The sequence below is a fragment of the Triplophysa dalaica genome, chromosome 4, assembly GCF_015846415.1.
Source record: "Triplophysa dalaica isolate WHDGS20190420 chromosome 4, ASM1584641v1, whole genome shotgun sequence".
Taxonomy (NCBI): Eukaryota; Metazoa; Chordata; class Actinopteri; order Cypriniformes; family Nemacheilidae; genus Triplophysa; species Triplophysa dalaica.
Genome location: NC_079545.1, coordinates 19342959 through 19463891, shown reverse-complemented (window position 1 = coordinate 19463891; position 120933 = coordinate 19342959). Strand labels below are relative to the sequence as shown.

At 38.2% G+C, this 120933-nt stretch overlaps 6 protein-coding genes across 19 annotated transcripts; 4 read left to right on the top strand and 2 right to left on the bottom strand.

Annotated features, from left to right (window-relative positions):
* The first annotated feature begins 2563 nt into the window (after positions 1 to 2563).
* Positions 2564 to 42945, top strand: phldb1a (pleckstrin homology-like domain, family B, member 1a). 12 transcript variants are annotated; one of them, XM_056745623.1, is made up of 25 exons: positions 2564 to 2802; positions 10814 to 10915; positions 13342 to 13465; positions 14639 to 14809; positions 18495 to 18620; positions 20674 to 21851; positions 26855 to 27073; positions 28300 to 28437; positions 28741 to 28878; positions 29776 to 29904; positions 31724 to 31879; positions 31960 to 32070; positions 32177 to 32266; positions 32724 to 32846; positions 34397 to 34522; positions 34797 to 34955; positions 35275 to 35418; positions 35662 to 35757; positions 36178 to 36247; positions 36390 to 36651; positions 37257 to 37347; positions 37715 to 37861; positions 39703 to 39937; positions 41139 to 41224; positions 41569 to 42945. In XM_056745623.1, the coding sequence occupies exons 2-25, from the start codon at positions 10850 to 10852 to the stop codon at positions 41707 to 41709; spliced, it is 4326 nt and encodes a 1441-aa protein (XP_056601601.1). In that variant the 5' UTR covers positions 2564 to 2802; positions 10814 to 10849; the 3' UTR covers positions 41710 to 42945. The 12 variants fall into 12 exon arrangements, with proteins under 12 accessions (XP_056601601.1, XP_056601600.1, XP_056601607.1 ...); XM_056745622.1 differs by lacking the exon at positions 2564 to 2802 and adding an exon at positions 7273 to 7410; XM_056745620.1 differs by lacking the exon at positions 2564 to 2802 and adding an exon at positions 9541 to 9756.
* Positions 42946 to 47195: 4250 nt separating this feature from the next.
* atf5a (activating transcription factor 5a) lies at positions 47196 to 51861 on the top strand. The gene is given in 5 exon segments (XM_056744957.1): positions 47196 to 47718; positions 49219 to 49464; positions 49766 to 50886; positions 50888 to 50967; positions 51167 to 51861. Coding segments are annotated over 4 exon segments (1530 nt in total). The 5' UTR covers positions 47196 to 47718; positions 49219 to 49322; the 3' UTR covers positions 51354 to 51861.
* Positions 51862 to 54506: 2645 nt separating this feature from the next.
* Positions 54507 to 64470, bottom strand: stk36 (serine/threonine kinase 36 (fused homolog, Drosophila)). The gene is given in 22 exon segments (XM_056745917.1): positions 54507 to 54918; positions 55264 to 56034; positions 56037 to 56672; positions 56776 to 56950; positions 57042 to 57168; positions 57272 to 57389; positions 57466 to 57540; positions 57667 to 57777; positions 57897 to 57960; positions 58753 to 58844; positions 59112 to 59183; positions 59185 to 59289; positions 59374 to 59493; positions 59709 to 59850; positions 60178 to 60344; positions 60646 to 60812; positions 61742 to 61835; positions 61963 to 62212; positions 62516 to 62646; positions 63040 to 63117; positions 63436 to 63576; positions 63685 to 64470. Coding segments are annotated over 22 exon segments (3840 nt in total). The 5' UTR covers positions 63769 to 64470; the 3' UTR covers positions 54507 to 54798.
* Positions 64471 to 64632: 162 nt separating this feature from the next.
* On the bottom strand, positions 64633 to 102102 carry pou2af2 (POU class 2 homeobox associating factor 2). Of its 2 annotated transcripts, none has more exons than XM_056745920.1 (5): positions 101916 to 102102; positions 67235 to 67335; positions 66087 to 66129; positions 65651 to 65955; positions 64633 to 65538 (listed from the first exon to the last, which is right to left on the bottom strand). In XM_056745920.1, the coding sequence occupies exons 3-5, from the start codon at positions 66091 to 66093 to the stop codon at positions 65122 to 65124; spliced, it is 729 nt and encodes a 242-aa protein (XP_056601898.1). In that variant the 5' UTR covers positions 66094 to 66129; positions 67235 to 67335; positions 101916 to 102102; the 3' UTR covers positions 64633 to 65121. The 2 variants fall into 2 exon arrangements, with proteins under 2 accessions (XP_056601898.1, XP_056601897.1); XM_056745919.1 differs by lacking the exon at positions 101916 to 102102 and adding an exon at positions 69158 to 69345.
* Positions 69727 to 70858, top strand: gig2o (grass carp reovirus (GCRV)-induced gene 2o). 2 transcript variants are annotated; one of them, XM_056745922.1, is made up of 2 exons: positions 69727 to 69957; positions 70052 to 70858. In XM_056745922.1, exon 2 carries the CDS (start codon positions 70054 to 70056, stop codon positions 70684 to 70686), a length of 633 nt encoding a protein of 210 aa, XP_056601900.1. In that variant the 5' UTR covers positions 69727 to 69957; positions 70052 to 70053; the 3' UTR covers positions 70687 to 70858. The 2 variants fall into 2 exon arrangements, with proteins under 2 accessions (XP_056601900.1, XP_056601899.1); XM_056745921.1 differs by having other exon boundaries at positions 69728 to 69953.
* snx19a (sorting nexin 19a) lies at positions 72081 to 96455 on the top strand. The gene is made up of 11 exons (XM_056745918.1): positions 72081 to 73622; positions 74488 to 74626; positions 74859 to 74959; positions 75068 to 75184; positions 75311 to 75399; positions 75490 to 75583; positions 75743 to 75878; positions 76177 to 76300; positions 94757 to 94941; positions 95649 to 95736; positions 95876 to 96455. The coding sequence occupies exons 1-11, from the start codon at positions 72081 to 72083 to the stop codon at positions 96003 to 96005; spliced, it is 2745 nt and encodes a 914-aa protein (XP_056601896.1). The 3' UTR covers positions 96006 to 96455.
* Positions 102103 to 120933: the final 18831 nt, after the last annotated feature.

Below are 120933 nucleotides of genomic sequence, written 5' to 3'. Positions count from 1 at the left end.
TTCTATCATAGTTGTAGAACTTTTTTCTAATACAATTATATCCAAAGTCTATTTTCATTAATATTTTTATGTTCATTCTGTCTGCTCTACCAGTCAAACGGTTATATATTTCCCCCACATTTTATAATAACAATAAACACACCAAAATTATGAAATAAAACAAAGGGGAATTATGTTTTAACTAAAAAAACATGTTATATTTTATCATCTTCAGTGTAGTAACATTTTGACTAGAATTTGCAGAATATTCATTTTATCAAGCATCTTCTTGAGGTCTCAACCTGAGATGCTCTTTAAAGTTCTCATCTATTCTGTGCTCTTATTGGCTTTTCTTTCTTCATTTTTCAGTCAAAGTCATTCGTTTCAAGATCATTTTTATTAATATTTTTGTCTACTAATCTAATTTAAAACAAATAAGCATACACCTTCAGATCAAAGGAACGTTTCAGTGTGTCCCAAAACTTTTGACTGGTAGTGTAGAATGACGTGCTGTTATTTTAACGGAAGTACTCATCCACAACCACCAGATGTCACAATTTCTTTAATCGGTTCTAAGTATTTTCAATGTAAGGATGTCTTCTTTAAGGAAACATCAAAATGTAAGGATTTTACACGAAGGTGCTGCTCCTCTCCTTTTTGCTGTAGTGTAGTTATGTAAATTTTACTTAGCAACATCCATGCTGTTGCTACAAACCTGTGCTATATGACTGGCTTTGTGGTTCAGGATCACATTTCTTGCACACGTTCCTTAAATCTCATTTTGTAGACATTTAATTATAAGGAAATTGTGTGACTAATACTTTAAATGCATTGATTTTGTTATTTTTGGTCATTATTATTGGTGGAATATCTCATGGTTTTTGGGGCGAGGGAGTCTATGGAAGCAAATAAGAGACATAATGTTTTGAAATTTCACAGTCTATGAATACTTGATTTTGAATTATTTTACTTTGGAGACCATGTATCTGAATTTATTTGTTTCGAATTTACCTCTACGAAATTTAAATATGAAAATTCTTGATTTCCAATTTAAAAACCTGAATTTAATGCTCACAAATTCAGATACAAAAAAAAAAAAACTTACAGGATTTCAGATAAAATACATTCAGATTGATCAAATTTGATTGCTCTTATTCAGATCTCAAATTTCAAGTTAATACTTTTCAAAGAAAACATATGTCTAATTCGACTGCTCAAATTCAGATCGAAAAATTCAAGTTAAATATTCACATGGTAACATCCGGGCTACCCAGGATAGGAAAAACAGTTGAGCCCAGAGCCTGTCTGCAATTGAACCGAACCATTGAACCGAACCATTGAACCGAACCATTGAACCGAACCGACGTCGGAAAATAATAATAATAATAGTTCCAAAAAATAATTAGCAACAACATATTTTTGTTCTGTAGAGTCTGATTGTACATAAACAGCAAACTTACCGGAGCGCCTTCGTTTTCCCTAGAAGTCATCTTCTTAACAGGTTTAATATCCGTGCCTTGGCCTCTTCTTGGATCATGACAGACAGTCAGGTTGTCGTGCTCTGATAGGCCGCCCGACGTCGGTTCATTGGTTCGGTTCAATGGTTCGGTTCAGTGGTTCGGTTCAATTGCAGACAGGCTCTGGGCTCAACTGTTTTTCCTATCCTGGGTCGCCCGGATGTTACCATGTGAATATTTAACTTGAATTTTTCGATCTGAATTTGAGCAGTCGAATTAGACATATGTTTTCTTTCTTGTATCTGAATTTGTGAGCATTAAATTCAGGTTTTTAAATTGGAAATCAAGAATTTTCATATTTAAATTTCATAGAGGTAAATTCGAAACAAATAAATTCAGATACATGGTTTCCAAAGTAAAATAATTCAAAATCAAGTATTCATAGGCTGTTAAATTTCAAAACATTATGTCTCTTATTTGCTTCCATAGGAGTCACCATTGTGTGTAAGATTTGGACCCAACAGAAGACTAAAATAAGACATGATACAGTCAGTGTGTTACTACTGCCATGCAGGCTGTGTTGTGTCCTTCAAAAGAGTCTGTCAGACTGCAAGACCTGTCTACTGTTCCAACTTTTAATCTGTTTTTATCCAAGGCCAAAATCAAACTCTCATTTTCTATATGCACTTTTCATTGCTCTAACCCATTTATAGTTCAGTTTTATTGCTGTCCTGACTTAATGGAATTGAATTTCACATTTTGCTTATCTTGCTTGGCTCAGGATCAAACATGCCATAGGAATTAGATTTCTTTATAGCCTACAGAGACAATATTCTCACACAGAAGAGTTAGAGGCACCATCTCTGTTCAATATTTGCTGCCATTTACCAATATGAAATAATATCACATATAATTTTATCAGACATTGTTTCTCAAATCTTGAAATCAAGATCTTAAGATAAGTGTCCCCTATTGCACTCACTGTGGCTCTGTTCTGACTGAATGCTTCCCACCTCTGCTGATCTGGTCTCATTCCAGAGCCTGAACAAGTGAGGAACTCTTCAGATGTGAGAATGAAAGCCTGTTCTGTGGCAGCAGAATGATAAAGATTGAGGGTGAGAGCGTGTGAGAGACTATGAGGGCTCGAGAAAGGGAAGGAGCAGCAAATGGGTGGAGAAAAGAGAAGCATAGCTGGGGGAAGAGTAAACGACAGAAGATATTTCTTTCTCATCGCGTTCTGAATGATCTGTCTATCCGCTCTGGTCTACTACACAACTTTAGGCATGAGTTAGAATGACACCTTTTCCAGACCTCTGGATTACACATGGATAACAGTTAGGAGCTGTACATCTATCTGAATTCATAGGTAAGTCTTTGATTGATAGCGGGATTTGTGTGATTTATATACTATAGTTTTAAGATTCATTCACGGCAATCATAAACAAAGGAAAAGATCTGGAGGTGGGTTTCAGAACAATTTCACTTATATTTCTGGATTATATCGCCCGCCAGCCCCTTTAAAATTTTGAAAAGTGAAAGTCCTTTAAAGAGGAGCTGAATGGAAGTGAAAGATGTTTTCTGAGGAATTATTTGTCATGTTTATTTATAATAAGATGGAATTTGGTGTTAATCATGTCATTATTGTAGTAACAGTGACTGTGAGTAACGGACAACTCTATTCTTACTACATTTGTGAGTGAGGAGAAAGTAGGCCACCTGGGCCAGCCTGGAAATAGTGGCCTGCCCTCGAGCATGCACAATGATACTATTGTCCCAATGGAGACAGCACTGGGCACACCGGTGTATGTGTGTATCTGTTGGTCTACTGACACAGTTTGCACCAGCAGAGCTGTTCAAAACTTTCACTGAAGAGTCTGACTAACCCATGATTTAATAGAAAAATTCCTCCCCTTTCAGTCAACTTCACCTGTCTAATCTCGAGGAGAGCTGTGGAGGCACATTCAATACCTCATTGTCAAACCAGAGTTTAGTAAGAACGCAGGTGGACGACAGTGAGTGTTTTGTTTTATGGTCATATGATCATTTATCTATGTCGTTTGATGGTTTTTAGTTGCTTTACCAGCCTGGTCTGATGGTTTTGGAAAAGTGACCAGTGTTACTTACTGTTATATATAAATTGACTATCTCAGCCATTTTACACCCCAATCTAGTTCTTGGCCTAAAGACTAAAGGAGTCTTTGTGTGTGTTTGTAGGGAGATTAGAATCCAAGCATAGCAGAGCCGTCTGAATAGATGCTTTCATGTGAGAGTGAGAGATTTGGCCGTATAAACACTGAACAAATATGGAGCAGCATTGCTGTTGTTTAACCAATTGTTTTGATGACAGAAAGACAATAATAGAGTACATTAGACAAAAGATCAAATGAGTAAATAAAAAAGATTTTGCAAACTTGATATGAGCATGTTTTTTAAAATTGCAGACTGTGTGCACCTGTACTGCATTAATGCAGAGCAAACAATCAGCATTCTTGCATTTGAACAGGATACGGAGTGGAACAGAAAAAGAATAAAAGGGGGAACAAAAAGGAGAAATGAAACACCAGCGTAAAGTTAGTAAAAAATACTGGATTCAGTGACCATAGCATATTTGCAGAGCTTTGCTTCTAGTTCTCAAACCTTCGTTCAGTCGTTGCTTCAGTCAACTCACCCACAGGCCATAGACGGTTGTGGAACATTGTCCCGGGACAAATATGGGTGGTTAAGGAAGGGTCTCCATACCACTCCAGTAGTATAACCTACTGACCAACTGAAAAAGTAGCTATAGGACTCAAATAGGAGTATAACCTCACTTTGACACATTTTTTGGGAATAAAAAAAAGAAAACAACCATATAGTAGGAAAATGTAGATTATATATATTTACATTTACGCATTTGGCAGAGGCTTTTATCCATAGCAATTTACATTTCATTATCCTATACATTTCTACGTAAGTATGTGCAATCCCCAGGGATCAAACCCACAACATTTCTTTGTTAACGCAATGCACTTACCACTGAGCTACAGGAAAGCTTATTTGTTATTCTTTTAAACACAAAAGAAGATATTTTGAAGAATGTAGGAAAGCATGCAGCTCTGGTTCACTTTTGACTACTATTGCAATTGTTTTCTACTATGGTAGTCGATGGGGCCTAAGTACTGTTTGGTTACATCCAATCATCCAATATCTTTCTATGTGTTCATCAGAACAAAGACAATTATACAGATTTGTGACAACAAGAGAGTAAGTAATTCATGACAGAATTTTCATTTTTGTCTGAACTATCGCTTTAGTCTTAAATCCCTGTAAAGTTCCCACACATTACTGGTGTGTCTGCAGGTGTTTAGAATAGAATGGACTCCTGACATATTGCTTATTTTCAACATATTGTTATGGTCCTTCCAAAACCTTGTATGTCCAAATTCCCAGTTTTTCTGGAAATGGAAAAACACTGTACTGTTTGAATGATTGAATATGTTGGCAATGTTAAAAGCACTTTTATTGCCTAGATATTTACAAACATTATTTTCTGACAAACACATTATATTGTTAAACATAAGAGGTAAGTAACAAACAAAAAATCTCAAAATATGGAGATACAAGGTTTCAGAGGTACAGCAACAATATTATGGTGTGAGTGTGAAAGAGAATGTGCAAATGATCTGTCAGAAATTTTGTGTGATGTAAATATCTTTATTCCTATAGTTGTGTATAATAAAGAAAAATACACATAGTGTATAGTGTAGGAACATTGTATTCCAGTTAGTTCGGACTGTTCTCGTGAACATGAGGACAGTATTTCATACCACTTTGCCAAAGAGACAATCCCAGCCTTTCTTCTCTCACATGCTAATATAAACAGTGTGCTGGTCTCAGGCATTTCTGCCACGCAAGCAGTGACTGTTCTCTATGGAGAGATCTGGTCATTTTTTCTGACGCCTCTATTTTGATACTATAATTGTGAGACCAGACTGTTACGAAATGATGAGGGAGATTATTGCCTTATGTTCCTGCTGTCAAGGAATTTATAAGACCAAAATGCTGGGCTTTGATATCAAACTTGTTTTTCCAAGATAGCGCACAGGCATGGAATTGTGAAAGGTTATCCAGCTATCATTCCAGTTTGCTTGCCATCTGCTTAATATACCAATCTTTTATTTAAAGCCACAGAACATTTTTCCAGATAATTAACTTTTTCCTCAAACAAAAGTTTGAAAGCAATGATTGGGATACATTTCCATGTATTCAATTGACTTATGCTTCTTATGAGTTATGTAGCTCAAATGATATAATTTGTGGCTTTAGACTGAGGATATATAACTGCTTCAAATAAAAATGATCATTCGTTCTCCTTTTTGGGTGAGAAGGGTTCAGCTGGAGAATGTTTATTTCCAGAGTCACTGGATCTATGGGTCATCTGAAACTCTGACCGGAAGAGTCCTCTCCTCCTCCATCTGTAGTTGCTTAGCTGCTCAGATGTGTTTGTGTACATGTTTTATGTGTTTGGGCTCTCTGTGTTCCAGTCACTGGCAGTGGTCATGAAAGAAAAGAACAAAAATACATCTCACTTTCATCATTCTTTTTTCACCAGACAAACCTTTTCCCCTCGCTATCCCGCTGAGTTTCATGGCTTTCCCATGTTTTCCGAGACCTGGTGTGTTATGGATCTCTCCATTCTGTGTTGTCTGAGAGACCAACTATAAATGTTTACTCGGTTCTCTGATGACTTTGTTGACAATGAGGAAGTTTTCTTTTCAACATTTCAACTTGTTTCCTTAAATAAAACTATGTAACGAATGATCTTGAAGTGACTCACTTGTGTTACAACATCAGCAGTTTGTGCAGCTGTTACACATCAGGTGGAAAACACAGTTTTGTTTTGCCTCTGTGGAGGAGGAAAGAGCAGGAAGTGAGTAGGGGGATTCCACCTGGAATTATCAAGGTCTGTTCCGTCCCCCACCTACACAATGTGACCTGATCTGTCTAAAATGAGTTTGTCTCCCATACTGGTGGTCAAACATTACAGGGCAATTCCAACATTATGATGTGACATTATTAGTCAAAACTTGAAATATAAATTCTCAGAGAATGTATTTTGCCAGTATATTGAATCATCTGTTTATATTTAACCAAACCCCTGATAATAGAGTCCAGACATCAGTCTGTGCATAATTTAAAAGAGAGAGAAAATGTGTTATGTATGTGACAAAAAAGGATGCACGTTTTTGAGAGACAACATACTTAGAATTTCTGTGAATTAAAATATACAAAACAGAAGCAAAAATAACAAATTGAGAATGGATGGCTCTTCATAGACCAAAAATAGTTATTTCAATTTTCATGTTGCCATTTATGAGGAATATGGATCTGACAGTTCTTTTACGGATGTGACAATTTACTCAATTGACTATGGAAAACTATTCTTGAAAAACATAAAACCACAAAATGTATTAAAATTCAGTATTGATTCCATTTTCACATGGCGAACTGTAAAGTGAAATGATTGCAATATAGTAAACGTAGCAATTGTTGTAAGGTGATGCAAACAGGTCAAGTTCACATCTGACCCTCCACATCCTTCATGATTTAGCTTTCTTAAAATTGTAAGGAACATTTAAAAATCCGACAATAAATGCACACCTTAATTCTGACAGAATCCTCTTCTACCGTCCCATTGTTGCTTTTTCTGCTAGCATCATTCTGACTGTCTCTCTGTCTCTCTGTCTCTCTGTCTCTCTGTCTCTCTCTCTCTCTCTCTCTGGCTGTGGTTATAGTATGTAATTCTGTCCTGTTGTACTTCAGTACATTCAGTAATAGACATGAGCGAGGAGCAGACACAAACAAACAGCAAGAGCTGGACTGTAGTCGGTCAGCTGAAGGCTCAAATGTGTAAACACAGGACATAGCAGAGAGAAAGAGACAGTAAACAAGGCCATGGAGCAACAGAGCAGCACTTTTTGGGATTAATATCATGGTGAGTGGGTTTGCTTGACCATTGCTTCTCAGAGCGTGAGGGGGTTTGTGTTTAAGTTCTGTTTCATTTTCAAAATGTGGTTTTATGTAATAGGTGGTTTGTTTGGTATGTTTTAATACTGATTTGACTTTGGCAACTGTATTGTCCACTGAATCAAATGTACAGTAAATATTTATAAAGCATATTTTTATAAAGCATTTTACAATTTATAGTGGGGTGTGTAAATGTTCTATCCTAGAATATTAACGTATAGGGATAGAGAATTTTTTGAACCCCAAATCAATATGCATCTATTATATGTAAGATATATATATTTAGTCCATATAGAATGGAATATCTATGTAAAGAAAATCCTTGCATCATACATTTATTTTATTTAGTGTGTTTTATTGTGCAGATTTGTGCTGCTGCCTTAATTGGTTGGTTATTAGAAAATATATGTTAAATCTCACTAACCTAGTTAAATAAAGAAATAAATGAGACTTTTTGTTGATTTTCTCACCCTTTGGTTATTGTTTTCTTAGAATAATATACTCAGGTTCTTTACTCTACATTTAGCTATGCTGTTATTTTCCATGTCCCTGCTGCCGTTTCGCCTCTTCTTCCTGTAACTCTAACAAACTTCCATGTGTCTATATATGTGTTTTCCTGTTTGTGCATTTGCGTGTTTGTGTGTGTAGCCTGTATGATTATAGCCCTGTAAGAGGAGCTTTGTGGTTTGTGCTATGTACTTGAATCTATTTTCTGCTGCAGAGGGCAGGACACAGTCTTAATGACATGTTTTAGATGCAAGTCCCACCAACTACCAGAATAAAACTCCTGCCCATTGAAGTGCCATTAACTGTATGTTTTTGTGTCTGAGCTGTGTGTGAATGTATGTTTGAATCAGAGAAATGCTGCCTAATGTAAGTGTGTATAGAGGCGCCTATGGTCAGTTTAGATGTGTGTGTAAATTGTATACATATTAGGTAAACATGTGTGTGTACAGTATACAGCAGTGGCATATTTGTACAATATTTACTTTTAATGCCCTCTCAGATTAGATTAAACTACTATAAATTGATGTGTATGTTACAAATGCTACAATTTTAAAGTATTTAATGGTGAGAATTGGGCAAAAATCCAAACCACATTGGGTTTTATTCTAATACACAAAAAAAATTCATAGAAAAACTTAAATCTCACTTTAAATATTTATTTTAATATAATCTTTTCTATAGAAAGATTTTGTAGTCATTTTCCTGGGCTGTTTCTTTATATTCTTAAGCCAAACCTCCTTAAATTCCCAGAGCTGAGTTTCAGTTTATACTCCAAGTGTACCAATGCAACTTGAATAAAAAATGTTACTGTAATGGTTCTTTACTAAAACATTAAAATAAAAAGCAAATATGCCAATTGTCCAAAGTTGGACATCACATTTGGCCACTACTGCATGTATACAAGTTGTGTGTTGCCTATAATTACAAGAGCCAACATTCCTAAATATGTCTTCACACATATGTTAAAGGGATAGGTCAACTAAAAATTCTTTCATCATGGACTGCAAACAGTTCTGTGCCATTATGGACTATTTTGAAATGTATACTATGGTAGTCAATGGGTTCCAAGAACTGCTTGGTTACAAGCAATCGTCCAAATATCTTTATGTGTGTTCAACCCAAACAAAGCAATGTACACAGGTTTGGAACAACTAGAGAGGGAGACATTTTTGGGTGAACTATCCCTTTATTACATCTCAAAACAGACTTCTGATAACATTTAAGTAGGCCAAAATGTAAATGTTTACCTAAATTCAGCACTTTTAGAACTAGGGACAAAAAATATCTTGACCTAGTATTAAAAGAATGGAGGTCCTGAGATGTCCCCAATATGGTGAAACAAACCTGTCTGTGTGTGACCAATGTGACCATAGTGACAGTGTAGTGACAGAGGCTTTCTGTTCTCTCTTGTCTCTGGGTCAGACACTGGACCCGATTGTGAGACAGCCAGCTGCACTTCCAAACAACATGACATCAGGAATTAAAGGAGGAGTGAGGTTAGAGAACCAGGAAAAGAGGAAGTTTGGTTATGCGTCAGCTGAGTGAAATCTATACATTACTAGAGCTTCAGCTATAAATTTCCATCATCTCAGCCTTGTCAATATGCATAGCCAGCTTGTCTTTGCTTGTTTGAAGAAGCACAGCTAGCGTCTCATTCCTATAGTTTCTCTGATTGGACATGCAGTGGAAAGAGTTTATTTTGCATTAGCTTCACACAGCTTTGCCTGTACAATTTAGGATATTTAGGATATTCTGACAAACTCACCTCATGGAAACCGCTGAATTGTTAGACAACTGGAAGAACAAGGTAATCTATACTGATTGACTTTTTTTGTACGTTGGGGTAAAGAAGTAAATGTATATTACCTGTATACAATCAAATATTGAGTAAATTCATAATGTTTAGGTGTATGAGACATCAAAATGTTAATTTCCTGATATGTATACTGTCAAAAATATTTTTTTAAAACTTACACTAAAAATGGTTACATGTTAACATCTTAAGATAAGACAACTTAACATAAATATTTGATACTCAAATAATTTCTCGTTGAGTTGACTTATATTTTTAAGTTTAACTAAAATGTTAAGGCAACCATGTAACTTTTTTCAAGTTGAACCAATAATTACAGACCCTGATGCTTGGTTTATCTTGCAACTTTGTTTTGCTGTGATTTTGAGTATGTTTTGTCTAAGAGTTTGGTATGAGACTCTGGATTGAGAGATAGAGGGGTGAGTAAAGGGGATTTCAGGTTAGTGAGATGATCTGTAAAAATGATAGATCTGTTGGGATGTGTGCATTGACCTAAGGTCCGCTAGTTTCTTCACGCCAATATGCGTGTGTCTGTACCGTTGATAATCCGCTGCATCTGCTCCTTGTAAATTTGCCGTGTATGTACGTGTGTGTGTGTGAGAGAGAGAGAGAGAGAGAGAGATGAGTCACACTGACTCATGCTGTGTATTTCAACTATAATGCAGACACCAGTCTGTTTGCGACAGTTGGTTAATCACCATATGAATGCATTACATCACTGCATCGCTGCATTTTGTCTGTAATGGTAAGGCACCTGTGTGTGTTTGGTAGTCCACTATTAGGATGATCAAAGGCAGAGGCTTAAAGGAGTAGTTCAACTTCAAAATTAAAATTCTCTCATCATTTACTCACCCTCTTGTCATTTCAAACCTGTATAACTTTCTTTCTTCTGCAGAACACAAAAGAAGATATTTTGAAAAATATTGGTAATACAACAGCACAACCCCCTTTCACTTCTATTGTAACCAATTGAAGTGAATGGGGGGCTGGTAACTACATTCTGCAAAATGTTGTCAAAGAAGTGTTGAAACCATTCATCATTGCTTTCTAGGATCCTAACACGTGTCATGAAGTGATAAATAACTCCATGGACATGGACAGGGTGAATCAAAATGTTCCAGAACACGGCCGCCAGACTCATCAGGTCCTACAGGTGAGTGTGTGAGCAAAAAACATATCCAGATGACAAGTAAAATTATATTTTATTTTAAGGTCTTGAATGGATAATTCACCCAAAACTAAAAATTCTGTAAAAATGTACTCAAACGAACAAAGATATTTTAAATGATGTTGTTAACCGGTTTAACTATGGTTAAACCATGCATAATAGACACCCTTAAAAGCTTAATTTAGTTAATTCAAGTTTAACTAATTTCTAGTTCATATGGTTAAACAACAAGATCTATGTAGGTAATACATAAATCCAACTGCAATTTACACAAAAAATCCTTGTGACTACTAAACAGATTAATGTTCATGTAGAGGAAAAACTATGGAAAAATGTCAAAGGACAATGGAAACTGTAGCTCTAACATTAGGAGATGACAGGATTAGATATGAAAGCTAAAACAAACTGCTTTGACATTTAATCACTTAAAAAACATACATGCATTGTTAGTGGAAGCCTGCCTCAGGTCATTTTTTGCTGTTCATTTTTAAAGGTTAGTTCTGTGGGTATTCGTACCACAGTACATCAGTAAAAAAAAGGTAACATTCAAAGACGCTCCTTAACCGAGTCAAGTGTAGTGACTATTGAGTGCTTATTTGTTCTCAAAGGCTACAATTATCAATCAGTGGAAACAAAAAGAACCTCTGTACCATGGATGAACAGAGACTTAAAAAAACTGCCTAGGGCTGTTGACGGCCCATCACAACTCACACAGCAGATAATGCACCACTATGTTTGGCTTCTAGCAGGTGAGGAGACTCATGTGCAGACAGATAGCTGTAGAAGTAGCATAAGGTGGCCGGCACCATGGAAGGGCTATAACTTTGGGAACTGCTTGTAAAAAGAACACATAAGTAATAAATCTTCTGGGGTGGACACAGTACTGTAAAACTACAGTAAATACAATGAAGAAAACAATCTGCCGCAGTTTAAATATACCTTTCTGATGATTTGTATTTTCCATCTTTATATTTGTAAATGTGACCCTGGACAACAAAACCAGTCTTAAGTAGCACGGAAATATTTTTGGTATTCGCCCAAAATACAGCGTAGGGGTAAAAATTTCAGATTTTTCTTTTATGCCGAAAATCATTAGGATATTAAGTAAAACTACTGTTCCATGAAAACATTTTATAAATTTCCAACCGTAAAATTATAAAAACTTTATTTTTGTGAGTGGATGGCCTGCAACAGTGCCTAAGATAAACAACTTCACAGGCGATTTTCTCAATATTTAGCTTTTTTTGCACCCTCCGATTCCAGCTTTGTAAACAGTAGTTGTTCCGTCTGATATTGTCCTATCCTAATAAACCATATATCAATAGAAACCTTATTTCTTCAGCTTTCAGGTGATTTAAAAATCTAAATTTCTAAAAATTGACCCTTAAGACTGATTTTGTCGTCCAGGGTCGCATATTTGTTTGTATTAAATTTGGTGCATAAGGTGATTCGTGGTTTGAGTGGTTCCCGTTGGAAGTTAATCCATGTTTCACACAGAGTTTACATCCTATGGGGAAGCAGAATTTTAGCCTGATTGTGTAAAGTGTGTCGGAGCTATTTAAAGAAATAAAAAGTAAATATGTTATTTTCCTATTAAGCATTAGACATTTTTTGGTTTCCACAAAGCTAGTATACCTTCCCGTTCGTGAAACATCAAAGCGTGATTTGCCAAAAGAATTATCCCCATGTCGCACTTGAGAACCTCAAGCTGTGACATGCTGAGATGGAATATGTTGCTCTATTGGTGATTTATTAGGCCGGTCTTTTGTCTTTCATCTAATAGCTAAATCCTGTTAGACTCTTAGCCTACATGGTGGTACCTGATGGAGTTTAACCCATTTAACCTACTTAGCCTTATAGCCTGTCTCAATACTCACTGGCCCTAACTGAATTAGACTAATCCTGTTTTAGGGACCCTGCGCAATCATCCAAAAGAGTCACTTAAATGGTGTTCAAAAGGCTGTTGTTGTTAGAACAGATCCATTATTGAAACTGTGGTAAGTAAAGTAAACATTTCACACAAGGGATAGTTCACCCCCCAATTTTTTTTTCAATCCAAACCTCAAAAACTACATTGCTTCTTCTGCAGAACACAAAAGAGAATTTGAAAGATGTTGACTTCAATTGTATGGATACAAAACCACTCAGACATTTCTCAAAATATCTTCTTTTTGGTTCTGCATAATTCGTAAAGGTTTGGATTAACATGAGAGTGACAATTTTGAATTTTTGGGTGAACTATGCCTTTTAAGCTTGAATGCCTAGTACTAATAATCCGATAAGTTTGTGTTTCGATGGTTGGGCTGTTGTGTTAACTAGAGCAGTAAGACCCCAGAGAACAACTTTCTTCAACTCTTTAGATCCCGCATGAAGTAAAACGTAAGTTTATCATTTTTTTTATATTTTCACAGAGTACAGCACTGGACCTGATTGAAACAGGCAAGACCCTCAAAGTCCAAGCAGAACGCCCCCATCTTGTCAGCCTGGGAAGTGGCCGTCTGAGTACAGCAATAACTCTCCTGCCTTTGCTAGAGGGTGATTTCTATCTTTCACTATTACTGTATTTAAATAAAATGCATGCCCTCAAAAACTATGCCCTACAAATTCCGGTTGCTCTTTCCTAATGTCTAATTCAGACACAGTCATTTGACAAAGGACGTGGTTTGGTGCATAAATTGTGTTAGTGGCAATGCTTTTTCCCTAATTATATGGAGGTGATGGAAACCCAAATTATGATTGCCATTTCTCTGTTTTCCTTTGTGTGTTTGTTTCCCATGCGGTGATGGGAAAGAAGGTCATGAGAGAGGACAAACTTCACAGTACTGCCCCCATAGCTTAACTATGCTTCATCGTGTAAAGAATGACAAATAGAGGACTTCTCCTCCCCTGACATTGAAGAAAATGAGAGCAAGCATGCAAGTATTAACCCCAGAGGATGTAGATGTAGCGCACTATTCATTAGAGAATCATTTATATGCTGGGGGTTAAATACATTATCGAAAGATGTTCTATGACCATTTTTGTTAAATATATAATAGATACAATATAATGATCTATCCTAAATATCCCAAATAAAGAATTCTATATAAAAAAATTAAACAAAGATCCAATGCAGGTTATGTCGTTCCCTAACAGAAGGTGTCAACTATTTATTGTAAAATCCATTCACAATGGCATTGGCTTCAGAAGAGAAGGCAGAATTATGGGGTGATGACCTGACTTTGACATAACCCCCTGTTGCTTCACACTGTGTTGACTGAACATGTTTGAGTGAGAGCATCCACATTTGTCTAGGGGGGATGTATGACTGACTGAGAACAAGGTTGTTTAAACAGAGTGAATTGTGTACATCTTGAATCTGAAGTGCCGCTCACACCCACCCCGTTGCTTCTTTCCTCTGTCTAAATCACGTCTGCACTCACAATAGCTTTGGGTGAAGGCTCTTTAGCTCACATCTGTTTCACAGAAACTTTGAATGAAATAACTCAGGCAGGGCAGTGCACTGGAGGAGGGGAACGTCTTTAAAATGAGCTTTGTTGAAGAAAAGGACATAAACTTAGTGTATTGCCACCAGTATTATTTACATTTTTCGTTAGAAACATTATCTTGGTAAAATGTCATTTGTGATCGGTTATGTATTGACATTTTAAGTACACACATTTGTTTCAACAGTCATGTCAATTCACAATGTACATCATTACATTGCAGGGAAGACTACGCTTGGTCATGGGAAAACAGACATTAATATTCAGGGTCCATGTGTTGCTGCACAGCACTGCTACATTGAAAATGTGGGCGGAATCATCACCCTGTACCCCTGTGGAAATCAGTGCTCAATCGATGGCCTGCCTGTTAACAAACCTGTTAGACTCACACAAGGTAAGCATCCGATTGTTTTGAAATTGGTCTAGTTTTGGTAGATTGCTGTAGAATCTGTTAAACCGGTAACCGCCTTTTAAACAGAACTGCATATGACCAACAATACAAAACACATTTTATGCAACAAAGGCACATTAATAAGGTTCATGAACTTTCATTTAATTTGACTTTAATAAAAACTGGTTCTGTTTATCTCTGGTGCTATGAAATCAATTCTTCCCATTATGGGTCTTTGTCACGAGGAGAAATATATCTCTAAATGTTTCTGTAAAAATAAGTTTGAATTAGTCATACCTTAGAAAAAGAAGACACAAGGTAAATTGATAGATACAAGTTATTGCACTGATAAGATGCTTCTTTTATCTATTTAAAAAGTAAATAGGTGTGTACACTTGTTGTAGATAATGATAAGGGCTTGTTTGAACTCTGTATAAAAAACTTGACCTGACGCTATTCGTTTGAACTATTTCAGACTGTCCAATCTGTCAGTATTTGTGCTAGGTCCAGGAAATTGTGCCATGATAATGTTGGGGCTTTGTTTGAACTTCCCTTTGAAGAACCTGACCTTGCTCTGTTGAAAAGCCCTTATGGTCTATTTCAAGCTGTCTAGTTTCGACATTGCCGCATTTGTTTTATATTCTTAACCAGGGATAGATAGATTATAATGATAGATAATATACTGGATAATTTGGTTCAAATAGGATTATGTTACAGTATTTAAACATTATCCAACAAATATTCCTTAAACTAGCTGGTGGGCTCCCATGTCAGTGCATTTACATTTAGCCATTTCCCCTGGAGCAATGTGTCTTGCTCAAGGACACACTGGTGGTGGATGATGGGATCGAACCAGCAACCTTTGATTTACCAGTTCAGTGGTTTAACCTACTTGACCACCATCTCACACAGTGGAGTGAACAATTACGCATTCAGCCTTATTTCTGAGTTTAGCTAAAAGTCATTTATTTAATACCAGCTGGAGTAATAAGCACTTGTGATAATGTTGGCCCAGATGAGCTGATTTGCAGGCCATCCCCTGCTTGCAATCTGTGCGTGACAATAACATAAAACAGCCGGCGTGAGGACAGCTGTCCAACGTACCACCCGTGCGACTTCCAGAGCATTACTGTTGATGAAGCTTCTACAGCATTGCTCTTTAAGTATGTAGTATTTTAAAAACAAATTAAATGGATTCTGCGCACATTGTTTGTTTTATAAAGAAAGAAACTTTTATTTTGAAGACATCTGAAGTCGAGCTGAATTCACTGGTTGTAAGACAGTTTGGCTTCTATATGTCTAGTATCTCTTCTGTGGGATGGTCAAGTAGTGGGGCAGGTGACAGCTGCGCTGTTTTGTGTCAATGAAGGGACGCGCTGTCGTGGCGCTTGTCATTTACATCACAAAAGCTGCGGACAGCGACACGCGCGGTGCTCCTTCTCTCCACGCGACACTTCTGTGGGAATACTGAGAGCTCTACACTGTTGTCGACGGTTTAGATCAGTTGGATACTAATATGAGGTTTATTTTCTAAATCTGGTAGGTCAAACCGATTTATCTAACATTTATTCGCGATTGAATATATACGTTGGCCAGTTACGCAGTAAAGAGAAACAGCTTGATTTTATGTAAAGTTTATTCACGTAAATGCGATTCTCTTACACTTAGTTAGTCTTGTAATTAAAAATCATACATTTGTTGTCAAACATATTTTATTTATGAACTTATTTAAACTGGCACAACATGGTATAATTGGTTACTAATATTTTCTTTAAAGCTACTTTGTAACAATATGAAAAGATTTGTATTAAATGTACGTTTTATGCATCTGACAGACGTTTTTATCCCAAAGAGACAGTGCTTTTGGGGTTTATAAGATTGAATTTAACCCTTGAGCCATATATTCAGAAATACTTTTAAATATAAATAAATATTATATAAATATAAAGCCTAAAACTATTGTTTTGTTAAACAAAAGAGCCAAAAATGGGCCTCTTAGTATTAGCAAATTCTATATTGTAGCGTTTTGTTCAAAAATAATTCTGTCGTAAGCAACGTGTTGATTTGAATGTTAGTCCAGAAATTGTGTACAGTAGCCTAACATAGACATTTATAATACAGATAACTAAACAAGTTGATCTCGTTTTTATAAAAACGTCACTTAAACACATAAAATAACTAGTGTTTCTTTAATGGCTGGAAGACACTACAAGACTTTTCAAATCTGAACAGATTTAATTAAAACCAGACATCATACATTTAGGGACACTTACTGATCCAATGAAACACACTTACTGATCCAATCTGCAGACTGGCACAGGCTATCTGAAACAAGACTAAACTGAAAATCTGGGCAAAATCTGAGCAAAAGTGTTGAAGTCTATTTTAGCCTGAAGGTAACTTTAATGTAAACCCAACAATAATATTGTGAAAGAAGAGGTGATGGTAAGTGATTGTAATTCAGGAATTATATAAATTCACACTTATTATGTTGCGGGTGAATTCACACACATACAGTAAATAGGATGTGCAACCTATTATATATGTGAAATGTTTGAAAAAAAAGGAAGCAACTTTTTTTAAATCCTGATATTATTTTCAGAAATAATCTTAGTAACATACAAAGATGAGCAAGAATTATATTTTCTCTTTTGGACAATTGATTAATAGTATGATGTCAAATTGAGCTGTAGGTTTAGCTGTCCTGCCTTCCATTTCAGTGAATTATTAGTCACCAATGACTCATGTTGCCCTTATATTCGCAATGTTCATTATGAAATTGTGGTAGTTGTCATAATTCATTGGCATTTTGACTGACTCTACATCAATCCCTCTGTCCTGTTTATCACTGCACTTTCATAAGAGCAGAGGACAAAGTGTGTGTATGTGTGTTATTTTGTGTGTTTGTCATCCAAAAGACTATGTCAGTTAAATTTTTTTTGTTTGAACTGTGTTACGGTAAGATAAGCCGTGATATCAGGTGTAATAAAACGTACTCTAAACAGCCCTAAACAGTGTATGTGTAACCTTTACTTTTCGCTTATTGTTTGTTTTAGATGCTATTGGTATATTCGATAATATTAGATTCATTGATCTCTCTTTGTTAAATAAGGAAGACACCTATATGTAATTTTTGTTGGTCCCAAGTTTAGAAATCCTGTCCTAGTTTATCATTAAAGAATAAAATGAAATATCTATGAAGTAATTGTCCCTTTGTTAAGCAGTTAGAAGCATCAGATAACTTCCCTTGAAGGAAAAAGCCTAGAACCTGTTGCTCCACTCAGGGCGGCTGGGTATGGGACAACTCCACCCTTAGATTGATGCAAAAAGGTCAGAAAATGTCAGTTATGTATTCATAACCGAATGTTAGTGCAATTCATTAAGAATGAATAGTGCCCACTGATAGCCCTGTTTTCTTAGGACCGGCCTACGAGATGGGGATTTGTGCCATTCAGACATTGTTTTAATGCTCGGTCACCTATGTATAAATATAACTCATTTTATTTGACATAAATCACTGTGTGATGCAAATTACATTAGTACTAATAAAAAGCAAATGAATAGATTCAGTCATAATACATATTTTTAAATGAAACATTTTAAGGTTATATGCTTGAGCCTTGATATTTATCAGGTTTCCATCTTTACTTTTTTATATTTTGCTTACACATGCCTGTTTTTTTTTCAGGGTGTATGCTGTGTTTTGGTCAGTCATCCTTTTTCCGCTTTAACCACCCAGAGGAGGCCCTCAGGATGAAGAGTTTGATGCCAGGTGGAAGCCATAGGCTTACCAGTGCATACAGGAACCACTCGGGTATGTGCGCAAAACCTAAATCATACAGTATGGGGTATGTGAGCTTCTAAAAGCACAGATTTTTCAAAGATTTGTGAAAAATGGCATGTTCTGTCAATTCAATTACTTAATGTTACAGAAACAGGAGTACAGAGAGGAATTGTACCCTAGATAATTATAAAAAGTTTCAGACACACCACAGGCGACACAATCTGCTAAAAATAACTCTAGCCTCTTTAATCTATGTTACTTGTGTAAACTCCCCCTGTATTTTTTGTCCATTTTAAACACTGAATTTACTGATTCAAGTTTGTTTTTATATTAAATGATACAAGGAAGTGAGATCCTAGGAGAATAAAGACATTTTATGGATGTCCACAAAAATACTGTAAGCTGCCGGAAAGTTCCTGTTGGGTGACCTTTGCATTTTTAACATCTTATTGAGTGTTTAAAAGTGCTTGACACCATGACTATGTAGGATATCAAATTGTTGTGTGGGCACTGTGGATGTAAACTTCCAGTTGTGTTATATTTTGCCGTATGGTGGTCAATATCATCAGTAAAAATAACAAAAAGCATCACTATTTTGTCTAAACGCGAGAATTTTGATCCAAATGTTAAGCTTAAAAGTTAATGTCGGAAAATGACCAGTACAACCAAAACAACTATTTAGGGCATTATGTCAATATTGCCTAAATTATGTTTTTTTCCAGTTTCATATCAACCTATAATTTAAAGTTGGACCTTAATTTCAAAAGCTGCAAAAGTAGGAATATATAAAGGGGATGGATAAGGACAGACTAAAGGCCGTTTCATCGGACATACGCGCCAGCTCAAACTTAACTTCCCATGTTGTGTTTGGTTATCGCTCTGGCTAGTGGGTAGTAATATAACAATTTGTTTGATATTTAATTCATATTCATTTATATAAATATTTTATTGTAAATTAATTAGGGTTTCAAACAATTAATCCTCATTAATAAAGTCCAGAATAAAATGTTGTGTATACATAATATATGTCTGTGTAGTCTGTATATGTTTGTGTTTGTATATGAATTCTATATGTTTTGAAACATACACAAAAATATTTAAGAAAACTATCAAAAATAATTATATATAATTTAAATGATTGTTAATAAATAAATACATGTAAATATTTCCTCAATATGTGAACATGTATGTGTTTGTGTTAAGACATAAAAAATTAATAGGCACAGTACACAGACATATTATATAAACACAGACTTTTATTCTGGATGCGATTAATTGCAATTTATCGTTTGACAGCCCTCATATTAATTGTATCAAATTCAATTAAAACTATTCAACAGTTATTCATTCTTTACGGATGTCTATACACAAGTTATGTTTGGACAAAATACCTTTTGATGTTTATGTAGTTGCCTTTGAAACCGTCTATATACTCACACCTTATGCATCCTGTGATCTAAATACTGTATGCCACAGCTAAAATTATTGGCAGATTAAGTTAGACCCTTTAATTAACAAATAATTAATCTTTAAAAATTCATACTTTAATTGATTGCAAGGACATGAAGGGAAGTTATGCGTTGTATGACACAGGCCGGATTCAAAACTGTATCCCTATGAGCTATACACATGCACATCTTTTTGCCAGAAAGACTTGAACTATACACTGACTGCAATAACATGTAAATGTGTGGTTAGTGCACTGGTGGCCCTGACTACAGAGACTGCACGGTGCATTCAGCTGCTCTAGAGTGTGCAGAATGAGTCATGCCGTAATTCAGGCTCTTTTCTCTGCCCGCTCTGACCTTTGAGCCGAGGGTGGGAGTCATGCCATCAACAGTCTGCGGGCTGAGCACCACACCCAGTCCCAGTTTAAGTGTGTGTATGAAAAGGAGAAAGAGGGGGAGGTGTTTTTGTATGTATTGTGCCTGACCATGCATTGGTGTAGAGAATGTGTGGTATAGAATGTCCAGTTTTAAATAAAGGACTATTTGTATTGAAACAACAACAGAACAATAGTCATAATAAGATTTTTTGTGCATCTGAAAGTGTTATTAAAACTGATGCTCTGTATTTTTCACAGAAACTCATGGGAAGCTCAATGGAAACCCCCTACCAGTGCACGAGAAAACTCGTGCTGGACACGGCACTCTCGTTCACTCGATCGAAAAAGACTTTCAGAATATCATGAGCTCTCTGTCTATGGATGAAACTCAAACTTCTTCCTACGAGCACCGTAAACACACTCACCACCCCATTCCGCAATCTGCCATGCTCAACGGGGGTGGCCACACTCTTGTCTCCTCTCCAACCAGTCCTAGTGCTATGTCCGTGAACTCCTGCTTTGAAAATACCAGTCTTCCTTTCTCTCCCGTTTCCACCACGTCTGTGGTTAGCAGTCCAGGGACTTGTTTGGACTTAACTTACACTCGTTCCACCCACACTACTCAGGCCCCGGTGCCTCAGCCACGCACTTTTGGATCCAAGACCAGCAGCTCCAACGGTGGACTGAAGGATCAGGGAAAAACTTTGACTGAAACCTCATCGAGCCCAACGACCACTCGTAAATGCCTGAATCAGGACGCTGGAGATTTAAACAGACAGTTGATCGCTAGAGTTACCCCGAAATCTGGTACGACTTCTTCCTCACCTGCGTCTTCCAGCCCTAGATCTAGTGTCGGCTCTTCTATCCAAGAAATGACTTCCAGTCTTCAGTCCAACTCACGTGCACTCCATCCTTCAGAAAGCCCCCAGTCTGCTCGCCGTGGAGCAGAATCATCCAGCATGCGTGATCTTCCTCCTCTCAGCCCCTCCTCTTCACGCAGAGGTGTTCTCGGAGTGCCTGTTCTACCTGGAGCTCTTCTTGGTATTTCTCTGACCTCCCGTAGCCAATCGGGTCGAAGCGTAGAGGAGAGTCCCCGACTACAACGGCGAATAACAACGGAGGATGAGGTAGGAAATACCAAACTGCGAGCCAGAAGCCCATCTCCTGTATCAGCTCTTTTGAAGGACCAGTCAGGTGGACCTGAAGGCAGGCAAAGGGGGCATCTCACACCTGCTTTGAGCTCCCAGACCGGGGTGTCACCTCTCACCAGTCCCCGAAACCAGAGGAAGAACCCCGGGGAGCAACGGCAGGCCCAGCCACGCACACGAGAACGCAAGAATAGCATTTCAGAGGTCAGCGACAAAGAGGAAGACTTGTTGGAGTACCATCGCTGGCAAAGGGAGGAGCGGATGCGTGAGCAGGAGATGGAAAGGCTGGTATGTCTACATATGTATGTATGTATGTATATACACCGAAAAAGTCAAACGTTTAGGACACATAGTGAGAAAGAAATGCTAATAAATCAAGATTTCTGTTAAAAATCATATCAAAAGCTAGCTTACATTTAGTTTCTTCAAAATAGCTACCTCTTACCATGACAACAGGTTTGGATACTTGTTGGCTTACTCTATGAAAACTTAGAGATTTACTCTCTTAAATGTTACAATCAAAAAAATGTAATATTTTATTTAGAGTATTTTTAACAAAGCCTATATGCAAATGAATTAATGTGTGTAAACGTTTTAGCTGTTCTGTATGTGGGTAGTTGACAAAGAAACCATACAATACAGTGTCCTATGGTGTGACATAAGCAAAAATTTAAAAAACTTTCAATGAAGATAAATCTTGCTATTTTATATTATAAATATGAATATGAATAATATTAAGTAATATATTTTTAACCATTTGTTTTCTCGATTTTTGCTGTCACACCATAGGACATATGTACTGTTTACTTGTTACTACCCATGTACAGAATGTTTAAACACACAACCATTGAGGGGTTTACATTAAGTAAAATTTTGTATGATTGATTTCTTTTGTGGTATAGACCATTCCTGTTTGAATACTTGGAACGTGACACTTTTTGTTTGACTTTGGTAAATAGAAAATAATAGAGAAGTCAGTGCTTTGTTTGTGTGTGTTAGTGCCATCACAATATCAGATTTTCATTGAACATAAGGACCAAAATATTTCATGGTTTATAATATTATGGTTATTGACAAAACTGGTATATTGTGACAACCCTAGTGTGGGTTGAGCTTCGATGTTTAAAGTGGACTTGAAGCAGTTGGCGTTTATATGGAGGAGAGTTAACTGGTAGACACACATTATTCAGAAATAACACACGGATGTACATTCCTGAGGTCTTTTTAAAAGGCCATGTGCAGAACGTGTGGCTGCCCGAATACAATCTCAGTGCTTTGACTTTGCATTCTCCTCAAAAACACGTCTACATACACACACACACCTTCTTTTTGCAGTCTAAACAGTCTCCACAATAACCCCAAAATTTACCACGCACACACACAATCTCTCTTTTTCTAAAACCAATTACACACCCCAGTCACTCCTTCAGCACATCTCAAATTCCCACATGGAATCGTCATTCATCACCTGCGTTATTCACCGATTTATTTACCTCTAAAATTATATCCATCTCCTGTCCCTTAAACCGACTGATTAATGATATTTGCATGATAAAGTACTGTACCCTTCACTTAGAAACACAACGCACACAAAAACCCAATTAAGCAGTGGAGCAGCTGTCACAGAAGACACACATTCCTGTTTTCCCCCGAGAAAAACTATTTTAGGACACGAGTGTGAGGGAGAAATTAAAATTAATACAGGACAGGAAGTCATTTTCCCTAATAACTCAGCTCAGCTTTTTCCAGACCATAGCGAGGGCATTAAAGTGTATTATGTACGTTTTTTCACTCTGTTTGGGTTAAACTTTGTCCTGTGGTCTCTGGTCTGTCTGGCACTGTTGTCATGGTTACAGCACAGCTCTGTCCAATGGTGTGGCAACTGAAAAGGTGGTGTTACTTTAACTCTCGCAGCTTTATCCAAAGGTTTTGAATGTTGTCTATTTCAGTTTAGTGTTACCTATTGAAAAGACCTTTGACACAAAGAAGATGCCCTAAAGCACATCTGAGCTGTATTTAGGCTGATAATCTCCTTCATAATCCCATCAAATACACAGATTCTGATTGCTAAATGTGATTTTAGAAGTGAGACCTCACAGTGTGCTAGCCACATGTGACCACAGATTCTGTGTGTAAAGACTGGACGGAAGTGATACTCTCCGAGGAAATTTGCATGTGGTGCTTGACGTGGAAAACATTTTGGAGATTAAATAAAACTAGAAAAAGTATGGGTTTGAAATCTGATCTTTTAATAGTTTGGAAAACAGAAAAAAAGCTCATTTTTGCTCAAATCCCCTCACGTGTGTTCATGTCTGTGTTTACTCAGTACTAGGTCATAGGCCAGTTGGCTTGAAACTGTGTTTCTTCTGTGTTCTATTATAGTATCGCTGGGCTCCTCCCACCTTTTGTCACGCGCACACACACACACAGTTTATTATCTCCGTGGAGACAGTCCATAGGCGTATTTAAAGCACATAAAGATCATAGAAAACTTTTAGCATTTTTAGATTTGTAAAAAATATTGTTTTGTATTGTCTAGTTGTTTTCATCCAATATTGTCACCTCGATGGTGACACGAGTCAGGCATTTGGGTTTAGGTCCCAACACGGATATAAAAACACACATGCACACACATCGGCTCTCAGACAATTCCAGCAGTATTCCCTTTAACAGCGTCAAATGTTGTTGATTATTGTTTATTCAAGTAAAAATACCATGACAGAGCCTGAAAAGAAAATATGTTATTTTGTAAATACTGAAAACAAGTCTGATTTACCAGCTTAAATGTAGCCATATATTACCAAATACAGATATAAATACTGAAGTTTAGTTAATTTCACCAACAAGAAATAGGCTTATGGGAGGTATTTTTCCGTATGCAGTTTCTTCTTTGTCATTTAGCCTTTTCTGTTGTCACCAAGAAATGTATTTGGGTCGCAGCCCGACAGTTGATAAATACTGGAACCACACCAACATGTCTTTGTCTGCTGGGGTGAAATTTAAGTTTGGAGGTCATTTTACCTTTTGTTCTTGTCTGTGTACCTGCCAAAGCTCAGAAAACTGAAACATTTCAGAACAATAACCACACGAGGGCGACAGAGCACCACAGTTTAAACTTCGATAAAGGAATTTTGGAGATTCCCCCATGTTTACTCCAACAGTATCTCAAAAAGTATTCTACTGTAAATAATGACTGTGTGTGCTAAATATAGATATACACTGTACATTGAGGCACTTTTTGAGATTGAGATGACCGTTAACAAAACTCTATATATCTATCTGAATTAACCCTAGTTTTTTTTTGTGGATAAAGCAACTGTTTAGCCCAGTTTCATTATTACACCAGAGATCACCTTCTCTCTCATGAGAGTCAGAGAGTTTTAGATAAAGATAAGATAGTGAAAAGATATATTATTTTGCAATACATTTATGTAATAAAATATAGTTGGATCTGACAGTTATATCTGACAGATTCATTTGGTCAGTGTCTTGACAGAACCCCAACACCTGTGAAAATGAACCATGGTTTAACTTTGCCAACCATAGGCTTTTTGGTTTTATTTGTAAAACAACCATAGTAACCACAAATGAACCATGTTTTTCTAAAGTAACAATATTTGTATTAAAACTGTGGCTATACAGTACAAATGGTAATCATAAATGTCAAAATGATTGTCACATTTTTAATATAGTAAATTAATTTACACACAAAATGTAGAGAGAAACTATATACTTGTACCTTTAAACACACTGCTTTAGTCTAAAGTGACCTGAGGGTTGAGTAGTTTTGCTTAAATAAATGAGATCAGTGTCTTCCACACACATGTTTAGTGCTCTGTGCCTTGTGTCGGACGCTGTCATGGCATCTTTAGCATGCACACCAGCTGTGATGACACCTTCTTTGTTAGGGAAGAATGCTGTTGCTATGCTACCCATCAGTTAGCGTTTACTTGTTCGAGTGCTCTGTCTGCACTCCTGACAGGGGGAGACCTTGTTAAAAAGGAACCGTATTTCCAAACTCTCCATTGGCTTGTAAGATACTGGCTCAGTGTTAAAGACTTGACAGCACTGAACACCTAATGCGTAAATCCAGCCTTTTACAGCCAGCAAATATTGTCTCCACAATCTCTGTTACATCTAAGACAAGTTTCATTTACAACTGCATGTGTTATGTTTAATTGTGCTTTCCTGTTGCTGACACCAAGGTCACAGGTTCGTGTCCCAGGGTGCAAATTGATACACATTGAATAAAGTGTATATCTCACTGGCTTAACCTGCAAGCCAAACTAATAAATTTACTGTAAACTGAATTATAATTGTCATACATAAATAATGTCTTAATTAACTTCCTGAATCTGATGCGCTGAAATGAAGAGCTTTGAGTTATTTGTGCTCTTGAGTTTGTAAGAGTTCAATCCCCTGCCATGCTATTTTAGTAATGCCACTGGTGTCATCTAGCCAAGCAGCGCTGGGTATTGTCCATGTTAAATATAATGAGGCCAAGTGCCTAGAGCGCTAGTTAGTCCGACTAGAGATATGAGAGGAGACTGCATCGCTGGCAGCCTGTAAGTAGAGAGCGTATATACAGACACACCCCTGCGTATGCTGGTTAGGTATGTTTTAAAGCAAGGCAGCTGGTTTGAGCTGGTTCAAAACATATATAACGACAAATGAAAAGTTTTTTTCAACAGGGGCATTTACACAGACACACACACAGACTTTTGGTAGAGCGATGGCAGCAGCTGATGATCACAGACGACTGAGAGCTTACTTGAGTCTGGTCAGAGGTTTGGGGGCAGGGGCAGAAATTGTACAGTGCTTGGGGTAAAAGTGCCACGGAAAGTAACAGAAATGTCCAAAATGTTTAGCAGGTGAAATGCCCTTGTTGTTGAATTCAGTGTAAAATGAAATAAAGGGGGCACGTATTGCTTTTTAATGAAGTATTTTTACACTAACTGGGTTAGCCGAATTATTCAAAAAGATATTTGGGATTTTTCATTTATATTAAGTTCTTTAATGTGCTACACGGATCCAGTTAATGACGTGTTGGGGTCACTGTGTACGCGGTGAACACACATGGTATACCAAATGGTCTTTGATATGTTCGTTGGTTTCAAGTTGCAGTTAGTTTAGACCAGCATGACCACATGAACCTCAAGAGAGAGATTGTGAATGTGTGTCTTAACGTCAGATCTACGCTATTTTAGATCTCTGTGTGAGCTTTTTAATTTTGGAATTTGTTTAAAAGCTGCATGCGTGAGAAAAATCATATTTTCCTTTTTTGTTTTTAGGAGAGGCAGAGGCTTGAGACCATCCTGAATTTGTGTGCCGAGTATAATAAAAGTGACTCTCCTGTTTGTGTGGACACGGGAAGGGCTGGTTTTTTCCCGGGGATGGAGGTGATGTCTGACCCTGTGAGTGTGGCAGCCCACAGCTCTCACAGACAGAGAGAGAGAGAGGAGGAGAACTTGAAAGAGGAGTGTAGCAGCACTGAAAGCCAGCACCAGGAGGTAAAACACACACATGCACACACAACATAATCATACATACTGTAACAATATGACCAACAGATTGATACACACACACAGAGAGAGAGAGAGAGAGAGAGAGAGAGAGAGTTTGGGGTCCAAGACTCTGAGAAAACATTGACAAGTTGTGATTCAAGATCTGATTTAAATGAAGGAATGCACAGTAACTTTTAGGATATCGAAACAATTTACTGCAAATATGAAATATTCACTTCATTGTCAGTTTAAAACACACACTCATGTTAAACATCCACCACAGCAAATGGTTAATTTGATAATTAAGCCATTAATTGAAATTGTTATGTTGATAATATAATTTGTAATATAATTTGAAATAAAATGTATATTATGTATATGTGCACAAAAACAAAAAAAAAGCAAATTCACATGTGGTTTTAAGCTGTTGAAACCCACTGAATAACACACAAAAACCATATTGTAAATAAGTATGAGGATAAATACATTTACTTAAATATTACAACATATGTCCACATTTTTTATGAGATTTGGATGAAATCATTCATGTACTCTTTTTGTGCACATTCCCATGTTCCCATGTAGCAAACCAAACATGTTTACAACAGATTTTTCAGTTGGTCTGCTCCTAGTGGTCCCTCTTGAATTCACCTAGTTTTTTTCCCTGTATTGTTTCTGCTTTGTCTCTAAACGCATCTTTTCTCTCATACTCTCCCTCTCCTGAGCGAAAAAGGTTTTCATTCATGTTTTTGTACAATGTGAGGCAGAGTTCATTTGTTGCAACAAGAGTTGAAAATTTCCCGAATGGCCACAGATAATGTAAAATCAAACTATACTTATAACTACATTGTAGTTTTGTGATTGAAGCAAACTAATCCACATCTAGAAAATTGTAGAGTATATTATATTTTATAATAGGGTTATTTGGGTAAATTGGGACGGTTCATCATCTTAATGTCAAAGTGTCCCAGTATACCTTAATTTACCTTATAAATCTTACATATCTGCAAATTTCCAGTGTTTGAATGTAATGTTGAAGTAATGCATGTAACTATGAACTAATAAGTAGTGGATTTTTTTCCAGAATGCTAACTGGTGGTAAACTGTTTTTTTTTAAAGTTAGATAGAGTTGGGTAAAGTGGCACAGGTTACCCCCTCTTCCCTTTTTTCCTCCCTGTCTTGCCTTTTCACTGAATTTCATTCCTCTCAATTTCTTGCTCTCTCTTTCTCAGCATGAAGATTCTTCAGTTCTGGGGCAACAGGAGCGAGTCTATCTGGAGGAGGAGCGGCTCAGGGTTCTGGCTCGAGTGGACGAGTTGAAGACACGTGTCACTGACCTAGAACAACAGATTCAGGAGTCCAGACAAGAGGTTAGACTGAGTTCATACGCTGTATGGATGTATCTCCAAAGGACGCGTTCCTCTGGTTCCATCATATATTAGCACCAGAGCGCTAAGGGATGTAGATATTCACATTAGCTCTAGTAACGTCTGTTTAATCACTAGTCCTTTTCATCCACATCATTGAATCGCCATCTGTCATGCATAGATACATGTTTGGTGTTGCATATTGAAATCGATGTGATTGTGCGATTTTGCCTGATCAGCAGAGCCTTGCTATTCATAATAACAGAAGCATATGGAAGCGAACAGAATGTGTTGTTTTATTGGCAGGCAGAGATGGAGAGAGCCTTACTGCAGGGAGAGAGGAGGGCGGAGCTTGATCAAGTGGAGGCTGAGTTAGAGATCATCAATCAACTTCAGCTCAAACTGAATGAAGTGGAAAATGAAACGCAGAGGGAGAAGGAGAAGGTACCGACTACACGCAGACAATAAAGAGTGCTTTTTTTGCCAACCCTTCCCTGTTTTTAGTTTATTTCTCTTGAAAACTACTGGATGTGGATGCTTATTTACTACCACGCTAGTTTCTAACAGCCTGACTTTTAACTCTTATTAATCCGAATGACACTGACTGCACTGCATGTGGAATGGGCAATCTTTTTATAAAAATCTTTAGAGACAGTAAAAACAATGAATCTGGATTTAAATCTTCAATATGATGTTGCAGTCAGCATCTTCTTCAACTACAGCAATAGGGGAGTCACACACAACATAGCTACATTCAAATATTGCAGAAAGTATCATAAAGTATCACATTGGGGAAGAGCCTTGTGACTCCTTTGAGGTGAAACCACAAATCAACACAAAACATTGTGTTTGTATCCTACACACTCCAATCAGACAACTATTATCTTTTTAACTAATTGAAATGTTTTCATATTTTGCAACTTTAGGAGAGAAATAAATGTAATCGTACAAACATTTATAATACGTGATATAAATATATATTACAGTCAGGTGAGCCTTTTTCTTTCTGAATGTCAGTATGTTGTAGGTCTAAGCCTGTCTATCTCATTCTGAGTGGCAGAAGTCCATCCTCCCCCAAACCGAATAGAGATATCGACATATAACAGTCCACAGATAGTCATGCGAAGAACTGACTGTCGTATAAATATTTATGATTTACCCCACTGGAAAATGGGCTCCTATTGCCATGGCAACCCCATATTGAAAACCTCTGTCTAATCACAGCATGACGTGTGTCTGTTTGAGGCGCGCACTCTGTTGTTTTCTTCTCTCCAACGTCACCAGCTCGCCGCGTGTGTATTTTACCTGTGTGTGTGTTACGTGTGTGTAATGTTTTTGTAGGAGAGAGCAAAAGTCTCAGCTGAGCGGGATGTCCTGGCCAGGCTGAGGGAATCCTACAGTGAACTGAAGGGCCAGCTTCATAAATGCCCCGAATTACTGAGGGAACACTTACAGGAACAAGTGACCAGGGTCAGTGCGTGCTTTGATACTGCCCTATAGACAGAGAGTCACGAGAGATCGAACATCTATACAACTATTTCACTTCAAGATAGACATACATGAAAAAAAGGCATTGCAGAGCTGTCAGTAGATCTAAATAATTAAAATCTATTGATTTCATGGTTTTCAAAAGGGAATATAACGTCACACGTTCAATGTTTCCGAAAACTACTTTTGATGTTTTAAAGTTTTGTATTTAATATTTAGCTTTACATTTAAGATTGTAGCTTTTTATAAAAAAAATGTTTTATTAATAATAGTCTGCTTATACATGTTGCGCTAGGACTTGTGATATTTAAAGGGTTAGTTCACCCAAAAACTAAATTCTGTTATCCGTTATTCACCTCATTTATTCATACTCGCCTTATAAACTCATTTCAAAGCAATATGACTTTCTTTCTTCTGCAGAACACAAAAGAAGATATTTTGAAGAATGTTGCTAACCAAAAACCATTGGTTTTGTGTCCATACAATAGAAGTCTTCTTCTTTTGTATTTTGCAGAGGAAAGAAAGTCATTCAGGCATAAAATGTCAAGAGGGTGAATAAATGATGACAAAATTTCAGTTTTTTGTGAACTACCTCTTTAATATTAAATAAAATACAGAAGCTGACAATGACTTGATCATTGTAACATTTAACTATAGATTATATTTACACTTATTCTGTCATCATTTTACATCATTTACATGATTTCAAATCTCTATGACTTTCTTTCTTCCGCAGAACACAAAAAGCTCTTGAAGAATGCTGTTAACTGGCCCCCATTCACTTGCATTGGTTTTGTGTCCATACAATAGAAGTGAATGGGTGCCAGTGCTGTTCGGTTACAACTGACTTTCTTTAAAGTCTCTTCTTTTGTGTTTTTGCGAAAAAAGGAAGTCATACAAGCTTGAAATGATGACAGGATGAGTAAAATTTGCATAAAATGTACAATTTGCATAATAAACAACGATTGTTTTGTGTGTGTATTAGAAAACAGAAAGAATGGCATTATGGAAAATGTAATTAATCTTATACAATAACAAATTGACCAGCCCTAATAAAAAGTTAGGAGAAGAATATAAAAAATAAAATATGTGTAATACAAAATAAAAAGACAGAATAGAAGATTGGTGTATTTACTCCCATTGGTTGTTATTCAGAAGTAGATACACTGTGACTGTTGGAGTATATCACGCTCCAATAACACCAGCCATAAATGAGCAAAAAAACACACATGTGATGATATAACAGCCTTAACTGGACAGCTTGTTAAGATCTTGGTCTGTACATACTGCACAAACGTCCCATGGCTGTTTGTGTTGCCTGTGTATACACTCCCCTCTCCAGACAAAATGTGCTCATGGCAATAAAAGGTTTACACACTGCCTGTGATCCACCTCTGCTCTCTTACAAGTTGTTGTTTGTTGTGTACGAATGAAATTCCAATATTTATATGCCTGCCCTTGCTTTTTTCTCACACTTTATTTTTATATCACTAAATCTTACTAATCCACTGATATTGTAATGAGTCGAGCGAATCGTCACTCTTCTTTAGCTCTGAACTGTTTGCGCTTGATAACAAACAAGCACAAAGCACAGGATGTTTATGAAATGGATTTTTGTGAGATTCATTGAAAAAACGGTTACGTACAGAAAACCTTGTTTGGCAGATGGAGTGATCTTCAGCGGCTTGTCATTGAGGCACATTTGTCTGTCTGCGTGTTTGTTTTACCCATCTGTTCGTCTGCCTCTGTCTTTCCCTCTCCCTCGTCGTCTCTCTGTCCATCTGTGCGCGTGTGTCTGTAGAAGGCAGAGGCGCTGGAGTCGGCCACTAAGCGCTTTGAGGATTTGGAGTTCCGCCAGTTGGAGAGAGAAAGCGGCATTGAAGAAGAGAAGGAGGCGGTCAGCCGACAGCTGTTGAAGGAGAAGGCAGAGTATCACCGGAGTGTGGGCAAAAGGAAGGTAAGGGCACTGATCTCTGGTCGGTTCTGTTAAGGTATTTCTAAAATCAGAATACAATAACGCTTTTCTTGTTTGTATAGGAAAAAATGGCAGTGCTTGAGATTCAGGCAAATCAGTTAGGTCTTCAAGCTGCTCAGGATTGTGAAAGGATGGTCAAAGACAGAACCCTGGCCTTACAGATGCTCAACAAGGTTGAGACAAAACATCTTACCTCCATTTACACTTCATCCAGAGTGTCTTCATTACAGTCATGTTACCCCACATGCATGCAACTTTATTCTTTTTACTTTTTCTCAGGAAAAAGACAGACTGGCGGCTCTGGAGAAGAGATACCAGAGCCTGACAGGTGGAAAGACTTTCTCCAAGGCTCCTAACACTGCAAAGGAGGTAAGAATATTCTCAAGGCGCAACTGAAACTACACGTCCATTTTGGCTGGCAAGTGTGCTTTTTTTAACTTTGTTGTCAGTCTAAGCTGTTCAACAGACTGTGTACAGAAATCTTGTGATCTGAACTTGTTTTCTTTCTGTAGTATCATAATAATTCATGAGATATCGCAGTATTTAGTACACTGGTTTTGAAATAGTTTTAGCGCTGTGTACATACTGATGGTGCTGCTGTCTTTAGGGATCACCAGAGTCTCTCGTAGCAGCGATGAGCATGTTTTTTCTGGGTTAGCGCCGCTGGCAATGAGCTTCATGCCGATGTCTGTTTGATCAACTATAAAATATGCAGGGGGAATATGAAGAAGTTTGATAAGACAAACAATATTATTTAGATGTTTTTTGCCATGGTTTGTGCAAAACTGGCTGCGTGCTGCTTTCTGACTGTTCATATTCAAAACAGGAAGTGTTGTATATCAGCGAACCTGATCTTTTAGAGGAGCTCCCTACCCAACATTCTCTGCTCCCCACATCTTGTTGTCAAAGCACCTCCCCTCCTCCCTTATATTCTAACAGGCCACAGGAGGTAAACACATAGTATGACCCCCCGAAAGATTAACAAAACTAATTGAACCATTACAAAGGGGTGGTTCACCCAAAAATACAAATTCTGTCATCATTTACTACTGTCCTGTGTATAACTCTTTCTAAAAACAGAAAACTCAACATCAACTTGATTTATATAGCGCTTTTTACAATTTTCATTGTTAGAAAGCAGCTGTACATGAGACATATTGACTACAAGTAAAACAACTAAACTTTTACCTGTAAAAACAAGAAAAAGGTGAAAACACAAAAGACAGACATACAAATGCTCCACACACATGCATACATACTTACACACATCGACAGACACACATAGCAAACACACTCGCACACACGCACAGTGAAAGCACACATTTTAGATAAAGGAGAGAGAACCACAGGTCAAATATTAAACGGACTATAAATTCCTATATGCTATATTAATTATGTAAAACTTCTGAATTCTAAAGAATATATTCTGAGAAATCTCTCCGTGGTTTTGTGTCCGTACAATGGAATTCAGTAGGGTCCAATGTTGTTTGGTCACCAACATTCTTCAGAATATCTTCTTTTGAGTTCTTTAGAAGATAAAAAGTCATTCAGGTGTGGAATGACATGAGGTTGAGTAAATGATGTAAGAATTTTTGGTGAACTATCCCTTAAGGTACATAACTAACATAATAAACAGGTCTGTGGAATACTCATTTCTGACTGGATAAATGTGGCACTTTGCTTTTACTAGTATACAAATTTTTATCAGGACTTACTGTATATTTAATAAATTGAATAATGTAGTTTAACTGCCTTTTTTGCAAAACCAACTTTTTTGTAAACCAGCTGAGTTTACATTATACCTCACTAAACTCGTTTATATCATTTATTCACTTTAATCTTCATAAGTAAAATCTTTCTTTATGGTTTATATTGTCTACAGGAAACATTAAAAGGATAAACTATTTATTCCTAAATGACAATGGAGTGTCAAGCCTGAAATGTTTGCAGGCATGCCCCTGTACTAGGCTGGCTCAACTGGAGAGAGGGCAATTATATATTCTGACTTGAAAGATCAAAAGTTTATATGATTAATACGATGATTAAATAGATAATACAAATAAGTATTGAATAGTCATTTTTAATTATTCTAATTGTCAGCTCAAAATTTTTGAAGGGCCCAAGAAAATCTGAGGGGAGTGCCCACTAGCCCCTCCTTAACTCGGCCCTGTTTTTGTTTAGTTGGATTAATGGGAAAGAAGTCTGTATTTTTTTAAATGTTTGCAATTTCACTATAACAAATTTTGTTGTGTGACCGCACAAACTGCATGACCTGTTGCGTTCTGTCCAGTTTTGAGCAGTTTTGTTGTGGTCACATCTGTATATACCCACCGCATGTTTATTGGAATTTTGTGAAAAGTGTGGCTTGTTTTTGATTTGTTGAGTAGGAGCATGGGTTTCGTCAACATGTGTGTGTGAAGTTTTCATTCGCTTATTTCTTTGTGCATCATCAACTGGTATCCTCTGTGGGTGTGTGTGTGGATGGATGTGTGTCTTCAGGAGTACCTCAAACTCTCTGATGTATATAAGATGTATGGAAACGGATGTTTCTCAGCCCAGACTGCCTCCTCTGCTCCTAACGCTTTCTGTCTCCCGCTGGCTGTAACACCAGACGTACCTGGTGAGGTATGACTCCTCCAGTCTTTCATCCCTGATAAAATAATGTCGTTGCTTTTTCTCCTGTTTCATTTTGCAATAACTTTTAGCCTTAGTTTGTTACGCTTCAGTGCCTTATCATGCTGTCAGAATTACCCATTTTCTCTTCTCTTTTTATTCCTCTCTTGATGTTATATGCTCTGCTTTGCCAGCTTTTGTGTCTTTATGCTTTTGTATACCCACAATGCCCTCACTTTACCTTCTGTGTGTGTGTATGTGTGGGCCATGCTCTGATGGTGTAAAGGAGTATGTGACAGTTAGTCAATTAAACCAGCTGTTCAGGATGCCCACGGTTGACCCCTCCCCCACATCTCCCGTCCAATCATTCCAAGCTATTGTCGCTGACCCTGTCGTCTTCCGCCACACATCCCAGTGTGGCTCTTCACAGCCGCTTCCCATTGAGGTGTGTGCACCACTGTTTCCTGGTGTCTTTTGGTTCATGTTGGTACTTTTGTGTGTGGTAGCTGTTGTGTCATTCTGGAGCGGTTCATTTAGAGCAGAGTGTGAAAACTAAATAAATTGAAATTGCTTGGTTTGATTTTGTATTGATGTCCCCTTCATAAGTTAATTTCTTAGTTTTCTTATCTTCATACCACTTTTAATGTTTGCTATCCATTTTTTTATGCATGTTTTTCCTCTTTCAAATGATTCTTTTCTAATTCATCTCTGTATCAAATCTTTCCTCTCTACTATTTCAATTCCTTCATCTGGATTACATTCAGACCCAACCTGCATGGAGTAAGCCTTCAATTCCCAGGCTAGATTCAGAACGCTGGTACCAGGAGATCATGGCGGCTGGGGAACCAAGCAATACACGTCCTCCCCCCCTGCCAGCTAAATGTCTCTCCTCACGCAAACCACTGCAGGTAAACTCTCCTCATCTTGTCTTCTCTACTTGCTTTCTTTTGTCTGTCTTTAAGTTCTTCTTCTTTTCTTCGTGACCTCTCAGTATCCAAACACTTCTACGTGTATATCAAATTACATGAAAAACTAAGAATTTATAATCCAAAGTATTTGAGGTTCTTTCTTCCTCTTCGTGAATGGATGCGATGTTCTCCATTGCTATGGGAAAAAAATGCTGTATTTGTCATGATTTGTTTTTATTTCAGATATCCAAGCAAGACGGAGAAGTGGGACAGACCAATGGCACCTTCACTCCCCCGCCTTACAGCGTGACCAGCTCAGGCAGAAATACGCCTACCAAAGTAAGAAAACTAATCCAAAATACCTTTAGGGAAGTCGAGACACTCAGCAACCATGTTTGGAACACCCCCAGGCAGCAATTAAATCTGACATCAACTGAACCACTTGTTTCTTAAACTCAAAATGAGCTAAAAACACAATTTTCTATTTTTGCGCATGTGCACAGGTTGGCAAGCGCCTCATGAGACTCTTTTTGCTGGAAGGTGGGACTTCCTTTGCAAGAGTGGCCATATTGAGAGTTGCACTTCCTCCCCATTCTTAGTGATAGCAGTGCCGCATATTGTTAATATCTATTTCTTTGACCAAACCAAAATTGGAGTTTTTTTACTTTTAGTCATGACTTTTAGCTTTGAATAATCTGTTTGGGTGGGGTATGTTTTCAGTGTTTTTTTTATAGTCTTTATCCTTTCATTATTGTGTAGAGTCTACCAGATCTGTCTCCTGCTTATTTTGACTCGGACTCCAAAAGACAGTTGGACCTACAAGGCAGAGGTAGGCCACTATTCTGTTTAACTACAACAGTTTGTAAACAGTTGAACGATTTATGTTCTGCTGCGTTTAAGGGCTTAAGAAACCTAAAGAAACAAGGTGGTTACGGACCAGACCATACGTTGATTTCATTGTTCTGCTTTAGGACTCTACGCATATGACGATTCCAGACTCCATCCTACAGATCCTAAACAGAAACCTATGATAGATCATCAAGGCCACTGGGGGGCGCCATATGGCGCTTATTCCCCTTTCTCATCTTCAGGGTCCATGGTACACCACTCGATTCTGCACCACCAAGCACCCCCACCTGGAGAATCCACGTATGACACTCTGAGTCTGGAGAGCTCCGACAGCGTGGAGACCAGTGTATCTACTGGCAACAACTCGGCTTGCTCACCTGAAAGGTGAGATGCAGTTGTCAAGGGAACCCCTTAGTTCTACCTCCTTCCCTTGGCGACGGGTCACGCCGCCCAATTTCCCCATAAATGTTTTTTCAACCTTTTCCCAGAATAGTTCCCAGGTTGTTTCCATGACAACCCGGGCTTCCATACAAAGAGTCACGCTATTCTTCTCGTCTTCAAAGTTCGCTCTTGTCCCGAGGCAGAACAAGCACAGAATGTCATTGTACAGTGTATGATCCTTACAGCCAGGGACCGTTCAGGTGTTTCATCACCAAAAGACGCTCTCTTGATGTTGGCCTACTTTCCAGCATCAACAGTCTTGGGCAAGAATCTTTGACCACATAGATTTTTAGAGACATTTCAGAACTCTTCAGACTCCTACAGTTCACCTTGTTCTCACCCCGGTCAACCTTTTTTTAGATGTGGCCTCAAGAAAGCATGTAGGTTTTTTCTGAAAACTAAAATAGCACAAAATAACATCTTCCACCAACTCAATAAAAGTCAGTGAAGAGATGATCTGTCCGGATTGTCCACCACTCATGTCCCACGTTCTACCTCTGCCACTGCCACGGCAACAGTAACCATGTGTGTGTGTGTGTCGCCCTCAGTAACAATGGACTGGCAGCGCTGAGGCTGGAGGAGATGGAGAAGATGTTGAAGGAGGCCCAGCAGGAGAAAGCCCGGCTGGTAGAGAGTCGAGTGAGTACCATTAAAGTTTAATTGCCTGTGAAATATAATCTATCTGTCTCCCTGTCTCTCATATAAAAGAGATCTTTTTCATGAATTTAAAAAGGAAGCTGCGGTCCCTTTGGCATCACTGCATTAAAGATTGTTTCTTACCTACAAAGAGTGATAGACATGAAAGGCTAGATCTTAACAAGCTCTCCGACAGTAATTCTCACTCAGACAATCTCTCGCTGAATTATTTTTTCATGCGCCCCCAGTTATGGCGCTGTGTGTTCTATATATTTGTATGTCGTTTTTTTTCCCTATCGCCTATTATATCTTCTCAATGTTGATTTAAAGCCCCTATGTGTCTTAATCTATCTGTCTGTCTCTTCATCAGGAGAAGGAAGTTCAGGCACGGAAGCAGCAGCTTGAGGCCGAGAGAAAGAGGCGAGAGGAGGTGGAGAGGAGGCTGCTTGATGAGACTGCACACAGACAGAGGCTTGTGGAGGAAGAGGTCCAGATGAGAGAGAAACAGTGCTCACAGGTTAGTATGTTAGTTTAACACTTACATATTTGGACCTAATATTACTAATTATAATTTTAAAGGGATAGTTCACCCAAAAATGAAAATTCTCTCATCATTTACTCACCCGCTTGTCATTTCAAACCTGTATTACTTTCTTTCTTCGGCAGAACACAAAAGAAGATATTTTAAAGAAAGTTGGTAACCTAATAGCATAGGCAACCATTCGTATCTATTGTATGAACCAATGAATGTGAATGTGTGCCGGTTAACAAATATAATTTTTTAGAATATCTTTTGTGTTATGAAAGTCAAAGAAAATCGTACAGGTTTGAAACGACAGGAGGTAAACTTTCATTTTTGGGTGATCTCTTTAAGAACCAGGATCATCAATATTTTGTTAATTCTACACATATGATAATATCGTAAATTAATTCAGAAACCATTTGAAGTTTTGCCTTAGGGCCATAATGATAACAAACTCTTTCTCTGCCTCCCTACACTCATATTTTAAGTATAATTCATTGGCTAAAAAAGGAAACCACAAATAAAACAAAATTAAAGATAAATTTGAAAACATAATTATTCATTTAAAAATACAAAATGTCATAATATTGGTATGATAAAATCAGGTATGACTTAAAATGACTAATTAATATGGTTAATTCTAATTCCTAATAACTAGTTCATATACATTCAGATTCAATATAGATCAATGTAGTATTTTAAATCATATAAATACACTGCTGGTCAAAAGTTTTAGAACACTTCAGTGAAATATTTATTGTTATCTAAAAAACGTTTGATCTGAAGGTGCTCTAAATATATGAAATGAATATACAAAAATATTTTAATATATTATTATGTACTTACATAATTAAAATAAAATAAAAATTCATAACAAACTAAAATTTTATTTAATAAAAATGTCTTTGAAAGGAATGAGTTCTACTTAATCATGAACATGTCTGAAAATTCTAAGCAAAAGGTGACTACACTGAATATATTAAAATATGTTTAAAAAATAAATAAATAAAACATATATAAACTATATATTTCTCACAGTTCCTGTTGTTTTATTATGCAGTTCTGATGAGCTTATATATTTCTAAAATATGGAAAAATATGAATAAGTGTTCTAAAACTTTTAACCAGAAGTATATATTAAAACAAATCATGGAATTTTTTACAATATGAACATATTAAATGATATTGTCAAAATGTTACATGTTATGTTATACAGTACATGTTGTGATGAATTGGTAACATAAGGGACATCTGGTTTCAAACACTGATCTAAGGTCAGTAGACTAGCGTCTGCCCTCGCTTGAGCAGACAGTTTCGATATCTGTGTGCAGCACTTAGCACAGCAGTCTGCTTAACCGGCACAGCTCTGGGGTCAGTGGATGTTTTGAGTTGCTCTTTAAAAGTCTTTATGAGGTCATTGGCTCAGCTTGAGTGGGCCAGACGGGAGGCGTGAATGCACAGAGAGCAGCTCCGCACAGCAGGTGGACGAGAGGAGGCGCACAGACAGATGGTGAAAGGGAGACAGCAGTAAAGAGATAAGACGGGAGGAAGAGGAGGAGGATGAGACAGAGGCAGGGAAGGGCAGGGGCAGTAGGACACCCATGTTTTAAACACAGATAAGTGACATTACTAGAACAATCTATTCAGCCTGTGAGTTATTGCAACGAATATAAACTCAGTTTAATAAAAAGTTCTTTGTCGGTCAATTTTTGATTTTAGCAATTTTAATAAAGCACACATTTGATAAGAATCACTTACTGTCACTTACAGTTACTGACTAAATACATAAATATTTGAAGCACAATTATTAAAAGATTGGCAATTGCTCATCTCAGCTCTTCATTCCTCAGGCTCGGCCAATGACACGCTACCTACCTATTCGGAAAGAAGAGTTCGACCTGCGTTCTCACGTGGAATCATCGGGCCACTGCGTGGACACCTGTGCATATGTCATTGTCACAGAGAAAATGTGCAAGGGCCATCTCGTGAAGATGGGCGGCAAGATCAAATCCTGGAAAAAACGTTGGTTTGTGTTTGACCGACTTAAAAGGACCTTCTCTTATTACGTAGGTAAGATAAACATCACATTTTTTCCTCATTACATTGTAAGAGAAAATGCTGTTATCCTTTTTTGCCACTACAGCTGTAATATTTTTTATAAACTAGTTATGAAACAAGCAATTTTATACTATTTGATTTTCTAGCAAACTACATCGAATTTAAATGTGAATAAGAGCATGTTTTTTATGTTCTGTGTGGTAACTTTAAATTGTCATATATAAGGAGAAAATGAAGAAGACTGGGATACAAAAAAAAAAAGAAAACTGTCTCATACAGTTGATATAGTGGCATGTTCTATTGAAGTGCTTCATCTCAGTTCTCTCAATTTTCAATCACCCTGTCTTGCTTTCAGATGCTATGTGTCTTTCTCACATACACGCACACACAGACACATACATTTTGCTCGTGTGTAGCCTTTTCACCCCCTCACTCCTCATGTTAGCAGTGATGATGATGATGATGATGAAGATGATGAAATAAACTGCAATACTTTCTCCAGCCCCGCGTTTGTGAGGGATGGGGGTGTAGATTTACCCCTGGCTCAGTTCCGAGTAACAATACTACATTTACAACTCTTCAAAAACATGAAACACAAAAACAATTTATCCCATTACTAAGCAGATTTGTATAATGAATATAGGCGGGCAAGAAAAAAGATGTTCAAAGGAAACTAATAAATCTTAACCGTTGACACGGTGCGAGGGGGCTCACTGGAGGCTGTCACACACTTCTACAATTGTTTTAAACATTGCGTGCATTCTATATTGAGATCAAATGTGAAGATATGTGTTAATTTGCGCTAAGCCGTTAAAAAGGAGCTCTGTTGAAGTAGCGGCGGTTTCCTGTGGGTGTCACACGGCGTTAAATTGAGACAGACAATACTTTTTAGGTGATTCACTGTGTGCGCTTCCAGAATTAATGTCTACTTTATATGCTTGTTTTATTTCCCGAGGCAGAGCTTTAAAGAGATTTTGCAGTTTTTTTATTTCTGTATCCTGCACTGAGTGATTTATTACAAATGTAAAACCCAAATCCCAACAAACCCATCGTGTAATACAAATAAGATATAAATGTCAACTGCTAAATGTAATCTCCTTTCAATCCCTTTTAATGAATAATAAAGCTAATCTGTACAATTATTCTATTTTCTCCCTAAAAAGCTCCTCAATTCAATTTTCTTTAATAGCACTTCATGTTATTTACTCCTCAGATAAGCACGAGACCAAGCTAAAGGGCGTCATCTACTTTCAAGCCATTGAGGAGGTCTATTACGATCACCTGCGCAGCGCAACTAAGGTAAGCGCAGCAGTACACAAACTGTATGCTGTACTGTTTCAGCACCTCCTATTTACTGTCAACATCAATAAATAAACATGCCACACAAAGCTAAAGAACACCGCTCACTCTACAGCGGCAAATTCTGCGAGCACATGGTAAAAGTTTAAACAGACCGGCATCTTTCCATAAAGAGAATTTCTTACAGCAGAAGGCGAAAGAGATCAAAGCGGCCGCATGTTCACATGCATTTCGTCATGCTTTTTCCTTTTTGCTCCTGTGACATTCCGTTTTTCCTGCCCTGCTGTTGTTCACCATCCTCTTACACTTTTACACACACTTTATCTTTCCATGTGTCCTTATAGAGTCCAAATCCTTCGCTAACCTTCTGTGTGAAGACTCATGATCGTCTCTATTTCATGGTGGCGCCGTCTCCAGAGGCCATGCGGATTTGGATGGATGTCATAGTAACGGGCGCTGAGGGCTACACACAGTTTATGACCTGAGAGCCTGCGGAATGAAATCCGCCTGCAATGAGCGCAGATCGGGCAGGACTCATTTGACAGGACTTTTTTACTGTAGAATTATGTCACATTTCATTAGAAACTTCGACCAGCACTGACTGAACTCTGTCTTGAACTAAAAAAGAACTGGATGCATGTGGCCTGATAATAATATATTATTGTGGAACTGATGGTCAGAGAGAGAGAGAAAACATTCTATATATTATTGAAATACAAAACACTTACAAAGCTCATAGCTTACAGCATTTCATATCAATCATATGCTCTATATGCATATATATATTTTTACATTTCTAATTTTGTGGTAATTTTAAGGTTCCAAGCCTTTAGGCTTTTACAAAAAACAGTGTATTGCCAACATTTACTTTACTTTCCGTTTTTTAGTTGCAGAAACAGAATGACACTGTATTATAAAAATATTTGTATTTCACAGTATTCATGATTTGTTTCAGGTAGCATTCATATTTTTTTTACCAAGGTTAATATGTTACTGTGTTTTTTCCATTTTTAGTATACTCTTTTTCTGCAAAGATTCTTAAACAAATGGCTCAGGTTTAGACAAGTAACAAAATAATGGACGCCTGCTACCTGATTTGTTACAATATGTATTGGTCAGGGACCACTGCAGTTAATGTTTTGTGTTTTTAAAAAGCAAACCCGGGTACACTCGTACTGAAAGATTTTGTCTTGCCAAAGCCATGTATGTACTCTGACTTCCACATCTTTTTATTTCAGGGTTCTGAAAATGTGTGGATGTGCCACTTTGATTTATAGTCAGATATGGTGTGTTATTCAGACTATTGCTATACTTCTGGATATCTTTTATGTTTTTTTTTTTAATTCAGTGCTACATCACTAACAGTATATTTTTAAATATTAGCTTGTTACAATTTGACAGAAACAAGTAGCATATAGCCTTCTCTGAGGCAAATAAAAAAGTAAAACACAGCTTTGCTCAGATACAAGCTTTAGTAAACGAGGTTTTAGATGAACACAGCTGTCTGCCAAATTATGTTAAAGCTTAAAAGAAATAATGAATTGAAATAAAGATGTACTTGTGTATAAATAGCATAATGCATGGCTGTTTTGAGACAACTTTTATAAATGAACAGACACACAATCACATGGGTTCATTGTTAAATGCATTTTATTACCACACAAGAAAACGTTTTTTATATCACTTGTGCAAACTTTGTGTCATTATTAAAAATGCAAAGACAAACATTAAATCATGCATACAATGTGAAATAATTACTTATGAACGTAAACGAGGCTCGACAGTTTTTTTAAGTCTGCAAAATGACCTCAATTTGATCCAATAGACAAATCCTGTTTTCAGATTCTATAGAAAAAACTGTTTAAGACAGTTGCTTTAAATCGGTTTATGGCACGATATGTTGAATCTAAGTAAATCTCGGCAGGCTAATGTACAGTTAAATTGACTTTTCGCTGTTTTTTTCCCTTAGATAACATCTGTTTTTCAGACATCCGTTACATTAGTAACCTGTTAATGTCTTGGAAAATGCCCAGGAAATCCCACCGTAATCAAATTGAGGTTTAAAAACAAAAACCTTTGTTTAGGCCTTTTGTTTTTTGACAAATGGACTTTTTGACAAACGTAATTTTACCGATTCGCCATTAAATTTTGATGTGTGGAAATTAGGCTGTGGATCAAGCTTTTGCACCTGTCGATCGTGAAATTTGTTTGGTGGTTTTTTAACAGTAGAGGGCGCCAGTGGACGTCTCTCAGCGCTGTTTTCATGCTCCAGATGCGAGGGCTGGATATGCGTTCCGCTCAGTGTTCTGCTCTGAGGCCCCGGGGCCCTCAGCTTGTTTTCTTCTCTGCCTCGCACCCAGTCATTACCATAACAGTTAAATGTGCAACTACAAATGTCATCAGCGCTATAATGATGCCATCTGTCTACACCAGCAGAGCCTCACCAATTAATTTATCACTTGATGCAAATGCTTCACACATTACAATTGTTAAGCAACATAAAAGCATAATGAATTAACCCCAAGAATGTGCGTCTCTATAGTGTGAACTTAACCTTTATATAAATCTTCGCTTGCACTTTAAAATATGTAACATGTAAACATTCAACAAAGGCAATTATTAAACCTATAAGATCTTTGAGTTTCAAAGACAGCGTACTTTAAAGCAGTTGAATTCTCCAAAATCAAAGAGGTTTGTGCCTTGCAAATCTCTAAGGACTGAGCCGACATGATCAACTGTTGAGCCGGTGGTGATGAAGATCAACTCTGAGACCTTTTGAGAAGTCATTCGGGAATCAATAGCCCAAGACTTTGAAGTTGTGATCAACCGACTTAATCCATCTATGTGAACCAGCGAGGGTTTTCACACAAGCATAGTCACAAGAAAAAGTTTACGAAGTGCGCATTTACGCGCGCACGGCACTTTCAGACGCACGGAAGTTTATGTTTGCAAAATTACACAGCTGAGAACACTTCTGATCTAAACAATTTAAATCATCATATTGGAATTACTATAAAATGTATGTTTGCGATTGTATTGTTATAACTAAAACTGGTGCCTATGGGTTTTTGCTGTAAGATCTGACCCAACAGAACCAGACGTTTCAGCCGTTTGTTCAACGCATTAAATCCTAAAAAGTATTTTTTAATTGTTTTGATTGTAATTAACAGATGGTTTATACTGTGTTTATTCAGAAAGGGTAAGACTACATGCAGGGTGTCACTGTCAACGCGAAAAGACGGTCAGCCTCTCCTTGAGTGCACCCCAGCCCCATCTCCCCAGCCTTTAGGTCTTGGTGTTAGCCCTTAGTTTAAAATGCGAGACGCACGCTAAAAAACAGCGCTGTCCCACTAAAGGCGCGAGACAAATACACTTTACTCAAAATCAAACAACTTGAGCGCTGCTTCGCGTTCTCAGAGGAACAGTCAGTGAAATCGTCGGGTGCACGGATGTTAAACAGATGCTTTCATGGCATGCTGTGCAACATGTGTTTTAGCCACATTATCCTCCAAGTTTGTTTTTCTAAATAGGGTTCTGGGAATGCTGAGACTCGATTCCCAAGCAATTATTACTTCTGTGGGACACTGACTGCTGATATTTCTGGATGGATGTTTATCTTCTAAAACTAAGTTATAGCCTAAGTCATTTGAACTCTAAACGATTTGATCGCCCGTGTAGGGGAATGAAAAAGAAACAACAATGAATTCAGAGGGAGATGGTGATGAAATTGTGATGTAACTGTAACTAATGTGTGTGCTGTGCTATAACATGAACTTGGCATGGTGCGTATGTTGCTCTCTCACCCACTCCTTCTCAACATACATAGCGCAGGGGAGGGGGTTGAAAAGACTAAACAAAGTGAAAGAAGTAAACAAACTACAATACGTTTAATAGGTTTCGTTCACTTAGACCACGTGGTGTCTAAGTGGAATGAGCTTTTTTTAAATAGTTACGCACATGCATAGTTGGATTTATGAGGATAACAGATTTATCACTCGCGCCATCTTCTTTAATCCTCAAAAGCTGTGATTAATTACGGTACTCCGTAAACCTACGACTCTATCCGCCAGATCAGCTGTTTCTTAACGTAGTTGGAAAAAATCTCAATACAAACAGCTACTCAAAGTATGATGCACCGACAACACCGGGGCTGTCGTTGGCTGAGGTGGCCGTGTGTGTACTGCTGACTTTCTCTCACGCTTTGCGCAAACAGGGCGCCCCCACGGACCAATTAAGACACGGCGAGTTGGGAGAGTCAGCGCTTTCCTGGGAGAGATCCCACACTTCAACAACCATTATTATCTCAGTCTCTTCAACGTTACGACCGCGGTCGCGAAGATTGCATCAGGCCTACTTCTACAACTGCGAGGCTGAGCCGACTCACAAGAAGAATTACAGTATCAGTACTTTCAGAAGCATCTCTTTGATCCTTTGGGCTAGAGAAAGCAGGTGTCAACTTCTTTCATGCAGAGCTATTAAGTGTAAATAAAATCGATTTATCCTAAATCAGGGTCGACATGCTAAATCTGCTGAATATTCCGCCTGACAGGATAGTTAATAGTTTTCTATGCTTGCCTAGAGTGTTGGCAAGATGCCTTGATTCATGGACGCCTTTAGATTCCATTACATTTACTATAAACGGAAGTCAAGTTCCGAAATAAAAGTCTCCCACGGTAATTTTGAGTTAAGGCAAGATAATAACTTTTCACTTTTTAAGCACAATGGATGTTACCTAACGACCCAATAAAAATAGTAGAAAGGTGTCATCAAAAACCTTTCAATGATATGCACTTGTTGTAATTGTTTTTATGACTAAATCAACTTTTATGGGAATGTCATTTTACACCACAGAGACGAAACTGAAAAGCACGGGCCGAAAAGCGAGCGAGAGCGCTCGTTGCAAATCCCATGGCAACAGCAACCAGAAAACATGTCTAAAATAGGGGGCAGTGTTCGCTATTACTATAGCAACAGGAAGACATAGCTCCTTCAATCAGCTTTAGGATTTGCTGAGAGGGGAAAAACAAAGCTTGATTCTTTGAAAAACAGTTATTAACAGGAATTAAACGAGATGTACGCTTAGGTTTGAGGTTATTTGTCTTCTCTCGCTGTGACCGCACGTGATTTGAATCGGCCTGCGCATGTAGACTACTTGTACAGTTGCGGCCATATACTTACTAAATCTACCAAAACATAGTCAAAGAAAAGATACAGAGATTTGCATCATTTCGCTTCATTTCTACAGAAATTATAATAGAATGATACTCGATCTTACACAGAGTTCAGTAAAATGATCTCGCTATAGTTTAACCTATGATACATTTGATTTATTATCACAAATAGCAACAGCACTGTAGTTTGCCATGACAACACTGCTCAACTGGAACATGTAAATAAGCTACAGGGACTTTAATTTAAAATCGAACATAAGCCTATTTAGCTACGTACACTTAAACTTTAAACGTATGGAGTCCAAGCGATTACACAATCCAATTAGATATCCAATCATGGTCTAAATGTGTTAACAGTACCCGTCCGGTTAACGTTACATCTAAATGAAGTCTATACGTACAGTGAGGCAAAGCGTTCAAACCCCGTACCGCATGATACGCCTAATGTTATAATGTTTTGTCAGTAAAGTTCATTAAACCGTCCTTCTGAGATATGAAAGTTTAACCACTTTTCAAGACGTACTCTCGGGATGTTTACGTGAAACATGTGCTCGGAGAGTGGAAAACTAAGGACCATTGGGATGCAACGTTTCCCTACCGTGAGCCAATCAGAAATGACAACACTTCCGCACCAGCCAATAGCTGCGCGACCGCTTCAGTCTATCCAGCGAATCTGCTAGCAGCTTGAAGCGCTGATGCAACTAACCTGCAACAACAGCCACGTATCTCCTGGGTAGCAGAAAGTGTTCTTCCTCGCTAGAAGAAATCAAGTAGTCCCTGTGAAACAATACACATCTGAGTGACATTGTAAACGTCTTATGATATTAATATTTAATGTATAATTACATACTCTAGTTACACGCTAATCATCCCAATCCGCGTTAATAGCAGCTTTCGTTACATGCACAGGCTCAAAACGATACTACTTTTTGTAGTTAAAGGTTATGTCAACGGGCTGTGTTTGTACACACTTTATTGGAGAAAATGAGACCTAGATCTTGTGGGCGTTTTCGCCGGCCCTCTAAGCACGAGTGTGAAACTTATCTACCAATACCAATCCATAGGGCGGAGGAATCTATAGCAGTGGGGGCTGACCGCGTGACGCAGCTGGTTGCTAGGTGTGGGTGACCTGATGCATTGACTCAATTAGCCGATTCTCAGTCATCAACTCCATCACAACAAAGCAAGACCAACAGCACTTCAGTCCTAGACACTCCGAAGGAGACATGGCTTTTTAATTCAGTTGATTCGTCGATCCTTAAGAAACGCTGTGCTTTGCTCTTGCAACGCACTCCAAACCCAAAACATTTAAGCAAGAATGGAGTAAGTGCAACTTCTTACTTTTCTGTGCTTTATTTGAAGCATTGTTGGTTTTGTCGGCTGGCGATGTACTTTTTCTATGTATTGGTTTAGTTTACGTGCTGTTTTATGTGTTGTCACTTGTAACAGTGTTACAAGAGATGTTTTATGGAGTGTGCTTTGTTTCTTGGTCAAGTTTCAGAAACTCATATCGGCTCTTTAAGTCGCTTCAGTAACTTTACAGTATTGAGACTACAGACACATTTGACACGCCTTTTACTATTTTGACGTTAACTGCAGATTTAATTTTAAAACATTGGTCTATTTTTGAATTAATCAAGAAATGCTTGTTTGATGGACTGCTTCGTCCTGTTTTCTATTGAGCCGTTATTAATGTGCTACGGATGTAACCGTTATTGCCTGTCTCTTTAAACAATAGTGTATAGGCTGTACAGGTCCTACCGTGTCGTTCATTCTATTTTTTTTTATATCTCATGTTTGTACCCCGATGCATAGATTCGCATTGCATGCACCTGCCATTGTTTCTCCACTCGAAAATAGCCTCGATGAAGACAAAAGCTTGAATCGTTTCGAGGCTTCCACAAAGATGTTGTGTCTTTGCTTTGGCATTACGTCATACACTATAACCCACGTGCTCGCCGAGCGTCTCGAGATTCAGTTCAGAGGTTGCTGCTTAGTTTTCACCTGCCATGTGCCTTGAAAGGATAACTTTTTAACGGGGAAAAACATTTTTCTTTGGTTGTTTCTGCAGTCTGACCGTTTTCTTGGTTGTGCCTGATTTTTCTGTAAACCCAAAATTATGTTCTGTGTCTGAGTTTAGATTGTAAACAAACTGGACTTCAGTGTAAATGTCACGATTATAAGAGCATATCAGATTGCAATAAAATCCTCATTGTCTAAATAACTGAATTATTATTTTATTGCAAAATTGAGCCTAATAAATTAAAGCTCAAATGAAAAAAAACATTCTTAAAGATTTTTGTTATTGTGACTGGTCTGGTCAAATAAGCTTTTCGTCATTGTGTGTCAAGCTTAAGCCATCTGTGGGTCTTGAATATACAGGCTGCTATAAAGTCCCACAAGTAGAGCATTCGCCTGGTTCTCTAGGATCTCAGTAGAGCTCCCCTAAGTGGGCACGAGGGACTTTGATGGATGGAAGAGTGGTAGTTTTCTAAATTGGTCCCTCGCTAATCACCAATGTGTCTTTACTGATGTTGTAACGAAATGGGGGGTTATATTCGTTTTTACTCAGTTTGCATTGTATGTGACGTTGATAAAATTCATAAATGTAGATTCATGGACAGTTAGTTATTTTTAGATAATTTAGGTGTGCCAGGACAAATTTAGAATGGAAAGTTTCACCACTTGGGAGACAACGATTTTTCTTCTGTCCTACCCCAACAACTGGAAATGTATAGTTGTCGTGGTAGTACATTTTGGATATTAGGTAGAACGCATTGCGTTTTACCACACCATCCTCATCATTTTTTCCATTGTCTTTAGGTTTCATAATGCACACCAAGCCCTGTTTTCTGTGGCTCAACTCTCGAACTTCACTGTTGTGCACTCTAAGCTCGGACATTTGAATCGTAGGATCAACGGACAGGATGATGACAATGTCAGCACCCATTTGGAAGACTCTACTCGTCTGCCCGGCAGACCCCCTCACTCTCTCTCACCCACAGGCTAACCACAGCCAATCGGAGGGGCGCAGAGGGGAGGGGCCAGAGGAGAGCCAGCACTTAATTGGTGAGTTGCAGTGAATACAGTTTTTTATTTTTCCCAGTTTCAGGTGGGCACCGCACTGCAGCACATTTCGTTCTCCTTGAACAGTGAGTAAAACTACCAATGTGGATCTATTTTATATTATTTGTTGATAACGCGCTACTTTAATACAGGTTTTCGGATTTTGAATTTATTAAGTGAACTGAACTAAGATAAGTATTTTTAACAGGGTAATAAAATACTGTTATTTTATTTATTTTATTAGCTTTGTTGTATTGGATCTCTAGGCCAGTGATTAACATGTTGACCTCTGTTTTCCCCACAGGTGATGGTCTTAGTGACTGGATGACGGAAGAAGTAGATTTCTCCTCGTACCTCCCAACCTCTCACGCCTCTCCCTCCCCCAATGCATCCCTTCCCCCCTCGCCCCTCCAGCATGACATCCAGGTGCCCTCAGATTTGGAGGTCATGACCTCTCTGCTGCAAGAGGAGCTTGCTCAGCTGGAGGACTACTTCCTGTCTGACCCACTCCCAGAGAAAGCCTCCAAACTGGGCAAATGCGATAAGGATCCAGCGCCAGTTGGTCCACCATCGTACTACCAGTTGCCGTACACATCATATTCTACTTCCAACCAATCAGAATCCAGCCCTCTACTTGTTACCCTGGCAACTGGGGAACTTGACTTGCTGAGCTTTTGTGGGGGACCCATTGGCCGCTCCAAGATTCCTAGACATGCCCCCTACAGTTGCAGCCGACCCAACACCAACGTCTGCACCCGCAAGCGAGTTTCCGATGTCGCGAGGGTGGGCGACACCTTCGAGGGTAGCATCTGGAGTTCCAAAGGAAATTCCTCAGGTAACACAGCTGTTGCAACTGGTGGTAGCTACAGCTGTGCAGAAGATGAAAGGGTGGTTGGCAAAGGCTACTGCCTGGGCAGCGCGGTGGAGATTCGAAGGTGTTCCATTTTACCCAAAGAGGAGAGGAACTGCCGCTACACAGAAGAGGCCATTGGCCCGAGTAAGGTTGTCAGCGGAGGGTACAGTTTCAGTGGACCCATTCAAGTTCCCAACAAGAAAGACGAAATGATGATGTATGGAGTCAGAGAAGTCAATTTAAATGGCATTTCAGGAAGCACAGAAATGGAGATGATGAGTGATGCAAAGACCATTGCAAGTGATGTGAAGGCCAGCATGCCCTGGAAGACGGAACCCAATGAAAGCTGTTTCCTCCAAAGCACACCCCAAGAAGAAGCCTACCACAGCTTTCTGGGGGCCATCAGTGAACCGGGTAAACCGGAAAGCACAGAGCTTCATCGTCAACATAACAACTTTCAATGTGGATTTCTTGAAGGCCAAGGCCCTGACTGCTTAAGTCCTGACCACCACGAGTCTGAAATGGGCTCCCCGTGTTCCAGAGGAGTTGACCCCTGCAATGTGAAACCAGAGCCTTGAGGTGCCACTTATCGAAGGACCCCGCGGTGAACGCAAACAGAAGAAGAGAGATCAGAACAAGACGGCAGCTCACAGGTATTGCAATTTCAGTCACAACTATAGGCGTATTACATTTTTTCGTATGAGTGAGGTTCCAGGTACTAATCTAAACAGTTTGGGTCGCATATGAGATTTATTTTAAATTTTTAAATAAAAGCATGGAAATAACAATTTTTGGAATTTGTCAATTCTTATTTATTTAATATGACATTTTTTTATTATACTTTTCCGACAGATATCGTCAAAGGAAGCGAGCAGAGTTGGACTCACTGGAAGAACAGCTTCATGGTCTGGAGGGCAGAAACCGCGAGCTACGAGACAAGGCAGAATCAGTGGAACGAGAGATCCAATATGTGAAAGACCTCCTGATTGAGGTGTACAAGGCCCGCAGCCAACGCCTTAAACAGGAAGCCAGCGGCTGACCAAAAGCTTGACCACCTGACAATGGTCCTACAAGTAGAATTGTTAGCAGTCTGCAAGGCAATGAAATTTGAGTTGGAATGTTTTCGGACTGAATGTGTTCTTTCTTAGAATGTGTTGGTGGAGGTTGTACTATTGCACGCTATTCAATCATAAAATTTTCGTTAGAAACTGACAAAGTGCACAGCTGCAGCACAGACATCCGCTTAAAAAAAACAGCTCCAGATCGGTCAATATGCACTGTGATTAGGTCTCGACTGCAATGACAGCCGTCTGTTTATTATGTGTCTAAACGGGTCATCTTCTTGTTTCCATAAATGAGCTTTAACAACAGAGCGTTCAGGAACGACATATATTAACACCGGATTATCATTTATTTAGTAAAGGCTGCAAGGGAATATCACAAGTTTAGCATATGACCTCCACTTATCTTAATTTATTGTTTTATTTATTTCTAATGATTATTTATAATTTATTGTACATTAAAATTAATAAAGTACAATATTTGTAGTTCCTACTATCGTAACTCTTCCATATATTAAAAAAGAAATAAGCACTGATATTGAAAGCAATCTGTTTGTTATATATATTGAGTTTCAGGGGAAGCGCTTCTCAAAATGAATTTCCCTCAGGAATAACTAACCTGATCATGTGTTTTTAAATGCCCAATTTAGATTTAGAGTTCTGCAGCTCAGGTATACAATTTATGTCCAAAGTCATGGAGGTATGTCAGTTTGTAACTCGATGCTGAAGATATGGCACTGCCTAATGTTATGTGTGTTGGTTTTCTGTACTTTTGTTCTTGCATGCTGAAGATTTCAAGGCTCTTGAAAAAAAAAGTTTTTGTCTGAAAGACATTTTGAATATTTCTGCAAAGTCTTTCATGCTTAAGAAGTCCTGTTTTATATTCTCTTGGCTAACACATTTCATTAGAGATGAATGAGTTGAATTTGATTCACAAACTGCTGTTTGGCCCAATATCTCTGCTGTTAGTGCGACAACAATCAGGGTTTGTGATTTTATAAAGCTTGTTTGCTCTAAGGTACCAGTGTGTGTTTGGGGACAGCAAAGAAATCTTTTTAGTGATCCAGCATTTTTATAAACACTGGAATGATTGTGGTGGCTTTAGATTATTTTACAATTGCAGACTCCCAGCTTCTTAGCAATATTTCATCAACGATGTAAATAATTTAAGTTAAGATTTTTGTAATTATGATCATGCACAATCCTTGACAAATGTTATGATTTTTATGTTTACAATTTAGTCATTTTCAGAAGTGTATCCTGGCAGCTCGTGTAGTCACTCTAATTTTCTACTTTCCTCCAATAGGAGACACAATTACAAGAACAAACGCAACAAATCTGGCCTTTTCTTTCTTTATTGTATTTTTCCTAAAGTGTCTGTGTACCTTAAAACGTAGCAATATTTCAAACATAATTTAATTCCTCTAAATAAACTTGCTAGATAATAACAGAGCTTACGACATCCATTTCTAATATTCTTTCCTTATGGCGTTATACAATCATGTTAATGAATTATAGCTTCTTATTCGCTGTGTTGTACGGTCATTTTGTGAAGTTGAGATATACTTTTTTTAATCCCGAATTGAGGCACACGATTTTCAAGTTTACACCAGCTATAATACTAAGACAATTCATTTTGTACGAGGCATTTCGATGTATCGTCTTCGATTAATTACCTTGTGTTTTCCTGTTACTTCATTGAGTCAAATAAAGTGATTTGTGTCAGCAGCAGTGCATGTCGGCGATGATTTCAGAGCTTAATCTGTAGACCTACAGTTTAACGGATAGAGTTTATCCCTTGTTTGGACGGAGAATAGTTGACAGCTTTAGAAGCCGAATATGTGGAGCAGCGCTGCTCTGTATCCTCACTAATCCAGGCTGTGGAAAAGGTTTTAGACAACACTGAAATTAAACTATCGAATGACCGTGTTAGGTTGGGTCTGTAAAGAAGAATATAAGAAACAATATTTATATATATAAAAAAATATTATGGCATATTAAATGTCATATTTATCTAGGCTATCATATCTGTTATCACAATGGCTTTAGCTTGTGTAGGTGAATTTTCCCGACAACAAAAAGAAAAACAGGGAAAAACGAGAGAACCAAATGTACAAGGATTAGACAATTAAATTAGTTTTCTTTGGCGTAAAAAGCTTTTTTTCACTTTGATTCCCTCATTTTTTGTGCCTTTCGTTTTTTTTTTTTTCAGACGGTGATTTCAGATTGTAGTTTTTTCCTCACATAGCCTACTGTAAAGCGGTAATTACATGCTTAAAAATTGTATCACGTCAAAGTATCAGTAGATGCAAAAAAAGCGAAGCTTAAATAAATGGTTTAGTAAAATATGATCACTTTTCCACATAGGGCTACGTGCTATTAAATTCGCAGATGTTTTAAAAACTCCTTACAGTTTTAAATAAACGCTTCGAATGGTATTTTACAGTTTGTAACTCAACACATTTTCGTCGATATGATACAATATTTTGCTCTTAAAGTATAGCCTACAGTCTCTTGTCTCGTCTCTCATAATATGCAACCAGGTTTTTTTACTGTTAGATAGGCTACTTCGGCATTTGTATGGCTATATAATTACAATTCAAATGCATACAAATTATAAATAATTCAACTTGAATTCTTCAACACCATTTCTTCAGAATTTTGTTTTCGAAACCTTTTCAAAAAAACACCAAAATGCTTATCTGACATGTAGCTAGATGCGTAACAAGCGAAAAGTCGTTTACCTGGAATTTAACAGATAAAATATCAACCCAGGTACATAAAATGACAGTATGACAAATAAACGAAAATAAAAAGCAATGCACATTTATGAAATATTGTGTAATTCTATTTAGTTAGGGATTTGTGTAAAAGAAAAAACACAAGTCAAACTAATGAAATGGTAAAAACAGGCGAATCCGTGATATTCACATTTTTTCGTACGGATTGCAGATTGAAATAGGTCCATCCAAAATTGCCACAAATGTTCCAGCATATTAATTTCTAATTATGGAAACATTTTTGAACTTTCCGGTAATTTATATTTTACGTATTTATATTATTCAAAAACTTCCAGGCTGGACAAATAAATAAAAAAAGAGGCTAAATATATTGTATAAATGCAGCTTTATTCAAACAAAATATAACCGTGTGAATCAAACAGGAAAGCATTTAAAACAACAAATAAATCTACAAAATGATACATGGACAGAATGGGGAAATTTTTCAAATATAATTTTTTTTAAGTGAATTTCTTTTGATCATTGATCAAATAGATATAAACACAAGCAACTTTCCTAGACACAGAATAATGCTGCAACACATTAATTGTAAATGTTAGTATCCGACTATCCATCCACATTTACTAAAATATTTTTAGGTAAATACATTCTTTTTCTACACACAAACTGTAAAAGTTGAGGTCTATAGTTTTCCTTCTATGGTCCCATCCAACTTGCTGACAAGCAATTGATAATCCCTGTGAAATGCAGAGCTTTGGGATGTTTGACAAAGTTTTCTTCCTGCATCTAGAGACCTCAGAGCCTTAAGGAAGGGAAGAATGAGAAAATGACAGTAAGGACTTTTTCACCCGTTTTTCTGTCTTTCAATTTTTTTGCACAACTGTCAAAATGATGCAATATAGCAAAAAACAGCTCAATGTTCATTTTGCTGCACTGTTTGCATATGCCTTATGAAGAACTGCACTCTTTGCACTCACACAACACACAGCATCTTGGGGGAAAATATATAATATTTAATAATCTTGTTAGGTAGTAGTTTGGGCTGGTCCCCAGTGATATTAAATACAAATCCAATGACTGTCTTAATTTAGTTGCCGGGTAAAAACATTGAAATAAGTTAGTTCAAACTTATTTACACTGCTCTTACCTGCAGTAGTGTGTTTTGTTGGCTAAACACATGCAGAGTGGCCACAGCTGCCCGTCGCACTGCATGATGGGAATCATCACAAGCAGTCTGGAGAAGCAAGTGTGGCGCGTCTGCGCCGAGGAGTGCTCCGTCCCCTCCACCGATAACAGCCAGTTTACCCAAGGCCCCACAGCAGTGCTGTCGAATTACATTATCATCATCTGATAGCAGAGACAAGAGGGGAAGGGCTGCTCCTATGGCAACCTCTTTCCATACGTCTCCCACACTGTTAACAGTTTTTTCCTTTAAAGCAGAAGAACCTTCTGGCAGCCCTCGTCTGATACCCTCTGATACTGGTATTCGGCTCCATTTTTCTTGTGTTCTTTTTTTTCTCTCAATTGTATTTTTAAACCTGGAAGTATTTAAATCAGTTTTTTCAATTAGACTCAAGCAGTTTCCCACAGCTTTGCATGCACTCCTACGAACAGAGGGAGCGGGATCATGTAGGCAGCTCAACAGGTCCTGGAATATCTGTGGATCAAGGCTTGGATCAAACTCCGAATCACCTGATATCCGGTTTCCCACCAGGCTACAACATGCACTTCTGATTCCATCATCTTGATGATGCAATGCAAGTCGTAGTTGGGTGGCTTCCAAATGAAGAGAAGCACGAGATGGTTGGGTGAGATAAAGTGCGAGTTGGGAGAGAAGAATAAGAAGCTCCACTGCACAGCCGTAAAGAAGTTTGCTTTGTAGCAGCACAGCCAACAGAGAACTTGCCGTTCTACTTCTGCCTCTGGGAAGGGTATTTGCAGTGCCATGGGGACTTTGGGGTGATCTCCATTTCTTCTACTATATTCATTGCTTCTCCTCAGCTCCTCCAGGCTGTCTATAAGCCAGCTGAGGTTACTTCCTTGCTGAGCTGAGAGATCTTGAAGATGGCCTGTAGAAAGGTCATGGAGCTCTAAACTGTCCATAAGCACCTCTATGCAACCACTCCGCTGCTCCAATCTATCCCTAAAAAGTTCAATGCTCGGGTTTTGATATCTCTTGGTTTTTGGTTGTGCTACCATCTCTCTTAACTTCTCGGTTTCGCTTTTGGACAACTGATATTGAGTCTCTGGCGAATCCTTTTTTGTTTTAGGTGTACCTTTAAGTTGGTCTATCCTCTTTCTAGACTTAGCTTTGATCTGATCTATCTTGGTTTTCTTTGCATTACTGTTGCTCCTGAGTTGCTCCGCACCATTTCCAGAGTGGTTAAAAGTGTGTTCTGTTCCATTGTCAGAGTTTTCTGTGTTGTAAGGGAGGAAGCCACAGGCCTGGGCTGCGCTGATAAGACATGGAGCAGTGTGTTGTGGGTCAGATAGTAGCAGGCGATTTGAAAGACACAGAGGAAGCTCCACAAGGGCCACGGGAAGAGTTTGAATCATCTGACCAAAGACACAACACAGAAAAAAAAGGAAAAATGCTAAAAATTACGTTTAACAAAAGCAATTAAAACTTGACTGCAACAAGAATGATTTTAAATCACACCTTCAACAATCCTGGAACAATATTTGACCTACGATACGACTGCACAACAGACACATGTTTTTCAAGGGGCAACCTCAGAGAGAAGGGGATGCAGAGGAGATGACAGCTCATCACTGACAGGCTGTTTATGTCTGAGTCACCCCAAAAACACCCACTCTCAAGCATCGCAGTGCTGCTGAAGGTAGAAATGAGATGTGCACCGTGAAACCTATTGTGTTGATTATTTCCATGGTAAGATTTGAGATCATGTTTGAGGTCCAGCTTACCAATTGGTAGTAAGAAGGTGACTGAGGGCAGAGGAACAGTTTGTAGAAGCATTTGAAATAAGATCCACACAGCTGTATGGATCACTTGAGTAAACCAATAAAACAAGAGAGAGTAACACGTACAGACCTGCCGGGTAAAGACAAACCGACGTGTTTGATCAAATTACTGGAGTATTACAGCTGCAATGTAGTAAGTTTTTATTATTACTGTTTTCAATGATGTTCAGTACCATTAGCAGAGAAGTGGGCTCCCAGAAGAGTTGTGTTTTCCAGTGCGGCGTTCACTTTAGTCCACAGGCACGGCCAAAGATCCCAACTCTGGTAGTCGCACAATGAGCTGCTTTCACACTTTTATCATTGGGAGGAAAAAAGTGTGGATTAGATCACCCACAGATTTGAGTACAATTAATGTGTGTGGAATTACCTCAGATAGTCTGTAGAGAATCAGTGACAGAAGGCCATCACAAATGCCCCAGCCTGCAGGTAAAGGGTTTTGAATCTATGTGAAAGAAAAGGAGAGAAGAGTGTGTTGGTGCATGACTTCACTGGGTTTCATCACATCAATGACATTAATTACTTCAAACAGAGTTAAGCATTATTCACAGTATAAATAATGGAATTGCACCTCTGCTTCGTCTGTCAAAATATTCTGCAAAAAGGCTGCAAGCCTTTCCGTGCTGACATTCGCAGATATACCGCGGCGAGCGAACAAGGTTAAGACTGCTGTTGCCAAAAGCTGTAGGAGAGACCACAAAATCTCCTGTAATCCAAATGAAAGCAGACATCCCACCACCGTTGGACTTGATTTTACCGGTTTAAAAGTGTTTTTGACACAAACTAGAGAGAAAATCTTACCGCTGTACGTTTCGGGTCTCGACAGAGAAATACTGATATAAATAGCTGACAGAGATCCTCAGCCCTGACGAGAGAAAATATTTTTCGTAAAATACCACTCAGATTAAAGTTTCATTAAAGCCTAGCAGCAGTTTGAATAACAACAGCCGAACCAAGTATTCTGCAATTATCACTAAATATTCGTTCATTTTATAAAAGAAACAGCAAATTTACTTAAAGGATTAGTTCACCCCCCAAAAAACTGGCATTATTTCTTCACCACAATCCTGATTCCAGACCCAATTTTGTAAGTAATGTCCTCCCCACGTTTCCCATGCAATGAATGTGATAGGAGACTGAATGACAAAATACACCATTAAAGCATCATAAAATCTATCCACCAAATCCTAAATCATTTTAAGTCATTTAACAGCTTCACATTCAGTGATAGTGTTAAATGTTGTGACCAGTTCACTGACAGCGAGTTAAATTTAAGGACTAGACCATGTTTGTGAATGAATCATTCACAGTTTATGAACCATTTCAGTCGAATCATTGAGAAGATTTGACCAAATTCATTAATCATGAATTAATGATAATCAATCTTATTTTACTCATGCATGCAGTGGGGGAAAGTTATTGTTTGGCTTCAGAATAATTGGAATGGACCGTTTTCATAATTGTTTTTATTGTCATTTTGAAGCTGGTCCTCTTTAAAAAAAATAATGATTGGGTTTTGATTGACATAAGTGGAAAGAAAAGATGTCAATATTCTTTCTTCAAGAAATTAAATGTTAATGCAAAAATAATTTTAGCGTGGAAAGCCTACAATTAAAAAGTGAATAGGTAACAATAAAATAAATGAATAAAACAATACCTCTTCCGCTTTATCTCCCAGTCCGGGCTCTTTTCCAAATACATTATGAGCACACTCATCAGATCTCCCAATATGATTTCACCCTGCGACTCCTTAAAATAACAAACAAACACCCCAAATAATTAATAATTTAAAGTTAATTTTTATATTTTTAGAATTTTCATCTCAGCCATTGGTTTATTAAAAAATGTAAATTTCAGAAACAATCCAGAAAAAGATTTTCTGTTGCTTTTACTGTAATCCGAATAGTCATTCTCCACTACAAATCACGAAAAATAAAAATGTTATTAGTTAAAAGCATCTTTTTTGTTGCATCTTTTAAGTCACACTAAAAGATGCTGTATGTGTATTTTTCACACCTGCATTAGATCAGGAATGTTCAGGGTGTCCTCAATCAGGCTGAACAGTAGATGAGGAAGCTCCAACTCCTTAGCCTACTTTGTCAACATCTCCAGGCTGACAGCTCTGAATAATTTTCCCGAGGACTTCTAGTGGCTGTAGAATTGAAGAGGGCTCTTCACCCTTTTTGACCATCAGCTGGACAGAGAAGTGAGTATTTAATACATCCACTTACCCAAATGAAACAGTTACACTTGTGACATTTTAACCTATGAAACCTACCTGTTTCTTGGCTAAGAGAAGTCTGGTCTTTAATCTCTGAAGGATGGCAGGTTCAACAGAGGTCTGGTCAGCAAATTCAGCCAATTGCTGCCATTCATAATCACTGTCAACATCTTGTTCCTTAATGATGGACAGAGTTATTTATAAATTTGGACATCATTAGTGCGTATCAGATGTAGTGGTTAAACCCAACATATGTATACACACACACCCAAACGAACCTATGTGTATATATAATAATTATATGTATAAAGTTACATAACTCCCCAACTAGGCCTATGAAATGTAAAATTAATATAACCACAGCCAACTCTTTTAACTCTAAAGGGACAAACCTCACTGTCCATCCTGACAGAAGCCAGACTGGTCCGTGGATGTCCAGATCGCTTCGCAATTTGCCTGGGTCCCACTTCTACTGAAGGGAACTCCCTTTCATAGTCTCTACTGATCTGGCCTTTATGCGGAGCAGAGCACACCCTATAAAAAAAGGGAAATGAGACTGCAGGCAAAGAATCATTTTATAAATGTTGTACAGATTATCATATACCATAAATATATAAGTTGTCTATATTTCAGGGTTATATGTGATTTGTACAAATGGATTTTCCTAAGGGATTGTGTATAAGACAGCAACATACATATTTATGCTTAGTATAAACTATTTTAGTGCTCTAAAGCTGGTCTTATAATTTATCATCTTCATGCTGGTAAAAAACTATTCTCCTTACTATATTCTTGATATACCCTTGATTGAACTTATACAGCCCCGGCCTAAATTTTCCAAATTCTACATGAAAATACTACCTGGTAACACTGTTGTCATTTGCTTGATGCTGATTGGTTGCTGGCTGAGATGAATTTTGATACACTGAAAAGGTGCTGCCCAATGAGTGGGCAGTGGAGGGGGCTCCTCCGCCAGAAGCTGTCTTACAGCGAGGCTGACTGGTGCGGGCTGCTTTCCCAGCTATCTCCTAGTAAAACAAGACCCATTTTTTTCCACTTCCATTTACATAAATGGACACTTTGAAAGCTATTTCGGGGTAATAAACCAATCCATTCACATTACATAACACTGTAAATTTTCATAAATAACATTACTTCAACAACATTAGCATCATTGTGATTTACATAAACAGTTTATCTCACTAAAAGTGTCATAAATTAGAAAGACATGCGGAAAATCTCATCCATAACCTCTGAACACAGGAAGCCATGAAAAACAAAGTTCTTTGTTCATAGCAGCTGTTGTTGACAGATGTAGTATGAGTTTACCAGTCTGTTATTCCTCTCTATTTCTCTGAGCTCTCGAGCTTTGCGCAGTAGTTTGCCCTCTCCGCTACGTGCCGTCGTCTTCTCTGCAGCCTGCTGCTGCTTCAAGGCCTGTACATCCGGGCTTGGTGTTACTGTCAGGGGGTTGCTCGAACCCTCATCTGACACAACTGTCAAAGCAAACAGCATCATTTTAGAAAAATCAAAGAACATGGAAAATCATTAGTATTTTATCAGGGGACTAATTTGTAAGACGTACAAAATTTTCTTTTAAATAGTTGTTACTGACGCAAAAATAGATTGTAGGCTACTTAAGTGTTACTGAATGAGATCAAATTTGTATGAACTAGCCACCAAATAGTAACGAATTGCTGTGAAATTGTATTGAAAATCCTTATTGTATTTCTGCAGCAAGAAAAGAGATAAGTAAATCATTTCATTCTATTTTCTCAAGTTTTACAAATTAAACTGTATAGCCTACTCATGTAATTGCAAGAACTAAAGACATGATCAAACAAATACTGAGTAAATTTTGTAATATTTCATTTATTTATGTTTATTGCTAGCCAATTACAAAACTATGTAAATCAGGATTTTGGTAACAGGTTTGCAAAAATCACAAACCTCAAAATGAAAAGCCCATAAAATAAAATAAACACAGTCAAAAATAATATGGCACATAGTACATAGACCTCTTCAGATGATGTAAACAACGCTGGTCCAGAAGAACTTCCTTAACTTCTTTAACACTCCACAAACATTTGATCAAAATACAACCAATAGAATATTTGTAACCAATTTAATGTTAAAAAATCTTTAAGATTATTTATTTATAATTATATATGCAAGGTTAAAAAAATACAAATAAGTTTCAAAGTTGTCTTTATATATAATAAATACATTTTTAAAATAAAACCACTATTTTCTAAATGCTAAGTATCTCTTCGCCTTTTGTTAAATAAGAAAAAAATCTGTACTTATATTGTAACCTACTTTTCCAAAAGTACTAAATATGTTCAAAAGCATATATATTAGTTAAAATTGCAATTCACAAAGAATAGATATTTGCACAAAATGATAAAGATCTAAGAGTAATTACTTAAAACTCCATCTGCAACAAAAGGGTGATGAAGCAGGTCAGGCCATGAGAGTCTCTCCTGGGGATCTTTTGTCAACAATCCCTTTAAAAAACTCTACAAAAAACACACACAAAGAAGGAAACATTAAATGGAAATATTGCCTTCCTCCGAAACATCAATCAATGAGTTCAATCATTACACGAATTTAATATCCTCATGCAGGAAGTAAATTACACAGTACCATACAGTCTTGGCTCATGTTCTCTGGCCATTTTACGGGGTCTTTCACAATAAGCTGCACCAGCTGAAAGATGGAGTTTGTGTAGAACGGAGGCGCCCCCGTGTGGAGCTCATAGAGTATGCAGCCCAGAGACCAAAGGTCAGCTGAGTGGTCATAAGGTTTCTCTTCCACCAGCTCTGGGGACATGTAGAGAGGAGTCCCCTTAATGGAGGTCAACACAAGGGTGGACACGCTCATGGCACGAGCAAATCTGAGAAGAGAGACCACTATTCAAGATCATTAAATTATCTATCCACTCTGTTTTTTATTCCCGGTTTCCCGGACAAGGATTAGACTAGTCCTTGACTAAAATAAATGCTAGAGCTGTCCAAAGTCCAAACCGAAAAAAAAACTTGCAATGCCATATCTAGAAATACATCATTGCTTTTGTGTTGTCTCCAAAATGCACACAAGTAATCTTTTTAGTAAGGCATGTTTCCTAAAACATCAAAAATGTCCTGATTAATAATATAGAGAGTTACTAAAGTAGTTTGAAGCTATAGGTAATTCTTACCCAAAGTCACAGAGCTTTACAACTCCTCCTTTTCCCAGCAGGATGTTTTGTGGTTTCATGTCACGGTGCAATATGCGATGCGAGTGTAGATAGTACAGGGCAGAGACAAGCTGGCAGGCTATTTCACGCACCTACACAAAACAACACAATATGATGGAACGTTAAATAAGACAGTTGGACATTCAAGTTAGACATCTGATCATCAAGTGTGCTACAGGTCTGAGCAACATTTTGAGCAAATACATATAATCATGTTTATCTCTCATTTAAATTTGTATCCATTAGTATATTATTATTGTTATTATTAAATACAACCCAGGTTCTAACATAATAGTATTTAAACAATACAGAATGATATAAAATTCTACAATAGGATATATCGTTGTAAACCCTAAAATTGCCCTCCAAGTGGTTGTTAACAATAAATGTATAATCACGGAATGTATACAAATACACTGCATGTAAATTAATCTACGTTTTTGTTACTGGTTAACCGTGACAGTCTCACTGCCTGTCTGATGTACCTGACCCTCAGGTAAACTCCCATCATCTTCCAGGATCTGAAACAGCTCACCCTCTGCATACTCGGTCACCACCACTACCTGCCAGAGGAAAACACGCTAAAGTCATTCCAGTGACACACATTCACTCCTGTTTTCTAAGCTGTTCCCACCGATACTTTTTCGGTTACATATTTAATAATTCCATGATCAAAGTCACAACTGGTTCTGTCCTAAAGCCAACAACCCAACGTCTCAAAACATATTACATCTTGCCAACAAGAATTATTCCCTAGAAAATTTGAATGTGAAAATTGTTATCCCTGGGAGCTATATTTTCTTGAAAAAGGCAGTTATACTGGAAGCACCGGGTTAAAGCAGCGGTGGAATATGTAACTTGACTTGTCGTGACAGCCGTACCTCTCTCTCTGTCTCAAAGCTGTCTAAAAGCAGTACTATGTTGGCATGTTTAAGCCCCCTCATGATGTCAATCTCTCTGTTTAAACTGCGGAGATCCTTCTCTGAGCGGCCAATTTTGGGAATGAACTTCAACGCCACGACCTAAAAAAAATACAAGAGTCGACGTCACTCGGGCAGAGAGGTAATACAGTTTTTTTATTAAATGATATGCCAGCCTACGGGGACTGGAAGAGAGGGAGCAGCTCTCACCTGGCCGCAAAACCTCCTGCGGCCTTTAAAAACTCGCCCAAAGGATCCTTCTCCGATAACCTCCAAAATATGATACTGATCCATTATGAACAGCGCTGAGGAATTTCCCGTTGATGATTTAGGCGAGTTAGCAAAATGATGACGTAGTTAAGGTTAAGCACATTACGCACTGTTTTATTTACGAAGTTTTCCCCTCGTGTCTTGTTTACACCGACGAACAGGTCATAACTGAACATATCAGACTAGCCAAAATGGACAAACTAGGCTAGCAGTTTGGCTTAGTTAGTGCACCATTTTTAAGAGATGAACTGTAGCTTATCATTTGATCCACACGACAACAGAAATAACAGTGCCTTTCTTTTCACCATTTTGTTCTCCCGGATCTAAACTGGACTATAAGACATGTACAAGTAACAGTCATCTTTGAGAAAATGCTCTCAATGATCACACCTCAAACGTTGATTAACTTCAGAAACTTTGACGCTATACGCACGCAGAACAGGAATACAAAACACAACGCGCCTAGCAACGCCGCGGCACGGTTAAAAGAAGCCTGTTGAAAAAGACTGTGAATTAAAAAATGATCTTCTAATTTATGATTTTTAACATACGTTCATCTTTTATTTATCACTTGTGATCTTTTTTTGATTAATAAACCTGTGACATACTGTGAACAAAGGTCCATGGTGAGAGAAATTAGAACAGGCGATGTTTTAAAGTCCTCAATAGCCATGTCGCACCCGGGACCTTGGCTTAACAACGAAGTGGCGTCCTAGCAACCTGCCTCACAAAGAGAGCTCAGAATACATTAGTTTAATTCTGAACGTAAAAAGAACAACAAGTCTACCCAATGAAGGGTTTGTTTCAGTACTGTTCTATAAACACGACACACTTTAAATGTTATTCAAGCACAAAACATTATTTTATTTTTTAAATGTGGTATTCCTGACAACAGACTAATCTAACATACGCGTTGTTTAAAAACGTTACTTGCTAGCCATCGTTTCCATTACACATCCTCTCAAAAGTGTTCTTTGGTACTGTTTGATTTAAGTTAATTTACTTTAAGGATTGGTGTTACAATTGATCATAAACGAAAGACAGAAAAATAAGTGCATTCTTTCCAATTCATTTCAAATTGGATATGTAAATATGTATAAGTTTAAAGCATGAACTGAACTATCTGCACATATCTTTGTTTTATCTTCGTGCCATATAAAGAGTTTACAAAAAATTTGTTTGTGACTTCAAAATTTCTTAAGGAGGTCATCTATACCATGAGAAATAAACATATTGTCATACAACAACACACATATACCACTATATTATGTTATATTCATGGCTATCATCTCCTTATTGTCTCCACAGAGGCTGCATAATCACAATTGAACAGTCCACAGTCCATGTAAAATGCTTTTGTTTTGACACTTCTGCGTCTCAAAAAGCCCTCCTTGTCTCATATGACAACCAGGTGCCGGTTCCATCATCTTTTGCCCAGGATGTTGTGTCACTGAGAGACACTTCTCCACCGCTAGCCTCCTCTGAGGAGACAGGTGTCATCTTCACCACAGCCAGATCACCCGGTGTTGTCATGTATGGTGGGCAGGAGTAGCTGGTGGCAGAGGTGTAGGAAGCAGCTGAGTAGGGAACGTCTTCCAGAGGCTGCAGAGTGTAATGCTGAGAGCTGGATGGGATTGAGCTCCCGCTGCGGCCTGAAGATAGACGGTACGGCGAGGAACCGCCAGAGTCAGGCCCTCCCAGAGACGGTGAGTCTGGCACTGGGGTTGGGCCCTCAGGACAAATGACTTCTGGTTGATTGACTGGGTCCTCAGATGGCTGACCCCAGGGGTCTCTCTGTAACATATGAAGGGGAAATGATCAGAAATAATGTAACAAACTGTCATGCTAGTTCTTAATAACTCTTCTTTTTTTAATAATGCGGAGAAATATTTAGTTGTAGGTCTACCAAGAGTAAGTGTGACGAGGCCTCTCCAGTTAGAGATGGCAGTAGTGTTGGTAGTGTAGATGGTGGAAACAGTGCCCCTCCAGTAGTGGCATATGAAGTTGGCCCTCTGTAATCTCCATAGGAGTCAGGGTTGTAGTAGCTGTCAATAAAAGGGGGGTAACTGGAGGGGTGGTCATACGTAAAACCCTTGCTTCCCAGCGCTGAAGAATACGTATCCGGAGAGTACTGCTTCATGGGATGGCAGAACTCTGAGTCTTGGAGGAAGGGTCTTCTCATACTGTAGTAACCAGGAAGCACATGAGATCCTGCAAAATGGAAGCGGGAAACTAATATACTGTAGCTCCCTGTGACCAGGTGTATTAACATTCTCTGCGGGTACATCTTTCACGTCTGTTAACAACCTAAATTTGATCAAGATGAGCAAAGATGGTCTCACCAGGCATAGGCACAAAAGCTGTCTGGGATGAACTGCCGCTTGTCTGAAAATCAAACTGTCATTGTTATTGCCCCATCTCCGTGTTTCTATGTATTTAAGTGTGTGTGTTCTCATAAATCATGTGATGATCATGTGAATATGTGATGACACAGACAACTGATGAATCCCCACATTCGATGTAAAGGTGATACACAGAAACCCTGGTGGGCTCCTTTGTATTTTGTCTGATTTCAAGTCAGAGAGAATATAGAAAGACAGGAAGGCTTAGGTTCTAGTGCTTGTTCTGTTGAAAGCCAGGCAAATCATGTGGGAAGATATTTGAATATGATTTGCCAGTGTCACAACAGTGCTCCCCCTCTTGCACCATGTGTACACTTCCCTTCGGTGGAGTATATAGTCTTCTCATGAGATTTTGTCATAAGGAAGTAAAGAAATCGTGGGATGACTGGGAACATATCCCAGTTGACTCTCATAAAAATGCAGCAGAATGAAGTTAATTTGTTTGTAGATATCAGTCTTTGTAATATACTTTAGGACACTGCTACATTAAGAGGCACATCTTCAATGGTATTTGTCACAGATTGTTGAGAAAAATGGTTGTGCTATTAAAAGTATATATTTATTGCACAATGATTCTAGCACATTTCAAAACATTGAATACATCATTCGTTTTTTTTACTTGGCCATATGTTGAGGCCAACCACCCCTCGTAAGAATTTGCATGAACGGACTGGTCCATTAGTTTTAGTAAGGGTACAAAACAAAACAAAAGCAGACAGCAGCTCGCAGCAGGAGTTCACCTGAATACAAGTGCCGTCTGTTTTGTTGTGTTTGGTAGCAAATCCCAGTGATGACCTCGGTTTAGGCTTGGGTTTAACCGTCTTCTGGTAACAATGCCTGTCTGTCTTCTTTCAGGAAGACAGATCTGATTTTGGCAGGTGTGGCTGATACTTATCTGTTCACACTAACAAGGGACATTTCAAGCATGGATGATGGATAGCTTTCAGCTACGTCTAATGCTAAACATTCTGTGCAGAATTATGTTTGTTTGCATTGTGTGAATACGTTTTTTTAGTTGTTATATTGAGAAAACACTAAAAGAATCACTTATAGGCATGGGATGATCAAGTACATGAACAATGACTTACACTGAATCTGGGTGCAGTTGTTTGTCTTAATCGCTTTTCTGCTAGAAGGTCTTTGACAGTATGCTTGACTCTTACACCTTGGTATACTCTCTTGGAATACTCTGTGGGAAGAAAAATAACTATTTTATGTCTTTTTAAAGACATGTCTTCAAAATTATTGTAGTCACATTACTATGATAAATATTATTTGTATTAAAAATTGATCTATAAATTACAATTGATCTATTGTTATTTATACTTCATGCTTTTATATATAACTTTATATAATAAAAATAAACTGATTGACTTAATTTGTGTATTTTTATGGTAAAAAAAATGACAAGACTACATCTGAATTGTTCTGCATATTAAAGATGAACAGTTTTATGGCTTAGACCATTATGTAAATAGATGAAAGCAACTCTTAAATTAAAGTATTCATGCAAATAAGATGTAAGATGTTTTAAAAAACATTGCAATCTTTATGAATAAAAATATCTACTTTTAGCATTGCCAGTTAAAGATTTTCCATTGCTGACCAGAGATAGTGTGACTACATCCAAGACACTCCAAGTGCTGTTGAATTTGGTGACTATTCAAGAAACCATCTCTATAGCACCTGTGCTCAGTGGCTAGAACATGGCGCTCGCAATACTAAGTTCATGGGTTCGATCCCAGGGATTACACATACTCCGATACAAAATGTACAGTACAATGCAATGAAAGTCTACCAAATGTGTAAATGTAAATGTGTGTAAAACTAAATGTCACTACATTTACATTTACACATTTGGTAGACTTTCATTGCATTGTACTGTACATTTTGTCCTCAAAGTCAAAGTCCTCAGTTACATTTAAAACAAACAGATGGGAAAGAAACAAATGTCGTAGGAATGTTCATTGCATGGAGTAGGATGGAGTTTTTCTTCTGTAAATCTAAATTTAACTGAATTCTCAGTGCGGATCTCTATTTGTGATAAATTTAAGCCTGAGGAAAAACCATTGCAAAACAATCAGGAGTTAAACAAACAATACCATACCATCTGTCAAAAATACAGATGCATAGGTTTAAATTCAGATCCTCAGGCAAACAGCTGTTTTTGTTGTACGTGAGTGGAAATATCTTCACTTATACAGTATTCTAATAGGGCCAATATGTTTCAATGCCAGACTAATAACTTCTATCTGTCTTTCTCTCAAACACACCTGCTCTGTTGTCTAGGGTGTGCACCCACAGTAGTTTAGCCTAATTTCATGATCAAGCTCTGTTAACAGTCATAAATGGCAAAGCCCTAGGCACTTACGAAACATTAAAAGATAGAGGCTTAAAATGTTTGCTTTTTTCTATGCTTGATGTTGCAGTTACTGGAGTGCAGCTCTCCTACATTGACATGCACATCTGTACTACAGATTTGAGCCTTGCTGAGACCTCTATTAAATGTGCATGTCAGTTACCAACATTTATAAAATATCACACATTCTTAAAAAGAAGGATAGCAGCTAATATCAAAACAAATGAATCAAATGAATAACCTTCAATTTATCATGTTTAAAGTGCATTTAAAATCCACATTTCAAACAACTTTATACCATTCCATTTTTGAATTTGAGGCAATATGTAAATACATTAGAAAATAATTATTGAAATAACGTGTTTCTTTGTATTAATTTTGAATGTTTAAAATTGCATAATTAAAGATAAAAACATTTTTCCTACTGAGAAGCAAAGAGGTACGTTTTCAGTATTGCTACATTTATGCTAAACAAAAAAGTAGTCTATTTAAGAGCAAACAAATAGGCTTTGTGATACTGTACAAAACTAACACACCAACAAGAATATATAGATAAAACTTTTATATAAATGTAAAACCCCAGCATCAATGATTCAATAATTTAACATAAAACAAACAAAAAAAATCCTCATAGAATTAAAATAATTTTCACCTGTCTCCATCATAATTTGGGCCGAATGCTGCAAAGTTTCTCAGAAGTTCAGTTAAGTTTTCTAGTCCAGCAAAACGCATGTACCACGTTCATTATATCAAAAGAAGAAAGTCGATTAAAATCCTAGGTAGACATAGGTATATGTTCAATCTCACGCACCCATATTCATACCCTTCACATCGTTTCGCTTGTGAAGGCTTCATCATTTGGTTAAATGCAAATAACTGGCTTGGAGACGTTTCTCAATGATTTGCATCGACTGTAGATCAGAGTACACTATTAAGGCAACACTGTTGAAAATGGAGAAAGGCACAGTCGTATTAAATGCTTATATGATTCCAAGGAAAATGAGGAAGAAAAAAGAGGAAGATGTCATTTTATGTAGTTAAACACAGTAGCGAAGAATATTTTTATAAATCCCTGGTAAAGATGCTCTTTGGATCAACTGGCAAGCAGTAATAATGTTATCACCATTATTGCACCTGCCCGGCATGTTCAGTGATGTTCTGGATCTTGCATCGCCACTAGTCTAAAGCAAAACAGTGTACGTGCATAAAAATCAAGATGTAAATTTCATAACAATCAGTAATAAAATATTATGTGCATTCCTTTAAAAAACAATAAGCAGAATCGAAATTATTCACATTTGTGGTCATTTATACATATCATTTGTGCGTAAATAGAGGATAGAGGTTATTAACCGACTTGAATCACTCGACTAGAAGACAAAAGATAAGTTTTGTAACCTCCACTAGACTAAAACGAAAACGAAAGTTACAAGGTGGCATCAAAAAAAGTAGGTGCGTTCATTTTTCTCTGAAACATGTATGACGTTTAAACTTTTAAAAAGCATCTTACAAGGTTAAGTGTTTTAATATATGTCTGTCTATTTAGAAATGAGTGGAACTGTGCATTTCTCTGGCTGGAGGGCAGTTAAAGACCGCATCAAAACTCTTTCCCAGGACCAGCAGCCGACTACAGGTCGTGTTTACACAATGTTTCACGGCACGCAGCTCAAAAACGCCGAAACCATCATCAGAAATGGGTTTGTACCCTCGAAAGATGGACTTCTCGGTCCCGGGATATATGTCAGTCGTAACATTGATAAAGCAAAGTGTTACCCGCCCAACACTGACAAGAAAGACAAAGTCGTTTTCAAGTTGAAAGTGCGGGTTGGAAAAGTGAAGAAAATTGACTGTGACAGTCACCCCATGCAGAAATCGTGGCACCAACAGGGGTACGATTGCGCTTGGATCCCGCCACACAGCAAGATATCCAGTATTAAGTCTGGTCGCGAGGAGGATTGCGTATGGGACCCCGCTCGCATTACGTTGATAGACGTGGCTTGTTGCGTGGATGATACCAAACGCAAGAAGTTCAGACGGCTGATCAGCAGTCAGGAAACCGGGAATGCTTCAGATTGCGACCTTTGCCACCAAGACGAGTCTGGCGAACCCCATGATATTCAGATATGTTGGGACTGTGGGGATAGAATATGTCCTTTTCAGGACAAACACGTTTGCACATGATAATAATAATAAAGACTGAAGGAATTCTGTATTAAAATGCCACTTTAAGAATGTTCTTTCCTCGATTGAAATGCATGGTTATACGTTATTTCAATCATAAATTCTTGTTATATTTTGTGTTCTATTGTTTTGTGTGATGAATTATGACAAGCTAATAAACAAATGGATCATATCTCAGATGTTGAACTTCACGGTTGGTGAGGTAGAGGGCGACGTTGGGTCGGATTCAGCCTTTCAGATTGACAAGGGCAATCCAAAAAATGAAATCTATATTATGACTTTGAATGGGACTTCTGAGAGAGAACAGTGCTAAAACTAAAATTTAAACCTTTTTTCAACAAGGATTTCTAAAATACTGATTTTAGAAAGGCCTATGTGCACTGTTGATGACATATGTGAACCTTGATCACAAAACCAGTCGAAGCACTTGGAACATTTTTAGGAAATGACAAAAATACATTTTATAGGTCAAATTGATCGATTTTTCTTTTATGCCCCAAATCATTAGAAAATTAAATAAAGATCATGTTTCATGAAGATATTTTGTAAATTCCCTACCTTAAATATATATAAAACTTCATTCTTGCGAGTGGATGGCCTGCTACAGCACCTCCGATTAACAACTTCAAAGGCAATTATCTGATTATTTAGATTTTGCTCCCTCAGATTCCAGAGTTTAAACTATTGTATCTCTGCCAGATGTCTTATCATTACAACCAATGCATCTATAGAATGTTTCATTTTCAGCTGTCAGATGTAAAATTTAAATTTTGAAAAATTGACCCATAAGACTGGTTTTGTTGTCCAGGGTCACATATAGCATTTTGGCCTGTGTACTGGACAGGCTGTCACTAGATAATCTAATTAAAGTGAAGTAGATTACACCGACCTCATTGCTGACAGAACTAACATCTCAGACCGAACAACATTCTCAACTACGATAGTTTTACACTTCAAAACTGTGTTTTGGACAACTCAAACAGACGATGAGTAATGAACGATGTGCCAGTCAATGATACTTTAATTAGCATACAGATCATACTTCACTAAAAAAGTAAGTTAACTATTACCAACTACATTTTGTATTGTCTATATGCAGCTTTATATATTTGTAAGAATATATACAGTATTATATTTATTTGAAATTTATACTGTTTGTATAATGTATTATTTGAACATGAAAGTGTCTTCAGTACAACAATAATGCAATTCACGCAACAACAAGGATGCTTAGGTGTTTTAATGCATTATGTTTATATGCAGTGTCAGATGCATAAATGTGTGACCGCTAAAAAATCAACCCTTCGTGTTAAAATGTGTGTAATTTTGTATTTTTTGTTTTAGCTTCTCTTTTCGATTTGTAATCAGTCCAGCAGAGCTCCGATTGTGAGAAAATGCCTGGTGTTGATGATGCTGGGCCAATCCCGTGGACTCTCTCTGAGTTACTGGGACAAAGGAGCATTCTGGGAGTCGTAGTTCTGATAACATGGTTGGTTTTATTCCACCTTCTGGTAAATGTGTGGCTACTGTGCATCTTTACCAGCCTTTTGGTCGTGCTTTTTGGATGGCTGGGGTCTCGTGTCGCTTTAAATGCCAACAGCCTCCTTTATTTGGAGCATTTCTTGCCCATGAGCGAGTCCCCTCATGCCCACATTTCCACAGATAGTGAGCAAAGACTGGACTGGGAGATTCAGAGCGCCGTCGATAAGGCCTTGCAGGAATTTTTGCTATCATGGTACAGCAGTTTTGCCTCTAAGGGAGGGGATGAATTTGAATGGGAGGTGAGGAATGTCATGCTGGAGGCAGCTGGTGAATTAAAGAGGAGGGCAAAGCTGGTGGACAGAAAGGCATTGGCTCAGAGGGTTCTTGTGCTCTGTGGTGGCCATCTGCAGAGCTTCAGCCAGGCCAAGGAGCTCCACCAAAAAGAAAGAGAAGGCAATAGCTCCACACTGTGGAGGTTGTACAGTAAAGTTGACATGCCTCACCCTGCCCTGGCCAGTCCAGCCGCCCAGCTTTGCTATTCCAGAGCGCTAGTAGATCTTCTCATGCATGTCCTCATCCAACAGTCTCACCTGGAAACAAGAACTGGCAGGTACATGGTGGGAGAGCTCATTACATGTAATGTTCTTCTGCCCCTGGTGACAAGAATATCCAACCCAGATTGGTTAAACCAGATGATTGTGGATGTGTTCACCAAGTCGACAGGTGAAGAAGAAACAGTCTGTCCAGGCCCACAGCAATTGCCTCCAGCAGACCTGGAGGAATCCTGTAGCAGTTTTTGTGAGTGTGACCCCCCAATTAATTTTGCCTGTCCAGACACCTCAAGCATGCAGACAGCTTGGTCTATATCTACAGGCCCCCTTCATGATTCTTCTGAATCAAGTTTCCAAAGTCAGTGGTCATCGGATGAAAATGTGCAGAGACAAAGAAGCTCAACGGTGCTTTTCCCAGAAAAAATGATCCAAAATACAGTCGAACTGCTTCGATCTCCATACCGAACCAGCCGCCTCTATGGACACATTGACTGCGATTTGGACTCGCCCACTTCTGAGGAGAAGAAGTCATCCATTGAGTCTCTAGAACAAATCAACTCGGAAGAGGAAACCACTGAGAATTTTTGTGAATGCATATCTCCTTCAGATTTTTGTGGCTTGGTTTGTCTGGAGGAGGAAGCGTTGGGTCTTTTAGGAAAGTGTTTCAAGCAAAACATCATTTCAGAACCCACTTCATGCCCTGAGAGAACTGTGGAAGAGCCAGCAGAAGGACCCCAGACTCAAACAAATGATTCCAACCCCGGAAGCCTAGGTTGGGACTTAGCTGGTTTTGAAAATATTGAAAGACCAGTAACAATTCATAACCTGCAGATTACTGGGGCATTCACAGCCAAAAGGCAAAAAACCAACAGCACTCTTTCTTACACTCTTTACAGTGTAAAGGTAAGATTTTGTGCAAAAATAAATCTGTAAAACTTTACAATAGTTAATGCATTAGCTAACATAAACTATCAATGAGCAATACTTTAAATTATTCAGATTTGTTTACGTTACATTTATAGAACTTACTACTACCTTTTGGCAGAACGTCTGATGCATAAAGCTTACTTTTCTGGAAACACTTCAGCACATTCGAGCTCGTCGTCTGATTGGTTGCATATCACAGGATTTCCCGGAGACGAGTGTGTCGCATTCTTTAACGGTCCGCCTGGAAACAACACAAAGCCGTCTGACCTAAGAAGTAAGCTGTTGTGTTTACAACGGTTGCTATAAGAATTCATCACGATCGACTAAACGCTTAATTCTTAAAAGTATGTGAGGTTCACGGCATAAACGTATAATCATATGATTGCTGTTAACTTTTGACACGTTTGTAAATTTACACCAGCCTATTACTGCGGGGACATTTCCGCCCCTCTAAACATTACGCGGCACAAAACGAAACGTGATTGGTTGCTAACTTGCTTTAACTGTCAGTCATAGGGCCTCTTGTGCGGGCCTTGCCAAAGAACGCGGCAATAGGTTGGCTACACGAGACTTGCCACTGTAGTGCTTCAAAAGGGAGGGGTGAGGGAAGGAGTGTCCCATTAGTTGCAATTCGCAACCTCACCGCTAAATTTCATACACTGGTCCTTTAACAAACTCTATTTTACTTTAAAAACTATAACTATATTGGTAGTTCAAGTCATAGCTAATGCATTCACCAATGTTAACAAATACAAAGTTTTTGTAAAATATTTTTTCTAACTAATTTTACTAAAATGATACCGAAAAACAAATAGCAAAACATTTTTGTGTGTGTTTGTAGTATGAAACTGCAGCAGATTCAGAGACCTCAACTGCTGATCAAACTGTCTTATATCATATAGTAAACCGGCGGTATAGTGAGTTCTTCAATCTTCAGACACGCTTGGAGGAGAGGCCTGATCTCAAGAAGGTCATCAAATGTAAGTTTGATTATATAAACTTTTAAATCATTATTAATTTAACATGGTATTTAAGACTTAACATTAATAACATGTTAAGCATAACATAATAAACATGTTTTACATACCTTTTAAGAAAGGAATATATAACTAAATGTAAAGTATGTAATATTATAAATGTCTGAATATCAAAATGAAATATAGCTTCCATGTGGCCATTTTGCTGCTTTAAAAATGTGTGCACATATTTAAGATGTCAAAGGGCCGAAGAAACTGTTTCCAGAGCTTCCCTTCAGCAACGTAGACACAGACAAAGTGGAAGCCAGGAGAAGCCAACTGGAATCATTCCTCAGGGTAACAGATTTCCCTTCACTGATAAAACCATTGAATGATGAATTGTGACTTTTATACAAAAACCTGGATTTAGTCTCCCTCACACCTTGTTTTTCCACACTTTTGCAGAAGCTTTGCGCCATTCCAGAGGTGGCCAACAGTGAGGAGGTACGCGAGTTTCTTGCCCTCAACACTGATGCCAGAACAGCTTTCCAGAAGAAACCATCGAGTTCACGCATAGACAAGGTCTCTCTGGAATGATTTCCAACAATTTTGTTTGAGTTTAATGTTGTCACTAAATGTTTACTGGAAAAAAGACTGGAAAAGATTTTCTGCTTGTTTGTATTTATTCTATTTTCGTCATATAAACAGATGATGGAAAACATAGTGGACACTTTGAAGACGGCATTTCCACGCTCAGAGCCCCAAAGCCCAACAGACGAGGGAGACCCACAGAGAAAGTGAGAATCCTTGACAAGAAAACTAACATAGCTGAACGTGCTAATTTAAAATCAAATCGCTTGTGATGTCACAATTCGTTCAAATTTCAGGCCCCGTCTGAGATTTTCCAGTAAAATGGCACCTTCGCTTAATGTCCCAGACCTGCGACCTAAAGTGACATACTCGTTCAGTGAAAAGTGCTCAGTGAGTATCAAATAAAGCCACAAAAATAGCCATCAACAATTTGCACAACCCACATAACCAAATGCATTTAAATGTTAATTTTGAATCATGTCTGGATTTGAGTTTTTTGGATTTTCTTTACATCTGGAAAGACACAGCAGGTTCTATCTCTCTCTGTAGGTTCTTAAAGGGTTCTCCCTGTCAGATCTGGAGGGTTTTCTGGATGAACAGGAGATGCAGGTGGATGGGCTCTTTAAGAATCACTTGAGGAGCAGAGAGGAGCAGAAACCTGTAGAGAAGAGATGGAGAGGAACAGGTAGCCAAGAATTGTAAAAGCCACTGTTAAAAACCTGTTTCTACTTTGTTCTCAAACAGGTATTGTGCTGAAATAGTAGGCGATTGTATTTAATTTAACATGTTGTGGATGATGTACTCCATATCAAACAGGAGAGGGCAGTACCACCCAAGATAGAGACTCACACAATTTACCTGAATCAAATTTTTATGACAGTTTTATCTTAAATTTTCCTATGTAAGAGCAAACCACAATGTGAATTTTAGACAGCTGAATTGTGACCTGGACTGTTTTAATCTGTGTGTTTGTGATGGAGCAGACACGGCCCTGGCCGACATCGCTCTGAATATCTTGTGTTTGCTGATGAAGGACAGGTGGAGCTGGCTATGTACTGAAAACATCCATAAAACCATCAGACTACTCTTTGGCACTTTTATTGAAAGGTAGTACACACTATTACATACTTCTGACTACTTTGTGGCTGCATGAGTAAAGTGTTGTTGACATCTTACAGGGTATATTCAGTCTAAACAGGGCTTAAATGTTTTTGTTCAGTTGTCTTATTCGTGCATTCAGTTGGATTCCTGTTTTAATTATGACTAAATATGAAATGAATTAATTAAACTTAATTTGAGTCTTGTATTCTTTTTTTAATTGGCCATGCAAAGCAAAGTAAAAAAAAAGTAGGGCCATTTTCTGCTTGAAACAAACAGAAATTATGCAACTCACTGACGAAGGATATTCGTAACTGAACATTGTTTTGAATTGCAGCTGACGCTGGTCATAGTTCTCTTTAATTAATAGTGTTTCATCAATCTCTGTCAGTCGTAAAGTCAAAAATATTCCTGGAATGCACAAAAGCAGCTTCTCATGTCTGCTGGGCTCCACCCAATTAAAAGTAATAGATGGGAAAAGTAGACGAAGGTGATTGGACCGCAGATGGGCTGAGTGAGAACTGGCCAGTTATCCACCGGGATTGCAGCCGCTATGAGTGCCTTGCGTCATATATGTGGGCCAGACATGCGTAAGCTGTCATGAGAATTTACAGAAGTGACGATTAAAAAAAATTGTAGGAGGTTCTGAACAAACTTTGCAGCCCTTTGCACATTGTTTTCCTTATTAAGATTAATTAGTCCTCCGTTTTATTGATCTATGTATTGCGTAGGTAAGGACAAAGAGTCAGCTCCATTCAAGCTCTCCGATGAACTCAACAACAGATTATTTACCAAGGCATCTGGTGTACACATGCTTTCAAAATAAAATTAATTTTGGGTAAATCATATAAGTTGCTTTAAAATACTATACAAAAGCCATTTTGCCAAGAATGTATGTCGAAATTGCCTGAAACGGTCGCACAAGATGCTGTTGGGTCCAAAATTATCTTCTCACCAATTGCAGATGAAATAACAAAATTACTCCTGAGGGAAGTATAGACCTGGGTGTGTTCACATGCGGTGAGCTTGTGTTCTTTTCACAAAAACAATAAGATTTTTACTAAATATGCTGTCTCTTATTTAGTTTTTCACTCTACGTGCCAATGGGAATAATTGTTTGCGCACATAGCGTGCAATTCTTAATGAGTTCTTTCAGCTTGAATGAATCAATGTGACTTTTGAACAATAAAAAGATAATAATACTGAGTAAATAGAATAACAAGCATAAAAACATTTCTGTCATCACAAGGTTTAGCATGGTTGTGTACATGACAAATAAATGCATCTGGTCTTGGCGGAATAGATCTGCTACGGAACTACGGGAACTTGCTACTGCCAATACATCCACAACATGCTGCTGTGTGCATATAGGAATGCTGCTGCTGCACATATAACATATGAATAAACTAGTGGTGGGCATAGATTAATTTTTTTAATCTAGATTAATCTAGATTAATTCCAAGATTAATCTAGATTAATCTAGATTAAAATGGCTCATTTGAATTCTGCCGAAGGCATTCAGAATATGTGTGCTACCCAAATAATGACTAAAAGTAAGTCTTTGAGAATGTGTGTCTCAAGCCAGGTGGCGCATTACACCAGGGGCTCATCTCCTGTTTCCAAAATGCATCACAAACTGCTTGAGAAAGCTGTTCTACTATGATAATTGGTGATGAAAATTAAATTATGTTCAATAAGATGAACTTGTGTTTACTTCCGCATTAGCTAAATGATGTTTAATTAACAAAGTTCGGGAGGAGCCGGAGCATATAATCAGCAATCACAGCTGTACACATTTAGCCCTAGCAAGCTCGCTAATAAATAGGGAAACCATCTTACCTGCTCGATCTCCTAAGATCAAGCATCGATACACTTCTTTCGAAGCCATGTCCGAGGATTCTCTATGAGTAGGCTAATAATCATGTCTCGAACGTCTCGCAACTGCAATGCCCATCGACGCACACGCAAAACAGCAGCTTGTTTACATTATACATTTATTTCCGCTTTTCGACAAACATTTACAATGAAAACCAAACTCTTAATGGGTTCATCACGACAGGAAGGACGTCATGTATTCAAGGGACCTTACGGATCTTTAAACGCCGACCAGCCACGCGACAGGCCCGATCCGTAAAGCAACATTTCAAATACTTCTTCCCCGCAGCTTCGGGACGTGATAACGTATTCCCGCTGGAATAAGTAGCGCTCGTCACCTCTTTCGTTCCCTTATGCAAGTGCTGCCGGCATGCTAGCTCGCAACACAACGCCAGCTCGATGATAAACGCCGGCTCGTTGTAAACGCCAGTGCTGCTAGCGAGAGCTCACTGCTAAAGGGACGGCAGTGTTTCAGACGCAGGCTGTTGGCTACCACTAAGCATTTGCTATTAAGGCTCGCATGGTCGCCGCATTTTGAACCGATCAATAGGATACGCCAATACGATGTCGTTTCAACGGGCGTACATTTTTTTTTTTTTTTTCTGCGAAGAGAAACAATCATCTTTGGGGAAATAATTAATTCTTGTTCCATGCAGTCACTCGGATTAACCCCAAATTAAATTGTGATAAATCACAATGTATTTATAAACTGAGTTTACTTGGGTTTGAACAGCCGAAACGCAAGAAGCTGGGTGAGTACAATCTTTTTACTCGAAAATACATTTAGTTTTATCCACCGTTATGCCGTTGCCTCTGCTGCGCTCGAGAATGGTATATCGCTGGTCGGCACGAGCACACTCACTTGGTTGTTTATTTTACAGGGACAATGTTTTATGTATGAACTCTGTGCCCGTGCTGTCCAGTGAACCAGTGTTGCCAATTCCTTTCATTTGATAGTAACTAAGCCTGCCCGAAAAATAGCTAAATGTCGCCAGATGACGTCAAGTGCTAAATTGCACATCAGTGACGTCACCGCGTAATATCGGACTAGCCATGCACTTTAGTTCCGCTTCATACTCTCTCAGTGGTTGTATAGAGCTTTGTTTTAGAGCAATACAGCCAAATACAAAATAAATATGTTCTTAATGACTTATTTTCTGTATCTGTTGGGCAGACAACAAGGCTTTGTAATGTGTACTAAACCTCGTTAACTGTACACCAGCAGTCTGTTTATGCGTCCATACAGTTATCACGTTTTAAATCGTAGATGCTCGAACAAGGTCAATGCTTGCCGCTGTTACTTTAAGTTAGACAGACAGCAGCACGCCTAAGCATATTTACTAGTTGCTTCACCGTAAGATCTCCCTCGTCTCTCTACATGAACACAACCGCATCTTGGAATAAAACCCCAGCTGCTATGTTGACTCCGAAATAATTAATTGTGTTCAACCCATACAGTGTGCACAGCAATTTGAAGTTAAAACAGCAAATTTATTGGGGTGTCCGTAAAACGCTCACCCTCCACAGCTAAGCATCTTGCACACTCCGGATTAACTCCATCTGCAAGCAGAGGTTTCAGAGGCATTATACGTTCACAAACCTCGCCATGCGTAACTCAACATCATCACATGCCTGCCAGCCATATGGGCTCTAGGGGAGTCCCTGGTCAGAAGCAAACAAGTTTCCCCGGATGCTATGGAACCCCTAGGCGGGACGTCCTTCACTCCGCATTCCAGCACAAGTCTCCCAATAATGCCCCGCCAGCAGCCGGCAATGCTAGTTACCCAGGAGACATAAGCTCACAAGCACCCAGAGCTCCGGTGCTTTCCCACCCATTCCCTGCCCCTGGCTCTTGACCCACGGCTCCTCCATCGACCACTAGCGCGAGGCTGCCTCAGCTAGCGATGCAGGTGCCGGTCCTCAGCCATATCACAGCCCCCTTAGAAGCCGCCGCTAGCGCGAGCATTGCTCCGCTAGCCGCTCAGGCGGCTGCAATCCCCTCCCTTTTCTCTCTCCCACAGAGGAGATCAAGCTTCACATTGGCCACGGCGACAGCAATGCCAGTGCCAATCAACGCACCAGCGTTGGAACCGCCCCCAGTCCCAGACAACATCAGATCTTGGCAGAAGTTCAGGCGGCTGGCACCCGAAGCAGACCCTTTGCCTACACCGGTACCTCCCTATTCAGAGCTGATATTCCGGTTAACCACCCCCTAAAAACTCTCCTCGATGCTTCTCTAAACTCCATCATCCAAGCCGTCTCCCTCAGGACCCTCCAATCTTATCTCACTGCATGGAAAAGCTTCAAGTCTTTTCACCTGGCGTTCAACATTCCCTTTCCCGATTTTCTGTCCTCACCATCGCCTCCTTCATCTCCTTCCTAAACTCTTCAAAAACCTCCAGGCCAGCTCAATTAAAGGCTACATGAGTGGAGTCCAGTTCTTCCACAAACTCGTATTCAATTCACCATCTGCACCCATAGCCAGCTCCCAAACATCTATGCTTATCAAAGGCATTCAACGTACCCAGCCTGCTCGCCAGGATGCAAGGCAACCCATAACCCTGGATATACTGACCAGATGCATTTCCACCCTCCGTAAAGGATACCACTCCAAACACGTCGATCGCACACTCGACACCATGTTTATCCTAGCATTCTTCGGATTTCTAAGATGTTCAGAAATTTCCACAACATCCACTTTCAACCCCCTAACCCATCCAACGGTATCCGACCTGTCAGTACTCGATTCAGAGAGGATATCATTCTCCATTAAACAGAGCAAGACGGACCAAACCAGGAGAGGACATTTCATCTATATATTCAATCTTCACTCACCAATTCAACCTTACCAGACCCTCTTAGCCTACCTCCACTTCAGGAAATCCCAGACCAAAACCACAACGGATCCTCTATTCGTCAACGAGTCTAACCGCCCAGCTACACGCTTCTGGTTCCAAAAGCACCTAAAAGCTGTCCTGCTCCTATCCGGTATCCCCGCAAACCACCTTTCCGGCCACTCCTTCCGCATAGGCGCAGCAACCACAGCAGCCCAAAAAGGCCTCTCGCAGTCTCAAATCCAAGCACTAGGGCGCTGGACATCGGAAGCTTTCAAGAGCTACATCAGGTCAGATCGCTCTATCATCAGGGAAGCCCATCGAACGCTCATTTCCAAAATCATCTAGAGAATCCATACGCGAACATCCTCCATGCCAGCCTAAATCTCTCTAACAGGAGATCTCACCACTGCTTCAACTGGCTCAGGGGCCAGTGCCCAAGTCTCAGGCTCTGCAGCAGTAGATTTAACAGCAGGAGCCAACATCGCAGCAGCGACTACCCTGGCAGAGACCAGCACTCCCATTCCAAGCAAAGAAGTCAGCGTCACAACAGCCTCAGCCAAGGCCAGCATTTCCACTTCAGGCATGGAACCAAGTGCTGCAACTAGGAATCATCCGCAGCACTTCTGTCACAAGCGCCAAAGCCAGCGTTGCAGCAGGGATCGGCTCCACAGACGTCCATGGTTCCATGTAAGGTGCAGAAACCAGCGTTGCAGAAGGGATTGGCTCCTCAGACGCCCATGCACCTACCACAAGCGCCGAAGCCAGCATCGCAGCAGTGATCGCCTCCGCAAAGGCCCGTGCTCCCACCTAGGGCGCAGAAGCCAGCATCACCGCAGTGACCGCCTCCACAGAGGCCAGCGCTTCCATCTAATGCGCAGAAGCCAGCGTCGCCGCAGCGATCGCCTCCACAGAGGCCAGCGCTTCCATCTAATGCGCAGAAGCCAGCGTCGCCGCAGCGATCGCCTCCACAGAGGCCAGCGCTTCCATCTAATGCGCAGAAGCCAGCGTCGCCGCAGCGATCGCCTCCACAGAGGCCAGCGCTTCCATCTAATGCGCAGAAGCCAGCGTCGCCGCAGCGATCGCCTCCACAGAGGCCAGCGCTTCCATCTAATGCGCAGAAGCCAGCGTCGCCGCAGCGATCGCCTCCGCAGAGGCCAGCGCTTCCATCTAATGCGCAGAAGCCAGCGTCGCCGCAGCGATCGCCTCCGCAGAGGCCAGCGCTTCCATCTAAGGCGGCGAAGCCAGCGTTGCCGCAGCGATCGCCTCCGCAGAGGCCAGTGCTTCGCTTCCTGCCACCTACGACTTTCCACGGAAGCAAGCATTACAGCATGATCACCCCAGCAGGAGCCTCCATCAGGCGCTCCACTACAGCCGGCTCCCTCCTTCAGTCGCCTCTTTCCAGTATAAGTCTCAACAACAGGGACACACACGAAGCCATGTTCATTTTGGACGGTTCCCGAAAAATCCATATTAGGAACTCTCCCTACGCACTACTACCAGCCACTCGTGGATTCAAACTTCTCATCACTGCAGCAGACACCTTTCACCTTCTCAGTCTCAACCATCCTCGGAGGAACCCCTACCCCTTCTTGTCTCATAACGAACCACATCTCCTAAGGAGCCCTCATCCTCTCGTCTCTACCCGAACGCAGGCCACGCCTCCGCAGCGCTCAGCATCGCTTTGGGGGGTATGCGTACTCCGGCGGCTGTCCCACTTTCTCGCTTTATGGGGGTGTGCTCTGGGCTCAGACCGGTTCCGAGCTCGGCGCACTCACTCGTACCAAGGTAGAGTGTTTCGGGCTCGGATAGATCTGGCGAGCTCTGAGCCCGCTTCCCGGACAGCACGCCAAATACGCATAACCTTCATAACCAAGCTCTATCATTATCCCTATCAACATCACTGTTATATGTGTAGGTGAACTCGTGAAATGATGTTTAATTAACAAAGTTCGGGAGGAGCCGGAGCATATAATCAGCAATCACAGCTGTACACATTTAGCCCTAGCAAGCTCGCTAATAAATAGGGAAACCATCTTACCTGCTCGATCTCCTAAGATTAAGCATTCCTCCTCCACCCCTACTCCTCTCCAAAGCTAAATATCCCGCAGGAACCCCGGGGGGTGTGCTCTGGGCTCAGACCGGTTCCGAGCTCGGCGCACTCACTCGTACCAAGGTAGAGTGTTTCGGGCTCGGATAGATCTGGCGAGCTCTGAGCCCGCTTCCCGGACAGCACGCCAAATACGCATAACCTTCATAACCAAGCTCTATCATTATCCCTATCAACATCACTGTTATATGTGTAGGTGAACTCGTGAAGGGATGATTTGCGTTTAGGTGATACTTGAGACTGGAAGAGCTCCTACAGTACATTTACATTTAGTCATTTAGCAGACGCTTTTATCCAAAGCGACTTACAAAGAGTTTGGGAGCAACAAGCGATATGTCATACAGGAGCCATAATACATTAGATCTCAATACAAAGTTACTGGTTTCAACTAAAGCTAGACCACTACCTGTTTAGAGAAAGTGTTTTTTTAAACCAATTCCGCATTGCACAAGGTGCAAACAACCTTAGTCTTGTCGATGTTTCTATTGGGAAGCTTCTTAAAAATTAATATTCCCTGAAGCAAACCCGGCGGCTTCATAGCTGCATCCATGTTAGCACGTCACGTTTGATGCGGTAACAGTAACGTTATGTTGTGTTCAGACCAAACGCGAATGGCGTGTCAAGCGCGAGTGATTTATATGTTAATGCAAAGAGCCAATAGACTCTTTACTTGCTCTTTACTCGCAATACTTGCTGCGGGAATCGCGCGAATGAAGCCCTGGTTATGAGATGATGAGGCGGCTTCTGCTTCCGCGAATGACGCGAATCACCCGAGTTGAAAAATCTCGTTCTCGCCCCGTACAGTGCAGTTAAGCTGGTATACATCCGCGGTAAAATATCAAGCTGAAAGTCATCATAGCTTGCGTAGTATAGACCCAGCTCCCAACCCAACTTTGAGAATAGATTAACGGCGACATTTTTTTTATCGCGCGATAAGAGTCTCACTGCGTTAACGGCCCACCACTAGAATAAACCCTGCATGCTTACGTGATCCCCTGTAGCAGATCTACACAGGTGGAGCTGGGGAAGGAGAAAGGTTTCTGAAACAAAACAACCTGCACTGCTACAACAATCCCCAGCTGAGTTCTAAACTTAGAACAGTAAACTCATTGGCTGGTGATATGAAAGGAAATAATTGTGTAGTAAAGTTATTATGTCAGATTGGTTTAGACTTTAGGATTGTGGCATCTAGAGTTTAATGCCAATCATTTATAAAGCAAGGGGTTGTTCCTAAAATTTTATATTTGTCTGGCTTGTTTTTCATAATATGGATACTGGAACTATTGCTGTCAGTGTCAATTACTTCATTTAAATTTTTTTATGAATTTTAGCAGATTTAAAAGGAATAGTTCACCCAAAAATGAACATTGTGTCATTATTTACTTACCCTCTAGTTATTTCAAACCTGTATAACTTTCTTTCTTTTGCAGTACACTAAAGAAGATATTTAAAAAAATGTTGGTAACCGTACAACGGCGGTACCCATTGATTGGCATTGTTTTTGTTTCTATACATTGGAAGTGAATGGGTACAAAACTTTTTACCAGTAACTTCTTTTGTGGTCTGCAGTGAGTCATACAGGTTTTAAATGACAAAAGGTTACGTAAATGGTTGAATGTCCCTTTAAGAGTGAAGATTAAACCCTAACTTTAAATTATTGTCAATATAAAGAAAACACTTTTGTTTTTATTATTACACTCTTATTATAATTATTACATTTTGGAAGCAAAGTAGATTGTTGTAAAATATACAATCTGTAAAGATTCCATTTATATGCTATTATGCTCAGTGCTTTGTTAAATAAGGTGGCAATAAGTCTCAGATTCTCCTTCCCGATGCAGAGGCCTTGTGCAGTCACTCTGTGAATTTCGCATTACCGTATTTAGGTTCGGGATAAAGTTAGGGTTTTGGCCTCGCCCTTATTAGATGCATACGCCAAATATCTTTTTTTTGGAAGGTTATATTAGGATGGACCTAATGTCAGTTTAATGTTGTGACAGTTGATGCTGCCCTGGTGTGTCTGACATCATCACAGTGGGTCAGGTGTTAATTAGCTGAGTTAAAATCAGCATCTTATGTCAGCTGAACCTAAAGCTATTTTCTGCACATGACATCGTCTTAACTCATGCAATTACTCCAGCATGTTTTTCAGCTTAAGTGGGGGTGTTCATGTGGTTTGTGGTTAGTTTAATAAGTGATGCTATGTATAATTACTATCACTGCGATTTGAAAGGAATACTTCCTATAAAAACTGCGAACGGAATGTTCTCGGGCTAGATTTGGGACAAGGGGTAGTTAAGTTGGATTTGAAACGTGTGAAATGCACGCAGAGGCTATTTGCTTAGATTGCATCACTGGATATTATGAGGGTTTGATGGTGAAGGTCACAGAGCATGTTGCTAAACCTCTGTCAATCCAAACTTTTTGTTTTGCTTATGACGCAACCTGTGTATCTTAAAATTGTGCATTATTTCATTCACACACTGATGCATTGACAAGATGGCTGATTTAAGGATAGAAAAACATTGCATTTGTTCCTGAACAAACCCAGTATCACAGAGTTGTCTCAGTCTTTTCATCGAAGATCTTATCCCCCATAAACCATTATTATCACAAGACGGCAATCATTTTTATTTACTTTAAGGTCTTTCCATAAAATAAAACATTGCTTATATTTTGTTATAAAATGTACATGGTGTCCCATTTTAGGGATTTTCTAGCATGTGTGAGGCTCTAATATCTTCAATCACTACTGACTCCATCTGGTTAACATTTGACTGTCAAGTACAAACTTGAACACAGCATGTCAAGGGAGCTGGAGTTCCGGAAATTCTGATAATATGGAAACAGGCAACAAATATTCAAACTTCACTGACCTTCTCTCTATCCTCACAGCATCCGCCACCGCCAGACATGTGGCAATGCTGCGATGAAGTGCCAAAAGATTGCATGCAGAGCTGTGTGTTTCTCTCCAACAGCCAAGCTTTGGATTGCAATTTTGACCAAAAGATGTGACTGGGACTCTATGATGTATGTGTGTGGTAGATGAAAAATGGCCTCACAACTGAAGGAAAACCTGACCTAATTTGGTCTGTTGTGTTTATATTTAAATACACACAATTGGCAATGTTTGAAAAAATCTAAAGATTTGATGTAAATGTAGGGAACAGAGGGGACAGAAAACATTCTCAATATCATTCAAAAAAATGTAATCAAAAGAAAGTTCTCGTAATTATAGCAGTACCAACATGTGTTTTGTATGTGACAGAATGAGAGAAACTTATTTGGCAAGGTCTTGGTGTGTTAGTGTCTTGGCTTGTTGAAATGGCAATAACAGTTCTATATGCACACTTCAGGCTAATTCACAGGCATTTAAGGACAGTCAGTTCATATGGCTCCTTCACATATATCATGTCATGAAACCTATTTCACAATTTGCCGCCAATGTTTAGTTTAACGTTTAGTTTGTTTAGTTTGGCAACCCATTTTCAAACTGTTAGCAAGAGTGTGTATCCGTCTGGTTTCACACTGAATCATTGGTCCCTCAACAGCTATTTTGTTAAGTGGATCAGCTTTGTGAACATCACCGCAGGATAATCATGAAAGCACTCACCCCGACAAAACATTGGCAGAATTAGGTTTCTATGGTGCTTAGCAGGAGAGGAGTCTGGGAACTTATTGCTCTCTGTGGTTCAATGCATGTATTGGCATGGAACATCTTAAGAAAGGGTTATTATGTAACAGTTCTGGTTCATTTAGTTTCTTCTCTGTGTGACCCATGTGTGGGATGTGCTTAGGATTCAGTAGTGTTCATGCTTTATGTGACACACTTTGCAGTGACACATAAAAAAGGCTCACGAAGTGATAGTTAATGCAAAAATGAAAAAAGTGTAGTCATGATGTTCTCACCCTTTTGTTTGTTGCGTCTGAGTTTGATTCTTCTGTTGAAGTTGGGTTGAATGCTAGTAACCACAATCCCCATTCAGCTTCATTGTATGGAAAAAGGGCAGCATCAAACCTTAAGAATGTCTTCCACGGATTTAAATTAACGTGAGGGAGAGTGAATGACAACAATTTGTTTCTGTTTTGGGAGAACTATCCCTTTAATGATGATGGTTCAGAGTTATGTGTCTTGAACCTACAGTGTTTTACTTTTGAACCTTGGTTGGGTAAAATATGGACAAAACCAATCTTTGAGTTATAGTCTAACATATGCTGGATTGTTACTCAAACATTGGCTGATACAACCCAGCAATGTCTTTGTATGTTCATATATCAGATTTCTCAATGGGAATTCTGCTATTTCAAACAACAACATCAGGATGTAATGCAACCAGACAAACAAAATGCTCCAATTCTTTGGGTTCTATCTGAGAATAAAATGTCCCCCTACAAATGAATGCCAAACATGGTCAGGTAGTGGGCTTAATCTTCTTGTTATGCCATGAGGTCACTGGGTTATGATCTGTTGGACATTTTGACTTCAGTGCTTAACTAGATCCTGTTTCGTCTGGGAGCTGGATTTGGAGATGCCTGTTAAAAGTGATGGCATACCATTAGTGACTTGTGTATTTCAGCAGCAGACCTCATGTCATTACAAGAACATCTTGGCTGGGTTGATTTTCTTTCTGTCACCTTTAACCTTTTTCATGTTGCATGATGTCACTGACTATACTTTGTTTTTATAAGTAAAACAAGAACATTATAAAGAGTAGCAATAAGTCATAAAGACAGTTATTGAAGAATATGATGACGCAATCATGCTTTGTATTAACAATGTGTTGTTTGAATGCACTTTGTGGTTTCAGAGAATTTGTTGGAATCGAGACATGTAAACAATTTGTATTTTTAAGCATTATTTGATTGATTACAGGATTGTTTAAAGAAAAAAGATTTGTTCTGCCAGTTCTGCTTTGAAGGAAATATTGTTGGACAGATGAGTTGCTGAGTTTGATATGCAGTGCCCGCTATGAGGCTTAACATTGTTGATGTCATCTTTGTTTTTCTTGAGCCATGTCTCAGGAGACATTTCAAAAGGGCAGACACATCAATAGTGACTCTTTTTAGATCAGTACATTGCTCCACATGTTACTAAAAGGGGGCACAACACACTACATTAGCTCACCGAGAAAAATCTTTCATCGTTTAATCACCCTCATGTCATTTCAAACCTGTATGACTTTCTTTTTTCTGCAGAACACAAAAGATATTTTGAAGAACGTTGGTAACCAAACAATACCGGACCACTTGGACGTCCACTGTAAGGACACAAAACCACAAATATCTTCTTTTGTGTTCCAAAGAATAAGGTTTTGAACCAAATGAGGGTGAATAAATGTTATCAGATTTTTTTTGTTTGGGTCAACTATTCCTTTAGATTCTCCATCTTTTAATTGATGTTCAGTATGTCTTCTAATCCTGATATATTCTTTCTTACCAACCTAGCCATTCCGTCTTTTTCAACTCAAATGTAAAAAATATAATGTGCTATACAGCTGCATATTTATTTTGTCAATTGTTTGAGATTTGGTTGAGGTAATTCTTATATTGTCTGATTCTGTCAAACATGTAATCAGATTTTATTAAATCAGCTGTGTGGAGTTGAAATCAGCAAACAGAATGCTGTTCAGCTGATGGAGAACTGCAAGCACAGGACTGAAACACTAAAGATCTTTAGTAGGTCTTTGTGGGGCCAGATGGTCGGAGATGGTTTAAGTTAAGTTCTTTTGACGCCAAGAGATAACTTTATGTGGTCCACATTAGACAAACAAAATTTGAAACAAAAAATGTGTATATCGGTCGTATATACTTCCCCTTTAGACAAACACACACATGCACTGACAGTGGTGGATAAAAGCCTGGCCTAGCTGGAAAATGTCAAGGGCTCTGATTTTACGATTTTCTATTTATACTTTTACTGGAACAAATTTTTGTATAACCCAATGGTTTGACAGTTGTTGTTATGTAAACTAACGCCTAGCCATCATTTCTTTTATGTCTTGGCAGCAAAGAGATGGATTGAGGGGCCTTTGGTTGAGTTCACATTAAACTGTTCACATTTATATAGCACATTTCATACACAAGGGCAATTCAAAGAGCTTTCCATAAAATAATTGACAGAGAGAAATAAGACGTATTATTAAAATGCAAATGATTTAGGATCACAAATACAACTTTACAGTTAAAAAAAAAAAAACAGCAATAAAATTTATAAAAAATGTGAGTGTATATATAAAAAGAATTATCACAAAAGAAAAAGAAATTAGAATTAGAAATAGAAGTGCAGTTGATGTTAACCAGCTCAGTGCTCAGGTTGTTAATGCACAAACAAGTGTGTTCTTAATCTGGATTTAAAAGTAGCTACTGTTGGTGAACATCAACTGACTTGATCCTGATGATCTGAGAAGTCTGTATGGTTTATATTCACTAAGGATATCTGAAATATCTTTAGGTCCTAGACCATTGAGTTATTTATAGACTATTAATAATACTTTGAAGTTGATTCTAAAAGTGTAAGGACCTGAGGATTGGAGTGATATGCTCAGATTTTTTGGTTCTGGTCAGAATCCTGGCAGCAGCGTTCTGTATGAGTTGCAGCTGTCTGATGGTCTTTTTGGGAAGACCTGTAAGGAGACCATTACAGTAATCCACCATGCTGGTGATGAAAGCATGAACCAGTTTCTCTTAATCTTGGTTTTAGACAAAACATCGGAATCTGGCAATGTTTCTGAGATGGTAGTAAGCAGATTTGCTTATAGCTTTGACATGACTATTAAAACTAAGGTCAGACTCTAAAATGACCTTATTTCGTGTCTTTAGACCTCTTCAGTCAAGGTATCTGTTTACCTTGTTAGTTTCATCCTTGTTACCAAAAACAATGACCTCAGTTTTGTTTTTATTTAACTGAAGGAAGTTTTGACACACCCAGCAGTTAATTTCCTCAATGCACTGGCAAAGAGAGTCAATAGACCTGTAGTCATTGGGTGAGAGGGCTACGTAGATCTGAGTGTCATCTGTATAGCTGTGGTAGGCAATTTGGTACTTTTACAGGAAAGTATAAAGTACCTAAAAGCAAATAAAAAAGTAAAAGCAAGTAAAAGTACAAATATCTTGCCAGAAAATTACACTGTAAAAAATGTTCCGTAATTTTCACGGAAAAATACCGGCAGCTGTGGTTGCCAGTAAAATTCTGTAAAAAATACAGGAAAAGAACGTAAACAGTCTTGCAGTTTAAAACTTCAGGGCACAAACTTCAAATTGTGAATGAACTTAATACATTTGAGTATTTTAAATCAACAACATTTCTTTATAGAAAATGTAAACTTGTCCAAATGCATAAAAGTGATAACATTACATTTACTTAATTTATTTCTTTGTAATTCATTATTAAAGTCACTTTTAAACAAAGCAACATGCAAGCATGACATCAGAATATCTTTGCCTGACCGTGACTTGAAGACAGACTCAACTCTTCAGCTTAGTGGTGACCCACAAAACATTTAATATCAGAAAAGAAAGGAGAAAATACAAATTCCGTAGTTTTTACGGAATAATACCGGCAGCTGTGGTTGCCAGCAAACTACCGTAAAATTACGGGAACATCCTGTTTTTATTCATCCAATCAATTCACAGTAGAAAACATGAGCCACACCCACTATTAATTTTGGAAACACGACAGAATACTGAAGACGATCATCACTTCTGCTTCACAGGGACTGCAGCATAACAGCCATGACTTGATGCTTTATTGGTGTATTCAAAGTCACCATTTTTGGGATCAGGGTTTGCTTTAGTTGGCCTCTTTCAGCCGTCATAAATAAGTTTACAGTTATCTTTGTGCTACTATGACATTGTTTTATATAAAACATAGTCTTGTAGCAAATGTTGTTAATTACTTATTGTATTTTCTCTACAAATGCCTGAATATAGTTTTAAGATTCACATTTCATGCAACAATCAATCTAAAAAGTTTTTGAACCGTTAAACAGCTTGCATTTTGTCTTTGACTCAGACATCAAGAATCAGTGTATGAATCTCAACAGTGGTGACTAACAAATGAAAAGTTTACAGCTGCAATGCATGCTGGGAGTCATTGATGAGTTTTGTGCTTTGATGATACCCAGAATGCATTGCGTTTATCTTTAGAGGTTTTTTCTGTTGTCACCATTGTTGAGACAAACTGTTATATTCTAGATATCTGCTAGAACATTTATCATGTGTCAGATGTGCTGTTAAAGACATTCAGTATATTAATTAATTTCATTCAATATTAAGTGACAGTGGTGTATGTAAGTGAAGGTGATAAAAGTGTTTGTGGAGTTAAAAAAAAACTCCTTATGAAAACTTTGGAATTTCACTGTTCATTTCCCAGAGAATTTGACAGTGTTACCCGTATTTTTATGGACGATTTTTGACAACAGTTTTCTCTGTGAAAACTACAGAATTCACTGTTAATTCACAGCATTTTTTACAGGGTTTTTCCGTAAAAACTATGGAATTTTTGCTGTTAATTTTACAGACAATTTTACAGTGTTTTTCTGTATTTTTTAAGGACACTTTCTGATAACAGGTTTTTTGGGTGAAAACAACAGAATTTTACTGTTAATTTCACAAGCATTTTTTAGAGTGTACTCTGGTAGAAGTGAAAGTTCTCTTTTTACAATATGACTTGAGTACAAGTCTTAAAGTAACAGATAAGTATTGTACTTAAGTAAATCATTGAATCTACTTAAGTGTTTAAAGCAAAGTTGAAGCAAAAGTGTTTATCTTTTTAGCATAAAGATAAAAAGGGTGCTTAGCAATTTCCAAATTTGAAAAAGCTCTCTCAGGCTCAGTGTTTTATCTGGAACAACATTGTTGGAACGACCAAATTGCTAAACTATAAAAATACAAGTTCAGAAACCACACCTTGACAACTTGTAACTTTATAAAAGGATAGTTCCCTCCCACCCCAATATTATATCCCTCTAAGAGAACAACTTGGAACAAAATCAGAACAAATCTGTCTGGCCCTTGCTTCTTTCTTTCCTTGCATTCCCTTATAGCAACAACGCAGTCATTCCATCATTCATTGAAACTGAATTTTTTTTGTTTATCTTTAAAAGCAGCAGAAGATTAAAATTAATCGCGTAGAGCACCTTTTTGCACTTGCATGTTGAGCTTTAACCAATGATTAGTTCAGCATTGTCATGGTGACTGGATCGCCGACTTGTCTATTTCAGTTTTGTTTCTGTGTTTTTATTTTGTAGTAAGGAACATGCTTAGAGGAAATGTATCAGAGTGAAAGTATACATTTTGTTCAGGAAATGTAGTGGAAAGTCTTCCACTACATTTATAAAGACTCAAGTAAAGTACAGATACTACCAAAAAATACTTAAGTACTGTACTTAAGTATTTTTACTTCGTTACATTACAACACTGTACATAACTGAAATTGTACAAATGGATTCAAATTAGCCACCTACAATAGTTATGAACTGCTATGAGGTTGCATTTGATGACACTTTTCTCATATATACTTCTACACAATCATCAAAAATGAACTATTTTAATCTTTCTGGACTAGAAATAGACTGAACAAGTTTCTTGTAATGATTTCTGATTTCACTAAATACCAAACTTATCAGCATTTCTTTAATGTCTGAGTTATTATATTGTACATTGTGTTATATTGTACATCTGGTTTAATATGTGCACCCCTTTTCATCTCTCTCCACTGGCTACCGGTCAAAGCCCTTATCAGATTCAAGTCACTAATACTTGCCTACAGGTCTATCACTGGATCTGCCCTGGCTTACTTTCACACACTCCTACAACTCCTTCATGGTGGAACATTCTTCCTAACTCGGTCCGGTCAACTACATCTCTCACAACATTCAAAAAACTACTTAAAACCAATCTCTTCTGTGAATACTTGAGAAAAAAAAACAAAAAAAAACCCACTAACCTTTCCTCAACAGGTAGTGGTCTAGCTTTTGCTGAAACCAGTAACTTTGTATTGGCACCTACTGTATTATTGCTGCTGTATGACATATCGCTTAGTGCTCCCATAATGTAAATATGGTGCTCATTGTACCTCTTGTTAAAGGTGGTGCTCATGGTCCTTTATCCTATATACACACTAACTTTGAAGTATACTCCAGACATGCTGAGGATTAACCTCTTTTTTTCTTCTCATCTCAATTGTGAGACACACCTGTTTGTCAATGTGTGCACTTACAGTCAGTTAATTCGATTGAGGTATTGTCTGAAGCGCAAATCTTATATACATACTTTCTATATATACATGTCTCTTGAGGAGTGTATCGGTTTATGTCACATTTCTATGTATGTATACATCCGTCTCTGTATTTCTCTGTGTACTATTTCTGGAGAGGAGGCACGCAACCTTGGGACCAGTTTTACTACTCCACTACTGCCAGTCACACATCACAACATGCAAACTATAGACAGAGAACACATACACCCCACAGTAGAGACATGGAAATTCAACAGATATGTTCAGCCAGCTGTTGGCAGAACAACAGCCCCTCCTGTCCCTACATGGTTCTGGGCCCCTTACTTGTAAAGTTTATTGTGCATTTCCTTTTTGATAGGCCTAGATGATATGCCTGTACTGTCATTGCATTACAATGGAATGCATTCAAATTTTGAACTGTGTTAGTGGTAAAGATTTGCATAATATCAGCCCTGAGATTTAAAGGAAAATAAGATGGTTGAAGTAAAGATAGTAAAGAAGAAGCGATGGCAAGCAGCAAAGAGTGCCGTGGACATTTGAGCCCAAATGTTTTAAGGCTATTAGACTGTGCATAGTTGTAAGGAGTTACTTTTGGTTCGGAATCTAATTCAACATCAATTCAAAAAGAAAAATGTAAATTTACATTTAGTCATTTAGCAGACGCTTTTATCCAAAGGGACTAACAAAGAGTTTAGGAGCAATAAGCGATATGTCATACAGGAGCCATAATACATTAAGTGCCAATACAAAGTTACTGGTTTCAACAAAAGCTAGACCACTACCTGTTGAGAGAAAGGGTTATTATTATTTTTATTTTATTTTTTCTGTCAGGTATTCACAGAAGAGTTGTGTTTTAAGTAGTTTTTTGAATGTTGTGAGAGATGTGGTTGACCGGACAGAGTTAGGAAGAATGTTCCACCAGGAAGATGTGAAGCAGAATGAGCGGGAACGCGATTTACTGTCCTTGTCAGAAGGCAATACAAGATGGCATAAATAGTTTAATTATGCACAGTAAAGTGCACAAATCATTTGCCATATGGTGAGATGTTTTGGAAAAAGTGTTATAGAAGACTGGCCTTTCTTGTAATTTTCTATAACTTTCAGGATTACATAAACACAAATGTGATGCGTAATTTTGGTATTTTAACAACATCTTGTGATATACATTTTATTATGCTCAGTTTGAACACTTCTGAGGTTTCCTTTAAAACTTTCACTTGTTCCTTTAGAGGAAAGTTCCGAAACTTAACAATGGAATGTAAAGATGTGTTGAATTAAATGAAATGTCTCTGTATGGTTTGAGTACATATCTAAATGTGTTCGTCTTGTGCAGTTTTATCTGATCTCCTAGTCAGATTTAAGGAATGAAGATTTCCGGAAAGCCCATTTTGAATTTCTGTCCCCCTCAGGTGGATAGAGGTAGGCATAGCCCACCTGACCAGTGCCCCATGCTGGGTGATCTATCTACGGGTTCTCCAGGATGCAGTTTGGCCCGGCGGTGAGCTGCCTGTGGGGCCACGGCCATATAGAAGCCCAGAGCAGAGAGAAAAGTCCAGACTTCAGTGCCTACAGTGCCTCATGCAGCTATTCCCAGGTCAGTTTATACCACATAATTGGAATCGACTTTTATGGATGAATGTATAGAAACAATATACTCGAGGAATCTGATTTACAAACATTCAAGACCAGCAACATGTTCTATCTGCCCGTCTAAAGTCAATGAGTTCAAATGTTGCATGCTTTCCTGTTAATGCGGAGTGGAGAAGCACACATTATTAATACATACTCAACATGTTTACAGTAAAAGCAATTGCAGTTTATGCAGGGCATTCACTATTTACACCTATTGAAACCGGAATTTATTTGCATGCGCTGTTTTAACACCTGACCTGCTGAAGGAATTAAGCAAATCAAGCAATTTGGATGTGTCAATTCTGGATATCTGGATACATTCCCCTACATTTTATCCTTATGCATCATTTAATCATCACCTGCTGTAATTGCTGCCATGATCAGTAAGACAACACTTAAATGTCTTTTAATTACGCCAGGAAAATAGTTCCCACACATTATACTTTTGACACATTACTATATAATAAGACTGATTTATATTGTTATTGACATTGTAGGTGCTGCAAAGAATGAGAATTCCATAGTTCTAAAATTGCACAATGTTTCACAGCATGGTAGCTGGTATATGGATAATATGGGGTTCATCAGTAAGTATTTAAAAGGTATTAATGCTGAAATGCTTAAAGCATTTAGTGAGTTCACCCCATATGTGTTTTGTGTGAAATGTAGAGCTAATTACAGACATGCTTGGTTCTGAGAAATGCCGGCTGGTCTGGGAACATGTGCTAGAGTCTTTACAGGACCCCAGTATCAACAGGTATTAATGTATCATCTGAATTCATTAGATTAGATATAAAATCACAATATTTACAAAGACCTCTATTTTTTCCTAAAAGCACATATGAACGATTTAGGCAGAGACCTTACCAAGTTCTATTTGATGTGGTTATGCACAGGCACTTGGTTTACTGTATCTTTGACGTGCTACTGGAGTTCCTAGTTCCAGAATTTTCCAAAGAAACGTTCCAGAGGTCTTTTCTTCAGAGTCTTCCAGGGGATGTAGAGAGAAGACCATCATCTGCCTGAGGACACTGTGTTTCTTTCCATCTCTTTCAATGCAGCGCTTTTAGGGTGAGGCTTTATCAGCTTGGTTTATCACTTGGCTGATGTTGATGTTGCAGACAACTGCTTTTGTTGAATGGGAAAATTATACACTAATATTTTACTAATAGCCATAACTAACATTCGGATGGATCTGGATTGGAATTTCAGATTAATATTACACTGTACATTTTTTTGCTGTAGTTATGCATCTCCCTGTAATTTACTGTAGATTTAAATGTATCTAATTTATTGGCAACCGTTTGTTCAAAGATAAATGAACATGAACAAGTCTTTATCTTTACAAAAAAATAGCCTTCTGGAAACAGAAATCCTCATCAAACTTTTTTTAGGTTTTTTCTTCTAATTTTGGGTCCCAGAATCCTTTGCATGAGGCTGTTATTTTATAGTTTATTTTCTGTACAGATAAAGACTTGTTAATGTTTAATGTTCACTTGTCTTTGAACAAACTGTTGCCAGTAAATTGAAGGCATCTAATATATCATTTCGGTTGAAAGTTTGAATATTTACTATATGTAATTAAACTGGTATGTTATTACCACATTACTGTAACAAATAAACAGATTTTAATCTCTCCTTTTACGTTCTGTTTTTAATCTCCCAGTCTCTCTTTCTCTAATCATGAAGTAAAATTATTGGGCCACACTAAGAACCAACAAGTTTATTTATGTTCTTTCTGAATGGACTCACAGTATAGCTGTGTGTTTTAAAGTTCCGAAGCTTTTACATCAACAAAGACTTCATCGTCAGTCATTATTTAATGGCAAAACCTGAAACAAATCAGGTCACTGTTCTTGTGACTATATTCTCATAAATATTATAGCTGATACACACACAGTATAGCTGTGTGTTTTAAAGTTCCGAAGCTTTTACATCAACAAAGACTTCATCGTCAGTCATTATTTAATGGCAAAACCTGAAACAAATCAGGTCACTGTTCTTGTGACTATATTCTCATAAATATTATAGCTGATACACACACGCACGCATTCTCCAGTATTTCTTTGTATAAAACCATAGATGGCTCAAACTCTTGTCATTGCTGCATTGACCTACTTTTTAATTGTTTAATGTGTTAAATTGTCTCTGCTCTGTAGGGGTTGAGACAAAACAAAGACCTCAGATGTTGATGTCAACAAAGAAAAGGATCAGATCTAAATCACTCTAATTGGTGTTCTGTTTATGACTTAAGAACATTCTTGCTGAGTAAAAATATAGAATACACTTTGTTTGGATATAATTATCTCTCCTAAGTCTCTTTGAAACAAACAAGCAGCAGATGTGCTGTTTGTATGTCACGAAGTATTACAGTATTTACATGTAAATAAAAACAAGGAAAGTATCTTACATTATTTGTTGATATGATTACAATTCTGTTATTAGCCTCAATCTGACCAAACAACCTTCTCCACGTCACCTGGCATTGCACATCTTGATCTGGAGTTGGACCTTGTTTTACAATTCTGTCAAAACCTGCAACCAAGGCCAAGCTTATGAAGGAAGCCAGTGGAGCAGAATTAGATTAAGTTTATTGGTATTTTCATTCTTGCATCGCCGTCAGATGTCTGGTGCAATAATAAAATTCATGTGTTATTAGTTGGTGGTTTGCTACATGTGCACATGCATTGCACACACACACATGCACGTTTTCTACTTGACTCCGTAGCTGCTTTCACGTGCTAGATTTACTAGTGTGATGACCGCATGATAACATAGGTGTACAGAGACTTATGGTTCATAAGTTCACTGAGATTCAAATTCAAACAACCAGATGTAGAACTTTCAACACACATAGAAACTAAAAAACTAGAACAAAACATAGATAAGACAAGAATACAAACAATTCTGTCTGGAAGATGGACTGTATTTCTTATATTTTATATTGGCTCAAATTTGTGGACAAACACACTCAAATACACTTTCACACACTGTACATTATAAAAAGTTTTAAGTTATAAGATGCATTAATATTTATCTATGCCCTTCTGTCGTAGTGAAAATGGAAGCCATATAAGTACATCTTTCAATTTTAGTATACTCACTAATACGTAGAAAAATATTTTAAAAGCGTTGTGATACTTCAACTGATAATGATGTATCCATACTGCCAAAATTCCAGGATCTAGATATCAACATAAGATCTTGTTTGTCCAGAAGAACCATCGTACATTTGCTATCATTTCCTATGACTAATAAAACGATTTAAAAACTCTTGCTTTGGTAAAACTAAAAACTCTATTGCAATATATTATTTAGCCATGCAGAATCGATTCTGTCAAGCAATTGAACGGCCTCACATTCCGGGAAATGTTTGGAGAATTAGACCACTCATAATCAAGATTGTGACAGACTTTTCTGGCAAAGGGAGGATGGGGCTGGGGGACGTTATGGGATGTTAACCGCGGCAACATTTCCCGGATTCTGCAAATGGTCAAAGCAGAAGCTGAAGTGTTTACATCCTTTACGATGACATCTGCAGTCGAGAGCATTGTCAGTTTTATGGCGAATCACTGAAGGGTCAGTGACTTCAGCGGCAGAGATGACAGTAATATTGTTGATGACTGTGAATATTTCACTGTTTTCGTGGCAGATTCAGCACATTATATGGGGAATTCACTTAACACACAGTGCCCTGTTCTAAGGCTTAAAGGAAGAGGAGAATAATATATGCTTCATTGTCTGAGAGGCAAGCTTCAAATCTTTGTTAAAGAAGATAAATAAAGTTGTCTTTACCGTTTTTCATCCTGGCTTTAGTTTATTGTACTCATATAAAATGGATTGATATGTTTACTTGCTCAGCTGTTTATGCAATAGACTGTGTTTGTGTCACAAATGTGTGAGCATTGTTTCTATGTTGTCCTACACTGAGTTATTTATCAAAAGGGAAAACCTTATGAGTAATTGCTTTGAAAAGAACATTGAGTAGTTTTTCCTCATTAAGAGGAAATAAATAGAGTTTTTCGGAAAATGTTTAAAATTTAAGTAACCTATAGCTTATATAGCTCTATATGGAGAATGTCATTTCATTTCATCTATTGGAATCACACACACAGCTAAATGCTAACTACATCATCCTTTTGTGAACTTATTGTAGCAAGATGGTTTCCGACATCAATGGAATACTTTATTCAAGAAAGGCCGGTTTTCCTGTTTCTGTTATAATTTGAAGAAGAACATATGTGTACACAAAGAAATGACAAAGCTGTGGAGCAGGTTTAGATACTGTCTAGACTGCAATCACCCACCGCTGTCAGGATTGGGGTGAGACAGGATAGAGAATAAAATATAGTGTAGGTGGTCACAGCCTCAAAGTGATAGTTCAACCAAAAATGAAAATTCTGTTATCATTAACTCACCCTAGTTTAATTTCATACCTGTATAAATTAATTTGTACTGATGAACACAGAGAAAAATATGGAAGAATGTAAGAAGCTTTCAGTGCTAGAAGATCATTGACTACCATAGTAGGAAAAAAGTGCCCAAGAACTGTTTGTTCAAAATTAAAAAAAGACAGATTATTAGGAGAATCTGTGCTATTTCACTGAGCTCACGTGCACACCCACACAGACAACTAAGCACAAAACATAACTACTTTTAATATGTTATTTTACATAATACTAATATTTAATTCTGGGCGAATATAAGATTACCATTGCGAATCAGGGTTAGGTACACCAAAGGTGTTGTGCACTATTTTAATCTAGGCTACTTAACCAAAACTAATTTGAAGCTTATACTGCCTTCTCGTGCTCTCGGAAATTCAATAATTCCAACTTCAACCCGGAACTAATGCTGCCTTGACGTGCTCTTGGAAATTTGATCATTACCACTTCTGATGTCATGATTCCAAGCAAATTGTGTTCAGGTGCTTTGTTGTCGGAAAGAATTGAGGACGCCAGATTTATGCTTGCGTGTGTCTTGGATTTATGATGCCTTCAACTGCTCTCGGAATTATTGAATATATGAGTTTACGAGGTAAAAATTGCACATAAACGCCCATGATGTCACTTTTCCCACTGGGAAGTTGGGAAATAATTTCGATACCCGAGTTCCCGAAATGGTCGGGCATTACGCAATCAACATGGGGGACAGGTAGGCTAATCCATGTGTGTGGGACAATGTGGGCCACCATTGAAAGGTAGTGCGAAACTGTGACATAATGACGGAATTAAACATTTTTATATAATTTTTTAGCATAGAAAAATAAGTCCATTCCAACTACAACATAATTAAGGCATAAGTAAAATGTTATATAATTTAGTAACTTTAAAAGTATTTAGTAACATTAAAACGTTAATATTACGAATGATTTAATAGCATTAAAACTTCACAGGTATCTGCTAACATTAAAAGAGGAATTATTGAATTTCCAAGTGCAGGCAGCAATATTGCACAGAGGGCACAAAATCATGAGTGACACGATCAGGAAAGCTGCATTTTAAACTTGTGTTGCTTATTTTATTGCAAGGTGCCCCCTATCGAAAATATCCATTATCATTAATGATGATGGTTGAACCGGTTCAACCAGATTAACAGTGGTAACACACAGGCTTTTATATATTTTACATTATATATTTGACAAGCAAAGTTTTTAATTTCCGTTTTGCTTTCTTTTGTTTGGAATCAATCTATGGTGCAATATAAAAGAGGTCATTTCTTGCGGTGTGTGTGTGCTAACCTTCATTTTCTGCTTTAGTTTTAACACACTGCCACCCACAGCTACCATTCAAAAAAGGCTGTCAGAATGACTGCACACCACACACCGGCCAAACCAGTGAGAAAGCCTGGTGTGTGAGAAAAGAGCTTGCATTTACGTTGTCATGGACTTTGTCATATCAGACTAAAAACCGATCACTCAGCCCAGCAAGCCGTAGTGACCATGAATTGTAAAGAAATGGGTTCACAGAGGGTGACCACACAGATTGCGATGTCATGTAGTAATATACGCTAGATCTGCTCAACATTTCCAATAACGGCATTGCATCGCCTATTTGCATAATCATAATGAAATGCCTCCTGAGAACTACCCACTGCTTTTCATCTTTAAAAGGTCTTTATACCCCAGCCAAATGTAAAAAATACAGAGAATAAAAGGGGTTTACTGGAATGGTGTGACGTGTGAGTACGTCTTACGCACTTGTGGCTGCTGCACATAGTAAACCTTTGACAGAAATGAAAGGATGGCTGTCTGTTCCAAAAAAGCATGTACCAACAGAGTCCAAAAGAGAATTGGCTCCCAGTGTACGATGTAAGACAATGCAGCTGTCAGCATCTCCAAAGGGTTGGCAGGGAACGGGAGGGCATTTTAGTTTTTTCCATCAGGAATTAATAATAACACATATTACAGGGTCTACGGATTGAGTTAGATTGGCTTAACCTGTCTATTTCTCGCTGTATAAACATCTCTGATCTCTAATGCTTAGCTGTCGAAGTCACTGTTGGCTACTGTGACTGCTCTGGTTTTGGCCATAATCCCAAGTGTGAGACATTTGGATGACAATTTGTGACTGTAATTTCTTAAAAGGCCACCCAGGATGGATTTATTGATGAGAGGAAAGATCCATGAGCGTTCCAGAGTTTTGTGGACCTTCACCATGAAGTCCAGAATATGGAAAACCTGTGTCTCTTTTTCCCTTATTTCAACAAAGTTGTAAGGACTTCAGTTTTCATGCACTATTTGTCCCTAGCAGTGAATTAGAACGTTGCACAGATGTAATTTATCTTTCTTGTGTTGGTTTTCAACGTGTCTTGTTCCGTTTCAGATTTTTGTTTGCAAAGTGATTTGATCCCTTTGAGAAGGGTATGTTGTAAGAATGAACAGAATAATAAATAGGTGGAGGAAGAGGAAAAACAAGTGTGAGTGCAATGACTTACGTTATGATTCAGATCTTCCAGACTCATGTCACGTCCAGTATCAGTTTCACCATTGATCCCACACACATCGATCCCTCCAACGTGCCAATATACACACTCTTCTTCTCCATTATAAAACAATTGCTTTTGCATTTCTTCCACCGAGTTGTATTCCCAAAGGTTTTGTACTCTGGCTCCATGACTAAGGCTGTTGAGAGTTAGTGCTGGTTTGAGGAAGGCAATTGGTGGGTCAGGAACAGTTCGGGCTGGATTTATGAGTTGATGCTTAGCGACTTTGTGTGACCCAGACTGAAAACATCAAGTCAACGGCTCCACACAAAATGATGCTCATGTTTGGTATCTGATTTAGACCCATCTCACACAGCGGAGATGTGATTTTGACTACACGAGTCTGGAACAATGTGGGAGGAATTTCACAAGTGAATAAGTTGTGAAACAATGGAAGAATGAAACTGTTTTAAAAGTTGTGAGTTCAGATTGAATTTGGAGCACTTTGGTGTTACATAACATGGGTCCTATGGGAATGATTACTTAGCACATGTTGGTTCATTCCAGCATAAATCCAAAACACTTGATAACTAATAGTCTGAAGGGATGATGTCATTATACACTGTTTTGAGTGACAAGAGAGTTAGTACATGATTAGACGTAATGTCTGTTAATCTTATAATCCATAATACTAATCATTCCACAATGAAACAACTGGATTCTTAGCACTGCAATGTTACTGTTTGTCCTAGAGAGGGCAGCATCAGGTTATTTTTTTCAATATGCTGTGAACATGCTGGATTTCGGGCTTCAAGTGTGATGGCAGTATAAGATCAGAAGTGGTGAGGTGAGGCAACCATGTTTTGTATAATAATGACTTCAATGTCATAAATGTTATCCATGGTAGATTACCTTATAATTTGACAGAGTTTTGGAACAGCCTGGTTTGAAGCATGCTTTTAATAAAATTGATTGACATTTTCCTAAAAATTAAATTTCTAATTTGTATAATTTAGAACTATTTGGTTGGTTTAACATAATAATCTCCATATGTAGCTTTCTTTAATTCCAGGATGTTTTAATAAATAGAATCTCAGTGGAAAAATAAATAGTTTCAACAATGGAAGACACCATCATTGAAAATACTCCTGTAGGAAACTTGCAGAGTCTTTACACTCCACAGAAGTACTTTTATTTGTAGTGGGTTCCTTGGTGATATTTATTTGTTTCTATTAAGTGCATTCTTTGTGATGAAAGTTGTTGCCTGCTGAAAAAAATCTGGCTTACCCCTTTTCCTTTCTCTTTATTCTGTGTAGCTCACAGTTAGGCCGATGTGCATAACATTGTGTATAATATTTAACTACCAAACAAGTGAGAAAATTAATTTTTATTTTCTCTGATTCTGACAGAGTGATGTCTTTAAAAGACATGATACAACACACTTAGTGAGAGTTGGTGTGGTCGAATTATATGTAAAATTATAATAGTATTTTGTCAGTGTGTTTCATTACTTATTCACGTTTAATGCTATAGTCAATTTGTACAGTATAAACAGGATTTGTCTGTTTAATGTTACTCATTTTGGTTCTTTTTGACCTCTGGTCACTTTCTGCAATGCAAAATTGCAATTTAATATATTTAAAAAAATAGTGAATTGTAAGTCTTTTCACTTGTCAGTGTCAGCCTCCGCCCATTCTGCGTAGATAAAAAACCAAAGCATTTACATCACATGGCTAAGAGTGCAGTCCAACATCAGACAAGCCTGATTAGCAACAGACGGTTTTAACAAAGAGCCTGAGAGACTACAGGGAATAGGGTTGCACGGTGTACCGGTGCTACGATAACATCGCGATGCTAAAGCTTCAAAATACCCGCGATGCCTCTCTATTTTTGAAACGGTAGAATCGTAGTACCGCAGTTAAGGTTGCGTATGCTCATTAATATTCCTTTGAACACTTACGTCTGCCTTTCTGCGGTGTTTATCTCCTAAATGAATGTGTGTTTTAAATGACTCGGAAAAGACAATGATTCAAACTAGCGTTAAATGATTCACCAACTCAGTGGAAAATTAACGCCACCTACTGGCCGTCTTAGTTCTGCATTTAAAGTAAGGCTAATATTTCCCTTTATAAAGACTGCTGTATCAATGAAATTTGTCCCACATTTGAATTAGTTCCCACGTGAAAAATGATCTAGTGTATTTAAAAAAACTAAACACTAGCGTTTTTGAGTCTTACCATAGTAAACATTTAGGTATATTACAGTATTTGCTACAATTTATCCAATGACTACAGTTGATTCAACAAACTATTCTAGTGCAAAGTATAATACAGTTTACTATAGTAAATACAAAATGGTTCATCTAAATCTGTGTTTTTTGTAAAGATCTGAATTATGAACATGGCACAGGATCGTTATACTATTTGGTATGGCGATACCTTAGCTGGTATAGTATCATAAGAACATGTTTATGGTACCGTGACAACCCTAACAAGAAATGCAGTGATTTGCAATGACTGTCAATCCGGGAAGACAGAACATAATTCTTATGTAAGGAAAGTGATAGATCTTAGAGATTCTCTCATTCCACATTTAGATTAAAAGTGTGCAAGTATTTGTGTGTAATGTACTTAAATGACATTTGCTGTTATATTTACTTTATTTTATAAAGTTAGATCCCAGTGTTCATAGGTGACATTATATTGCTCTCATGTTAGGGGTTCTCTTGAGTCTGCTGTTTCTTATGCTGTAACTGACTAGCTATGGTCTTTAACATGGTCTGTTTTTCTTTGTTTTAATGTCATTGCCAAGTTTCATGTTCTTTTCAAATGGTTTTCCCTTTCTCTCTCTCAGTCTCTCTCTCTCTCACACAATTTCTCTATCACTTTTCTGCACATGTTCTAAACCAATACCACATGATGCTGAGCAGACAAGCCAACATGGCATCATACAAAAGAGGGCTAACTTTCAGTTTAAGGCTTTTGGCTTGTTTAGGAGAATGCAAGTTTGATGGAAGACCGTGTTTTGTCTTCACATCATGCATGAGACATGTTTGGACATTGCGTAAAACAGGACCATGTTGGAGGTTGGTGGGTAAAGTGTACATTCTTGACAAGTAATTGTTTTCTCGCTCTCTTGCAAACTCCTGCAAACTTTAAGCTTGCCAGTTCATCCTCTTTATTGTCTTCTTTTCTCCTGTTTTTCCCTCGATGTTTCCTGACCGTCAAGGTTTGTACCTTTTTTAGTCCAGGCGAGGTATTCTCTGAAGGAGAAGTAATATGAATGCTGTGTGAAAACTTCGGTTCATTTAAGTGCCTTTTCTGGAAAGAGATGCAGGTGTTGTCATCAAACTAATTTAAAAGAGTTGCAGTTGACAGATCGAACGCATTCCCTTCACAGCTGAGGATGTGGTTTACTGTCACAGGCTGTAATTGCATATAGTCACGACTAGGGAACAAGAAAATTGAGAGCGACAGGATGCAGAAAAAAGTGTTGAGAGCAAGCGTGCCGTGGCTGTCAAGTGCGACTGTCCCAAAACACCTGATTCCGATTCATGATTAACAACCAGCTCCTTCAGTTTACTTTCTACCTTGCTGCCACATATACCTTGAAGACGTTTTTGATTCAGATAACGAATACTGCTTTACAACCAAATTTATGTAAAACAAATTCTTGCTGGCTTTTTTTGTGTAAAAAAATACGGAACAAACAAACAATACAATTTTCTAGGAAACACTGTAATTGGACCACATGTAAGGCTAAAATAAAGGCATCCCGGCCTGCCTCCCTCCTTATTTGGATAATGTCTGGACATTCTTAGAGCAGAATGTTGGATGAAATGTCTCGGTACGCCAAGTGTGTAGAGAGGCCGAGTATATAGTATATGGACATTGTCTGGTCTCCATTGGCTGCTCTGTAGCCTGTAATCACACCACTAATCTGGAGCCTATCCAGATATATTACAAGTCAGCTCAAACAGTCCGTCTATGAGATTGCACAGAACACATCCATCAAAACATGTGTCGGTCCAAATCACTGATTGTGGCTGAAAACTGTGGGAGAAAGAGGGAGAGAACAATTTTCAGACAGAACGCCATAGGCGGACAAAGGCAGCTTGTAATTTAAACAAGAGCCCTTGGCTGGTCCATATATCACACGCAAAACATGCTTCCCTCGAAACATAATCAGTCAGAATTAGAGTATACGTATACTTCTGAACACATTTTGACAGGTAAATGTGATGTGACTAACGTGAACCAAATGTTTGTAAGTGCACAATAAAATATTGCTCTTGTTGTGATTTTTCTGAATATGGTTGTGCAGTGACTGTAGTGGTATTTTGAAGTGCTCAGAATTTGGGTGGAGGACGTGCAGGCCCTGCAGGGTAATTCAAAGCAAAGTCCAAGTTTATGGTTTATTTCAACTTTTAGTGTTTTCATGTTGGTTTACAAGATCTCTGTTCTGGCTATTTAGTTTGAACATTAATGTGTCTAATTACTAAAGCTGTTTTGTGTGCACTGGTTAGTCATAAACTGTATTCTTTTGATGTTGGCAGGCTGTTTGTGAGCGGTGAGTCCTGTACATCCAGTATGTTTATGGAATTCCCCTTGAATCCGCCAGTTTGCTGTTAGATCATCCGTCTCTTGCTGCGCAGCTGCAGACCTCAGAGTGTGTGTTGGTCAGATAGTGTGTCCGTGTGTGTTTTTGTTCGTCAAACAGCTGTAATTTGAGTGCCAGTTGCAAGTCCCCTTGGGATGTAGAGGCTAGCAAAAATATGCATTGAAGTGGTCCTTCAATTGTGAGTCATGTTTTGTTATTGTGTGTGTGTATATGCAGCTGTGCAGATACCAGGCCAGTGTTTCATTGCATATGTGAGTTTTGGAGCACATACCTGCATGTGGGTTTGTGTGCGAGTCATGCAGTTGTGACCCGACTTAGCGCCTACTGCTCGCTTGGGTCAAAACGACCCTCCGAAACACTTGTCAGTTTAGCATGGCTGATTTTGCATGGGCTTATGTTTGAGTTAGGGGTTTTAAATGTGCTGCTAGGAGTATTAGGTCAGTATGGATCACTGCAAACACATTTGTTTCGCAAGCATTTTTATGCCTGGTGGGTGGGTGTGCCCCAAATACAAGGTGTTTAAGTGCAACCCTGACCAGGCGGTGCAGTGCTCTGTGGGTTGCTTTCTGCTGGCATTCACTCAAAACCTTGAGTTAGTTACCTCTATGAGCAAGCATCTACTATGTATTTGTCGCTTTACATTTATGCCAAATGAATTGATCAAACGTAAATGTAGTCATGTATTTATGAAAATAATGTGTAACCTTAAATAATTGTAACTTTGGAACGCAATAGACAGTTTATAATGTTGTTTTTTAATATGTAAAACTTGTTACAATATGTACAAAGTTTGCCATTACCTCTGCAGCTTACAGACATTATTGTTGCCCCACCTACACCCTCAGATAAATCTACTGTATTGTTCTTTAAAGCATGCAAACATGATTAGAAAAATGACACAGTGGCCTTTTTATTTATCTCCTCCACATACCATTTGTGAAACGTCTTCACTGTTTTTTCACATCTAATGCAGCAGTTTTGAGGTCAAAGAACTCTGGCTGGATTGTGAAGTCCGGATGTGAAGTTGATTTTGCTGGCCCAGATGGCTTATGTATACGCTGGTTATATTCAGGTTGGCTTGAATCCTCAGGGTTCAGAGGATGCAGCTGCATTATATTCAATTGTTATGTTGGCCATGGTGACAAATCGATCAGCTTAAGCAACATATGCTTTTGCAACATCACTCTTGAAATGCCAACAAAAAGGAAAAAAGAATAAACGAAACAAGCTGTTCAAAAATAGCGTTTGCTTAAATAATAAAAGTTTTGATCAAAAAGAAATGTTAGGGTGTTTCATTGGTTTTAAAATATATAGTTACAGTAGGCTACCAGTTACCAGAATAAATGGCAATGCTCTTCTTTTTGCAAATTGTGAATTCACTTATTCTCTATGTAGAAAAGTTCCAAGTAAGGAAGAAGGAGGCGGGAACTGGCGAACGTTAAACCCACACTTTTAATAAAACAAACAAACAAACAAAGAACCAAACAAAAGTAAAGGGCCAACAGCTCCCTCACGGTCGACTGCCGGCCACACAAACATAATAAATCATATCATAAAATCCAGGCCTGGTCCTCTCTCGTCATACACTCTGTTGCTCTTCCTTTTATGCTTCCGATCTCCTCCGTGAGAGATGCGAGACCGGTGCAACGCACAGCTGACACTCATTATCACTTGCTTCACCGGCCTTGCGTCGTTCCCTCACGCCTCTCAATTCGCACCTTGCTCGTTACACTCTACAATAAAAAAATGTCTGTAGAGCACAGTTATTTAAGGAGTGTAGAGGGGCCATGCTGTAAATCCGTATGCTGTTAAAATGGGTGGATACTTTACAAAATATTAAGTAATGTTGCATTTTGGAATTGCTTTTGTAAGATGATTTGATTAGACAAATTGAGTATTTGGTTTTAGACCACAGAGAATTTATATAAGACTTATATTTGGCAGTTACATCGACTTGCAGTGCTTTCAAGGTGTGCGTTTTTTCAGGATGTTTTCCTTAAAAGCACTGTGCTCTACTAGTTGAGCTACAGAAACAATATGCATATCGTGGAATATCTAAATTTAATGGCCTATAATTTCTGTTGTAACCGTTTAATCCAAGATTTCCCTAAATTTGCTGTGTTGACAAAATGTTCTTTATTACAGCGCTTTATCTATTGTTTTAATAATACATCTTAATTATGATACTTTATGTTTTTTTCTTTTTATGCATTGCCTTTAGCATCTTAAAGACTGCTGACTGCTTGCTGTGCAACCTTTGGTTCTTGTGACCTGTGTTCCCCAGTGTAGTCTCATAACTGACCTATGATAGAAAAGAGAAGAGCCAACCTAAAACAGCGCATGAAATCATGGGAAAGGAAACAGTCCATAAAAATATGATGCAGCCATCCAATTTATGTGGTGTTAAGATTGGATTTTCACTGCTAAGTAAAACACAGGATTAAGAGGGAGACAGAGAGTAATAAGACAGTTGATAAAATGTTTTTTTTCATTAAAGTCAGGTCAGCAATAATGGGGTGATACATCTGAGAGCAGGACTTCAGTCTTGTATCTTTGTGTCCATGCACGCACACTTTTTCAAATAAACATTATTTACAACCCCGGTATAGCATTTTGTGCAACCTAAAAGTTGTGAGAAGAGGAGCTTCTTGCTGGTATATCCACACTTAACAGAAATGATTTTCTTTTTTTGTTGTTGTTGATAAAACCATCAGTGAATCGTGTTTTTAGAATTAACAAACAGCTTGGTTTGAACCACAATGCATTTTCACATATTAACATGTACCTTTGTGCAACTGAATGTGTAATTTATAGCCTACCTGCATCGTCAAAGTGTTTGGATGTGAGTCTTGTGTGCATGTTTAAGGGATGCGCCGATATGTAGTTTTTGGCCGATAATGATGACCGATAATTCTTTAACAGTGGAAGGCGATAGACGATATATTGGCCGAAATACATTATCTAAATATTAATATAAAAATCCCTAAGACCGAAACAGAAGTCAAAAGTGGACAACAGCCTTTATTTGAAAACACTGACAGCAGAAAACAAGGTAATCATTATTTATGTTTTGTACCACTAGTTGAAGATTCTCTAACCTTTTCCAGAGCAACCCTCAAAAATGTTCTAAATAGCCACTTGTCTAACAGGTCTCAAGAAGGTAAGCAATATGCTTTTGTTCCTATAATTTACACATTCATAAATATTGTATCAACATGCTGTATCTACATCAAGAATGTGTTGCTAATAACAGTAAGTTAATAATCATGACAGAAAGACAGTAATGTACAAAATTTTAACTGTTATGTACAAAATTTTAAATTTAATTTTAAATTTTAACAGTGTTTAGCTGATGATTTATCGGCTATAATATATCGGCCTAAATTTTATTATATAGGGATGCATGATAAATCATCACCAATCGGTATCGGCCAATAAATGGTCATTTTTAATGTTATAGGTATCAGCCGATACGGATATTGCTGATGATTTATAATGCATCCCTATCATGTGTGGTCCAACATGGAAACATGTAAGCGTGTAGGAGAGGTCATAGTAGTGGTTTAAACACAATACATCATCCTCTCATCCTGCCATTTATTTATCCTGACGCAGCGTGTGGTCTGACGAGTGATAAAGTGCTCAGGTGTGACAAAATGTTTTGCTTTTTCTGTGAGCCTTGTTACGATAAAGGGTGTCTGACTCTTTATGTCAAACTTGTGCAAAGCACATAAAACAGGAGACTCATTTAAAAATAGTGTCAGATATTTTTCTTTACAGTATGTTGTACATGTTTTCGCTTTATGTTCTGAAAAATCCCCAAGAATAATTTCATGAATAACATGAATCCCTCTGCCAGCATGATGGTGTCACTGCCTTGTTTATATTAATATTGGTAGCATTTGCACATGTACACATTTTATCATACGTTTGTTTGAAACCAAGGTAAATGTGTCAGATCTATTGATTTTGATTAGGGAACGCTGATCTATGCCAATAAAGGTAAATCAAGTTGTAATATAGAGGTAGGTGTTTTGTCAGAAAGTTTATATTGGCATTCAGATTGAAAGACTTAATGATTACAGGGAGGATCAAATTTCAAAAACATTCAATATGAAAAACACAATTTTAATTATGTAAAATCTGTTGTTTTACGGTTCAGTTGTACTGTAACAGTACTTCACTCTGTGGTAAACCAAAGCCATTTGTGAGTTACATTATGGAGGAAGGGCGTTTGTCTTGGCAGGCATTGACTAGCTGATGGCATAAACCTAGCTCAGTAAAACCTCTGTTAAAATGAGGTCACTCATGGTGGAAAAGACAACAAATAGTTTTCTACTTTGAGAGACATGCAGTAATGTAGTGCTGATGTCATCTAATGTAACAGAGCTGTCCTCCAGTCACTGGTCTTAAAGACACGGGTGAATTTCCTAAAAATAAGTTTCTTTAACCGACAGGGTTGTTTACTAGCACGTCATCTCTGATGTTTTGCACCCATTCAATTTGAATTTTGGATAGATCAATAGAAGTTTTGCAATAGGTTTTGGAGGATGCAGCACACCATATAGGCTATTGATATATACTTGGACACTCATCTGCATTATCAATTCAATTGTATTTATATAACGCTTTTCACAATGGGGATTGTTCCAAAGCAGCTTTACAGTAGAAAAACAAAAAAACTTTGATGTTTATAGAACAAGCAAGATCATTCCAGTAAATAATAACTAATAATATATAATAAATGCAGTCTCCCTGTAAGTAAACCAGCCACCAATGCCCTGTGGCTAGGAACCCAAACTCCAATGATAAAAAAAAGGAGATAAAAAAAACTAGGGAGAAACCAGTCTCAGCCGGGAGGGCCAGGTCTCCTCTGACGTGTCACAGCACTCAGTGGGCCTCATTTATCAATCAAACGTAGAAATGAGTGCAGATCCGTGCGCAGAAATCATTCTATGACAGGCTTTACAAACATTCGTATGCCGCCAATGTGGTCAACAGCGATGGTCTAGTTAATCGAATTGCAGCTGAGGTTTGTATTTTTTATTGGATATTTCTGTTTTGTAAATATTTATTTTATTACAGTGTTTCTCTATTATGAATTTACATTGAAAGTATTGTTGTTGCTTTACATTACTTTGGTTGTAAAATGCATTTAAATTTAAACAAAATAAATCTGACTTCAGTCTTGAAAAACCTTAAGTTACATTAATGTGTTAATATTAAAACGAATATAGATATAAATTACTGACCATTTTTAGGACACAATTATAGAATAATGTTTATATGTAAATGTTTTATACAGTTTTCTTCGTTTAGGTGAAGAAAACATGGTCAGTGTATCTGAGAATGATAAAGGTTTAAAATCTGCTAATCTTGCATTTCAGGCTGCTTAAATCAAGCATGCAGCTTTAATTTTTGCTTCATTTATGTTTTCATTTCAGACCTGTCAGAGGCAGGACCAGCGGTCTTCAGCCCCACAAACCGGCCTGGAACCTGCCACACAAAGCCAGGCAACCTCCAGCTGTGACCCAGTGGCTCCACCCTATCGAACATCGCACAAAAAAAAAGAAAAAGGTTTGGTCTGTTTTCATTAGAATATATAGTTGTCAAACAAAGAAGCTATCATCCTGCTAATAGATAAACTAACCCATTGCATATAAATATATTTATAAGGCCGTCTTTGTTCTTGGTTGGGGATGAAATTGCCTAAGATTGAGATGGGATGGTCAGATGGTCACTTTGCTATTGGGTGGTAATGAAATTGCCTGAGATGGAGCTGGAATGGCTCTGCAGGAGAATTGCACGGGATCTTCAGATGGATCTGGCATAATCTCTATTTAGTGATGGGCATATTGTGCAATAAGTGAATGCTTGGCTGAAAAAATGTGTCTTTAATCCAGATTTAAATTGGGATCGATAAGGCTATTCCAGAGTTTAGGTGATCAGATCAGATACTGTCCTGTGAATGAGTGATGGCATACATGTTTCTGTCTATGTGCCCAGTTTGAATGTTTTCCAGGTGACACCCTGAGATGTCGTGTTTGATTGATTGTGCTGTAAAACGTGCTCCAGCTGAAATTACTCAAATCATCTGGAGAAGAGGGATGGAAAGAGTGGAATAGCAATCATCCAACCTTGGGAGTTGACACGGAGGGGGCATAAGAGAATAAGAAGGAAAAGTAGGCCATTTTTGGTCAGCGAAAGAGAGAGGGATAGAGGGGGGATAGTGAGAGAAGAGGGGATGACATTCTTGCACACTCTGAACAGCTGAGTTCTCCACGCCTCATTCCACTGAGCTAAGTTTCAAGATGTCAAAAATGAGAATTAAATAAAATATGATTTGGAACGAGCATATGAGACTTGTGGGAGCACATGGACAGAGGAATTAATGAGTCTAGAGGGATTGAGACCTGTGTGAAGAGCCCAGCTTTCACATGCAGACAAGTGACAGGGGCTGATGAACTGCACCTGTCTGGAAGAGTTGGATCTTTATTAAATAACTTATAAAGGGGTGTGACTGATATGATGATGAGGACTTTTTAATAGTTTGAAAAAAATATATAGTTAATGTGTGAAAAACTGTATATTTCAAATACACCATTAAAACTGAGAAATTATATTTGTATGTAAGACTATATGTAATTTTTTAAAAGATTAATTTCTTACAGATTTTTTATTATAATGGGTAAACAATAATTATTTAAAAAACACAGAATGAAAGAAATCTGCACCCTGTCATATATTGTATCTGGTGAGTCTTTAATGAATGACACATTTCCATCAGGCAGAACATTTGTAACAGTTGTCAGATTAAAATGTGTGTTATTCAATAAAGATTCATAAGCTGTTCATAATTATTAAATATTATAATTTAAAATGAGATAGATTCAGGGATTGGAGCCAGACATCTGCGACTGAGGACAAGCATATTTATCTTATTTATCTTGCATATATTTGAAGAATGGATGTACTAATATGTGCTTGATAAACACACAACACTCAATCCTCATTGTTTTAAAAACTTATGATATATATAACTGTAAATAGATGGCTGGAATAATGCCACAGTCATCTGATGAGAAGAGAGCAAGCAAGCAAGCATTGCCAACAGGACTCCTATCCAGTTCCCCTTTGTTAATTACTGGCTTTGCCCACAGCATGTGAAATGTCAGGAAATATAATAGTCAAAGCACTAATTGCCCCATTTTTATAGTAATCAGTTGTAAAGTCTTTGAGATTAATGAAAAATTAATGCTATTAATAAAGTTTTTCTAAGCTCTGTAAGAGAACTGTATGTTCAAGCCTTTATGTTTGGAAAATGCAACAAGGGAAGTATGCATGCTTGAAAGGAATAGAGAGAGAGAGAACGAGAAAAGATGAATGATTTAAGCAGGATTAATTACAGTGTAGGGCATGGTGAAACTAACTGCTTTCCGGCGGTGGCCTTTCTTCTTGTTTGTCAAAGTGATGTTGTGCTAGTCAGGTCATTTATGTTCAATCCCAAGAAAGCAGACCTAATGAAAATCTTAACCAAGGATGCCCGCAAAAGCTATTTCAAGGCCAGTATTTTTAGGGTTCCATTAGCTTAAGTGTTTCGTTCATCCAGAAAAAACTACTTTGAAGATGCTTAGTTGAAAGTCCAAACTGGTGCCACGCTCTAATCAGCTAATTAACTCAAAACACCTTCATAGGCCCTTAAATGGTCTCTCAGTCTAGTTCTGTAGGCTACACAATCATGGGGAGACTGCTGACTTGACAGTTGTGCAAAAGACGATTATTGACACCTTGCACAAGGAGGGCAAGACACAAAAGGTCATTGCAAAACAGGCTGGCTGTTCACAGAGCTCTGTGTCCAAGCACATTAATAGAGAGGCGAAGGGAAGGAAAAGATATGGTAGAAAAAAAGTGTACAAGCAATAGGGATAACCGCACCCTGGAGAGGATTGTGAAACAAAATCCATTCAAAAATGAGTGGACTCCAGCTGGAGTCAGTGCTTCAAGAACCACTACGCACAGACGTATGCAAGACATGGGTTTCAGCTGTCGCATTCCTTGTGTCAAGTCACTCTTGAACAACAGACATCGTCAGATGCGTCTCGCCTGGGCTAAAGACAAAAGGCTGCTGAGTGGTCCAAAGTTATCGTCTCAGATGAAAGTAAATTTTGCATTTCCTTTGGAAATCAGGGTCCCAGAGTCTGGAGGAAGAGAGGAGAGGCACAGAATCCACGTTGCTTGAGGTCCGATGTAAAGTTCCCACAGTCAGTGATGGTTTGAGGTGCCATCTCATCTGCTGGTGTTGGTCCACTGTGTTTTCTGAGGTCCAAGGTCAACACAGCCGTATACCAGGAAGTTTTAGAGCACATCATGCTTCCTGCTGCTGACCAACTTTATGGAGATGCAGATTTCATTTTCCAACAGGACTTGGCACCTGCACACAGTGCCATAGCTACGAGTACCTGGTTTAAAGACCATGGTATCCCTTTTCTTAATTGGCCAGCAAACACGCCTTACCTTAACCCCATAGAAAATCTATGGGGTATTGTGAAGAGGAAGATGCGATATGCCAGACCCAACAATGAAGAAGAGCTGAAGACCACTATCAGAGCAACCTGGGCTCTCATAACACCTAAACAGTGCCACAGACTGATCGACTCCATGCCACGCCGCATTGCTGCAGTAATTCAGGCAAAAGGAGCCCCAACTAAGTATTGAGGGCTGTAGATGCTCATAATTTTCATGTTCATACTTTTAAGTTGGGCAAGATTTCTTAAAATCCTTTCTTTGTATTAGTCTTAAGTAATTTTCAAATTTTCTGAGATACTGAATTTGGGGTTTTCATTAGTTGTCAGTTATAATCATCAAAATTAAAAGAAACAAACACTTGAAATATAACAGTCTGTGTGGAATAAATGTATACATTATACAAGTTTCTCTTTTTGAATGGAATTAGTAAAATAAATCAACTTTTTGATGATATTCTTATTATATGACCAGCACCTGTACATAACTATGTCTTCAGAGGCGTATAAAGACCTTACATAATGATGGGTTATGTTTAAGGTCCCCATGTATGTAATTCGTCATGTTGTTTCTACAGTAGCCCTAAACGGACAGAGGGTGCTCTACAGAGGACGTGTCATAAATACGTTGTCTAATTCAGCAAAGCAGCAAAAACTGACAACATCTTAGCAATTCGCAACCTCACCGCTGGATTCCTCTACATTTTATACACTGGACCTTTAGAAGCAGTTATAATACGGTCAACCTAACTTTTAGTATGAGGATCTCAATGAGGGCAACAATATTAAACATTGAACTTTACTCTTGTTATCTAAAAAACTGGGAATCACACAAGTTTATAAAAGTGAATAGAACATCAGTGTTCGCTACAAGTCGTTTTATGCCCAGAAGTGTTCGAAATCCAATCAGTGCAATTAATAAATGAGCAAGTATAAAAAGTCAGTGTTCATAAAATGTCTCCTTACCTTACCCCGATTCGTAATGATAAGCTTGCAATAATGCTTCAATTTCAGCTGTTAGTTTGAATTTTGCAAGAAATAACATCATTTGACATCAAGTATACATAAGGAAAATAACTCCGCAAGAAATCAGCAATTTTATATGTCAAACAGAGATAACGATAGGGAGGACCAGGTTATGAAGTGAAATAAAACATGGTAATGAGATGTATTTAGAACAATACGTTTTAGGAACATGTTTCATTTATGCTTTTTTATCACATGGCTGTAAAGCTGCAGACGTAATACAATGGGATAATAGTACAAAAATGTATAGCTCAGCACTAAATAAGCTACACTGTTTTGAAACCAATTGAGTTACTGTTGCACCCACTGAAAAAATGTTAGTTACTCCACAACAACGCATGCATCAAACGCCAGAAACAGCTTTGCTGTATGCACATCATTTATTATGTTGACATGTTAGAAACCCATTTTCCACTAAAAATCCTCGAAATATGAAAAGACTCTCCCTACCCACATTCATCAAGGTACAGGCTCATAAATTGTACCTTCTGGATGATTAATGAGGAGCACCTTTTGACCTTTGTGTTGTTGTTCAATAGGAAGTCCTGCTGTTCTGCAGTGTTCACTGGACCTAAAAAGAAATCTTCAGTCTACTCAAAATTAAATATTTGAATCATTCATCACTTGATACACAGCTTAACATATTTTCACAAGCCCAGGCACAGAACTCACCCATAGAGTGGATATTTCCTAGTTTGTTGTCTTTCAATGTAATGGACCTATTATTTATCGTATAAATGCATTAAAGATTCACCTCTCTGCCCAAATGTATTTCTGCTTTGGTAAACATCATGTGATTCATCTGTGGTAAACATCCTGGCTATATCCTTTGAAATGATGCCTCTTCTGTGAAATCATGCTTTGAAATCTTTATCTAGTGCACATTTACAGTAACAAACATACAGAGAATTTGGACACTTGCTTAGCGAGAAATGCAAGCTTTTCTGATTTCTCCCCATGCAAGCAACAACATCATTAATTATAATGTTTTTGACTGACCAAGAACAATCCTCAGGAAACAATCCACAGAGCTTTCCATGAAAGCCTTTAGAGAACATAGACTGGGCAACACATGGTAATATTAAAAACAGTGTTTGTCGAGTTGTTCAATAAATTTTAGACCACTGTGCGAAATCTAACAATATCATAGCAATTATATTTGCCATATTTAATATCATAAAGCAACATAGTCCATGTAATGTATGTAGTCAACTAAGCACAAGAATACTTAGACAAAATACAAGGCATAAAGGCACAGACAAAAATGAACAGACAGTAATAATTTATTCCACCAAACAGTGGAAGTCAATAGTGGCCAATGTTGTTTGGTTACCAACATTCTTCAAAATATCTTATTTAGTGTTCTGCAGAAGAAAGAAAGTCATATATGTTGGATTGACATGACAGTGAGCAAATGATGAAAGAACTTTCATTTTTGAGTGAACTATCCTGTCAGGAAAGAATTAACTTGAGACTTGAGTCTACTTAAATTTCTATAAACTACCCCAAAAATTGTTATACCCAATATAAATGAAATTAATATAGTACAACAAAAGCTACATATCTGATATTTTTTTCCAGAATGCCCATTCAAAGAAATCAAATGCTGTTCCTTTTATAAGCAATGAAGGTGCCTACACTGTAAGCATTGTAGTTTTCTCTCATGGTGGTGCTAACCAGCATGCCAATTTTCTGCAAGGTCATGATTTTTAAAAACATCTTGCCATCAAAGGGCAGGATTACCATCAGATCAACATCTCCTTTTCAAAAAATTTCTCCCTGCAAAGAGCTTGGAAATACAGCCTCTAAAACTTGAAACAGGCATTCCAGAGGGTGAAGGTAATAGCTGGGGGAAAAATCCAAAGGGATAATTCACCATAGAGTCTCAGTGGGTTTAATGTTTCCCATTAATCTGCACACACACACAAATAGGAGAGCAAACCAGGTCTTCATCGTGGATGACGTCGCCTGTTTTCATGAGTAGAGAATACCTTGGTCTGTAGATCTGCCACATCATCCCGTTTAACATGCTTCTTATGCCATAAATGGCAAGACATTTTTAAATGTTATAAGGAAAATCCAAATTTTATAAAATGGGTATATCATATCCGGTCTTGCTTAAATAAGACTGATATCTGATGATTGATATTTTTATTATTTAACCAAATTATTAAGCGATGGTAAATATAATTTTGCAAAAAGTTCTCACTTCTGTACTGTAAAGCACCAGTTGTAGAGGTTCTTGTTTAATGTACTTTTTAATATAGTAGTCAACCTAAACGTAAATATAACATGAGGGGTGTTTGTTGTCATGTTGCATCACTTAACAAAGAAATATTTTTTGAGCCGCTTTGTTTTGTAGATATGATACTGAGTCAGAAAAACAGAAAACACTGCCACTATCAAATATGGGCCTATTACCTTAATAGACCACAGTAGAAGATTGAAATTGGAAGATCTGAAATTAGATAAAATAAAGAGCAATCATCTTTTATTTTGTTGTAAATTGTATAACAAGTAAGAGACTTAAAGGTCTCTATAGGATTTGAGACCTATTAGTAAATAATCTCCATCTGGGATGAGTATGTAATTTTGTGTGGTTAAATAGCCGAAATGTGTCAAGCATTTTTGAAAAAAATAAAGCACAAAAGTCATGAAAGTCACAAAGTAATGCATAGAGAAACTTTAAAAAGTAAAAGAATACAATCACAGATGGAGTTTATAGTCCAGAAAATACCTCACATGGTTCTTTATGTTTTTCCCACACTTAAAAAATTGGTCCAGTTTTAAAAAATGGTAAGGAGACATTTTTTACACAATTTAACCCGGATTCATTTTGTAGGTGTAGTACGTAAGCTATTACTTTTAAGTTGAGGCAGTCAATTTAAAATGTTACCCCATGAAGCATATTTTTAGGTGACCTACGAGAACCTTTTTACAGTGCATGTGCATAACCAGTGGGGTCATGTACACGTGCAAGAGATGTTTGTAATAAAAAAATTGAACCATATTTACAAAATCATACTAGTTGGCATCATACTTGGTATTGTCCTCAGTGGTTGGCAGCTAATTTGGACTTCTTTGAGGTAATGTCTGTACTTCCTTCAGTTGTTTATTTACAAAAATGAGTTGAACTAAACTTTGGAAAAACGTTTCTTTAGTTCTACCCTTGTGTTTTCAGTTTTTTCAAAATTGACTTTGTTGTTCACGATCAGTATGTATGATGTTTCAATGTATTATGTATAAAATGACAAAGTGAGACGCATGTGTGGACTACCACATGCTATTGAATTATGTATAGCTTGTGCCACATCTCAAGGTGCTGAGAAAAGAGCACATCCAAACATTTATAGATGACAAATCTGCAAACGGTCAACCTCAATCAACAAGAGGAACTTCACAAGACCAGGCTTTCAGCCATAGTCCGTCTAATTGAAGGTTTCTTTCAAAACAACGCGAAAGAACTTTCAAGATGACAATAAAGCAGACCAAACAAAAATACATCATACACAAAGCGGATATCCATCATGAATAATGAAAGAGATGCCTGTACGCTTTGTATAAACTGGAATGCTGTCCCATGACTTGGAACAGAGACGAGGCCTGCAGTGATGAGGAGGGGGTCTGACACAAATCAAGATGAAGAAACTCTTTATATCATTCTCCACCCAGGGGTCTGTTTTAGATGGCCACTTACATGTTATTAACACAGCTTATGTTATTGTAAAATATGTTTTATTTGGAGAAAGTGAGTGAATTCTCTGGCCTTCGTCCATAAATCTGCAGATATGCTATAGTGAGTTTATGGAGAACTGGAGAAGAACTGAAACTGAGGGGTTACGATTGTTTTTGCTTTTGTCAGTGGGGAGTAAATGCAGGAGAAAGTGAGAAGGTTCAACTAGCTGCCTTATACAGCTTGAATTATTTATTTTTTTGTGTCATTTAGATTTGTGCTGATACCTAATCTACTATTTTCCTACATAACTCTCCAAAGGGTATTAATGTCTCAAAAAGCCTAAGGGCAAATCTGTGTTTGTCAGGTCAGAAACACTCCATAAACTGTGAAAGAAAACTTACCGGAGCATGAGAGCATGCATCCATCCCTCCCAGTAGTACCCAGCTGTATTCTACCATTTTGTTTGAGAGATGTGTCGCTGAGCTTTTACTCGACCTCAGAGGCATGGGTTAATTGTCATGGTTTCCTTGCACAGTGGCACACGTCTGGTAATGTGAAACTCTGGGGTCCCACGGTGAGGAATAAAAAGCTTGCATGGCAGTGAGCTCAGTTTTCTCGAACATTGCACAGCATCTCATACAGCAGGTGAAAGAGATTTTGTCATTCTGTCGAATGTTCCTTTGATGGGCCTGGGTTTACTTTGTCTTTCCTCTGTGGTGTTAAGATCACATTGTCCATCACCGCTGCGACTTTATGAGCTCCAGACTGAGGAAGAGAAGACGGGAAACAGATGCACAATGGACTGAACTCCGGTTATGTCATAGAGTACAATTCGGAGCAGCTTTGTTTTTGCAACTTTTCCTTCTTGGGTGATGTACATGTTACAAAGGTGCATCCATCCATACAAAAACTCGGCAAGTGGTTAAAAAGACAGTAAGGGTTATGGTTCTTTTTGACCCCAAATGATTTTTAACAAATTGTTATTTATATATTGCGTTAACAACGAAAGGTTGTGGGTTCGATCCCAGGGGATTGCAAATACCTATGTAAAATGTATAGGATAAAGCAATGTAAGTCGCTTTGGATAAAAGCGTCTGCCAAATGCCTTAATTTTACGGCAAAATTAAATCCAATTTACATTTATGTAAAATAATATTTTATTAAAGTAAAGGAAAAATTAAATCAA

Excerpts from the sequence above, each read along its gene's own strand:
- phldb1a (XM_056745620.1), top strand. The coding sequence starts at position 9,718 with ATGGAAACCGCTGAATTGTTAGACAACTGGAAGAACAAG. Across the intron at positions 18,621-20,673 it reads TGCATACAGGAACCACTCGG|AAACTCATGGGAAGCTCAAT; the intron begins GTATGTGCGCAA and ends TATTTTTCACAG. Across the intron at positions 34,956-35,274 it reads CACAGCCGCTTCCCATTGAG|ACCCAACCTGCATGGAGTAA; the intron begins GTGTGTGCACCA and ends GATTACATTCAG.
- pou2af2 (XM_056745919.1), bottom strand. Across the intron at positions 66,130-67,234 it reads CAACTGCACCCAGATTCAGT|ACAAGCGGCAGTTCATCCCA; the intron begins GTAAGTCATTGT and ends TTTGATTTTCAG. Across the intron at positions 65,539-65,650 it reads CCTCGTCACACTTACTCTTG|AGAGACCCCTGGGGTCAGCC; the intron begins GTAGACCTACAA and ends CATATGTTACAG.
- gig2o (XM_056745922.1), top strand. The coding sequence starts at position 70,054 with ATGAGTGGAACTGTGCATTTCTCTGGCTGGAGGGCAGTTAAAGACCGC.
- snx19a (XM_056745918.1), top strand. The coding sequence starts at position 72,081 with ATGCCTGGTGTTGATGATGCTGGGCCAATCCCGTGGACTCTCTCTGAG. Across the intron at positions 73,623-74,487 it reads ACACTCTTTACAGTGTAAAG|TATGAAACTGCAGCAGATTC; the intron begins GTAAGATTTTGT and ends GTGTGTTTGTAG. Across the intron at positions 75,584-75,742 it reads CGTTCAGTGAAAAGTGCTCA|GTTCTTAAAGGGTTCTCCCT; the intron begins GTGAGTATCAAA and ends CTCTCTCTGTAG.